The 144179-nt window shown below is 37.4% G+C and overlaps 4 protein-coding genes across 6 annotated transcripts; 2 read left to right on the forward strand and 2 right to left on the reverse strand.

Annotated features, from left to right (window-relative positions):
* Positions 1-17070: 17070 nt before the first annotated feature.
* Fdh (alcohol dehydrogenase class-3 Fdh) lies at positions 17071-28786 on the reverse strand. Its single transcript, XM_071589004.1, has 9 exons — positions 28604-28786; positions 28277-28520; positions 27591-27688; positions 27382-27504; positions 24549-24765; positions 24170-24300; positions 20822-20957; positions 18833-18971; positions 17071-17407 (listed from the first exon to the last, which is right to left on the reverse strand). The coding sequence occupies exons 1-9, from the start codon at positions 28622-28624 to the stop codon at positions 17383-17385; spliced, it is 1134 nt and encodes a 377-aa protein (XP_071445105.1). The 5' UTR covers positions 28625-28786; the 3' UTR covers positions 17071-17382.
* Positions 28787-30393: 1607 nt separating this feature from the next.
* On the reverse strand, positions 30394-37904 carry LOC139691254 (RNA exonuclease 4). 3 transcript variants are annotated; one of them, XM_071589007.1, is made up of 6 exons: positions 37712-37904; positions 37488-37621; positions 37214-37404; positions 34166-34301; positions 30820-30922; positions 30394-30742 (listed from the first exon to the last, which is right to left on the reverse strand). In XM_071589007.1, the coding sequence occupies exons 1-6, from the start codon at positions 37745-37747 to the stop codon at positions 30671-30673; spliced, it is 672 nt and encodes a 223-aa protein (XP_071445108.1). In that variant the 5' UTR covers positions 37748-37904; the 3' UTR covers positions 30394-30670. The 3 variants fall into 3 exon arrangements, with proteins under 3 accessions (XP_071445108.1, XP_071445106.1, XP_071445107.1); XM_071589005.1 differs by having other exon boundaries at positions 37488-37635; XM_071589006.1 differs by having other exon boundaries at positions 37691-37904.
* A 7224-nt stretch (positions 37905-45128) lies between these two features.
* LOC139691264 (IQ motif and ubiquitin-like domain-containing protein) lies at positions 45129-73559 on the forward strand. Its single transcript, XM_071589017.1, has 9 exons — positions 45129-45368; positions 60009-60155; positions 63011-63183; positions 63311-63652; positions 63892-64056; positions 64292-64462; positions 64583-64831; positions 69392-69577; positions 71930-73559. The coding sequence occupies exons 1-9, from the start codon at positions 45158-45160 to the stop codon at positions 72080-72082; spliced, it is 1797 nt and encodes a 598-aa protein (XP_071445118.1). The 5' UTR covers positions 45129-45157; the 3' UTR covers positions 72083-73559.
* Positions 73560-78446: 4887 nt separating this feature from the next.
* Positions 78447-94829, forward strand: Alg3 (Alg3, alpha-1,3- mannosyltransferase). The gene is made up of 7 exons (XM_071589024.1): positions 78447-78764; positions 78856-79103; positions 82926-83086; positions 85068-85188; positions 88931-89133; positions 89784-90020; positions 92225-94829. The coding sequence occupies exons 1-7, from the start codon at positions 78578-78580 to the stop codon at positions 92361-92363; spliced, it is 1296 nt and encodes a 431-aa protein (XP_071445125.1). The 5' UTR covers positions 78447-78577; the 3' UTR covers positions 92364-94829.
* Positions 94830-144179: the final 49350 nt, after the last annotated feature.

Below are 144179 nucleotides of genomic sequence, written 5' to 3' on the forward strand. Positions count from 1 at the left end.
GCACTATGAGATGAATATTTCATCAAGCCTTATGAACTGAATACCATAAGGTATCAATTCTCATAATCTTATATAATAATAATAATAATAATAATCTTTATTTGCCCAGAAGACACTGACACAGTGTAATAGATACATCAGATAAGTGTATAGGACACGTCATATGTACATATAGATGTTAAACAATGATGAAATTCAGAAAAGCATGACACAATAATAATTTTTTGCATAAAATATATTCCATATTCAGTATGGTTATTTTTTCTCCATGAATTCCATTACAGAATAAAACTGTTCTTTCCTTAAAAATGATATTAATTTCTTTTTGAACAGGACTGGATGCTTTACGTACTTAAAACCGTAAGGGAGCCTGTTCAGTGCAAGGAGGCCCATTGATTTAGGCCCCAGGGATGTATTTAAAGTCCTGCAATAAGTTTGATGCAGGTCTCTGCAGGCTCTGGTTTGGTGACAATGAACGTTGTCATTTGTCATATAATTGGATATATTACTTTTAGCGAAAATGCATACGACATAAATGTAAATACATGGAACAGTCAGAATATTTAACCTTTTGAAGAAGGAAAGACAAGGTGCATTGTAGGGAGCATTGCATATTAATCGTATTAAACATTGAATCAGAATGAGGGGAAGAACCCCAGAACAGAATACTATAGATAATTAAAGAATAAAATTCTCCGTAATAAATTGAAAGTAAGATATCAAGGCTTACAGATTTCCTAATACTTCTAATAAGAAAGCAAATGGAATTTAACCTGCTACGAAGATTGCATATGTGTTCATCCCATGATACATTTTTATTTATAACAACTCCCAAAAACTTGGATCTAGAAATTTGGGGTACACACGTTCCCCCTAGGTCAATGGCCAATGAAGCAGGGGCTTTATTTTTATTAGAGAAGTATATGAGTCCAGACTTGTCAGGGTTGAGTTTCAGAGAATTTTGTGAACACCATTCACAAAGAAGTTCGGAAACTCTAGCTGCTGTCAAGGTCAAGTTGTTTAACGATGGTGCTGATACAATTACGTTAGTGTCATCAGCATATAACTACCTACTCTAGGGAATTATTGTCATACTACCTTGATCAAAAATTTCCCGGAATTTATTCAGAAAATTAAAAATACAAGTTTATTCATCTAAATCTATATTGTCCCCTTCAAAGTAATCCCCATCGACTGCAACACACTTATGCCAGCGCTTGATCCAATCCTCGAAACATTTTTTATATTCGGTTTTCGGTATGTCCATCAGTGCTTCCTGCGATTTTTCCATTACTTCCTCTCGGCTGCTAAAACGCGTTCCCCGTAATGGTTTTTTAACTCGATTGAACAGAAAGAAGTCACAGGGAGCCAAATCAGGTGAATTCGGTGGCTGTTGGATGGTATTTGTTGCATTTTTCGTCAAAAAATTACGAATAATGATAACACTGTGCGACGGTGCGTTATCAATCCACGAGTTTTCTGCCCACATTTCTGGTCTCTTTCGGCGAATTGCTTCACGCAAACGTCTCATAACGCCCAAATAATACTCTTTGTTTACTGTCTGGCCTTCTGGCAAAAATTCATGATGCACTACACCGTTGTAATCCATGAAAACCGTCAGCATTGCCTTCTTTTTTGACTGAAAACGACGTGGTTTTTTTGGTCTCGGCTCATTTGGTGAACGCCATTCACTTGCCTGATGTCTGGATTGCGTGTCGTACTCATAAACCCACGTCTCGTCTCCAGTAATGATCCTTTTGATGAATGTGGGATCAGATTCAGCCTCGCAAATCATGTCTTTTGCGACGCCAACACTGTCTCTTTTTCGCATGAAATTGAGGTCTTTTGGCACCAACTTTGCTGCTACACGACGGAAACCCAAATCATTAACCACAATGTCTTGGGCGGATCCATAGGCAATGTTCAAGTCCTCCGCTATTTCTCTGATGGTTAATTTGCGGTTATTGACCAACATTTCTTTTACTTTATCAATTTTTTCACCGACTTTCGATGTCGATGGTCTGCCACTGCATTCATCATCTTCGATTGACTCACGACCACTTCTGAACCGCTCGTGCCACTGGTAAACGACCGTTTTTTTTAGAGAATCGTTGCCGAAACACTTTTCCAACATTTCCAACGTCCGTGCGCCACTAAATCCGTTTTTTACGCAAAATTTAATTAGAGTTCGTTGTTGCAAATTTAAATCCATTTCTGCAATTGTAAAAAATCGCCAACACACACAGAGATAGATGTACTCTTGGCTACGTAACTTTTGCAAATTTCAAGTTATGACACTAAGATTTAAAGGGAATATCAACAACAGATGTACCAATTTAACAAAAGAACAGAACTCAAATCGAAACGATGGGAGCGCCACACGGTGGTTATTCCGGGAACTTTTTGATCAAGGTAGTATGTTATAGATGTCTCTATTAATTTACTTGAGAAACAGCTATGGCTAAAATATACATAATTCATCTTCAATTTATAGTTTAGTCTGAACAACTACGATATTGCTATATTTTTGTTGACCCCTAATTATATTCCAAAAAATGCCATACATATGCATCAAAAACAGTTTTACAAAAAATAATTTCCTTTACTATGCTGGCAATTTTTTTTTCACCAATTAAAGAAGAAAGTACCATGATAACATTTTATTTCAATAAAAATACTTGCTATTAAAACTAGAAAAGTTGCAATTCTGACTTTTCCAATTTCCATACCCATTAACTTTTGAATCTACCGTCCTGTTACGAGTAAACACATATTTATTTGAAGGGTGAAATAAATAAATATTTAAAGAATTATATATACCTGTATATTTTCTTTCCTCGGCCAATCCACACAAACAAACCTTCATCACCAGCATGAAGCTCTAAAAATGTGGATTCACCTGCCACTTTTTCAACTTGCCTGACAAAGGATAAAAATTTTTTAAATAAATTTTTCTTTCACAATTAAACCTAAAAAGCCTAACATTGTATAACAGAATTGCTGTCAAACATTCAGTTCCCCTAATAATGTATGCATACACATACAAATGTGCACACCATAATTCTACAGCAGGATAATATAGTTAGAGAAATAAAATATATTAAATATATGATAAATTAACAATAAATGCACACTCAAAAGACTCTTGAGTCATCACAATATGACTTTCTTAAAAAATCTGTAGCCATATGCACGCTGCATGTCAATTTTTGTGCAAATGTGCAAAGTAAGTTGCCGAAGCAGAGTAAAGAACTCTTTGCAAATACAATCAAGAACATGAGCTTGGCTTTGACTTGGCCAAATTCCATAACCAACTTAGGTTTATTATCGAAGCTAATTAGTTAGATGTTAAAAGATGGATCTATCAAAGGGTCAATACATTTTGCATGGACTATAGAAGAGCAGTAAACAATAACTGAATCATTATCACCTGAATTTCATCAGCAAATGTTGAAGGTCACCAATGACAAATTTATTTGATTGCCTCTGTTTTTCCAGGTTTTCCTTCCACGTTAGTTGTCTTTGGGTGACAAAAGTTTCGCTGACCATACTCCCTGCATCTTCAGGTTGAAGGTATACAAAGATAGAGGCAGGATGGCCAGCAAAACTGTCATCACCCAAAGACAACTAACGTGGATGGATAACCCATAATGCAGAGACAAGCAGTTCAACACTGTGGAAACCTTTGTACAGACAAATTTATTTATTTAACAATTATCCCAATAATAGCCAAATTGGCCTTTACATTAAATTATTTCCTTGAAAGTGAACACAAAGAGTACAATAATAAATAAAATACACACCTGAGTAAATGGAGAACCCTACTTCCCAAATGAGTATACAAAAAACCATTTGGCCAATTGAATGAATTAAAAGCATTAAGGATGCAGATGAATGAATAAAATATTCGTCAGGGCCAATTCACTTTGAGCCCTAAGGTTTTGTAAACATAAAGGCACAAAAAATGTACACCACTAGCAACCGAAGCGTAGTAGACATCCTCATGCCCCCTATAAAATTCATTCCGAAAACTTGGAATGGTTACTATCAGTTAGAGCAGGTGTGCACCCATCACAAGTGGAATGCATTTATAATGTACATGTGACTTTACATTAACAGTGTCATAGATATACACCATACCATAAAAACAGTAATTAACTCATAGCTTGGTTTGGTAGGTTATGGTAGAGTTCACCCAATACCATGCCCAGCTGCATGTGCAATTCACACATCCGGGTAGGGGGGCCAGTTCCTTTCCCTGTGCCCATTATGGTTTCCCAGGAAGATCTGGTACCCGAAAAATTACACATCTAGGGTGGGGCTGAGGTTGCCAGGAGTGGCATGCCTGGGAATCAAACCCAGGCCTTCTGGTCAGTAGTCCACCACTCTACCTCTAGACTACTGCATCCCCAGACAGTTAATTACATTATTATAATTTCAAACACATTGAAATATAGGTATGACTAAAGCAAGTGACAAAACACCTAAAAAGTACAATACATGCTCAAAAACTGATGAGTTACAACCTCAATTCCCCAATATCTTATGTAGCTCAGTAATATAGGTGCAGCTACATTTCCCCATTCATGAAGTTAATAAACTTTAGAAACTCTATCCCTAATGGAAAGTTTCAAGTTTTATTTTTCATGCAGGTAATGTTTGGGTGGCACATAAAAACAGTTGAGCCTCCTTTGAGGTTTCCAATACAAGTTGAGTTAGAATACAGAAAATGTTATTAAAATTTTGGCCATTAGCCTCTCATGCTTTGATATGTATTTTGTTCTGTGAGTGCTGCATGACACCTATGCTTTTATATGTGCCTGGTATATTTTAAACACTCAATTCATTTAAATAATTTAACATTATTTGGGGTAAAAATGTGGCCTACAACAAAAATAAATATGAAAAGAGAAAAAGCAATTAATTGTTTTAAAGCTACAGCCATAATTTATTAATATTACACTTTAATTTGTTCAAGTTACCTGCCAAGTACAAAATGAGTAGCTACAGGCGTGGTGCAGTGGAAGTCAAACATAAGTGCTACGGCCAGTTATTCAATACCTGCCAAATATTTTATGCCTCTAACCTACAACTACTGCAATCAAAAGGGTCCACAAATTTCATTTTTTCGTTGAACCTGGTAAAATTTACCAGACTTGGAATGCGAATAACACAAAATGTTTACATGTGAGAACAATTTTGACAGGGCTTTTTGACTTTATGGTATATTTAGTCTAAAATGTGCACACGTCACTACTTAAGCTCTTTCAGTTCGTATATATGTATATATAGATGTATGTACCTTGGTGGACACAATACCTTGCACCTCAAAATTTATTCACATTATAAATAATTATTCACATAAAATGGTTTGAATTTCTGCTAAGGTTAACACCACTCACAGGGAAAACATTATGATGCTTACGAATGTCTCACTTGGGACTTGGGCTGAGTTTACATGGAATTAACTGTGGAGTATTTTAAAATCATAATTGGCTTTTAGTTAATAGTAAAAAAAATTAAGTTCACTTTTAATAATAATAATACATTTCATTTGTCCAGCGATCAAGTTGTTACAACTGTTACACTTGATTTTAGACATGTCAGGGGAAGTAACAAAATGCACACATGGATACATAACACATATCAGGCATTATCAAGAAATTAGGTGATTGAATAAAACATTTTTAACTTTAAGACTCTAAGTAGATTGACTTCAAATGCAGCCACACTTTTTTGGGCATTAATCTCAGCTGGGAGTTTATTATAAAGTTGAAGGCCCATAAAATTTGGACCAGCACCTGCAATATTGTATGTACACATAAAATGTTCAGCTGCTCATTCTGCCTTGTAGAATATTTGTGGAAATCACAATTTTTCACTTACTCAGATTTCTTTTTGTATGTACTACTAAATGAAAAATATAAATATATGGCATTGGCAATACATCCAATTTTTTAAATAGGGGACAGCCTGGGGCATTGTGTTTTGCAAAACTCATTAACGGAATGGTTCTTTTTTGGGCCCTGAAAATAGCCAAGGCCTTAGACGATGAACCCCAGTAAAGGATACTATAGGCTATGTGAGAACAAAATTCACCATAGTATAGTGCACAGAGAACAGCCATTGAAACTGTGGATCTAATTGACCTTAATAAAAAGTAGGCCGAGCTTAACTTACTGGTTTAAGTACTAATGTGTTCATCCCAAGAGAATTGATTTGAAAACCCAAAAATTTGGTATTTTGCACCTAGTGTGGGATCACCTTACCATCAAATTCAATAGAAAGTACTTTGCTTGCTTTATTTTTATTTGCAAAGTATATTAGGTGAGACTTTTGTGAAAAATACAATGAAACTACTAAACCACAAACCCATCCACATGCAGCAAATTTCTAACCATCCAATTAAAGCACTGGACTAAAATTAATAATGCTTTCGTCATTTTGTATCATCAAAGCAACTAGCCTGATAATATATTTTCATGCTGCAGCCAAATCAAATTTTGGGTGACTTAATAGCAAAAAAAGTACCAGCAACAGTTCACCCAAGTTCATTCAATACCAACTTATAGAAGAATTTATACCTATAGAAAAAAGAAACCGCACTTACCATTGTAATAACAGTTTCTCCTCTTTGGTTGAAAAACAAATCACGCGTCCATTTCTGTGGCCAATCACCAACACAGATGCACTTTCATTTATTGAAAAATCTTCGATAACTGAATCAAAATCCTTATAAAATGATATACATCGCAATCCAGGATCATAATGGAAAATAGTCCGGTCCATTGAAAAATAAATGGAACTAGCAACAGCTTTTGTTCTGATGGTAATACATTCTACCACCTAAATTAGACGAAAAATATGATGTTCTTATATAAATAAGAAAGCAATAAATACCGGCCCTCAACCACCCTTTTTTAGTAGAACGCAACAGATTGCTGAGGTTAGTTGTGGCATTATGAAATTTCTGGGTACACTCGGCATAACTAAGCACTACAGAATGGTGGAGACTTGCTCCCTCTCTTAGTCTTATCTAAAGGAATGGTATTTAGGGAACCTTGGTATTCTATTTAATGGAAGCAATGCTTCAAATAAATTGTCCTACATCAAGAACCTAAGATCGTTGAGAGTGCCATTAAAATATTTGCTGATACCCCAATGTACCTTAGGTACTTTTTAAATGGAGTTTAACATAATCAAAACTCAAGTTTATTAATTTGATTCTCAAAACATATTGACAACAGATTGTTTGCATAAAAACATGTTTACCATTATGTGCGAAAGGAATTGATATAATAGCAGAAAATTATCGCAAACGTTTCAGATAAACGGGCAAACGCATAAAATATATACTTCACAAAATAGAAATTTTGAATTCACCCCCAAAAGAATATGTGACAAGCTGATTTGCGATCACGCACGAGTGTTTTCCGTATCTCTTAACCCTAGTTAATGGTCCGAGGAGGAAAAGATTCCTTAATTATAAAAAGCATTGCCGCAGCTGATAGTTACGTTATATAGATATTAACTATTATGAATGGCCTGTATGCAATAAAGTGTTATGCAATTTTTATTGGACCAACAACCAAGACAATATATTAAAGAGACACTCCTATTTCATTTACGAAACGAACAGTCGACTTTTCAATAAGGAGAATAAAACTTAGCCGAAAGAGCTGCACCTATGCGTGCATCTACTTAAATAACTTTCCACACTTCATAATTCAGAGACACAATTATAATAAATGGATAAATAGAAATTGACATTTGTGTAACTAAGTATCCAGTTAACTTCAACCCTACCTCTTTTTCGGGTACGAAACGATCAACTGACGTTATTTCATATGCATGGTCAAATTCAGAAAAAATTAGTATTTCCCCGCACGGTGAACCCTTCTCCGAAATTGCTTTCCGCCAGGCAGTCATATTCTTGACTTTATTCAGGGACAGGTAACCATTTAAATCATGTACTAGTAATCCCGCAAGGCAGTGTATTTACATCCATAATCATTTCGACCGTGGCGGGAAAATGAGACCATTCTATCGATGTTTATATCGATACTCTCGACTCACAGATAATCGATACCATCGACTTAAATTACCCTATATATCGGACCTATGTCCCTGGGGCGGGATTTTTAGTAGTTATTATTATAGGTATTCTACCGGTTAAGGTAGGTTTTGTGGTGACACAATGCCGCCGAATAATTCTCTTGTGACTCTCAATAAAACACAACCCAGCACACTACTCTACAACAAACCCCTATTTGCAGAAAATGAATTAGTCAATGTTGCATAAAATCTCAAAAATACGCAATATGCTAGAATTGACAGTAATTGCAATGATTGACAGTAATAGCAATATTCCAGTAATGGTTATAAGAAAATGTATTTTTGTAATTTGCAAACCATTTTATTGTATAATAAATGAGTCTTTCACAAAGAGAAAGTTCCTATATCTGCTTAAAATGTCTCAAATTAAGGCTATGTTTGAAAATAGAGACAGGGAGGATGTTTGATTGTCGGCCAATATCGCTGCTGTCTATTTTCTCAAAAATTATTTAACATTTAATGAAAGAAAAACTTTTCTCTTTTTTGAAAAAGTTAAAAGTTTTCAATTCAGCGAAACATGGTTTCCAAGAGGGAAGAAGCGCCAGATCTGCTTCAGCTGATTTCATCATTAACATTGTGACAGGCTTAGATAATAATGAATTCACTGTTGGAATATTTAACAGTCTCTCTCTCGAGCTTTTTGAATGTGTCGACCACCCTATGTTACTGGAAAAATTAGGACATTGTGGAATTAGGGGAATAGTAAACAAATGGTTTTAATCCTCCCTCAAAAACAGAAAGCAGGTTATATGTCCCTACTACAACAATATACAAAGCACTTACTCATCCACTACAGAATGAGTAAACTTTGTTGTGCCGAAATGAAGTATATAAGGTCCCATAGTGTTCTTAATTTACATAAATGTTAAAAACAACTTATGTAAAAAGTGACAAAATAATTCTTTACACAGATTATATGAACTTCATACTAAGTAAAAAGAACAACCCATTGGTGGAATATAATGTTAATAATTCCATAGCACTCATATGAGACTGGTTCACAAAAAATGAGCTTGTTATAAATTTTGAAAAAAAAACAAATTTTATACAATTAAATAAATAATAAATCCCTAAAATGGATCTTTATATCAAAGATAATTTTCTGAAGAAAGTTAGCAGTACTAACTCTTCAGATTTAATAATAGATGAACACATAAGGTATTTATGAAGTATACTTTATATAATTTCCTATGTTCTAAGAAACCTATCAAAGATTGTGGATCAAGCAGTTTGGTAATTTCCAATCTCAAGTGTGTTATGGAATTATCTTTTGGAGCTCTGATATGGGTGTTAACGAAGTGTTCATCATACAAAAAAAAGTTATTAGATACATGGCCAATATTCCAAAATGAGATTCATATAGACCTCATTTTATGAATCTTGAAATCTCACCTGTAATATGTTGGTACATATATCATGCATGCGTGTTTGTTCGAGGAAACATGTATCCTTTTAAAAAATGAGAGTATCCATTGTAATGCCACAAGACAAATAAGAGTAAGGTTTTGGGCATTTTCTTTGCTATAAGTAAAGTACATGATGCCGTTGATCACAGTAAGTTGATCCCAAAATGTGAGCTATTGAGCATTCAAGTTGTGGCATTAACCCCTCAAGCCAGTATAGGTATTTAAAAGTTTGGACCTCACTTGTAGTATTTAATTTTTCTAAAATCTCTCCTTGTTACAGCATCGTTGAAAATAATTAATCTCTTTCTAAATATTTATTCTGAAGTTTGGAAAAAAATTACCTCATGTTAAATTCCTTATTATATTTAGTAAAAATTTTACCTACGTTATATTTTCACTTCTTCATTTGCCTATCATTTTCAAACCTCCGTTCTAAAATTTCAGTTTTGTGAGATATAATTTGAAACAATCCTCTAAATATAGGCCTGCATTGCAGTTGGGGCGCCAGTACACTGTATCCCTCCTTTTACCTTGTGCGGAGCACAACTCTTCTTTGAGGCCTTGATTTCTTCCCGGTGGGCCGTATCTTTTCAACAAAGTGCCTCCCGATCAAAACTTCCTCACTTGAACTTGCACTATCACATCCAATACTCACTTCTCTCTCTCCATCCAGGTGTTCAACTAAATTCTCTAGATTATCTTCACTCAAAAAAAGCTTATCCCTCTTGGAATCCCTTACGGGGATTATATACAAGGATACAAAGCTTATTTACTTCTCTTTCTCAAGAAAGAAATCTAACAACTGAGACTATAGATGGTGGTGAGGCCTTTTGCCCTCGCAACTGTTATGAAGAAGCAAAAAGAAAGAATGATACACAAATAGTTCCAGAGAAATTAGATTGGGAGATCATATCAAGCAAGAAAGATGACCAGAACCTGAGGACAAAGCATAAATGCAAAGAACTCGCATATCTCATAACAATGGACTTTACAGATTTATCTTCCTTTTAGAATGGCTTTTCATGCAGCCAAAACAGAACCATTAGGAAGACTCATTATCTAAGAGACTAAGGGCAACTATAGATATAAAAAAAATTTGATGGTGCCACAGAAAAAAATTGAAAACTGAGGGAGCGCAGTAGGGTGTACGTCGATTTGCTGATAAGGCCTGCTGACTGAGACGTATCACGAACTGAGAACCCCACTGAGGGTTATGCTGACTGATGTCCTATCTTGTTTATTGGTACCTGAGGGTAGGCTACCATCATAATGGGAATATGTTCTTCCTTACCCCTCAGTAGATAAACCTAGAAGTACCTCAGGGGTCATTGCTTGGCCCTGTATCATTTTATTATTTCTATTAATGATCTTCCTCGGCAGCTGCAGATTAACGGTACTAACAATGTGTAATGCATGCAGACAATGTTAGTGTAATAATATCCAGTTAACATTTACGCGATCTAGCTGTGGATGGTGCATTGATGCTGATATATATGTATACGAGTATACCATATCAGGTATTATTTAGAAATGCAGTAATATAATAAAACATGTTACATATTAAGAACCTCAGTAAATTACCTTTCAATGCAGCAACTTCTTGATTAGTCTTGAGCTCAGCTGGGAGCTTGTTATAGAGTTGAAAGCCCATTAAATTTGGAGCAGGAAACGAAATCATTGTACTTACATATGAAAGGATCTGCTGATCATTCTGCCACCCTGAATCTTTATAAATAATGTAGTTTCTTGCAGAGTTTGAAATATTTCTTTTAGGATGTACAATACCACACTGACAATACACCCAGGTTTTTAAAAAGAGGACAGCTGAGAGCATAATGTTCAGAAAAAGTCATGAGCTGAATGACTCTTTTTTGGACTCTGAGAATGGCCAAGGTCTTGGAAGATTAACCCAAAAAAAGCATACTATAGGCTCGTTGAGAATATAATTCCATAGAACAGTACCATAAGAACATCTATTGAAACAACGCATCTAATGGACCTTATTTTAAAGCAGGCTGAGCTTAGCTTACTAGCTAAAATGTTAAATGTGTTCATCCTAAGTTAACGCTCAATGGTTAATGCTTTTTTGCCAAATCATCAAATGAAGGTGATGAAAGAATAATATCAGCATCATCTACATTTAAAAAGGGTATAGCACCATTTATTTGTCGCCAACTATCTACTAGGTCATTGATATATGAAAGAAAATAGACAGACCAAAGAGTATAGTCTTGAGGGACATTTCACCCTGGGATCTTACCCAGGGAAACAAAATTAGCACTATTTACTGAGATAATTACACGTTGTAATCTGTTAAATAGGTAGGATTCAATCCAAGCATTGGTTATGCCAGAAATACCTATCCCATTGAGTTTCTTAAGAAATAGATAGTTGGTGGTCCACATAGTAAAAAGCTTTTGAGAAATCAAAGAACATTGCAACAATTTGCATTTTTTAATATAGAGCATTAAATGTCCGGTTATTAATGGAGATGTAGCAGAAGAGGCATACAAGTAGTTCTGATCCCTAAAACCATGCTGAGATGGTGAATGGAGATAGGAAACCTCTAGGTAAGAAACTAACCTTAGGGTGAGAGAGGGAAATAAGAACTCAGGAGAGCAGTCGTGCTCAGCAATATAAAAAAGTTGAAAGTGATCTGCAAAGTTAGAGACAAGTTGGAAGAAATAAGATATAATAATTCCTGATGAATTATTAATTTGGAGTTTAGGCTATTTCCTAGGTATATTTCCAGAGGTATTTATAATTTTCCAGATTTCACAAGATTTATTGAAAGCTCTAATGATCCTTTGGTTATTATAACAACATTTTGCAGAATGTAACATTTGGCCAAAATGCTATTTTCTTTCTTTATATTCAGTATTTATTACACTATTAATTTTAATAGAAACAATTGATAATTAGAATTTGATTGGTCATTAAGTAGGCATACAATAGACCTTGTCAAACAAAACACATGAAACATATATCTATCCATAGATAGACAACACATATCTATCAGCACATGAGACATACCACACAAAGCAGCACATCTGGGATGTAAGACATCAGAAAATCATCCGTTTTTCTATGAATAAAAAATTTCATTCACTGAGTACACAGCTATACAGACTAGCCAAGGTTTCTTAAAATTTGGCAGAACTAGTTTTTCTAGCAGCCTGTGGTAGTTGATTTAAATTTTCAACCAATGTTATTTAAGCAATGCTGCGATTTGGTTAATTTGCATTTACACATGGAGAGGTAATTTTTTAGAGTTAAAATCATGTACTTCACATCTTGTGTGAAACAAATGTAAATTATCTGCTATATAAATCAATATTTTATAGATAAACATGCTATACACAAAATATTCATATGCATGAATAACAGTCAGCAACATTCTGTTACAGGGGATTGAGTAATGGTCCTGATGGCATTTTTTAGAATAACGACAGAATTTATACCTGAGTATAACCACCGATTTCCAGGCCATAATTAAGATGAATGTACAAGAAAGCAAATTAAATGGACTTCAATAGCTATGCAGGGATTAGCATACTAAGTTATCTTAGTAAATGTAGTGCCTTTGAAAATCTCCTGCTGATAACATTGATACGTAAAATCTAGCTCGGCTTAATCAAGATGGAATCCCAATAATATTACCAGGTTATCTACTTTCAGTATAAATTTTAGGCTACTTGTTGGAGTTTGTATTTGCTCTAAATTTAGCATGAAACTATTTACCTATTTAGCCATTTAGTATGGCACTGGTAGCATGATGTAAAGCCTGAGTTGCAGTTTTATCTGTGCATAAGCCACATTGAAAGTAACAACGCAGGTTATTGCTTTCCATTGAAATTGTATAACTGTGACTTCATAATAATTTCAAAAATTTTACCAAAAACATGTATGACAGATATGGGACTACAGTTTGAGGATTGCAATAAAATGGTCAGTTCTATAACATAATGAGACATGAAACGTAATTCATCAGTTAGCCAAGGTTTGCAGTTGGGATATAGTCCTTTTCTTGTACTGAACAGGAAATGAAACATTTAAGTAGGGTAGAAATTTAGTACAAAAATTATTTTCGCTTTGATCAAAAGAAGGAGAATTATACACATTTTACCATTTCTCAAGCCACAATAGATTCACAGAGTAATAAATATTAGGACTTTGGTAAGATCAAGTGGCATAAACATCCATAGGAGTGTTAACATTTGTTGGCAAAGTAGCAACAACTAGGTAATGGTCAGAAAGATATGAGGAAATTGTCCCAGTTGTCACTTAATTATTGCCAACATTAGAAATCAAAACATTATGCAAGGTAGACGAATGTCAAGTTATGTGAGTGGGTTCTTTGCGATGTACATACAAGTTACAGGATTGAAGAATATTAAAAAATTCAGTTTTAGCAGGAGTGCTTGACAACATGTTTATATTGATATCACCAGTAATAATGATCATACCATTGGGATGCATAGCAACTACAACATCTAATAGACTGACAAATTTGTCCAAAAACAAAGGAAGTTTCCCATGGGTGACCTGTATGGAGAACATATGGCCACAGAAAATTTTAATAATCAAAGTGATTACAGAGCATTCAAAATTGCACTCTCCTAAAAAATGACATACATGTATAACATTCACAAGATACTTCAATATTTCCTTACAAAGCAACATGACACCACCATTTTTAGAGTTGGTTCAGCAGAACACATCAAGAACTCTATAACCTGAGAGCTGAAAGGAGGGCAATTTGTGGTTTAATAGCCCATGCTTACATAAACACAAAAAGTTTGGTTGATAGGTACCTAGCATTATTTGCAACCCAGAAATTTTGTTCCTAACGCATTGGATATTTACATGCATGACTTTGAAAGGGTCGGTCCTCTTAGATTTCTTACTGCGGAGTCAGCTTGAGTTTATCATGTTTTTGTGAGATTCCCCTTCTCATGTGTAGGACCTCCATTGTTCCAGGTGTTCATATAATTTACCTGGACAGGTAAGGAGTTAATTAATTGAGTTGAGGGTAGACTTAACACTTACATCCATAATTTCGACAGTACCATTGGCAACTGGGCAAATTGATTCACCTTTGATGAAACTTTGAGGGTTTCAAGAGAAAAAGGAAGGCCTGATGGCCACATTCTCTGGCCAGAAATATTCACATAGTAAAAAGTCTTTGTATGACTCCACTGCGGAAACTCAAAAGGAAGCATATTCACCCTTAGCTTCAAGTTTCACAACTTCTAGGTCACTATTTACGGATCAATTCAAACAGGATCATATTTCACCCTCTGAAGTTTTCATTGTTGTAACTTTCCACACATGAATGACATTTTTTTATGTGCCCTTGGAAGGACAGATACTAATGCCTTTTGCCTATCCATATACATTTTTCTGGCCCACCACTACTTCACTTCAGTTAAACTGTCATTCATTAGCGATTCTTACAGATACTTTCAAAACATCTTCCATCACACTCTTTATGGAAGGAGCAGAACTAGGAATCAGATTACATATCCATTTTAAGTTCCTGACTGCCACTATGTACCGTGTTTCTATCTCGTGAGCAGGATGAGTCGACATTGCCGGTAACATTCTTCACTATATCTACAAAAGTAAATCCTTTCTCCCATGGTACCGATTAGTATAATTGTACATGCCTAGGCTCAGGGTTTAAGGTAGAATTCTTAGTTGCTTTTAAGTCAGCTAAACCTATTTTCAGTGCTTCAATATCTGCTGCCATTTTGGATAGCTAGAACTTTGATAACCGACAATTTAAAAATTTCCAATAGACATCTTAGTCGTAATTTAGTGCTCAAAGATGAGTAAGACAGACCCTGACATTTAGAATGAAAAATATATGAGCATATATCACAAGAAGCAACTTGGTCCGGCTGATCTGTTTTCACAGGAGCTACATTGAGTTTTGTCAGCATGATGTGACATCTTTCGTCACCCCATTTACCTCTAGCATGTTTCTCCACTTAGGTCTTCATGAATTTTGTGCTGACTGAATTTTTGTATAATGTCCCACTGATGCCTATATTACCACCAAGCTACATAACATGCTATAAAAAATTTACTCTACCCACTTGCAATAATGCATGCATGCTTCACTCCCAGCAATTTGGTCTTTGAATCCAACTCTCTTCTTTGCAGACTGATTATATTAAGTAATATTTCCTAAATCTATAAAGGATTGAAAAAGGATCTCTATTTTGTTGTAACAGAAACCACCTGACATGGGTATGTTTTCCATTTGATCTATTCACAGTGCTATTTCATACCTCAATACAATTCAGTCATACTTTAACATTCTCATTCTTCAGTTTTGTAAATCAGATCTTATACTTCAATGTTAGAATTATTTTGTGGATTTCACTTATGATTCCATTAATAATGCAGCCTATGCATTATGTTTTTTTCCACCTTTTCACCACAGACATGGACATGACAATAATATGTCAGCATGATGATTTTTTAAGAGCATAAAATAAACAAAGAATATTTGGGAGAATATGAGGTCAAAATGATGGTACCGGTGCATTTTAGGTGAATCAGCAAATACTTTGTAAACTATTACACCAAGAAAAAGTATTTTAAATATAGAAATACTAAATTTGACTGATGACATAAATTATAAATGAAGCATTGCTCAAATATAAGGCAATGTGCACACGAAGGATAGTGAAAAATAGAACAATCTGAATATTGTGTCTCCCGGTCCATAAGACACCCTGATTTTTCGGGTGAGAATTTATGAAAAATACTTGCATCAGGCAGAAAAGATCAAACAATTATGATGTTGACATGTTACACATATATCAACATTTTTTCATAGTCATTTCTCCCTGAAATTCATTATCACTGGGACAAAATGGTTATAATTTTGCACTTCAGTGTATAAATTTACAATTCAATGGGGAATTTTTTAGGAAGCACTTTCAACAAAATATTAAAACTCTGAAGCTTACAACAGATTCAAAACAGTGACGCTATCAAAATTTGTAACTAAAGCAACCAATTTCTGTGCCTGGCGCAAAGAAAAATACTTGATAATTAGTATTTTCCAGCAAATTGGCTTCGCTTATAGGTTGAAATCATACCCAAGTAGCCCCCAGACTATACGATTCAAGCTGATTACATTTTGGAGTCAAAAAAGAGCATTTTACGGACCAGGAAACATGGTACTTCATTTGAGAGAGTTTTTAGGCTATGGTTACTTTGTGCTATTTTCTCTCATCAAATTTACATAACAACGGACATACATAGGAGATTAACATTAGAAAATAGAGGGAATTCACAATCTTATCAGGCTGCAAAATTATATATAAATGCAGAGAAGTCATTAAACCAGTGGACACTCTGTGAGATCCTGGAATCATCACAGTTCCTTGAGTCTAATATTTAAAGATTGTTTTTTTTAACAGTAATTCTATTTGAAATGAATTTATTTTCTGCATTGACCAAAAAGGATTCTAAAACAACCTTGGAACAATTGTCATGCCAAACAAATTCTAGCAAAAAAAACACAGAAAAGTCCAAGAAAAATAATCCAGTTTTTATTAAAGCTACATTACAATGTTTATGCAAATACATACAAATTTCCTTCATTCATTGTACAAAAAAGGAATTCTAAACCTAGAGTGGCTGAAGAGCTGGTATAACTTCAAGCACTGAATTGTGACCAGTCACTAAATTTGTGATAACTTTGGCAGAGGATGTCAACAATCCTACAGCTACTATCATACAAACAAAATGTTCAACAAGCATTTACTTATAAGGCACATTGTACATAGAAAACATACAACTGAGATTTCCATAATGCACTGGGTTCTATTGGAGGACTCAGCTAAAACTGCACAACAGAACGGATGCTGAAAATAGAAAAGTGAAAACTATAACAACAATGCTCAGAATAATAACTGATTTTTTGTGAGGTAGATTGAGCAGGAAATTTATGAAGCAGTATATGTTTATTCAGCAGCTAGGACTTTTTCAGCCAATCACAATCAATAGAAATGAATGGCAGTTCCATTTTTCCCATCAGTGTGAAATCATGAACTGGAGCCTTTCTTTCATATTTAAGAGGTAGTTCAAGCTTACATGCAGTACTCTATGACAACTTTCTCTCTTTATATCCCAGGAGTTTATCATTATTTTAACTTTTTATGAGACCATTAACTGTCATTATTTTGATATTATCGAAATTGCATTAACAGCAACCATATTCTATGCCTTTAAAACACTCTCAAACTACTTGAGGATGAGTGACTGCAGTCTCCGTGTTTCTCTAGAGAGATACAATGTATGTATGTAGTAACAGCAGAGGGCATTCCCATTAGCCAAATGTGTATTAAGTTTCATAGCAGCACTACATGTGAGATTCAGAAAATACATGTACAATTTACTAAGGGATTTTTTAGGAAGGTCTTTCAATTGAACATGAAAAACTCCACTTCTTACTACTAGCTCAAAACAGTGATAATATCAAAATTCATAATAAAGACACTTTTCTAAGCCTGATGCGGGAAAATATACTTAACAGTAAGTATTTTTCCAATGAATTGGCTCACACTTAAAGAGGTTGAAGTTAAACCCGCATACCCCCAAGCCCATTTTGGAGTAAAAAAAAGTGCATCTTATGGGCTAGGAAATACAGTACATCCATACGTTTCATACTGGTGGAAAAAATCAATTAAAATTAATATCTGATTGAAAACAAAAATAAGAAGTATATGTAATGCAAGTATTTGATTATTTAGCCAGAGTCTAGCTGGCATAGGTCTTACTAAATATCTGCAGATTGGGGTGCTATATTTATGAAGATTAAAAATGAGAGAAACAAGTTCCAATCCATGCCTTTATGAGCCCATAATCTCATCAACACGAATCCAGCAAAATATGGATAACACTACATTCCTCAAGAGATAGATCAGTACACAGCAATAACCATGTAGAGTTTCAATGCACATTCATTCAATGTATATTTTCTACTGTTTCAGGCTTCATTCATGGAAGCATTTATTATCCATATGAAAAGACTTGGCAGTTTTCCAAAGACGTTAAAGTCTGTGGTAAAGTACAAAGCCTTTTAGTATGGATAATGTATATTTTAAACATCTTGTAATGCATTGTGATTACTCAAGTGAAAAATATTATAATGTTACACAATGGCCATAATTTCTGGGAGAATTTTGTTTTTTCTCATACGAAATGAAATTATCAACCATTTCCTTATTTCCCAGACACAGTGCATTCTCAATTATGAATCCCATAATTCTATGTAATTTTAGCCTCACCTTTTGCCAGCATGCATCAAATCAAAGGCATCATTTATCTTCTCCAAATGGAGGTTTTGTGTCACAAACTCATCCACCATTATTTCCTTAGCCAAGTATTTCTCAACAAGTTTTGGCACACTCTCTCTGCTCTTCCATCCTGAAAAGAATTAGTAGAAGTTGCTTGATGTAAAATCATTCTTACTTCAAGTATTCACATTGACATCTAAAAATATATAGTTTTAGTGTAATAAGTACATAAGAAGGATACTTAAACATACTTCTCTTAGATACAGACACCTAAAAACCTACTATAATGATTTATTCAAGGGTAATTTGAAACGTCCTCGAATGGAATAAACGACTTGCCTCAGTGAAACTTATTATTTATTAATGTAGTCTCCCTGTACACCAATGCCCTTGGTCCAGCTATGTTCAAATGTCTTGATCCTTGTCCATCTTGAAAATTAGTTTCCTTCAGGCCTGCAAAATACCTCTCTACTTCGGCTGTTAGTCCTTTAATTGAAGAGAATCTCCGTCCAACATGGAAATTTTTGAGCTTGAGGAAGAGATGGAAATCTGATGAAGAAATGTATTATCTTGATGAAAGATGACTTTCTTCCTTGCCATACCAGGCCTTTTTTGTGTAACTTTTGCTGTAGTTGGTCCAGGTGGTTAACATAGTATTGTCCAGTGGGAAGATCAGAAGAATACCTTGCGTATCCCAGAAAACCGAAGCCATCATCTTTCTGGCAGAACGTATTGCCTTTGCTTTCTTTGGTGGTGGTGAATCAACATTTTTCCTCTGGTAAGAGTAGATGTAGGGGAGGTGCCCAAAAGCTAAGATCATTAACGATACTAAGGGATGGATGAAACAGGAGGAAGGGCAGAGAGAAACCAGGCATCAGCTTTTTGCCTAATCTTAACGAAAGGCACCACAGGATCCGCAGTTACACATCCCATCTGATAGTCTGCACAGTCACTAAAAGAGCTCTCCACAAAGGAACTCAATTGGGAATTAGGATACCACTGGGAAAATATGTTGCCACTAGGATTTGAAACTGGTCTCTCAGGGTGGGCAGTATGCTAGCCTCAGCACCAGCCTGATCCCCCATGTTTACACTGCTTTGACAGCTGTTTTGTCTCATGGATGTAATAGTGAACCCAAGTTTCATCTGTGGTCACAAATTGGCACAGAAAATCTTGTTAATTTGTTTTAAAATGGGTCAAACATAGTTCAAAAATTTTCTGATGTGTTTGTGATCCTGTTTCAAGAGTTGTAGCACCCACCTAGCCGTATTCAATTCCCATATCCAATGACACTGTTAAAATGTGATATGCCTTTTCAGATGACATCACTACTGCTTCAGCAATTTCTTCTACATTCAGTTGGGGATCCTCCATGACCATTTTATGCACTTTTGCAATAATTTCTAGGGTAGTGACACATTTTGGCCGCCCACTACTCCGATCATCATCTAAGCCATCCCGACCAAAGAAACTCATTCGTCCAATTGGCAACAGTTGAATATGAAACAGCAGAGTCCCCATGATTTTCTGAAAATAGGCATGAATTTCCTTTGCTTTCATAACTTTCTTTATGAAGTATTTAATCCCTGCTCAAATCTCAATTTTGTCATCTTCAAAAAACACTACCCAGAAACAATAACGGTGAGGTATCCACACCACAGATCTCACCCCAGAGCACTTGTACGTTACATGTTTTCTCAAAGGATAACCGATTACTATGTGGGAAACTCGTGGTGATAGTGCTGAATCTGGTGATAACTCCAAGAACCTTTCAAACTACCCTTATAATAATGTTTTTAAATTAGCCACAATTAAGCAAATAGCAGGATTTAGTTGGTATCCACACGCATGTAAGGACATTTAAGAATTGAAATCATTCGATTATGATGGGATAGCCATGATGGTGTGACTGCTGTTCCCTTAAAACTAACAACATTAGTATATACTCAAGGGAATGCAACTAAGTGTCCAAGAACATACCTCCAAAAGCAGAACCTTTCCACACTCTGCCAGTAACGAGTTGGAAGGGTCTAGTGGAAATCTCTTGACCTGAGCCGGCCACTCCAATGATGACTGACATACCCCAACCTTTGTGACAAGATTCCAAGGCTGATCTCTGCATAAAAGTTCAATATAAATTCCTTAAGGCTGAAATTTTCACTATTATTAATGCAATTTAACAAATATTCCCTTCAAACTAGTCTGAACATCAAGAGGATGATGTAAGCTTTAATTTCAGTTACAACGTGCAACATCATTGAGCAGAGATTAGCTAGCCTCTTATGCACCTAAATAAGACCAGAACATCCTTAAAATGTAAGTAGAAAACAGCCATTAATGGTTAGCAATGAATATGTATATAAATAGTTAAGGGGATATAAACAAAAAAAAACAAATCTACAAAGCATCAATAAGAAAATCGCCTAAGATCATGAATTTTCTATTATAGTGGCGATATTTTTACGCATAAACCCGAAGGTGCTTGACCAGGCATTTAAAGATACAAATTCAATATAATAAAGGATTACAAAAGAATTGGGAGAGTTGATTATATAATCTGATTCCCATTTCTCTTAGTCTCATTTTGATTCTTGTAATTTTAAATAGTTTTTCAAATATTTATTATGGGGTGTTATGCATGCATATAAGTATGTGTGTGTGTAAATATAAATATATACATTCACATGGATACAGGCATAAGGAAAAGGGATGGGAAAACGTAAAAGGTAAACACAGGAGAGGTAGTGAAGGCAGAATCAAGCAGATCACAAGTGCAAAAATATTTCCTTGACCAGAACTTGAATCACGCATCTTTCAACTTGCCCGGCTGATGCTCTCGCGTTTCAATGTGTGTATGTGTTTGCACATATGCAGCAACATAACTTATTTTTTAAAGCGCAAGGCACTTAAATCCGGCCAAATGAAACTTTTGTTTAAAAGCAAATGTATCAAAAAAATACAAACGAAAATGCAAAACCTTTTACATACAAGTAGTGCTATCTGTCAAGAGTAACATTACCCAATTTAACCCCCTTCAGTTGCAATGACTGCCTCCTATCTTTTCCTGAATCGATCAAACGCACTCTTTAAAACACTGCTGCCCATATTCGCTGCTACAATAGCTGTGCTAGAGATGCGACATTGGGGTGCCTCACCTTATTGATAACTCTTTTGACTACGCTGCAATCATAATAGTCGAGGGGGTTCAAGTTCAGGCTATGCGGGGACATAACTCCTTTGACTTAAACATGTCAATGTTACCTGAGGGCCAGTTTTGGAGTAAATGACTCATAACAGCTTGTGCACCGTCCTGTTGAAAGACATATTGTCTCCCTGAGACCCCAGTTACCATCCACGGTTTCATGATATTCTTCCAAATTTGCAGATAGACTTCTTTTGTGCGACAGTTTGTCGCTATTCAAAAACATTTGGCGGCATGATATCACCCTCACTGGACACAACACATAGGATGTGAACACTGGGTGGAAATTTTATTTGAGCAACAATCGGTACATCCTCGGGGGCCTCGGCAAGCCACTGATCATTTCTCCGGTTGATCTTCACATTAACAGTGAAAATTTTTTCATCAGAAAAGAACCTGATTTGCCCCACAGTCTCATTTTTTAGTGAACACAATAGCAGGTTGCAGTGAGTAATCCACTTTGTTCTGGCAACCTCAGACAGAACCTGTCACACCTTTATTGTGTAGGACTTGTATCGTAGGTCCTCCTCTGCCATCTGATGCATTGTTTGCTCGCTAGCATTCAATTCTGATGCCAATTTCCTCAGGGATTGCCCAGGGTCTGCTGAAATCAGTGCCTGAGCCTTCTCCACGACTGCCGCACTTCCTGACACGTGTTTCCATGAATGAGGTTTCCTCACAGGGTTAGCTAAACCTTCCCCAGACTTCTCCAAAGCATTATACATAGCCACAATATCGTAAACAGATGATCTGGGGTACCCGAAGAATCGAACTAGTTCACTCGGCAAACACTCAGTGCCAACTCTTTCGATCATAGCGGCTCTTTGATTGTACTTGTAGCAGCACTTGTACGTTACATCTAGGCCAATTTGAGGTTATGACTGTTTACTAGATGCCAAATTAAAAATTTCCACATCTTTCTCCAGCTTACAACCTCCCCCAATATAAAACATGCCTAGTTATCAGATCTGCTCCCCTCTCCCCACAACCACTCCTTGCCTCCCTACCTCATTCCCATGCCTAATTGCCTCTCCAAAAATGTAATCTATCTTCTGACATGGAACCAATGCTCATCATTCTCCATGGACCAATGCTGAACCTCCTTGTCCATCTGCATGAAGAATCATCATTATTCCCGTAATTCTGCCTCACTCCCTTCTCTCCCTTCATATGCAAATTCCCACAACCTTTCCTTCGATCAGCGTTTCTCAGTAACCATCCTTGAATCCCTATCCGATTCAGCCACCAATATATAGGTGAGAACTCGCAAATCTGCACACATATTAGCATTCTGATCATTTGAACTTCTCCGACTGAACAGTCACCACCAGATCCTTACTGCTTTCCTCTCTTCCTTCCCAGCATGCCCTCCGCTTCTCCCACCGCAGCCCTGAAATTCCCTCCCTCGGAAACCTTCCAGTATTACCAGGAGAAGGCCTAAGAGAAGGCTGAAAGCTTAAACTTTCTAAAATGCAAGTATCATTTTGTGCCACACATATGTTTTATATATCTATTGTGTGTGTGCGTGTGTATATATATATATATATATATACATAAAATACATACACACATGTTCCTATCCCTTTTCCTTAGATCTATAACCATATATATATACACACATATACACATTTACACACACATAGGTATACAAGTATATACAGGTTTGTATATTATATTTTTAGATGATTTTTTCCAAATAATCCAATTTCTTATTGGCATTATCACAAGTACTAATAAAGCCCAAGCCATTAGCTTTGGAATGTACTAGACTCATCATCATCATCAGTATTTCAATCTTAGGATTGGTTTTTTTACTGCAGTCAATACCTTTCCATTCTACTTTATTTTAATGCAAGCCAAGGCTGTATATCTAGGGAGAATAATGTGGTGGTTTCCCATTGCCTTCCATATCGCAGTACTGCGGCCAATACCGTGAACTTCACTTTCGCCTGCAACTGGAGCAGCTGATGCCGGGCTGACCCACTCGGTCTGTGCGACCAGTGCCTTATGGTGAAACTGATGCCTTTCACCATGGGGTACTGGATTATAGTCCATTAATCTGTCTCATCTCTATCTTTTAGTACATTATAGCTAAATTAAATGCTTTATACTCAACTAATAATTACCATAAGCTTCACATTTCCAACACACTCGAAAGTATAATCCAACCCTCCATCAGTCATTTCTATTAGAACCTGTTCAATTGGACGATCATGGTCACAAGGGTTTACAAATTCAGTGCAACCGAAGAGTTTTCCTGCAAAGAGATATAAATATGATGAGATATTTGAAAAGACGTACATTTGTTAAAACAGTTGATTAGAGCTGATGAATATCACTTTTTTCTAACCTGCAATGAACAAGTAACTTCACATGCTGATTAGAATTAAAAAATAATTGTGCTAATTATATTCAACGGAGTATAAAATATTTTATATCTATGAGTAATATTTTCCTCGCATAAACATAAGTTTCTTTTGCTATGAGTGCCAGCCAAAATCTTACCTAGTTCAAATTTCTGAGGATTAATGTCAACACCAATGATTCGCTTTGCTCCAGCTTCCCTGCATCCCATGGCCACTGCTAGTCCAACAGCACCCAAGCCCCAAATTGCCACACTGGATCCTGATTCCACTTTTGCAGTGTTTAGAGCAGCACCATACCCAGTTGATACCCCACAACCAAGAAGACAAACTGCATTCAGAGGTGCACTTGGGTTGACCTTTACCAAGTTAACAGAGAAAATTGGACATGATGATACCAGAATACATGTGAGTGTTTCTCTGGGGCAGCTTTGCTCTCTCTTATGCTTTCCCCCACCTTATAATAATATAATAAAAACTATAAACATAGTCATCAACCAGAAGATTGGTTTGGTAGGTGATGGTATCAACATTCACCCAATACTAAGCCCAGCATCATGTAAAATTCACACATCATGGGGTAAGGGGAAATAAACGTCATCTTGACCCACAAAAAAATCTGTTTCTGTGACCGCAATGGTCACTCCTCTGCAGTTGTGGCTGAAAAAATGATGGAATAATGATTACAACTCAATCTAAATTACCCCTATTCACCAGATTAGCTCCCTTGGACTACTACCTGTTCCCCAATATGAGGATGTGGTTGGGGGTAAGGAGACAATACAGGGTTCGTCCGGAAAATAAGTGTACTGAGCTCAGGAAAAAAAATTTATTACACTTTTACATATCTTAAGCTAATATTCCTCAAAATAGGACCCTTGTGAGTCGATACACTTGTTCCAGCGGCGTTCCCATTCCTGGAACGCTCCCGCGAAGGCATCATCGGGAACCTCTCGAAGACTCGTCGTCGACCTCTTCTCTGCCCTCCACGAACATCTTGCGCCACCGAAAGATCATGTTTCTGGACATGGCTGACTCCCCGTAAGCCTGGTTAATCATACCGACAGTTTCGGTAGACGATTTCCCAAGCTTTACCGCAAATTTGATGGAATAATGCTGCTCCAAAAACTTCGGCATCGCGTTCCGTGACGTGGGTCGAAGCGTGGAGGTTCGCGTTAACAGAGCTCCTCACTACACCACAGCTCAGAGCTGACTGCCTTTTTCAGCGTCGCTTGCCAACATACCCCCCTCCAATTGCAGCCCGTCAGAGCGGTGCTGGGCAAGCCTGGAGCGGCGCGTCCAGCCCAGGAGTCAGTACACTTATTTTCCGGACGAACCCTGTATTAAAATGAGATGGTATTTGCCGAATCGCTAGTTATACGTAGGCACAATGTCGTAATTTTGAAGGGAACAACAAACTGAAGCAGCATTGGACAAAATGTATAAGCCACTGAAAACTTAAGTACTTTTCAATTTTTGTAAAAACTTTTCAAAACAAACCTAGAAATACTTCAATCACTGTTATTTCCTTCAGAGGAGAGGCATACATAAGGCCAGAGCAGTAAGGAGGATACTGATAGAGAAGAATTCAGATTACAATCAGAATATATTTGTTTATTTAATAGATTCTGAAGACATGCAATGGTGTAAACTGAATAGAATTTTGAATGAATAGCAGTAAACAGAAGTAGATTCTATGGATAAGCAACTTATCCACAGCTGGCACACATCTTCGACATTATCAGGTGCATTAATGAAGCAAGGGGGAAGGGGTTGGTGTCCATTATCACTCATGCTCTTCCATGCTGGCCAATGACATATAGGAAGAATTGGCGATTAGAATGAAAGTTTGAGAGAAATTTTTAAAATCAGTTAGGCTTTCAGATGATCAAGCTTTAGTTAGCCAGTCAGCCAAAGGGTTGCAGTAACTACTAAACACATTAGGAAATCAATGTGATGGATATGGGATGAGAATAAATGTAAGCTAGATAAATAGCAGGTGGAACTGTTTATGCATTTTGGAAGTGTCTTGGACTAAGATGGCCATAGTGATATGGATATAAGAAGAATTGTATATTTGATGGTTTCAGGCTCTACTTTGTGAAAATTCATGATCACTGAATAAGTAAACCTTATTTTTTCACAAACACTTCATCACACTACTATTGGTTTTGATGCATAGGCAACATCATCAGGTATCTATGTTATCTATAGATTATAAGAGCACATAACCATTATTAATATGGGTTTGGAGAATCACAAAAACATATGGAAAGAATTAGCCATTTATGCCAAAAACATCTATATCATCTATTTAATACCCCGCAAGCCGCCGCAAGGGCGTGTGGCGGGGGTTGTTAGGTCACCACCTGTAATTACACAGCCAACTCTCTGTGCCTAATACTATATCAGCGGAATGAGTTTGGATTATCAGTTTGAGGTCCGCTGATTTGTTTTTGAGGCTTCTGCAATTTATACCAAGAATAGTTAAATTATTTTTATTTTGAATAACGTCTTTATTTGTGACTGACTGTAATTTAGGATGCCTTTGTGGAGAAGTGCGTGTCAAATGTCTTTCTAAATCAATGCCAGTGTTGTCAGTGACTTTTATATTTTTATTAATCATATTATACGCACTAGTCCTAGGTGTTATGGACCCACTAAATGACCTGCCATCCTAAAAAAGGCCAACAGTGGTCAAGTATCCAATCCGCTACCTAACAAGTGTTGTGTCCATGAAAAGTGAACATATGAATTCTTTGTTCCATGTTAAAATAATGCATTTATGAATTCTGGTACACAAATGGGAGATTAATGCATTACTGGAATTTTATAATTATTTTCCACCTCATTCATAGGAACTTGCAATCAAAAGATATATTTACACTAGAAAATCCAAATACATAATTAGGTATTTTGTCCAAGCATAAAAATACCCAAAAATTTTTATTCAATGTACTAAGCCCTGAGATTACCTTGCACACTGATATCTCGGCTACCACAGTATATTCACTGAATGTTGAGCAACCCATGAAATGGAATAATTTCTTCCCTTTGCAAGTAAAGCGAGTTGTTCCATCAGGCATCAATCCTTGTCCCTTGAAGAAGAAATCAGAATAACTGGCAAAAATTATTAAATTAAGCAGATGAATGACTTAACTTTTTTGAATGTTCTAACACCTACCTGAGTGGCCCTTATTTTACTACACAGGTTGGTTTTAGGAGAGTTACAGAACTTGCAATTGCCACATTGTGGGATATACAATGGTATTACATGATCACCTATAACAGCAAACATCAATCTATTTTAAAATTATTTACAAAAATCCAATTTTCATGCATGCCCATGTTACATGCTTATGCACAATTAACATGCCCTATTAATTTGCAAATATGGAGTCTGATGATGCATATAAATGATGCAGCGCTGTTTCTTCCCCACAATACTCACTAAGCATTAAAAATTTGAAAGTCTAATATAAAGTTTAAGAATTTAGAGAGATATTGGTTACAAAGCCTAAAAGTACCAATTCAGTAGAAGTCAAAGGTAGGAGTGCTGCACCACAGCCATGAGATCGTTATATCAATAAAGGAAGTAGTACGTATATACCAGAATGAAATGAAAATGTGACCATACTAATATACGGCCAAACCTATGATTTAACTTAGTAAGTTGTGAATCTCATTTACATTTGAATGATTACCTCCCAAGCAACTTGTTCCATTAAGCTTAAAATTTGAAGTAATCAAGCCTGAACAGGGCGCTAGTAATATGTAAACAATCAAGAGCATTTCAGTGGAATAAGTTATAACATACATAGATCCAAACATACAACTGTCCCAAAATTGTGGGTCTTGAACTGTACTGACCCGGTGCCACAGACGTCACGCCTTCCCCAACACTTTCCACGATTCCTCCTCCTTCATGCCCGAGAATGCACGGAAATACGCCTTCAGGATCATGCCCGTCAAGGGTGTAAGCATCTGTGTGGCAAACACCTGTTGCCATAATTTTAATTCTCACTTCACCAGCCATAGGTGGCCCCACTTCAACCGTTTCTATGGAGAGTGGCTTTTTTGCTTCCCATGCAACAGCGGCACGGCAAAAAATAGTCTAATCATTGGAAGGTAATAAGTGATCGATTAGTTATTCGAATATTTTTAAGAATAATCAAACATAGAAACGATTAAACTCACCTTTCCTACAAAATCCGACATCGCGCTCACTCCGTATGGCTTTCACTACGATTCAAACTTCAACCCTCGCACTAAAACGACCAACTCAGGAGATGAACCAAATCCCTTGCATTCAGATTTTATCAGCGCTAAGGTCAACACCAGACCGGTGACAACGATCACCCCCAGTATCACCCTTGTGCGTTGAAGTGACACTCGGCGGTAAAAAGTTGAATTGTGTAGAAAAGAACGACATCGTAAGCAAGGCGACAGGCGCTCGCAGCGTTTACAGTGGTAGTAGACCTAACTTAGTGTCCAAACCAGTATCAGCCACTCTAATCACCCCCTCCCATTGACTCGCTGATGCGAATCTTCCAGAGTTGACTAAATATGGGAAGTTTTAAGAATGGAAACACTTAATTTAAAAAACATACTTTATTTTTTGCAATTTTAACAATTAACACATAATTAATGGCAACAAAAGCAATACGAACAATTTAAAAAAAAATTCTATACACATAGTCTGAAATAAATAAGTTGATCGCCAACAGCCGATTGTAAGAACATAAATTACATTACCACAGGGTTATTTAATAATCGAAAACTAGCATTACGGAAATAATACTACTTTCTCAGAATTCTGTGGTATTTGGCTCAACTTCGTGATGAAATGTGAAAAAAAAATCCAGTTAAACTTAAGTTTTCTTTCTCACAATTCTCCACTTACCATATCAACGTCGTCATTAAGATGTGAAAAAAATTGACAAGACACGTGCCTCCTTTAACACTTAAGTATTAAATCATGCAGAATCGATTTCCAGGCTCACCTCTCTGGGCATTCTCAGCTTCACCCAAGCTGTGAATTTTTGGGTAATACAATGCAAAACCATGTAGCACAGGGAAAGGACCTGGCCCCCTTACCCTGATATGTATTTCTCACTCACTGTAGGGCTAAGTATTGGGTGACCTCTACCATCAATCATCTAAAAATCTTAATTACACAATTATGAACAATACCTTCAAATCCATAATTGTCACCAAACCTCTAATGGTGCTCCATACTATTTTTCCCCTTCAACTGCAGCTGATACATATGCAATAATACCTGTTACCTATCCCAATAAACAGAAGGCCTCCAACACCCCCTTAGCAAATGCAGGTACCCCGACAAATTACTCTGCAACAGTCCAATCCCACACTGCCAGATACATTCCTTGGATCGAATAACACAGCCGTATTTGTCTCAAAACTTATCTTCATTTACTTCCTTGGCACTCAACAAGGCTCTAAAGATATGTTCCTCATAATATGATTCCATATCACTCCACCTTCCAATATATCTCTCTTTTGTCTCTTTCAAACATCCTACATCTGCACTGCATTCTAAAACCCACAAGGTACCCATTTTGCCCTGGTTCACCACATCTTCTTGAAATCCTAACCCCTGAACCACCCAATATTTACATCGTCTCCTTTTCTAACCCAAGCCTAGAGCATTCACACTAACAACTAAATGCCACAATTCCTTCAATTCACCTATCTTCTTCCAACCCTCCCCCAAATGCTTTCCTTTAAAGTGAACACAGGACTAATTCCAAAATGAAAATTTTTGGTAAGCCTAGTATTGCAAGGCAGTTAGTAGCTTATTGCATCTGTTTCAATCTGTCAGGCCAGATACTGACTTTAGTACTATTGTGCATCTTAGGGCTGAGTGATGAAAGCTGATGCAAGTTTTATTGCATGCATGAGTTGAGTAGGTTGATTACATCACAAATTATTGGAAGAATTAATGATTTATTTCAGATGGTTGATCAATTTATCAGATTTATTTCTCATGGTGTGTACTAAACCAAATACCACACCATTATTACATAGTATTTGAATACAAATTCAAAGTCTTTACAATTCACAGCACATTAACAACAAAGTGTCCATCCAGCAACTTGCAAGAACATATTTTAAATCATTTCTGTAGTCTTTTCATGACTTCATAGCCACCATAAATGAATATTTTAAAGCATGTTCCATTGTTAACAGCGTAAGTGCCAAGGACCATTGTGAACCATTTTTGATTCAAAGTTTATGGTTTCAAGCTAGACTACTTTCCCATTCTTTTTTATACATGTTATATAAATGCATTGTAGCTCTAGCATCTTCAACCTGAAAGTTCAATTAAATTATATAACAGTTTATGTAAGGAGATATGCCTTTGCTTCAATGTTAACTCAGATACATACCGAGGAATGTTCACCTTGTTGGACCTGGGCACCCAATATTTCACTTGCCAACTTCTTTAAACTAGGTCTTCTACTATGAACCATCTCCTGAAAAGGGCCATACCTGAAATTATACAAGAAATTTTTTTTCCACCTTTTACAATCACTTTAGTCAATGATTGGAGGTGAGCATCTCTGACCTTGGTAAATTGTGAGAAAAGTGCAGCAGGCTAATATATTGGCTCAAACCCAAGCTAATGAATTACAATTATTTTGTAAGGTGAGGTAAAATTCATTAAAAAATATTACCTAATTCAGTTAATATACAATAAAAAAAACTGCAAATGCATTTTTTTTAAATTACTTCAAAATATTTTTTCCTTCAGATGATAAGTTGGATTAAATTACCCTCCGTACTTTTCGCTAGTACTGCTGGCAGGACACAGCACTATGAGGGTTTAAAAAAATGCATCACCAAAAAATTATTCATCAGGGTACCCTTTAAAGTAGTCTCTTCCCCAAAGTATACATTTATCCCAACAATGTTTCCACTTTCTGAAACAGTTCTGGAATGCTTCTTCCGAAAGTTCCTCAGTTCTGGAAAGCTCCTCCATTGAATTTTTTCTATATCTCTAGAATGATGGCAAATCTTTTTCCTTTGAGGGGGATATTTAGTTAAGTGAACATGAAAAAGTCACATGGGGCCAGGCCTGGTGAGTAGGGTGTGTGGGGAAGTATAGTGATCTTGTTTTGGCTAAAAGCCCACGAGTTCTGAGGGACACATGAGTCAGCACTTGACCAAGGTGGAAAAACCACTCACCACCCAGTGGGCTTCTAAGGCCTGATTCCCTCTCGTAGGTATTTCATAACCCCCAGTTAGTACTCAGTGTTGACTGTCTGGTCTTTAGGTAGGTATTTGTGATGCACAATCCCCATTACATCTACCTTTGCATTTAACGGAACTTGTCGAGCTCTTTTGTGAATTCCCGTCTTGAAATTATTTAGATTTGTTTTCTTAAAATAAGTATGGGAGGTTCCAGATCATCCATTCCCAACATCATTCCATTGCTAAGTAGTCTGATTGTAAAAATAAATGCTATGATGCAACAACAATAAAACTCAACGTACACATACAGTGTCTTAATATGTTAACTTTAAGAGTAGATTCAAACATGCAGAAAACTCATGTTTTATGCAGTCATGGCCCTGAGCAATTCAGAATAAAGGTTTTCTCTTTTCCTTCCTATAATCACTATGGAAAGCTAAACAGAATAATATACTTTGAGAATCATTCAAAAGAGGATCCCAGTAGGGATATTTTTTAAGCTCAAAGAAATGGGTGGTTTAACAGTACTGTTTCCCATGAGTTCATGCAAAATTGTTCTTTCTCCAAATAAAATATCCCAGGAAACCCTGAGGACGAATTATAGTGTTACCTAAAAGAGTCTTTATTGCCTATTGAGGATGATCCTCTTTATATATTGTAAAAATTGCATTCCTTTCAGGAGCAAAGTGTCAACTAGGTGCACTGACAGGGTCTGTTGCAACAGAAAGATTCTTTAGCTAGAAACATCTAGTTTCTTGAAAGACAAAAGAGCACTGAATCCTCATTAAGCTAAACATATTGTTGTCTTATCCGATAACTTTCATTCACATAGAAAGTTTTTCAAGATATTGATGACCCACACCCTAATTATATTTTGATTTGTTAAATAAATGTTAAAACGTGGACCTGGATTGATTTTTTTCATTCTTTACCATGACCTTGCTCAAAACCTTTCAGCTTTCATTTGTCAAGAATTTTACAATGTTCTAAAGCTATTACCAGTGTTCTCTGGTGGAATATCAATGCTTTTTGAAAATTCTACACCATCCATGTCGGCATATCAGATTATTGAATAAAACATCAGGCATTGGTAATCAGAAAAAATATTATTATTGGCTCACACCTAATAATCACTAAAGGGCTACAATTATAATGAATGAATTACCAGATTCAAAACAAAATTAGAGAGCAGTAAAGGAGAAATATTAATATAAACTATAAATTGTTCATTCACAGTGACAATGTTTCATATTTAATTTCTCAGGTCACATTTATTACTTTCAAAGTATATTTTTGGCAATATTGTGCTACATACATCCGTAAAAAATAAACATGATAGGGAACTTTCTCATTTCAATCATCCAATTTTGAAAAATAATGTAATATGTCCTTGCCTTACACTTGCTTGATTTACAGTATGACGAATTTACCACATAATGTACTATGTGAAGAAGCCAATGATTCACTCAATTACTGAAAATTTGAATTATGATTACACCCATAATTTCAAAGTCATATCCTTATGGGATTCAATGTACTTAGATTATACATATTTCATTCCACTACGACACTCAATAAAAAATACTTTGACTTAATGTTACGTTCTGGTCTACCATAGTTGGTCACTGAACACCAAATGGTACATGTTGTATTAATTCATATCCCATGCACACCTGCATACAATATTTTTAGGCTGAAATTGCAGAGAACCAAAAATTGCTCACAAAGTTACTTAAACAAGTTCTGCCAAACTACCCACTTATTGTTGAAAGAAACTTCACCATTGTTTAAATGCTGTCAAATGTGCATATATGTAAAAACACTTAAGTGGAAAAAAATAATAACAAAATAAAAAAACACTAATGCAATATTTCAGTGCTCCCAGGCACCTTCATCAGAGCATGAGTAGTATCTAATGGGAAGATTAGGAGAAGATGGGATATTGAGGGATTGATAATGGTATTGAGGGATGTGCATTATGAATGGCTGGTTGTCGAGGGAACAAGAGAGGAAGGAGTTAGCTAATGGGAAAAGTTTAATATGGGAGGCTGGATTTCAACAGCTATAAGCCAGCTAATTCCAGGCTCCTTAATTGGATTGGTGTGGTTGTTTTGGAGTAAATGAAAGACACATTGTGACAGTAATCAAAACTTTAGCCATAGGTGCCTGCATGTCACAGACCTGGGAGGGAGGCTGATGGGGAAGATGGGTTACAAGATGCTCTGTGTTCATTCTAATATGGAGGTTCATGGTGCATTGGAAAATATAAAAATTTGGGCAAAGTCTGCATTGTAGGAGATAAATGAATTTTTTTGAAATGCAGGAAGAAGTCAAGAAGGGACGGGAGAAGTTTAAAGTACTGTTGCAGAAGGGAATTTGTAAAAGATTCAAGTGCAGCGACATACCAAGAAATTTGGGAAGTTAGACTTCCCAAATTTCATGGTCCAACATATTAAATAAAATTTATGAACTCCATGCCTAGTGAACACCTGAACAATGTTATTAATGGTTAAGATATTTTTGACAGAAATGAATTATTACCTTGATGTGTCACGTGTATTCCTTCGAGGATGACTCAAAAAAAGGACTCCTAAATCATTCCTGAGTGCGTGGCCAACAAGAATCCTCCCTTTTAGAATGGTAGCCACTGTCTTCTGAGCAATATGGAACTCAACTCCTGCAAAAGTTTGGAAATTTGAGAATTAATAAGTATTAATAAATGCACCAAAAAAGTTACTAGAGATATGATGAATGGCTTGAAATTATTTAAGGAGACAGTAAATAACAAAGAGTTTTAATCACCAATGGGAAATAACAACTTATTTTTTACACACTACACGTAATGGCATAAGGCCACGAAAACGATGATAGATTCTGGGAAAGCTGAAAACAAGTCTCTCTGCATCAACCAAATAATTACACATATTCTACTTCAGTAACAGTACACAAGCAACAATCAAATTTCAGAGAAATTGATGGCAAAAGCAAACCTTTTCCTATTCTACGAGTACCTTCCCTTTGATTTTGTAAGAAGTTATTGAATGACTTGCATATAAATCGATAGATACTTGCTGTAAAATAATGGAGCATAGTATTATTTTGAGTGACCTAATTCATGACTTAAATATTTACAGTGAATTAAAACTGTGGTATGAGTGATTCCTTATTTCTAAACTACAAGAATTAAAGGAAGGAGTTTGAAGTACTTCTGATGAAATAATTTTTTATCTTGAAGTTAGGTTTTCTTCCCATTGCACCCCGTAATTATCATTGATGTTTTATCAGCAAAGGTTATGCAGTAGCATTCAAATATTGTGCAACGATCAATTTGAATTTCGAAATTAAACTAAAAATATCTATTTCCTACTATTGAAAATCACTATGTGGAAACATTCCTACCCATGGTAATTTTTCAAACATCTAGCTCCCTAGTAGTGCAAATGCCCTCGCAGACTGTCACAGTAACATTCTGAATCAATGTACTTTCCATAACATCAATAAAATATTAAATATATATACTCTTTCATACCCAGAGAACCATCAGCACAATATGGAACTAAAAACTGCAAATGAGTGACAAGGTAAGAACAAAAACTTTTGTTGGCCCACGAAACATGTCCACAAAAATTTCTATTGCTAAGTTTTATCAGCACAGTAAATGCTGTTCCTGCATTTCCCATTCTACTCAACCTTTACTTCCATAGCATGTTGCCAATTTAACTATCATTTCAAAATGCTCAGGCTCTGATCTTCTATTGTTTATGGTGCATATCATTGCCTATTAATTAATGAGGCCTCATAATATCAGAAATATTTTATTATTCTTATTTTATGAAGGGTCTTGAGAATCAAAATTTATAAACAAATGACTATCTAGTAAACATCAGCTGAGCTGCAATGCTTTCACTTTGGCAATGAATGTCAACCATTGGTCTACTGTGTTCAATTGCCGCATTTTCCCATCGATAATTCGCACCCAGACCTTTGTAGTTCTCATGAACCCATAGATAACACGCAGCCAGGGCTTCATAGTTATCTTGAACGTGTATAGAAGCCACGCATCTGCATAATAATACTTTATTCATTTTGAAAAATGATACAACCATATTAAATGTTGTCAATATAAATATTACATAATATATAAGTTCTTAATGCGATGAAGATTGTCACAAAAGAATTCATCCAATGAGTAAAGTGGGTGAGCAAGTAACCAGGTATATACCCTATTCTTGAAACTCTGGATACCATCTTATTTCAACAAGGCAGATAGTTATACAGTCGTATGTTCATATAATGAAATGTGTTGTAAGTTGATGACAATCTACAATAAGTGGTATTTAAATTTGGTTCACCTCTTGTGGAGTAGTTATGGATGTTAGATCTTCATTGGTAAATTTCTCAATTAACTTTCACATGAATCAGAGCCTTAAAGATAAATAAACTAAATACAGTCATGATTTCATACCTAATAAAAAAGGGTTTACAGGAACCATGTGGTGGTATATTAGCAAGAGAGCCAATAGTTTTCTTTTGTAGTAGCAAAATTTGTTTAACATGTGGGGAATGACCCCATAACTCAACACATATGCACGTAAAAATTATACATAGTGTGCGTAATTATAGGTCTGTTTGGATTTTTTTAAATTTTCATTACATAACGCCCATCGTCATTTTTTTTCGATCATCTTAACATTTTTGTATAGATAACGCACGCGTTATCGATGGGAAAATATGGTATACACATCTACATCCCGGCTGCCTAAAACATGCAATGGTTACCTCAAGAATTTAAGTATTAAATAAACATAAGATCTATACTACAGAACAAAACCATAACCAAATTTCAATATACTCATACCTGTCAATTGTTACAAAATATTTGATTTTTTTGAGCTTAACAAAAAATATTTCATGCAATGGTACCTCGTCAAATTGTCTATATTATGTGGCCACACTATTCCACAGTACTGCATATGCTACTGCAACAGACTAAATAATAGGACACATAACAACATAAAAGGCAGAGTAGTTTATTCCACTGATAAGCCTTCAGACAGTATTCCTTGTGCAAATGAGTCCTTACGAGGATGCCTATGTCAAAATCTCATTAAGTGTTATGGAGGAAGATAGTGGCTTCCTCCTTAGCTTTCAGACGTTACTAGAAGTTGGTATACAGTTCCACAATTACCAAAATTAAAATATATCTTCAGAACAATTTTAAAACCACTGGAATTTGCTTCTATAGATGCCAAAAAATAAAAGGTCAAGGATCAAAATTAGAACAAAGGACTGGAAATAGGATTTGCTCAAATTCACTCCCAATCCATCCCAACACATCCATTGCTTTTACTGCGCTCAAACACATATGACTGGGGTAGCAATGCTCGAACATGTTGTCAAGAAAGTGCGGAAAATACGAAAGTTGTATAATACAATAAACATAGCTAAGGGCCCTTTTCACTACAAAAAAGGATTATATTCTAGTGATTCCTCTTGAAATAAAATACTATATTTTTATAAAATGCCATACACACAACACAGGTAATCACCACACACATAATACAGTAAATTTTACCAGAAAAGTCATACCCTTATCCAGATCCTGGGATCGGACACCACTCACTGCCGTACGATAATCGACAACAGGTTCGGTAGGCTTAACGAATGTGTCGTACACCGTTTGCCCATGGCTATTTACAATAGAAACACGAGCTAACATATTCTCCTTTCCATCGTGAATGCCGACCATTTCGCAGTCTAGGGCTACAGCCTGGGTTAACCTGTAATATAATGACAACAGTAAAAAAAATACTGAACATTTTTCTTCATAATTATGGTTTCCATAGACTGAATAAAATTTCACCTAGATAGTTGTTGATCGTCTTTTCGGCTCTTGATCACATTTTGCTTCAGCAAACTTTTCGGACTTTTTTTCTTCCGTTGAACACGTAAACCGATTTTCCCCGTATCAGCAGATTCCGTGCTGCCTTTCCCCACCTGTCGAAAGTCCACTTTAAACAGTGAATACAGTAAATACGCAACTAGAACCGATAAGACAATGTTTACCGTCGTTGTCCCTCCATTCACCTCTAAAAACTTCTTCCAGTTCGAAGAGGCTGCCATGTTGATTAACACGCATTTAACAATAAATAATTATAAAATAACTTTTATAAGTTGGGATTAATATCAATTTTCAACAAATGCATCGCTCTCTTCCCATGGTCAACCGTGGTACTCAACGAAAATGTGGTTCACGCATTACGTCCATGATACATGAATCGCCCACTCCCATGTGCGCACTGCGTGGTAGGTAGGCTTTGCACATTTACTTTTTTTCTTTATGACCACCGCTCGAAGAGGGAGTTGTTTGACAATGAAACTACGACGTAGTGATATTCTTGGTTGATAGATGGCACTGGCATCACATTACTGCGTCGTCCCTCAATTTTTAAATTTTCTTTGTATTTCACATATCGTCTTCCACGTAAATACATTTTTTCAATTATTTATCAAGTTTTCATACCAAAACGAAGCCCTGACACCAGGAAATGACTTAGGTGATGTTCGCAGAAAAGAAGAACATCTGCATTGGTCATTATGTATTTATTGAATGAAGAAGCTCATAAAAGTTCAATCCAAAAACTACAATTTAGGAATTTAAAAATGGACCTCTCATATAAATGCCTATATAAATAACAAATCTTTGCAAAAGAAATGAGTTTTTGATAGGCAGCACTAAAATCATCCAATGATGCTTCATTATTTTCTTGTGCCTGGCTCTGCAGTTAAGAAAAAGAATCATAACAGAATAGTGACATTTTGCATGGAATTGTTCACTTATGAGGAATGTAGATTAAATCAATGAAAGTAATTTAAGATGATGGCATCTCAAAAAAGTTGTAAAAACATATTATGGCTGAATATTCCACTATCAGCCAAGAGGTTATCAGCTGGGTATAATTCCTATTATTTCATAGGAAAAACCCATGAGGAAAGACAAAATCCCCGGTAGGTATATACAAACCCATCAAGTAGTGCCTGTACATTTTACACGGCCTGAATAAAATGAAAGACAATAAATAAAAATAGATTTCAACTGCAACACATATAGGCCAATCCGGTCAAACATACAGGCATACACATCCGGTCTTTAGAATATGTGAAAATAGGTACCTGAATACACTTTGAAGAATTTGAAACAAATAGCGAATTATTTTCCAGGGTTATTGAAGACAGGCAATGTAAAATTATTAATTAGTTCATTTCATTCATCTCAATACAAAACTGCTTAATGGATACTTGAATGATAACCGAAAGGAATATATTCTTTAAGTCAGGACTAAAGAGATTGACACCTGAAAAATTGAAAATCTACTGCCTCAGACAGTAGTGGGGTTAAATTAGACAAAATTATCCTGTGTCCTAATTGTGTTCATTAATGCCTAACTGAAGTGATGCCTTGGTCAATAGAAGAAAAAACTCTTCAGAGGGACGGATTGTGTTTTGTTGATCATCACCTCAAAGAAAATATAAAAAGGTATTCTTAAATAAATTAGGTTCTGTTGTAAGGGTTGCTCTACATTGGTTACAAGGATGAACCTTAAGAATTATCAGCACCACGTGAACACCCAAGTATACAACTGAACCTATTTTTTTGGTTACTTAACATCAACTCTTTTCCCTGGTCATCAATTGGCTCTCTTGTAATGAATTGAATATGTTCATGAAATAGAAAGGATAAGTCAGTCGAAAGATCACTGCCATAATCCATGGTATTTCCATGGGTCTGGTTGGGAAGCAAACAGTTCATTAATGCATTTTTCAATGCTATCAGGAACTGGTTGGTTGGGGTAGTGATTATCCTCATTTTTACCCAATAATATTGACAAAAATTCCTATTGGATCTTGATTATTTTCTTTTGAGGAATCAGAACTGCTTACTTTTAAGTTCAGTCCACTGTAACATTAACGCCTTATTCACCCATCCTGCTAAGGAGGGTGGACTTTCACCTTTTTCTTTCCCAAGAACACCCATGACCTGACTTTTGCAAGGGCTGATTGCCAGTAATCCATGAGGCCTCACATTCCTAAGGGCCAAGTCAAGGGTTTTTGTATTGGTTATCCATTGCCCCATTGAGGTTGTCTTGAGTACAATCCACTTCCATGGTGAATTGTGCTGTAACAAGCTGATCCATGCCCAAAACACCTACAAGAACATAAGAAAGTTATGCATGAGGTTAAATAAAAATACACTGCATTATGAAAAGGAAAATAATTCTCATATCTCACTGCTCCCAACTAATGCATGTACTCCTGTGGCAACTAATAAAGCAACGCAATAATAAAGGACATTATTGTGCTCATTGCGGAACCATTAGCAATGTTAGTCAATTTATGTTTTGAGACAGGAGATTTTCCAACAGCTCTAAAATATTCCAAAACAGTACCTGTCTATAAGAAAGGTGATAAAGATGATTTAGCTAACTACCGCCCCATTACCATAGTCCCGTTTTTGGTAAAATTTTTGAAGCTACTACCTTGATCAAAAAGTTCCCGGAATAACCACCGTGTGGCGCTCCCATCGTTCCGATTTGAGTTCTGTTTTTTTTTGTTAAATTGGTACATCTGTTGTTGATATTCCCTTTAAATCTTAGTGTCATAACTTGACATTTGCAAAAGTTACGTAGCCAAGAGTACATCTATCTCTGTGTGTGTTGGCGATTTTTTACAATTTCAGAAATGGATTTAAATTTGCAACAACGAACTTGTATTAAATTTTGCGTAAAAAACGGATTTAGTGGCGCACGGACGTTGGAAATCTTGGAAAAGTGTTTCGGCAACGATTCTCTAAAAAAAACGGTCGTTTACCAGTGGCACGAGCGGTTCAGAAGTGGTCGTGAGTCAATCGAAGATGATGAACGCAGTGGCAGACCATCGACATCGAAAGTCGGTGAAAAAATTGATAAAGTAAAAGAAATGTTGGTCAATAACCGCAAATTAACCATCAGAGAAATAGCGGAGGACTTGAACATTGCCTATGGATCCGCCCAAGACATTGTGGTTAATGATTTGGGTTTCCGTCGTGTAGCAGCAAAGTTGGTGCCAAAAGACCTCAATTTCATGCAAAAAAGAGACCGTGTTGACGTCGCAAAAGACATGATTTGCGAGGCTGAATCCGATCCCACATTCATCAAAAGGATCATTACTGGAGACGAGACGTGGGTTTATGAGTACGACACGCAATCCAGACATCAGGCAAGTGAATGGCGTTCACCAAATGAGCCGAGACCAAAAAAACCACGTCGTTTTCAGTCAAAAAAGAAGGCAATGCTGACGGTTTTCATGGATTACAACGGTGTAGTGCATCATGAATTTTTGCCAGAAGGCCAGACAGTAAACAAAGAGTATTATTTGGGCGTTATGAGACGTTTGCGTGAAGCAATTCGCCGAAAGAGACCAGAAATGTGGGCAGAAAACTCGTGGATTGATAACGCACCGTCGCACAGTGCTATCATTATTCGTAATTTTTTGACGAAAAATGCAACAAATACCATCCAACAGCCACCGAATTCACCTGATTTGGCTCCCTGTGACTTCTTTCTGTTCAATCGAGTTAAAAAACCATTACGGGGAACGCGTTTTAGCAGCCGAGAGGAAGTAATGGAAAAATCGCAGGAAGCACTGATGGACATACCGAAAACCGAATATAAAAAATGTTTCGAGGATTGGATCAAGCGCTGGCATAAGTGTGTTGCAGTCGATGGGGATTACTTTGAAGGGGACAATATAGATTTAGATGAATAAACTTGTATTTTTAATTTTCTGAATAAATTCCGGGAAATTTTTGATCAAGGTAGTATTATGAAAGATCAAATATGTAATTTTTTTGAGTTAAATAATCTCTTTTCCAAATCCCAGTACGGCTTTCGATCTGGGAAATCTACAATTTTGGCAGTAGAGTCCATAGTTAATTATGTCATTAATGCATTTGAAGAAAAGGAATCAGTCTCAGTGACACTATGTGATCTTAGTAAGGCCTTCGACTGTGTTAATCATTCAATATTACTAACAAAGCTAGAATATTATGGTATTAAGGGAGTTGCACTGAAACTAATGAAGTCATATTTGGATGATCGCCACCAATTGGTTGAACTTGATGGCTATCGGTCTGCAGCTCTTAAAGTAAAATGTGGTGTACCACAAGGCTCTGTGCTTGGCCCAGTACTTTTCATTATCATGATTAATGATTTGCCCTGTAATATGAAACCTAGATCTGTTTTATATGCTGATGACACTACTTTTGTGCAAAAGTGTCAACATCCAGAAGATGCAAAGTTACGATCTAGCGCTACCCAAAAACAGGCTAAGGAATGGTTTGATGTTAATCATTTACAATTAAATACTAACAAAACTCAGCATATTGTGTGCAGTCTTAAATCAAAAATAACTGATATTGAAACTGCTAACATACTAGGAATTTATATTGATACAAAACTTAATTGGGAGACTCACATCAGTCAGACCTGTAATAAACTTAGTAAAGCTGTTTATATGTTAAGAAAGCTCAACTTTATCATTTCAAATGAGTATCGTTTAACACTTTACCATGCCTTCTTTCAATGTCATTTGAATTATGGTGTTGAGTTATGGGGTCATTCCCCTCATGTTAAACAAATTTTGCTACTGCAAAAGAGAGCTATTCGCTCTCTTGCTAATATACCACCACGTGATTCCTGCAAACCTTTTTTTATTAGGTATAGAATCATGACTGTATTTTGTTTGTATATCTTTAAGGCTCTGATTCATGTGAAAGTTAATCTAGAAACTTACCAATTAAGATCCAACCTCCATAACTATTCCACAAGAGGTAAATCGAATCTAAATACTACTTATTGTAGATTGTCATCAACTTACAACACATTTCACAATATGAACATACGACTGTATAACTATCTGCCTACTCAGTTGAAATCAGATGGTATCCAGAGTTTCAAGAATAGGGTATATACCTGGTTACTTGCTCACCCACTTTACTCTTTGGATGAATTCTTTTGTGACAATCTTCATCACATTTAAGAAAGTATGTTTTATGTTAAATAATACTTATATTGACGACATTTAATATGGTTGTACCATTTTTAAAATGAATAAAGTATTATTATTATTATAACATGATTACTAATAACTTGAGCAGCTAATTTTACATGGTTTTTCTGAAATAATGCAGGAGACAAATGAGTCTCCGTGAGGTTAAAGGATCTGAAAAATGAAGGATGATAAAGGTAATAAATACCATTATCATAAACACAGTAATCAACCCTAAGGTCGGTTTGGTATGTGATTGTAGAGTTCACCCAGTACTAATCCCCAGGCATGTGAAATTCACACATCAGGGTAGAGGGGCCAGTTCCTTTCCCTGTGTCGGTTATGATTACCCAGGAAGATCGGGTACCAGAAAAATCACAGAGCTTGGGTGGAGCTGCAGGTGCCCTGAGACTTACCCGGGAATCGAACCCGGGACCCTCCAGTCAATAGTCTAACACTCTACCCGCTGGACTACCGTACACATAAAATTATGAATTCCAATGAGATTATAAGAACGGAAAAATGTCATCTAAGAAATTAATTTTGAACCGTATTGTAAAAAAGGTTGCCGTGGGAAGTGATTATGTTTTTCAAAGCTTATTTCAATAACATGTTTAGCTCACAAAAAATTCTCAATGCTCCAAAACCGCTATTATTTGGTGGCGACCACCGAAAATCATCAATCATACCCGCAACAAACTATTATTCCCTATTACTTGCTCGCTATATTTTAGTGATATCTCAGTTTATCTACAAATAAATTGACATGGTCCACTTGAAAGCACTCAATTGAAAAACAGACTACACGGGAGAGTGAATAAAGATACTTATAATTTATTATAAAAAAGGTTAAGTTATAAATATTACAAATTATTAAATCACCAAATAACATTGAAAGTGTATATGTCAGACTTACATTACGAAACATTAACACCGCTCTAACGGCAATTGGACCAAGTCATCCTCATGTAAAACAACTAAAATGTACAGACATATATTGATTTCCCACGACATATCAATAAACATTACTATCTGAGCCTACATGTAAAATAAAAATCACACATTACAATGGAATTGTAAAGGTATCGTAACAATTCCCGAACATACTGGGTAGAAACAGAATTTTACTAACCATGGCAAGTAGAACCAATTCTTCATTAATTGACTTACGCATGACTATAATATAGTTACTCTACGCATAAAATAACTTTTGACAGTTATTAAAGCTAAAAGTGATTCCATGATTGACAGGCAAAATGAGCGCGTGACTTCGTTTGGTAATTAGTCTCATTACGAAACTATTTCAATTACTTGCCTCTCAATTACTCTCGAAAAGTTGAATTTTTTTCTTCCTCTTCAGTCACAGCCAAACAAGCAATATATTATTCATACCATTGCTGATTTTTGGTATATTCTACCAGGAAATATCACAGAAATCTCAACTCCTTTCGGAGATAGCGAAATTTAGTGTAAGGCAAAATTGTATCCTTTCCCGGGAAGACGCTACCTTCCCCCACCACCTCATTTAGCAGTGCAGGTCTGTCAGTTTCTCTTAGTTCTGACCCTCGCTCGCAGATGACCCAAAATAAGGCCGACCGGGGTTCACCATGTTAGCAGGGAAGGGAACAGAGCGCCGGGCTACCTTCCCTTGTCTCTTTCCAGGGGAATGAGATATTGTCATGGTTACCCCGCGAAAAAAGTGATTCATATGGAGTAAATTTGCTCATAAAAAAAGCTACCATTATGAAGAAATGTATTTTATTTAAAAATGCTGATGTAATATTTTGAATGCATAAATACTCCTACTTATATATTACATTTAATCATTGCATTGGAATGTACAGTAACCTCCCACAAACCTCACTTCACCTGGGGTCTCCCTAAACTCGGTGTAATGGTCATGCGTCAATTTACATCCGGCCTCCAAGGTTCTGGAAAATATTGAAAGCGTAAACAGCTGATAAACAGTTTCAATTAGTGAGTTAATCATACACCTCCGAGGCATTTTGATGAGGTCAGTTCAAGCCCAACTTCAGCTTGTGGTTATTAGAATGGCCATCCTACGACTGCGAGTATTACGCTCGACGTATGTGTGATTTAGTATGAATAGGTGGGGTGAAGTATTTACACCTTCGAAGACAACAGATTGAGGTTGCATTAAGAATTCATAGATTTATGAATAGGTATTTCCATCTGCTCGGTGAGAAACTTGAAACGTAACCTTGATAGGCTGTTATAAAGTGAAAATTAGCGCATTTGAATTAATTGATGGCTAGTACGACTCCAAAATTGAAAATGTGCTCTACAAGGCCCACTTTTGATTCAGACGATCTATTTACATCATCTCCAAGAGCTACAGTAAAATTTAAACTCGCCCAAGGTGAAATATTAACTCTGCCGTTCACAGTGGAGACTTCTACATACGTAATTAAAGAACAATTATCCTGCATGTTACAAATTCCTGTAACAGATTTAACTCTATCAATTGACTCGGTGGTTTTAAGTGATGCAGAAACTCTCTCAGATTTTGCCACTGCAAAATGTGGAACTATTAAAATGAATTTACATACCAGGCATTATATAGATCTCAATGCATTGGCCAAGAAAATTTATGGAGAGACAGCTTTAAGGGATGTCATCAGTGTTACAATTAATATGGGTATGTAAAATAACCGATTCACTTAGAGATTTTTATTAATTGTAGTAGCACGCGCGGGCGCGCACAGTTTGGTGAAATGCATCCCCGGATTTCTCTCGCAATGAACTAAACTCAGTGTTGCATTTTTTGCAACATGTGGCAGAAATGAGTTGAAACCTTGCGTCATGAGTCCTAATTTATATCTTTCAATTTCTCGAGACAGGTTCATCTTGATGGCGAATACTCGATGTCATTTGCTCCATATAGTCTCTTAACGATTTACCAGGCTTGATTTATCCTTACACACTTCATCCGTTCTTTTTTATTTTCTTGTGCAATAGCTTCGTGTCATCTACCTGGATCATGTTTTTCTTCGCATCATGCTAAGTTGCAACAAGTGAAATATTTTTTATTCTTTATTCCTTTAGATCTGCTTGGCATAAACTAATCTGCTTGAATTTTACTTTCCTTCATTAGAATTTACAATGAAAAAGGCCATGGAGAAAAGGAAATTCCTCCTTCCTTACTTCCAGATTCTGTTGCTTGTTGGTTTGATTGTTCTACTGTTTTTACCCCTTCGATTAATTATTCCGCCAATGAGAGGAAACCAATTTATTTAATCTCTTTTACAATTGGCTATTCTGGTGCTTTATTTGCTCTAAGAGGAAATGTTTTTTTCTAGAAGTCATATCCGTACTGATTATAACCACCTTTTTCTTCAAATACCATAAGCTGTAGCACTAAAGCCCATGTCCTAGTAAAAATACTTTTTTTATGCTCTGTCATCCAACTTCTTGACATCATGCTTACCCATGCTTCACATCCAAAAGCCGCTTACCCATGCTTCACATCCAAAAGCCTGTAACTTGTCCAATTTTACTTCTTTTTAGGACCATAATTCACAGGGTGGCTGATTGATTATTTAGATAGACATTAGTTCCTGATGTAAGCAGCAGTGTCCTAGACTTCACCCCAATAATATTTTGGCTAACCTGATTGGATCGGCTAACATCTCACTACATTCATCATGGTTGAATTTTGTCATTTAGCATTGATTTAATGCTGTGAGCAGTAGGGTACTTTTTTCGAAGAACATACACTGTATTTGTTCAAGTAATCTCTGAATTCATTACTTGTATATTCACCACCATTGTCTGATTGCATTATTTGAACTCTCCTTCTGTGAAACAGCTCAGCCTCCATTTGGAACTTTTCAAATTTGTTGAAAACTTCTCTCTTTGGTTTCATAATTCTCATGGCAAAAAAATGAGAAATCATTGAAAAAGTAACCAAATATTTCCCACCTCCCAAGAGATTTGGGGTCATTTTTTCCATACCATCAGAATGAATGCAGTTCAGAGGCATGCTTGACATGCTCTAACATCTTGAGTGCTCTCACCTCTCTGTATGTATTGTACATGTTATGATACTCCACATGACTCCATCATTTGTTTAAAAAAGTTCACCGCATGAACTATAATTTCTTCTTTGTTAAAAAGGTGTCCCTCCTTGGAAAGTCTTTTCAATCCTTTTCTTCCAACTTACTTGCAGAGAGAAAATTGTCATCATCTTCAAATTTTTGTTTAAATTTTAGATTCCCTTCATCTTTATTTCCTGTCATGAAATCTTGTCTCTTCTTGAGTTGTTTTTCAGAGCTGTCATTGTACATATCCTTACCGCTTCTTCAGAGCAAAGGCCTTTCCATTTTGTGCATATTTTTTATTTCATTTCTTTGACTCGTCTCTATTCCAGCTGGAGTTTAGCTTTCAAGTTTCTGGTTAAAATTTCTTCTTCACCCATCTCTAGACTCCTGACCAGACCTTCATACATTGATGTCGGTAGACCCATCAAATGAAAGCATGCTCGAGTTTGGTCCTACAGTTTGGTGCCAGCTTTAGTTACCTTCCTGTTTAAGACTTGTATTTTCACAATATAGTCTTGCATGCTCATATTATCATTTTGTTAGTATTTTTCAGTCCCTTCAACAGCATTACTTCATGCAGTAACCCAAAATTCTTGTGGAATTCTTTTAACGTGAGCCAAGCATCCTTGTCCCTGTCACACCCGCTTATATCCCTCAGATAATTGTCACAGTTAACGATAAAAACAGCAATACCTTTTGATTTATTCTAACTTCTGCTGCACTATAAATTGACTCTATTGCTTTCCCCACCACTGTTGCTTAATGAGGGCCACTTTTGTATGAATGCACCACATGAAATAATTGTCTTCTAACCTTAGGATGCAGAAATTGTCATGGTTTGAAGGCACATTTACTTAGTTCACTTAGTCATTATGCCTGTATATTATTATTATTACACAATATTCTTTCATTTTAAAGTTTCCAAATTTAACTTAAATTATACTCTGGACCACTGACCTTTTAATTATTTACCTTCTTTTTGATGCTTCATCAAGATCTTCATAGCTGGTACAGAAGTAGATTACCAGGTAGTGGCTCGGAGTCCAAAATGGTCAATGGGACAGCATTGTCTAAAAATACTTTAGCCTTTACCATGCTTTGTGGAAGGAGTACAATACAAAGAAATTGTTGCTTTTACTAACAGTCTGTCTTTTTTCAAAAGAAAGCTGTCAAAATAATCAGCTTCTAGGGATCACTGCGATCCAATGTACATTTTTAATTGTATTATGACAGTTTACAGCATATATATTTATTTTATCCTATATGTTGTAAAAGAATATGTTGATAATCTGTTGACAAAATTCAGTGTACATAATTATGGAAAATGAAACATATAAGCTAAATGTGGGTCGCCATGGTCCAGGGGTTAGAGCGTTGGACTAATGATCAGTGGGGCCCGGGTTCGATTCCTGGGCAAGGCACTCTGGGCACCTGCAGCTCCACCCAAGCTATGTGATTTTTTGGGTACCGGATCTTCCTGGGAAACCATAACCGGCACAGGGAAATGAACTGGCCCCCCTACCCTTATGTGTGAATTTCGCACACCGTCAGGCTTAGTACTGGGTGAACTCTACTATCACCTACCAAACCAACCTTCGGGTTGATTGCTATGTTTATGGTTTTTTTTATAAGCTAAATATGTCATCTCATTTGGCTGAAACCCAAGACTAAAATTATATTAATTGGTCTTTTAGCCAACATTTGGTGGAATTGATCTTGTCAAGAAATTGTGCAGAAGCACAAGAAAGAAATCTTACATGCAATACTCAAATATATGACAGATATTGGTAATTAGACATTAAAAAAGAGCTCAGCTCAGCGTATACAACATAGAAAAGCCAATCAGAAGTCATAACCAAGTGAAAAAAGAGGAAGCCAGGTGAAACCAAACCAAAGAACTGAAGAATATTATACAATGATTAGGACTGTAGCCACATTTTGATACATTTTCCTAAAGCTAACAATACTTTCTCTTCTAATTTCATCAGGTAATATATTAAACATTTTGAAACCCATAATGTTGAAGTTTTTGTTTTTTCGATTCTACAAAAGGGTACAACAAACCCTCCTTTCTAGTATCATGATCATGGCTATCTGCTTTAATGGGCAGGGCTGACTGATTTTCTTTTACTAGGGGAAGTACCTTGAAACCATATAGAGAATAAATTGTCATAATTTCAGCTTGTCTAAAGAAGGGATTACACATTTTATTGTTTTTAAACTAAAGAGACTCCTTAATGCTTTTTTGGTAATAAAAGCACATTTTTTGCACTGCTGGAATGTGCCTAAAAACTATGCCGTGGTTAATTTGACTTTGAAAGTATGCATAATACACATATATTACAGTATCTGGTGATGCAATAGATCTTATTTTCTTAATTAAATGTAGAACTCGACTTAGCTTTGAGCATACATTTTGTACATGGCTATCACAAGATAATATTTTTTCTAGATTAAAGCCTAAAAGTCGGTATCAATTTGATTAAATACCAGCCTCTGTATAAAGCGCCAATATTTCAGCATTCAAAATCTAACTACAATTAGCTTTTGAACAAATATTTTTACCCCATTAATGAAGTTCTTGAGGCTGATGCTAGGGACTTGTTATTAAATTAAATTGTATGAATATGCTTACTTTCTGTAACTGCAAAAATAGCATAGAAGTCATCAAAATATGGTTTTCCATAACTGTGTCTAATATGCCATTAAATGCATGATGATTTATTATTAGAAGAAAAAGTGAAATTCCCTTTTCATAAGATCATCTCTTTTTTGTACTGTTTGTAATTTGTAATACTTTTGCAGTTTACTTGTGATAAGAGCCATAAATAATGTAAACCCACAACTTTGTGATTCAACAATATTTCATTTAGAAATGATTCAGGTTTTGAAGTTCAGCATCATCATCAGGTCCTGATGATGGCATTGAATGTCAAAACTTGGGTCATGTCTTAATAAAATGCGGTGGAATTACAAAGTTATAGTTTTTCATTATAAAATTAATGGTTTCATAAATTGATGCCTCATGCAATCAATAAACGTTATGAAAAACAGAAACTTTGAAGTTTTATCATCATTTACTGTAACTTTCACTTTCAAATGGAGTTACTTGGTAATTTTGCACATCAAAATGAATTCAAGTTTGACTGTAATATTTAAAGATCACTGTCATTACCATATTGATATTGACGTTTCATAGGTACTCAGTTTTGTGTTTTCAATATTTTAATGTTATGTTGTGTTATGTAAACATATAATGATAAATGAAGATTATGAATACCAGAGGAAGATTCAGCACAGCCATTGATGAGAGATTTGAGAGGAGAAAAGAGAGCTGTAAAGAAGGGAATTGAATAATCTGAAGAAAGCTACTGCAAAAGTAGCAGAAGAGTAAGTTGATAGCTGGAGAACTGAAACCTGCCAACCAAGATAAATGAGCAGATAAGAGCAGCAAATTGAAAGGAGGAAACACGAAAACCCAAGATATTAAGGCAATAAGGATCATTCTAAAATTATGGAACCAAATCTTTCATTAGTTAAAAATGGTGAAGAAGACTGGACTGAAAACTGCTGTAAAGAAATTGGCAATGGTATAAAGAAGGGAAATACTGTGATAGCATATAAGCCGGCGAAGAGTCAATTGAGAAGGAAAGAAATTCAGCAACATCAAATGTGAAAATGGAATATACTGACAGAAGATGGAGTAATCTGATGGAAGGAGTATAAAAAAAGTTTTCCCAAGAGCAGAAATCAATGAAAAGTGGTTCTCTGAAGGTTCAGGTAGATGAAGGTGAGAAAGGCACTGATATACACAGAAGTGAATAAACATGCATATGAATATACATTTAAGTAAGGTGCCAGAAGCCAAAAATAGTTTATTAAGCACTTGAAGGAAAACAAGGATGTTCTATTTGGAATAATCAAAGAGTTATGGAAGTGGAAGATTACCAGTAGACTTTGAGGAGAGTATAATAATTGAAATACCAAAGCAAATTAGAAACAATAAGCGTGAGGAGCATGGAGCCTCAGAGCAAGTCACTTTGTGTATCATTGATAGAATTGGAGAAGGTGTTTGATAATGCTAAGTGAATGAAGGTGTTCAAGCTGCTAGAAAAACTTGGACTGGATTTAATTAACAGAAGGATAATCTGTCAACTCTAAAAGAATCAGGTTGCCTAAATGCAATGCAAAAATAATCAGCCACAAGGGAATTGGGTTGAATGCGGAGGAAATCTCTGCTTCATGGAGGATGTCACAGTTATAGCAGGAATCCAAAGAACTGCAAACATTCTGCAACATTTGATTAATTGAACACAATGGATCTAGTAATGCATTGATGCCACCTACCAGGAAAAGTAAGGGTTATATTTATTTTGCTCTCCACTTTAGTCCTCTTTGACACAGTACAGCACCAAAGGTGTCTCAGTGTTTCATAAAGGAAGGTTGATGTAATTTTTCATTAAATTTTCCAATTGCCTCTCTAATTAGATTTAAATAAATAAAAACCCAGATTCTTGACTGCTGGTTTCTTACTATCCGCAGATAATCATGCAGGTACACCTTCACTTGACTGTGCTCTTAATCCGAGTATGGTTGGTTAGGGTTTGGCATGATCTGTGAATTTAGCCTGTGGGGATCAATTTATACTCTTATCACTGTCTGTGTGCTTGTGCATCCAAGGTCAAATCCAAGGGATGCAATCATTGAGTTGATCATTCAGTCTGACCAAAATATTTCAGCTTTAGGAATGAGATGTCAGTGTATGGTTGACAACAGATGAGATGCCTCAAGATAGTTTGTTCAACTTCCTTGCTGTACCAGAGTTCTCTCAGTACTAAGGAGTGAATGTAATTTTTTGTTTGCGTGCTTTATTGATAAAACACAACTTTATGTCATATAATTAGTTCAATGTATAGTGGATCTATGGTCCAAGTTTCATTAATTTGACTCCAGTATTGAGTCAACAGCACTCATTGTCAGTTGAGACATACTCAGTTCCCCTTTCCCTGCTCTGGACGATGAAAAAGATCCTCAGTGAAGATTATTCCTTTGAATTTGGGAACAAGAAGAGGTCACATGGGGCATTGTTTGAACTATGGAGAAGATTAAAAGCACACCTCACATTGATATTCGTGAAATACCCGGCTACAAAATTTGTTGTGTGCAGCTTTGTATGACCGTGGTGCAGCATGCAGCCTGTTGCTATGAAATGTGACCTTTTGCCATTGATGTGGCCTTGGATAATTTTTAGCTAATCTATATGTAATGCTTCATTCATATGTAGTTGTGTATCTGGTATGGAATTCTGATTAACCATTTCGTGATTATGAAAAATTATAAGATCATAACTTTCACAGCTTGAGATAATATTATGTGAAATCATTCATTGAATTTGGATGAATAAAATCATATCCTATGCTACATTAAAACCAGTAAAACTTGGGCAGATTTATGTATTGTTTTGTAGATGTGTTGCTAGCTAAATTTTGGAGATTTGTTTCTCACCTCTAGTTTGGAGTTTATGATTATATTATATATGTGAATTTCACAAATATAGTAATTTCAAGTGTAAAAATAGCATACTTTCGATGCTCCTAATGTACATTACTATTTATAGCAAATATAATAGTTTACCCTTTTAAATAAGGAAAAGACTGATTATTATTCCCTATAGTAGGTACATACAACGTTTGTCCCAAAAGTAGTATGATTTCTTTTTCCTGGATTGACGGACTACAGTTTCTCTGGCTGGGTTAGAGGGAGGGGAGTCTCAGGAAAGGTTGTTGGCAGTTGCCTCCCAGCCTTTGTGGAGAGTGGATTATTAGTTTTTTTTGGGACAATGCCCTACCAGACTTCTTCCTCTTACCCTGTCTCAATTCCGTGCTGAAAGGACGTCACCATGGCTCGGTGTAAGTGTAATAATAGGCTGTGACGAGGGAGCTTAGTAGCATTCCAGGAGCTGCCTTTCAGAAGCCATATGAGGCATGGAAAACCTACTGGTAGTGGTGTGTGGACACACACCACTACCAGTTCACTCAAAAGTGTTTGAAGTGCTACTTCGAACACTTTTGAGTGAATGTATCAATTCTGGCAATAAATTTTTTTAATTGACTCAGTCCTACTACTTTTGGGACAGACCATGTAATTAGTAAATATTCGTAGCCCGAATTATTTTTTTACTTGGTTTAATTAAACCTTTGATTAGAACACAATTCACGAGAAATTTTATTATGCGTACATGAAGATTATTTAAGTCTAATGTATAAATCTGATTCATTTGTGGTGCTTTTCAGAAACAGTTAGTAACTTAGTTCATACATTTTTGCCATGACAACAACAAGTGTGTGGACGTGCATTGTCTTGATGAAAGATGACTTTATTTCTTGCCATACCTGGCCTTTTTTCATGTATGTTTTGCTGTAGTTGGTCCAGGAAATTAGCGTACTGTTAGTATTTTCCAGTAATGGCTTGACCTGTGGGAAGATAATCTGTCTGCAGAATCCCCTTTGCATCCCAGAAAACTGAAGCCATCACCTTTCTGGCTGACCATATTGCCTTTGCTTTCTTTGGTGGTGATGAATCAACATGTTTCCTTTGCTTTGACAGCTGTTTTGTCTTTGAAGTATTGCAGTGGACCCAAGTGTCATTTGTGGTCACAAACCAGTGCAGAAAATCTTGTTGGTTACTCTTAAAACGGGTCAAATATTGTTGAGAAATTTCTATTCTGTGCATTTGTGATCCTGAGTCAAGATTCTCAGCACCCATCTACTAGATGATGTTCTTATATCCAATTTCACTGTTAAAATGTGATAAACCCTTTCAGAGGACATCCCTGCATCTTCAGTGATTTTTTGCACTTTCAGTCAGCAATCCTCCATGATCTTTTTATGCACTTTTGCAATAATTTCTAGGGTAGCATTGTGGCCAACCACTACTCAGATCATCATCTAAGTCATCCAAAGAAACTCATTTGTCTAATTGGAAACTGTTTAATATGAAGGAGCAGAGTCCCCCAGAATTTCTGAAACTAGGAATGAATTGCCTTTGCTTTTATAACTTTCCTCATGAAGTATTTAATCAATGCTTGAATCTCAATTTTTTCATCTTCAAAAATCACTGCACGGGAACAATAAGAGAGAGGAGTCCACACCACAGTTCTTACCCCATAGCACTAGTATGTTATGTGTTTACTCATGATGGATTTCTTATTACTATGTGGGAAACTTGTTGTGCTAGCGCTGGCATCTGGCGATGATTCCAAGAGCTTTTCAAACTACCCTTGTATAAGGTAAAAGAGATGGAAAGGTCCCATGAGGAAGGCCAATGGACAAATTTGTTGGAGGTAGGATATTCAGTTAATTGTCATAGAGAAACCTTGTGTCAGCATTAGCCCTATTCATAATGAAAGGTGCCTTAAAGCCCACAGTTTCAAAATCAGTACTATACTGTTTCACAAGTAATACAAGTTAATTAATACATAGACGAGGTGCAGATAAAATTTCAATTTTTTGAAAAGAGGCTGAAAGTGGGAATAATAATTTTGGTTACACATCACTCGTACCTTATTTAGTAAATAAGGCCGTGGGGGTGGATAACATTCCCGCGGAACTATTGAAATGTTTAGGAAAATGTGGGAGGAAGAGGCTATATGAGCTGATTTGTAGTATTTATGAGGAAGGAATCTGGCCGGAAGACTTTGTGAGATCAGTTTTAGTTCCTATTCCAAAAAAGGTAAAGGCTACATCATGTGAGGACTACAGGACAATAAGTTTGATATCCCACACAGCTAAAGTTGTTCTCAGGATCATAAACAAAAGGATAGAGAGTAGGGCAAATGATTACTTAGGGGATGATCAGTTTGGGTTTAGGAAGGGGAGAGGTACGCGTGATGCTATTGCAGTAATGAGATTATTAATCAAGAGGAATATAGAACACAACCAGGAGGTATTTGCCTGTTTTGTAGATTTCGAAAAGCATTTGATAGAGTGAATTGGGAAAAACTAATGAGTATTCTGCAGAAAATAGGAATAGATTGGAGGGAAAGGAGGCTGATCCGCAACCTGTACATGTCTCCGACTGCTCAGGTGCGGGTGGGAAACAGGGAGTCCGGATGGGCAGTGTTAGGAAGAGGTGTAAGGCAGGGTTGCCCATTGTCACCGTTGCTGTTCAACCTGTATGCAGAGGAAATGATCAAAGAGGCATGGGAAGAACTGGATGTAGGAATGAAAGTGGGCGGGGAATTCGTAAAATCAGTTAGGTTTGCTGATGACCAAGCTTTAGTTTGTCAGTCAGCCAAGGGATTGCAAGCATTGCTGAGAGAATTGGAAATTCAGTGCGACAGGTATGGGATGAAAATCAATATTAATAAAACAAAGGTAATGCGATTTTCTAGAAAGAAAAAGGCTAAGCTAAACATTAAAATAGGAGGGCAAAAACTAGAGCAGGTAGAACAGTTTACGTATCTCGGTAGTGTTTTGGACCAACACGGTCAAAGTAGTAGGGACGTAAGGAGAAGAATTGCGCTAGGCAAAGAGGCTTTCACAAGGAGGAGGGAGTTGATGACAGGGACGTTGAGTAAGGATATTAAGAAAAGACTCGTAAAAACCTTGATATGGAGCGTAGCTATGTACGGCGCAGAAACGTGGTCATTGAAGCAGGAGGATAGACGTAGACTGGAGGCTTTAACTTGACTGGAGGTTGAAGACTTTAATTGAGGGGAGAATGTTAGGCAAACGAGGAAAGGGAAGGAACAGGATAGGGATGTTGGACGGGATGAAGGGAGGAAGAAAGTACTCAGAGATGAAGAGGGACCTGATGCAGAGTGGGATGTTGTGTTTTGCTGGGGGTCACAAATTGTTGAATTAGTAATTTTGTCCATCCAAAAACCTACCTTAACCGGTAGATTACCAAATAATAATAATAATCACTCGTACCATCTTTTTCTGCATCTTCAATACACTTAGAAGGTGGGAGGGCAGATCCCACAATACTATGGCATACAAAATTCAAGAATAAAATAATCCATAATATAATGTCATCAATATATTTTGGCTTACTCTATATTTTATGATGGAGAGTAAGTAGAACACAGAATGTACCTTTTTAGTTATGCCAAAAGCCATGTACTTGAGACATTTCTCTCTCTTGCATACACTCCAACAGGTTTACTTCAGCATCATTCATTTAAGGTTCACCAAATGGCTCTACTACTTTTTCAGAGGCATCTCTTCTAACATCATGTCACCATTCATATGTTATAATACTATTGCTTAATCTTTAGGCTTCCATGACGTCCATCTGATGGATGTTCCATGCTGCTTCCAGGAATTACCTTTGCATAGGTAGGCTTGTTGGACAACAGTTTCACCCCCAGTCCTGGAGACATTTTCAGCTCAAAGCGATCTTCATTGCATTTGGCTGGTATATATAGGACACACTGGCTGACCTGGAGTGATTCTGATTGGTTGTTCCTCATCGCTAAGGTAGAATCACTCTTCTCCATGTTGAAGTCAGGGTGTAGCCATCCTCCGAAAAGGAAAAACCGGTTGCATATGCCACCATCCCATACGTCACCGGAACGATGGAAAATATAAGTAAGCTACCCACGGAAGCATAACGTGGTAACTAGGTTCTCCACAAAGAGAAAAATTGGTGACATCATCCCTAATCCTAAGGATTGGATCCTCAATCTCATGTATAAATGAGTTTAAGTGCACATGTGGAAAATCCTATATTGGTCAAACAGGAAGGTTCATTAGATGCAGAATTAAGGAGCACCAAAGGGTCACAGAAAAGAAACAGTTCTGACTCAGCAATCACCAAACATGCGTGGTCAGAACGAGAACACATAATTGAGTTAGTCCAAACAAAAGTGTTGGCTAGAGAAAAATGCTATTTCCCGAGACTCACAAGAAAAGTGGTAGGAATAATGAAAAATCCTAAGAATTTCAACCATGAAGATGGCTATACTGTGACTTTGAAAAGGGCAAGGGTAATTCCACCTTAACACCCTGGAACAGCCAATCAAAGTACTCTGGGCCAGGCAATGTCTCTTATACATATGTATATAGTGGTCAAATTGCAACAAAGATCACTTCAACCTGAAGATGTCTCCAGGACTGGGGGCGAAATTGTTGTCCAATAAGCCCAGTGATGGTAATTCCTGAAAGCAGCATGGAATATCCAATGCTACTGCTTTCTCACTAGGGTCATCTTCATTTAACACTTCTGTCAATTTTACTCATGTAACAATTCCATGTCTTTTACTTGATGAGCTAATCACACATGACCTACACAGTCCGCCTTTGCTTCAACCATTGGAGAGTTTTTGTTTACAGCTAATAGCAACAAAAATATGATATGCAAGTCTTTGGAGGCCAATATATTTAGCTCTAGAGCCAGCCAGCCATTACCCATACCTGATGAGATACTGGCTTGTGTGTATAAAGAACTGTCGTCTGAAATTGCCCCTTATCTTGAAATAATATTTAATAAATCATTAGCAGAAGAAAGCGTGCCAAGCGGCTGGAAGATAGCTGTAATGCCCATATTTAAAAACGGGGACCGGGAGGAACCCAGTAATTATAGGCCAGTATTGCTCACCTCCATCTCCAGTAAGATTCTTGAACACATCATTGTTAGTTCCATAATGAGGTACCTTGATAGCCAAGATTTATTGATCAATAACCAACATGGTTCCGTAAAAGTAGATTCTGCAAAACTCAACTTGCCTTCTTTGTTCATGATATAATGCAGTCTGGTGAAAGTAATATTCCAGTTGAAATGATATTCCTAGATTTTAAAAAAGCTTTTGATAAAGTCCCTCATTGCAAGTTACTCGCGAAGTTGGAAACTTATGGAATACTTGGGAGTATTATATGCTGGATTAGACAATTTTTTAAAAATCTCGTTCAAACAGTCGTCCTGGATGGTGTATCATCCGATACTGGCAAGGTCACGTCGATTGTACCACAGGGAAGTGTCATAGGCCCCCTCTTGTTCCCTATTTACATAAATGACCTCAGTACCGTGGTTAATAGCAGGCTCCGTCTTTTTGCTGACGATGCAGTGATTTATGGGGACATTTGAAGCCGCGAAGACACAGTCGTGTTAGCTAACGACCTAGATGCATTTCAGAGTTGATGCGACACATGGCAATTGGAATTAAATTTGAAGAAATGCGTAGTAATACATTTTTGGGAAAAGAATAATTCCCTCCCATTTAGTTACAAAGTGAAACAAACAGAAATCGCGAGGGTAAATTCCTTTAAATCCTTGGGTGTAACAATTACTCACGATCTGTCCTGGGGAAAGCACGTACGAGAAATATGCGGTCGTGCTAATAAAAAATTGGGATTTGTAAAAAGAGTGCTGGGTAAATGCGACGAAAAAGTGAAGGAAAGATGTTTTCTTGCCCTAGTCAGGCCCCACCTAGAGTATGCTGCCAGTATATGGGGTCCTCAAGAGATAAATTTGATTTCGGAATTAGATCGAGTTCACCAGAGGGGAGCTAGATTTGTCAAACATTGTTATGACCAACGCAGTAGCGTAACTACTTTGCTAGAAAATTTAGGCTTGGATTCCCTTACACAGCGGCGTTTACAATATAGATTAAACTTATTAAAAACATTTAAAGATGGGTCCTTTTCCGATGACATTAAGAACATAATACGAACCCCAATGTATTATGGGCGGAGGGATCACGAATATAAGATTAAAGAGATAGACTGCAAGACTGACAGGTTTAAATGGTCATTTTTTCCAAGAACAATAAGAGACCAGAATGCTTGTAATCGAAATTCCCCAGGAATCAGCTTGACACAATAAGTATTAACCTACAAGGTAGGGACTGCGCATGGTTATACAAGTATATTTATGTATTTTTTTTTTGCAGGTTCCCCCCACCTTCCCCCATCCATTTGAAAAACCCTAACCCCCTCATCCCTTACCCTTTCCTCCTGGTGCTGCACCCCCTGCCACACACCTTTTGGTGGCTCGCAGGGTATTGATGTAGATGTAGATAGATGTAGATACCTCATGCAGCTTTGCCTGCTCACCGCTACAGCAGTCTATTGGTCAGTTTTGGCACATTTTCACCAGCATGCTGCATGCATAACCCACCTAGATATACCAAACATAGCCTAGTCAGATCCTATGTCCACTTTCACAACTCAACAAGCCAACACCCTTTCTAGAAGGGCTGCCTTGAGGCCTGCCATCATACTGCTACCCAACACCAGGCAGTGTACTAACATTCCAGGATACAATGCATTATAAAAATGTAGTTATTATTTCTCTGACCTTTTTACTTAGTTAAGCTGCTTGGTTTCTGTTTGACTCCTAAAATATCATGTTCAGAGGTGAAGTAGTTTTGGCCTTCTGTCTTAACAGAATTGCCAAGCACTTTTTTTAGAAGAAGAATCCTAAGCCAACATGTCTAAACTGAAGATAACTAACTCCAATGCTGATATTTTGGCTGATCTAGTAACCATTGGCGGATGTGATGGAATATCTAATGACTTCACACTACTGAAACCTAGCAAAACTACAAATTAGACCCATGAGAAGGCCATCGCATGCATATACACGTGGAGCACATCAAGAAAAAATAGCATTTATCAGCAAAGAATTAATAATAATTGAAAGCAGTCTATTCTGCACAACTTTCAAGTAGAAATGCACACACACTAAAGCCTGCTTTGTGACAAACTAATGAGTCAAAGTCAATGCTTCCAAACTGCACTTCATGCCCTGCTCCCACCTCAGTCCCCTGGAACATGTTTCCCCTCCTTACCCACCTCACATTCTCCTATTAACATTACTTGATTAGGTCTGCTCTTCACAGCAGGTGATCATTTTCATGAAAGCACATCTCTCCTCCCCATTGACAGTTGACCAAAATAATGGTACTGAAGTCAGTTTTTTTTAATTTAGACTTATTGGCTGAGCATTTTTCTTCTAAAAACTTTGTGCCATTGGCTAATGTGTTCAATTTCATAAAGTACATTGGATGAATGCATTATCAGAAGATTATCAATACTCTTTGTAATAATTTTCTCTGAAAATTTAACTGCAATCTTATTCAGTGGTTGTAAAATTTGCATTCTCTGGAAAATGTCATAGAACTTTCATGCCCTGAGAGACTGAAGTAAAGTTATTGTTGTTAGGATGATGAATTACTTTTTACTTCAAGGGACATAATTGAAGAATTGATAAAAAAAGTGATCATTGATTTATAGGTGAGGGGAAAGAGCCTGAGCATGTCTTGGTGGAAATAATAAAAGAGAATTCAAATAAGGCATTTATTGGTGGTTACCGTCATCGCCTGAATGGAAAAGAGTATCACCACGTGTCCTCCCAAACACACTCCTTTCGTAAATTTGATGGTAATTATGTAATCATTATTGATTCTTTGCTTATGACATCTTGTTTTCATATATATATTGGTGAATTAGCATAAATGCCTACCTCTTAAAACTCTTAACAATACTTAGCGCCCCCAGGAATTGAGTTTAAAAGTTTATAGCTCTGCTCAGTTGTATGCCGCTAGTTTTATTAAAATGTCATGCCTTTTTTTTCATTATGGTGGCTGAAATTCCTCTCTGTTGCCATTTCCATGTTCCCTGGCATGCGTGATCACTGGTAGCTTGTGTGTGATATTATAGCAGAATCTGCATTTTGAGCCATGCTCTGCCACAAAATCTCATCATTATAGTATATTTAACAATTTGAAAAAAAATTTTAATTTAAAAATGCATGATGTGATATGTGATGAAGTAACACACCATATCTTTTGGCAAAAAAGTAGTTTATAATATGTTATTCCTTATTTTTTTCTGTTCTGAAAAAATAATAACTTACTTGATATATTTTTTGCTTCACTTTGAAAAAGTGAGAATTTAAGTAAAATGACTTCAGATGCACTGGCATCTAAAGTTATGATTTCTCCAATGTGCACATGTATGCATTATTCAATTTGGCAAAAGCTGATGGAATCATGTATTCAGTTTAAATGTTGATGGTATAACTCCCAACTAAAAGCTAAGCTCCCTTGGGGTGTATGCTGGCAGTAAATCTGGATTATTTGTTATTTTATGAGTTTTAGTGAAGCACTATTGTCCATACTCTTATGGGCAAGTTTGTGACCCAAAATTTGGAGGGAGGATGAAGGAGTAGCCATAATGGCCCATGCCAATTGACCATGAGCCTATTGCACATGTGTAACCATGGGTAATAACATTTAGTGCAATGGTATATGTTTATCAACCAAAGCATATAAACAGTAGGATGTTATTTAATTTTTTTTTTATTTAACAACCAGCATTACAAGTAGGCGATGTTCGGTGGTAATGTTCTTGATTACGAGTCATAAACCACTTAATCCATTCATTACACATTAAAACATACAAGGAAGTACATACGGGTTTATCACGTACATTTCTCACTCACACGTTACAGTTAATTATTTTAATTATTTTAAGGAGAGCATACACCTCGTTTTAAATTTATCTAATGAAAAAGGGAAGGACTTAAAGATATCCTCAGGTAACTCATTCCATTCTTTTATTCCACGATTGAGGAAGGAGTTTTTTTTTATGTTTGTTTTGTGCCCTCTATATTTTATTTTGAACTGATGGTCCTTCCGCCCAATGTAATTAGGTTTGTCTATTCTTTCTGAGAGCTCCTCCCACCCCTTCTCTTTATTTACTATTTTGAACATCCCACATAGCCTGTTCAGCTTCCTTCTGAGTCGGAGCGGTGTCCATCCTAGTGACTCTAACAGTGTCCATCCTAGTGACTCTATTTCATTTTCAAAATAGTGGAATGCATTTTTAAAGGAAACATGTTTTTAAATCATTGAAGTTATTATTATATATTTCATGGTAGGGCATGGGTCAAAAACAACACAAAATGCCATGATGCCCAGGAGTATTTTCAGACTTATTTGAATATTGAGTTAGTAATGGGGATGTTTTTGCTGTCAAAATAACCTTGGAATTTTTCACTGCAGAGCACACATTTCCCCACATAGCTCTTGACTCAGATCCTCCTTCAATTAGTTCCAGCTGTTGCTTGCCCTCTACTTGCTGTTCATTGGCAAAATAAACATTTTTTCTGTTATTTTTTTAGTTCACTTAATACAGTTTTCAAGAGTTCAATGTCAGGTCCCATGTTGGGATGACTGAACTTTGGGATCCTACATGAAATACACTTTCAATGGACATCACGGCTAGCAGAGAGTGCCTTCAGAGATATGTTATTCAAGTTTGTGCATCTATAGTGATATGTGGTGAGGCAAATATGAGATAAGTTAAAATTATTCTCATAGTGTGGGCAGAATTTTACAAAAATTGCCATTCAGAGCAACCATTTTAGCACTTGTGGAATCAATATTAATTGAATGAAGGTAGCACATATGTCATTTTAAACTGATGCAAATTAATTTAATGGAATATGGAATGTCATCAGTGACATTGAAGCCATCATAGTCTGGCCTCCAACCTCCACCATTTCAACTCAAGGAATTCTTGTAAAACAGCCTTGAAAAAATCAGTTATGTACTTATTAATAGTTACTAGCAATTTGAGATATGACTAATATCTTCCATAAACATCTTCACATTTAAAGTTAATTAAATCACTTTATTTTTGGGAAACTTTTACAAACCACAGTTGAAGGTCGTATATCCCATGTTTCAATGCAAAGCCATGTTCATCAACAGGTGGGGCAAAGGAAGCAGAAACTTGCTCACTTATGCTCAACAAGGAGGGGCTTTACTATGTAACTGCTGGATGTTGGGGGAAAATCAAAAGATAAAAGTACTCATTACTTTCAGGGTCACCAATTATTTTTAAAATTTTCTAATTGCTTCAGAGCATTAAGCTCATATCAGTTGTTAGTTGAGTGGAAAGTGTTCTCAATAAAATCACCCTTGTGGTCATAGTGTAAAAGTTTGGCAAAATTGCTCTTTAATTCAAAATTATTTATGAAAATACTCTTATTTTTCTCGAGTCCTTACAGGCTTAGACTATCAGCCCTTGCAATATTCTAAGATGAACTGAAATTTTATTGTAAAGACTGAAGAACATTTTAGAGCTTTAGTCGTCATAAATTTGTGTTTCAAGGGCAGTGCTAATGTTAAACCATGTAATTAAACTTACCATAACATTAAAGTAGAAAAGTTAACATGCTTATTGATTTTTTGTGCAGACACTTCATGACTGGTGATTTCATGTTTTAGTTGTAAGATATGAGAGAGATTCCCAAACAGCACTAGATGCTGCTTCTAAACTGGAAGGGACTAATGGAACTAAATCAACTCAGACTCCAGTAAAAGGACTCTATTTATTAGAGCCTCTCAATATTGAGATAACTCCAAGAGAATATGCCAGTGCAAAGGAATCAATAGAGAAGGTAGGCTGCGGACTGAACATTTGGGCATTGCAGCAACTTTAACGTTGGATTGCAGTAAACTTTGGAAATGGAAAGACGACTGTGGACATGAATCAATCAAATGTTAATTTGTGCACCTTTCTTGCAGGCATTGGTTCTTCAGAAATATTGGCGACGTTGGATATTAAGGACGAAGATGAAGTCAGATAAATTTGGAATGCAGGGGCCTTTGGAGGAAGGGAGAGGACAATTTATGCTTGAAACAAGCCTTGGTTTATTTCATTCAAATCAAAGGACGAGAGTTAATAATTTTAATGGTGAAATGGGGAACTATAAGGAAGTTAGAGAAATTTTTACGGGGAACTTGAAGACTTATTTTAATAAATATCTTCTAAAAAAAGAAATTGAGCATTTGCATTCCAGAGAGGAAGGTGGAAGATCTTCTATGAAAATAATGCAAGATCAGAATAATTTAAATATAATAAAAAAGGTATCAAAATTTTCAAACTCGGAATTTGTCAATAATAACCCTAGGCATGACGATATTAAGGATATTTGTGTTAATTTCATAGTTTAAAGATTCACAACATAAGGTAACATTAACAAAGTGAAGACTTTCTGAGCATAAAATAATTATTGGCTTAGATAAGTTGATAAAAGTAAGTACAATGCTTTTTTTCTCCTCGATTTATTTGTTTTAAAATTTTCCCATGGAATGCCACCCTAAAGTTCTGTAGACCACTGACTTGGACTGGTGAACTAGGACACTCAATATCTGTGGAGACAGAGCACCACAGGAAATTATCTGATTGGAATGAAGTCTACAGGCAATATACAAGCGATGAGTTGTCAATGCAAGAAAGGAGATCATTGATAATGATGATGCGGGACATGGTGAATAAATAATATTTTTCAATGACCATACATGATTATTTTAAATAATTGACTGGTTGCAATATAAACTTTGAGGGGAATATCAGCCTATTTGGTAGCATATTTGACTACTGACAGAATGGCCTGGGTTCAAATGTACATAGGTGACTGTGGGCACTAAGATTCACCCAAGCCTAATTTTTGATTAGAATGATAAAGAAACTGGTGTTTGATATGACCAATTCATTTTTGACAGCTAGATAAAATGGAAGATTTGGATAATCCCAGAATTCAAGACCTACTTTCTGAGCAGCTTGACCTGCTAAACATTGGAGTTGATGATAAAGGTCTCTCAACACTACAAAAGATTACAGGGAAATATTTGCTGGATTTTTTGGAATATTATGGAAAAAAATACTGTACAAAAGTTGGTACATTTTATTTGCCATAAAATATGTCAATCGAATACTGTTTTAGGTTATATAATTCATTATCTAATGTTTTTCAATTTAATTTAATGACCTTCTGCCATTTCTTATATTAATAGAGTAGTGGTGCTCTTCTAGAAAATGCTGACCAAGTGTTTGCTTGCAAGTATTGCAAGAGATTTAAGCTTCAAAGTTCCTTCAGGATGAAATCAAAAATGAATGATACCAATGTGTGTAAGTCTTGTTTTTGGCTGGGGAATATGAGCCGACAGCGGGTTGATTATGCTGTGTATCGATCTATGTTGGCATCCATTCAAAGGGAAGAGGAGAAATACCATTGTTTATTTTCATTAGCATTCATGATGCAGGTAAGAATAATTGTCTTTCATTCCATTTCAGATGTGTGAATAAAAATTATGTGAATTGTTTTTATTAGAAATATTACAATATTGATGGACATGAATTCATTGTGCATTATAACTAAAGAGTTTCAATGCAGTTTACATTTTCATCAATAGTTTCTTAGGGGTTTATGATTTGTAGGGCACCTTTTGTCTTATTTTATAGTCCTCCTTGTGAATCATCTATAGATGTTAAATTTATGAATGGTATGAGAAGGTACATGTTGCGTAGAGAGCAGAGCAAAAACTTAAGTATCTTAGATTGTAGACTCTCATAGGGATTTAATGATGCAAAGGTGACACCAAGGATTTTTAAATTGATATGCATGGAACATAATGTGACCTCTTGTGCTTCAGTGAGTGTCTTCAGGAGCAATTCAATGGATGCACCTTCTTTGGGTGTTTAATTTTATTTTGATCCATTTTGTCTCTTTGTCTTTCTGGCTATTGACTCTGGCAGCCATTGTTTTTACTTACATTTTTGTCCAAATCATTGTTTACTTTCTCTTTTCTGCCTTTGGCCTCAAAAAATGTGTTCAGTGCTCTATATGCTCCCTTGGAGAAGGCTCTTCCACACGTGTGGTAGGAGGTATCCATGATTTTGGTTGGAATTCTTTGTTGTTTTCTAACATGCTAGCCTTGGGAAATAGACTTTGTACTTTGGCAAAACCTTTGTATTTTAAAATTCTAATCAGTGCCTCAGCTTGGATATCAGGTGTTTCATGAATTCCAATTTTCCCCATTATTATTCCTAACTTTCGCTCTGTTCCCTTGGATTTGGTTTATACTCCCCTGCGGGTCTGAATGATTCCGATGTTATTAAAAATTGGTGCATTAGGAGCACCAGAACATTTCTTTTTCTGTGTTCAAGTTAGTTATTCACTCTACTCTTGAAGTTATCTATAATCATGAAGGTAAAATACTGGAATTAGGTCGCCACCATAATCTAGTAGATGACTATCATAAATTTTCAGATTGTGGAACATCACTTCCATACTCACTTTTATATTTCTCAGGCATCTCAAAGTTTGAATGTTTAAAACCACAGATGCTTATTCCTTATCTTACTTACGCTTATTTCTTATACACACACATGCTTATTTCTTGCCAAATGTCAGTCACAAATTGTATAGTCTGCAGATCATTTATGCACACACTTGCATGATTGCGGAAGAAAGTTTCAGCATGTTTTTGTCGATTGTTTCTAGGATGTGGTTCAATAGCTTAACATTATACTGCATCTTCAAATTTTCTATAATTCTCATATCCATTGGCTGCAGCAAGGATGTTGTGTTAGCAGGCAGAAACTCTAATTGGATGTTTCGTTAAACGCTCTGAACTCTTAGGGTATGTCGCATGGCTGTCAAGCACCAGGCGTTTTCTGGATTTTCACTTAATTTCTAAATCCCATTTTATTAGCTTATGCTTGAAAGTGTCAGAATTTCTCTATGCATTCTCATAACCATATTTTTTAGCCTTATAAACTTCTTCATTTAAAACCCTTTTAGACATTGAGACAATTCACTATTCTCAGTTATCAAAAGTTTTTTTGACAGTTCCCTACATACTGGAAGAACATGGCATAGTGATGCGATCCAATACTTCTTTTGACTCTGATAGTTCTACATATTTGTAGCAAAGAGAACCATTTAGTGTAGAACAATTAAACGGTCCTGCTTCATTGATATTGTAGATATCATCAGTGCAAAATACCTGTACCTAGATGAGTTAATATCCAGACTGGCATTCAATTTCAGTTACAGCATCGTCACTTCTTTGCACCATGCACACTCTTGCATTTTATCTCATTCTAGCATTGCTATCACAATAATGAGCCATCTGATGACTTAAAATATATCATATGACCTAGCTTCTTAGTTAATTCCTCTGATTTCCCTTTTAACACTGGATGACTGATACATAGCCCTTGTTCACTTATGACAGAAAACCACTAATTTAGGGTGTCAACAACAGGATCCTTACTTGATGCATTGGATTTTTGGATGCTCCCCTATTTCCATTGTGTGTCCATTCTTCATACAGCTCCATGTAATTCTATAGTTGTATCATATATGTGATTCTAGATTTTGGTATGTCTGTTACTGCTGCTACATGCCAATTACTAGCATGTGGTGGATGATCTTTTTATTGTTCTAGTATGGTAATTATAAAACTTCTTATGTCACATCAATGTTATAATTTTAATATTAGTGACATAAAAATATCTTTCAATATCCATTTGCATGCAGAGGAAGGGTGAAATCGGTGCGCTGTACAGCAAAGTTAAATCGTTATCGGGAAGTAAGAGAGGGTTGATCTATGCTAACAGTTAGAGATGAGGCGGGTAAGGTAATAGTTGACACAGGAAAGATCCAAGAGAGATGGAAGGAGTATATAGAAGAACTGTATAGTAAAGAACTTCGACCAACAAAGTTAGACATTGAAAAAGAATATGACGTAGAGGAAGATAGCTTAGGTCCAGGCATACTAGGCAATGTGATAGAAAGAACATTAAGGGAGATGAAACTAAATAAGGCGGTGGGGGTGGATAACATTCCCGCGGAACTATTGAAATGTTTAGGAAAATGTGGGAGGAAGAGGCTATATGGGCTGATTCGTAGTATTTATGAGGAAGGAATCTGGCCGGAAGACTTTGTGAGATCAATTTTGATTCCTATTCCGAAAAAGGTAAAGGCTACATCATGTGAGGACTATAGGACAATTAATTTGATATCCCACGCAGCTAAAGTTGTTCTCAGGATCATAAACAAACGGATAGAGAGTAGGGCAAATGATTACTTAGGGGATGATCAGTTTGGGTTTAGGAAGGGGAGAGGTACGCGTGATGCCATTGCAGTAATGAGATTATTAATCAAGAGGAATATAGAACACAACCAGGAGGTATTTGCCTGTTTCGTAGATTTCGAAAAAGCGTTTGGTAGAGTGAATTGGGAAAAACTAATGAGTATTCTGCAGAAAATAGGAATAGATTGGAGGGAAAGGAGGCTAATCCACAACCTGTACATGTCTCAGACTGCTCAGGTGCAAGTGGGGAACGGGGAGTCCGGATGGGCAGTGTTAGGAAGAGGTGTAAGGCCCATTATCTTCATTGCTGTTCAACCTGTATGCAGAGGAAATGATTAAAGAGGCATGGGAAGAACTGGATGTAGGAATGAAAGTGGGCGGGGAATTCGTAAAATCAGTTAGGTTTGCTGATGACCAAGCTTTAGTTTGTCAGTCAGCCAAGGGGTTGCAAGCATTGCTGAGTGAATTGGAAATTCAGTGCGACAGGTATGGGATGAAAATCAATGTTAATAAAACAAAGGTAATGCGATTTTCTAGAAAGAAAAAGGCTAAGCTAAACATTAAAATAGGAGGGCAAAAACTAGAGCAGGTAGAACAGTTTACGTATCTCGGTAGTGTTTTGGACCAACGTGGTCAAAGTAGTAGGGACGTAAGGAGAAGAATTGCGCTAGGCAAAGAAGCTTTCACAAGGAGGAGGGAGTTGATGACAGGAACGTTGAATAAGGATGTTAAGAAAAGACTCGTAAAAACCTTGATATGGTTCGTAGCTATGTACGGCGTGGAAACGTGGTCATTGAAGCAGGAGGATAGACGTAGACTGGAGGCTTTTGAAATGTTGGTGTGGAGAAGAATGGAGAGGGTGAAATGGACAGACAAGAAAACAAATGAGGAAGTACTTGGCATGGTGGGCGAAGAGAGGGGTTTGTTGGGAGAAATCCTATGGAGGCAGGAAAAGTGGATGAAGGGGGTATTGACCGGCAGCGGGATGTTGGTGACTTTAATTGAGGGGAGAATGTTAGGCAAATGAGGAAAGGGAAGGAACAGGATAGGGATGTTGGATGGGATGAAGGGAGGAAGAAAGTACTCAGAGATGAAGAGGGACCTGATGTAGAGTAGGATGTTGTGTTTTGCTAGGGGTCACAAATTATTTAATTAGTAATTATGTCCATCCAAAAACCTACCTTAACCGGTAGATTACCTAATAAATGCATTTGCACATAGTTGACACGGGCTTTAAAATTCATATTGTAAGAAGTTAAACTCTAGGGGAGTTTGGTGGATACTTAGAATGAATACTTGGAATCCAATATCTTAGAATGGTGGTGAGCTATGAATAGAAGTTTCACATTCTTGCCAGATGTAGATCCATATAATCCTTAGGAGGTTTTTACAATTTAATAAGTATGATCCTTAACCTCCTTGTTGACTTAAAGAATTCATAGCATCTTCCAATTTCCCTAAAAATGGTTTAAAATACCTCCAGCATATATGCTGTCTGGTTGGGTATAGCTTTCTTTCCTTTTATTTGGGAAAGGCTTTAATGTGAACAATTGATTTTTTCCTTTATCAGACAGCATTTAATATGGAAATAATCATCTTTCTCCTGTTGATGATGCGCAGCATCAAAACCATGGTGGTGAAATATTAAATCCTTTTGGTGGAAATGTTAAATTTCTTTTTACCCTCATCTTCCTCCTGTTGTAGAAAATATTTACTTTCTAGGAAGAAGACATTCATTACATTGTTAATACCATTTGGCATGGAAAATCTGCTCTAAGTGAGACCAAAGATGTTAGTTGCCTTCGACTATGTCGTTTTGACAATTCAATTGCTTGGTCACCATGGAACTGCTTTCTCTTAACTGAGAAAGAAATGCGAGCTCATGTATTTGTTGATAATCATCTTGAGGTAAGTATCTGAATGATCAAGAAGTGCATTCAGGCTTATTTCAGGTGAAAATAAGTTGCCTTTCTTTCTGATGCATGTTTTAATAACTGCATTCATGTTATAACAAAATGAAGAGGGAGGTTAACTTTGGCATAAGACAATGTTCCCCTTCTATTAAGTCAGCAGAATAAATTACATGACTCAATTATATGCCTGAGCGACATCATTTGGAGCTTTAAAGCTTTTGTGCATTAAACGTATTTTCAATATGAAGATGCTGAGCATGCATGAATACTGAACCTCATTTAGTTAATTTTTGATTATCCATATGTGAATTATCCATTTTGTGGATTATCCATGCTTTCTCTTCAAAGTGCCTAAAAAATTTAATGAAATTACTATTGTACGGAGAATTAAATGCTTTGAAGTTTCAATATACTTTCAAAAAACATAAGTATGAAATGGGCATTCTTGAAAGCTTTTAATTCCACAAAATGAAAAAGCTGTCAATAGTATTTAGTGTATAATTGTAAACATTTTTGCACTCTCTGTACTTTCCCATTATCTCTTCCCTTGCTTTTATTAGCCCTGAGAATTCCATATTCTCCGTAAGGGTTTACTGTGCATCAAATAATTCATTAATGATCTATACTACATTATTTTAATTGATATCATATGATAAATATGAATCTGACTGATTCAGTGCATCCTATGAAGCCACATTATAATTAAAAAAGGGTGAAATAGTCACAATAATAAAGCTCCCATAAATATAGAAGCCTGAATGTGCTTTATAACGAAAATGTAAGTATGCAAAAGTTTATAAAGTGAAGGTAATATTATCAGCACACACTTGTCCTAACCTTGTAGTAAAATCAAGGTATGTTACAAGGTGTGATCAAAAAAAGACTGGACTGATTTTATTCTGCGCAAACTGTTCAACTGATCGAAATGAGACACAGTGCGCCATCTAGCGACAAATCTGATGACTTAGACAAGAGGTGTTGCATTTGTTTACGTCGAGTCATTACACAGCAGCAACGGTACGTGTGTTAACCTGTTCATTGCCGCGTGCAATGACAGCGATGAAGGAGCTAGAGGAGAGTGCGTGAAATTTTGTATCAAACGTGGCAAAAGTGCTATGGAGACATTTGGAATGAGTTAGCAAGCCTTTGTTAATGAAGCTATGAGTCGAAACCAGTGTTTTGAGTGGTACAGTCATTTTAAATTGGGCAGAACCTCGACAGATGAAGATTGGCGAACAGGGCGGCCTTCCACTTCAACAGACCCCAGCCATGTCAAATTGGTGAACGATTTGGTGCGGGCAAATCGCCGTTTAACTGTTAGGGTGATAGCCGAGGAAGGGAACATTAGTTTTGGATCCTGTCAGATAATTGGAGGAATGGAAGGAAGCCATCAGAGTAATCTCGTGGGAATCTCATTATGCACCATTAAGGCCTATATCCCAGGAATTAAATTTGGAACCACTCCTGTGCATTTATATTAACGTTTTTAATTTTTTATATATAAACAACATTGGCAACTATTCCCTTAAGTCTGACTATCATTATCATTACACCCGAGGAAGGCGCAACTACCATTTCAGCAATATTAGAACTAAAGCATTAAAAATAGGTTCCAGGGAAATGGGCATCAGATTATATCACAAATTACCCAACGGTATAAAGGATAATTGAGGAACTACTTCATCAAAACATAAATAAAAAATATATCCACAATGTTACATGTTCTACTCGGTTGACAAATATCTTAATAATATTCCTGATCTTTGAGTCCATACTTTTAGATCATAGCAATGCTCTTAGTCTAGATTATAATAATGCTCCATGATTTTTAATGTATATAAAAAAACCATAAACACAGTAATCAACCCAAAGGTCGGTTTGGTAGGTGATGGTAGAGTTCAACCAGTACTAAGCCCGATGGCGTGTGAAATTCACACATCAGAGTAGGGGGGCCAGTTCCTTTCCCTGTGCCGGTTTTAACGTACGGTTTTAATGTACTCGTATATATGTGTGCATATTATATTTAATGTGTGTGTGCGTTTGTGCTTCATTTAATGTAATTTTTAGTACCATATTTTGAATCTCAATTGAGCCTGTATGCATTTGACTCCTTTTTGACATGCTTTATATCAGCAAGGCCACAAGTGATGCAGGTCCTACTTTATGTCAACTAAAATGCATTTTAAGAAAGGCTAAAAAAAAAATACCTTTAAGAAAATATCTCTTCCTTAAATGATAATGCATGTTTTTGAATCTTCATCTACCATGGTGTACTTTCTTATTTCTAGAAGCAGCTTATTACCTTTTCCTTGTACAACCTTCACTAATTTTTGATGATTTTTTTCAGGTGTATGGATCATGGTTATTTGAAAAAGTGAGAACAAAACACTTAATGGCTCGTTTGCATTTCCAACATCTGTGGAATAAAACTTCAAAACCCTTGCAGAGTAAAGCCTGGAAGAACATCAAGAGATCTCACAACATGCAAAATATTTCTTGATTATTGTCAAAAATATATGAAAATAGTGTCTTGTAAAGTTTAATTGAAGAAGAGATCAATAGAAATCAGGCCCAACTAGTTGTGTCATTTTTAAAATAATATTTTTTTGCATCTATGTAATAAGAGACCAAAAAAAAGACCAAGCATGTGCTGGCATTAGTCAAATGAAACCCATGTGGGCAGTGGGCACTCTGACACCCTAAGGCAGTCTGCCAGCCAAAGCTGCCACCAGTACCATGGTCACTTGCAGCAGCTGCAGGCAGAAGCCACCTGGCGAGTTTGGCCACTGCTCGTGACATGTTTCCCATGCTCCTCCAAGGAAGCTCTTCAGCAAGTGGAAGAACTGTTTCATCAGCTCACTATGACAGCAATTAAATTATTTAAGTTGTTTAAACAATGAAGTTATTGCATACCACATGATATAACTGTAAAAGTAAACAAGTAAAATAACAATGCTCAAATCATTCTTTCCAGTAGTTTGTTTTAAAATGACAGTGGAAACTAACTTTTTTCCACATTTCATCTGAGAGATGTACAAAGGTCGCTATTTTACTCTTAATATGCTAGTATTGGGGAAAAGAGTAGAAAGGGTTAACCACACTTCCTCTGAGCTGATAGAATATCTCATTTGGCATATGATGGTTACTATGATCATTTTCAAACAGTGCCTTTGGAACTGGCCTTTCATGTGCACTCAGAACTGATTTGACAGCTCTGCTGCTAAGGGTTTGGGGTGTACTTCTACGATACTTAATGTTGCCAAGTGAACTTGCTTTATTTTGACTGGGGCTGCTACTTGATTGTGTACGCTATAAAATTACATGTACATCTCACAAGAAGGTGTACCTGTGGCTCATATGAAGAGTCCCTAGAGATCACCAGAGAGAGAACATGGTCTGGAAACAATGGGATGAACCTCAGTTTCCATTATTTTCATGGTGGGCTTGGCCTAGAAATTAAAGCGCTTGGGGTTGTGGAGAAATTGTCTTGTTGGTTTCCAAATGGACATATGAAAACTATAGTTATGATTTTTCTCTGTTAAACATTGATTTAAAATGTAACAATCGTGTTATGAAGCTCTGGCCTCAAACAATCACAAATGAATGAAGTTCTGTCCTCAGTGTTAGAACCTACTGATTTGTCACTCTTTGATCTAGCCTGACTTCCCATTGCCTTAATTTCACTAGAACAAAATATTCGCTTTGTCCAAGCTGCTTCAAGTTCATGCACAGCGAGAGTATCAATCACCTTGAGATGTTGACAAAGCATTCTAATTCAAATGTCACTGACAGCAATAATTCACCAAAATAACTCCTACAAAGCACCTGATTAGTTGTGTGCACAAATATATTGAAGCTGGAGTTGAAACCACCACCATGACCTCTTGTGTCGATACATGTGTGAATACGTGTCTTTAATCATGCTCTGCATATTTTTAGTGTGGTGATTTATTATGTTTTTCATGTGTGAACATGTCATAGCAAGGACCAATATCTATAATTTACAATGGCAAGATTTTATGCATGAAATAAATTTTCTCTTGCAATTGAGCATTTTCATTTTTAGTGTAACGAGTGCTCAGTGCCTCGGGTACTGAGATAATATTTCCCAAAAATCACACAACAAATGGATTGAAAATATAAATTGTAAAATTTTAAAGAATATGTCCACATCATTTTTTTGCTGCCATCCTGAGATTAGGTGTGTGCAGCAAGTTGGAGAGCAATATCAGGCAAAATAGCTGTTGAGGGAAGGGAAAAATAAAATAAAAATATGAATTGATGCTTCCATAACCTGAGATTTTAAAGGCACAGCTGGATAGGAAAAAAATCATTTCCTACCTGCCGAGGTTCTCAGGGATTTGTAAGCTAGTCTCTATCTTTGCTCTCAATGAGTTTCCATCGGTTGTCATACCACCTTTATTCCCAATCCCTACTCCCACGCATACTAACAAACTGAGAAACCAATTTTGTCTGCTGAGTATACTATTTTATATATATAAATATATATACACACAAATTATATATATATAAAAAAAACCATAAACACAGTAATCAACCGGAAGGTCGGTTTAGTAGGTGATGGTAGAGTTCACCCAGTACTAAGCCCTGTACGGCGTGTGAAATTCACACATCAGGGTAGGGGGGCCAGTTCCTTTCCCTGTGCCAATTATGGTTTCCCAGGAAGATCTGGTACCCGAAAAATCACATAGCTTGGGTGGAGCTGCAGGTGCACAGAGTGCCTTTCCCGGGAATCAAACCCGGGACCCTCTGGTCAGTAATCCAACGCTCTACCCCCTGGACTACCGCGACCCACCTCTCTCTCTCTCTCTCTCTCTATATATATATATATATATATATATATATATATATATATATATATATATATATATATAATAGTATATATATATACTATTATATATATAATGTAAATGTATATTTATATATATCTATATAAATATATATAAATAAAAATATATATATAAATATATATATATCCCTCCCCGGACTACAACCTTGACGTGGTAGAAGGGCTGTTGCATGCCGATGACCCCTAGAGCTGTGCTGACGGGAGTAATAATAATTGCTCCTGGTAGGGTCTCCCATACCAGATAGGTCGAGGGTTAGGAGCCAGACGAAAGGTAGTCCACGCAGCATCTGTTCCTCAGTGAGGCGCCTGCAATGGCGTCTGACCCCAGAGGGGCGGCCATAAGTGATGGTGTCACGTTAAAAACACTATTGAGGAAGGCAACGGGAAACCACCTCAATTATCATTCCCAAGATAAATATGATGGTCACTAAAGAGATTTTGAGTCCTGGCAACTATGGGGCTCGGCCCAATCAGCCGTGTGTCATGCATGGCAGCGGGGGAGGCAAGGCTTCCGCGGTTGTCATCCCACGAAACCCTTGCAAGGGAAAACGGGCAGCAGCAGGACAGAAGACGCAGGAGAATTTAGTTAGAATAGGAACGTGGAATGTTAGGACAATGATAAGGACAGGGAAATTGGAGAATGTTAAGCGAGAAATGGAAAGGGGAAATATAGATATTTTTAGGTCTATGTGAGGTGAGATGGAAGGATAGCGGGGATTACTGCAGTGATAATTATAGAACATAATACAGCAGCGGGGATGAGAGCCAACGAGAAGGTGCTATAGTATTAAATGAAGAGGTAGGAAGAAGCGTAGTCAACATAGCACAGGTAACGGATAGAATATTACTAGTAGAGATAAAAGCAGAACCGCCGAACTTGGTTATTATTCAGGTATACATGCCACCGAGCAACCATACGAAGGAAGATGTCGATAGGATATTCGATCAATTAGAGGACATAATCGCGTGTGTTTCTGCAGGGAAACATTTGATAGTGATGGGGGATCGGAATGCGATGGTAGGTGAAGGAAGAGATGGTGTTGAGGTGGGGGACTATGGTTTAGGCACGAGGAATGACCGCGGGGAGAAAGCAGTTGAGTTCTGCAGGAGACAGGGGTTAGTCATCACCAACACTTGGTTTAGACACCACAAAAGACGCAGTTATACATGGAAAATGCCAGGTGACTCAGAGAGGTATCAGCTAGATTATATTCTGGTTAGAATCAGGTTTAGGAACAGTGTGAAAAAATTCGCACAGCTTCCCGGGAGCGGATGCGGACTCTGACCACAATTTAGTTGTTATGAAATGTAGTATCCGTTTCAAAAAGATAAGGCAGGGGCAGCGGGTTAGAAAATGGAACGTAGAAGCAATAAATGGATTGAAAAGGAAGGAATACCAACAGGTGGTAGAGGAAATCATGGAGGATGGTAAAGAGCTAAGTACTAGCGAAGAAAAATGGGAAAGTGTCAAGAAAGGGTTGTCTAAAGCCGCAAAAGACATTATTGGAACCGTTAACGCGAAAAGGACTAGGAAACCAAGGATCACAGATGAGATGATTACAAAGATGGATGAGAGAGGAAAATGGCAGAATTGGGAAATTGGGAAAAACTAATGAGTATATTGCAGAAAATAGGAATAGATTGGAGGGAAAGGAGGCTAATCCACAACCTGTACATGTCTCAGACTGCTCAGGTGTGAGTGGGGAACGGGGAGTCTGAATGGGCAGTGATAGGAAGAGGTGTAAAGCGGGGTTGCCCATTATCACCATTGCTGTTCAACCTGTATGTAGAGGAAATGTTTAAAGAGGCATGGGAAGAACTGGAAGTAGGAATGAAAGTAGGCGAAGAATTCGTAAAATCAGTTAGGTTCACTGATGACCAAGCTTTAGTTTGTCAGTCAGCCAAGGGGTTGGTTGCAAGCATTGCTGAGTGAATTGGAAATTCAGTGCGACAGGTATGGGATAAGAATCAATATTAATAAAACAAAGGTTATGCGATTTTCTAGAAAGAAAAAGGCTAAGCTTAAAATTAAAATAGGAGGGCAAAAGTAGAGCAGGTACAACAGTTTACGTATCTCGGTAGTGTTTTGGACCAACACGGTCAAAGTAGTAGGGACGTAAGGAGAAGAATTGCTCTAGGCAAGGAAGCTCTTACAAGGAGGAGGGAGTTGATGACAGGGACGTTGGGTAACGATGTTAAGAAAAGACTCGTACAAACTTTGATATGGAGCATAGCTGTGTACGGCACAGAAATGTGGTCATTGAAGCAGGAGGATAGACGTAGATTGGAGGCTTCTCAAATGTGGGTGTGGAGAAGAATGGGTAAGGTGAAATGAGCCAAAAGGAAAACAAATGAGGAAGTACTTGGTATGGTGGGCGAAGAGAGGGGTTTGTTGGGAGAAATCCTATGGAGGCAGGAAAAGTGGATGAAGGGGGTATTGACCGGCGTGTATATATATATATATATATATATATATATATATATATATATATGTATGTATATATATACATATATATATATATATATATATATATATATATATATATATATATATATATATATATATATATATATGTGTATACACACACATATACATATTTTTTATATATAACCATAAACACAGTAATCAACCTGAAGGTTACCCTACCAGGAGCAATTAATATTACTCCTGCCAGCTCTAGGGATCATCGAATATATACACACACATACATACATATATATATATATATATATATATATATATATATATATATATATATATATATATATATATATATATACATATTTATAAACACAGTAATCAACCCGAAGGTCAGTTTGGTAGGTGATGGTAGAGTTCACCCAGTACTAAGCCCGACGGCGCGTGAACTTCACACATCATGGAAGGGGGGCCTGTTCCTTTCCCTGTACCGGTTATGGTTTACCAGGAAGATCTGCTACCCGAAAAATCACATAACTTGGGTGGAGTTGAAGGTGCCCAGAGTTCCTTGCCCGGGATTCGAACCCGGGATCCTCCGGTCAGTAGTCCAACGTTCAACCCCCTGGACTACCGCGACACAAATATATGTAAGTATATATATATATATAAAGTAAAACGTATGTGAAAGTCTCACGGATGTGAATAATAACGTATATGAATTTAGCACTAGCGAACAAAGACAAAAACACAAAATTGAAAAGAAACTCACACGTATTTGAGTTTTCGCTGATACAAGCCACCTTTCTCAAGGAAGAGAAGGGAAGAACACCTACATGGTATGCTTATTCTATAAGGAATTCTTTAGCGCAATAATACTCCCTGGGTGTAATTCGTTTAATGAAAAATCGGAATCCTGGAGATATCAGGATTCGAAATGGAAATTTCAATCTGTGAATGAAATAAAGTTGTCTGAATGGTAATGCAATGCGTACGAGGTGGAAAACGTGACTCTCGGGACTTCAGGAGATGGACTTGTCTTTTCATAATAATGAGAGCTATTTGGGGATTGAATCGTTTGTCAATTTTCCCGTTCAGTTACTTGATATTCCGTCGCTTATCATATTCACGTGGAAATTTAGAAAAAAGAATTTCATTAAATTACGGAATGCTGTATGACACCACTTTATATCTCCGCCGAATATAAATGGTGAAAACTATTTTCGTAACAGTCATAACTCCCTCCCTCCCGCTGCGTTATCAGCTGGCATGAAGTATAATCAACCACAGTGAAGGCCATTCAGGTCGGCACACTAACGCTGTGAAACTCAATTTTCCGAATTGTATGCTTGGCCTGCTTAGGGAAGGCTAAATGTCGGTCCTAAATTTGGGACTAGAGAAATTTTAAGCTTATCTTTTCACGAAAAATAATTTTGTTTTTATGCTTAACTACCCTTACTTAAAATTTTGTCGCTGTTTTTTTATGTTAAGGGGAATTCGAGTATTTTTTATTGATTAAATGGGTTTGTGTCTTTACTAAGTTGGCTGCTCTCGCGATATTCTCTTGTAGCTAACTTCATTTGTGATTCATTTTCGACATGTGGAAATGCATGTTTCGATCGCGATACGTTTAGGCTAAAAGTTGTAACAAATCGCTTTGGCGTTTTAAATAAATATCTATATTTTTTGGACGTCCCGCAGAATTTAAAATGGCTCGAGGGCAACTTACAACTTTACAGTTGATGAAAAAGACATTGCAGCGTTATGCGGTGGACAGTTTTAAAGGATTTAGTATTAAGCGTTTGTTGTTTGACCATAGCGGATTAGGATTTATGGCAAGTGCCCTATTTTTGTGTGAAATTGTGTTAAATGTGGCAATTGTCAACTTAGTTAATTGTGAGTATATTTAATTTTTCTCATGTCTGAACATTTATTTCACCATTAGGAGTATTTCAAAACTGTGTTTTAAAACATATTTTATTTCTAGATACCGAAATTGATTGGAAGGCGTACATGCAGGAGGTTGAAGGTGTAGTAAATGGCACCTATGATTATTATCAACTGAAGGGTGATACTGGACCTCTAGTCTACCCAGCGGGATTTGTTTACATTTTTACAATACTCTATTACCTGACTGACCATGGGAAAAATATACAAATGGCTCAGTACATATTTGCTGGCTTCTACCTGTTAGTTCTTCTGCTGGTGTTCAGGATTTACATGAAAACTAAAAAGGTTAAATTATTCTTATACCATGATGCACAATATTCTGAACGATTAAAACCTTTAAATTTTGCTAGTTATTATAAGTTGTTTGAGTACGAACCACACCCGTTTGTAGTCCGTGTTAAGGTGTATCACTTCAGTGTAGCCAGGCTCAAATTATTTTCCTATGATGTGTAGATAATGCATCGAATAACAATCTTCGAAGTGTGCAAGTATGCATATTTGCTGGTTTAACGTCGGGTACGTGCTTTGATAGTGGGTTTATAGTATCAAGGCTTATGTTTTTTCTTAGCCCGAACGTGCACGTATTGATTGAGGAAGCATAACGCACTTTGAACCCAAAAGTCAGACTCGTCATGTGCCGTCTCGGTTTTTGTAATAGATAACTCAAATTATCTATTTTTAAACTATTGTGTTCTATGTAGTATAACCCATAAGTGCATATTTCCCCTGGGTATATTTGTCCACAAAAGAAGCAACAAGCAACATTAGCCACTTTACAGAATAAGACCAGTTATTTCTCAGTTGAAATGAAAGGGTAGATGTAAATATGGTCTCACTCTCTGTTCATGGGGCTTAGAAGGCTTTCTATTTGTAATGGAATTCACTCTGTAATATCGATAGCACTTCTTTTAATTCCTGTTAAATATAATGTGCTGTTGCTAGTATAAGATTCACATAAGCCTGGTAGTGACTAGGTCATTTGCAGAGAGGATATGAATTATGGATATGTAGAAACCCTTATAGTTACTACACTTAATGGTAACTACAATGGCTATCTCCAATCACTAGCTGTAAAATATAGTAATAGATAGTATTATACCAATTTTGTATGAGTTATCTTTGGTGTCTAGCGGAGATATGTTTTAGGGCCTTTCACATAAATGTAATATAAGTCATTCATTTATTAATAGTTAATTTTTTAAATATGAAGGTGATGTTCAATTGAAAAATTGTGAAAAGCTTTATCCAGGGTTAATTTACTGAAAAGTAATTGATCTTGAAGTAGTTTCAGTCAATTTATGCAGCATTTCCAAATTATGTATTGATATAGCCCTTGGCCCTAAAGATATTCAAATATCTTTAGGGCCAAGGGGCTGACCTTATTTATTTTGGGGAGTGGGAGTCTTGGCACTTTGACTTTGCAGGAGCTTGCAGAGGCAGCGGGGTGAGTGGGTGGGGTCTTCTGACTTCACCCTCTCTTGGAAATCCACTTGCACCAACATCTCTCCACTTCATCCCTCAGGGTGCCCACTGTGCCACTATGCCAAGTCACCAAACCTCTTTCGCTTGCCTTCATTCCCCCTAAGTGCTTTTTCCCCCCCTTGAGTTTTGTACCGTTTCCCATTCTACATGTGATTAAATGATAATTTCTGCCATCTCCACCTTCTCGTCTCTGGATTTCCTTCTCATTTCCCTCTCTTTCACTTTTAATTACATCTTGATCACCTGTCCTTTTTCTGCTCATTGGAAGTGGTTCATGATTAATACAAGCATGTGATATATTCACGAAAAAGATTCATTGAACTGCCCATATTTTGATTCAATGCTTCATTGTTGGGTGCAAATAGGGAAAAATTCTCCCATGGATATCATTTGGAGGGAGGGGGATTTGAGGATGTGTCAGGGGAAGGGGTGTGTTAGGCCATTGCTTACAGAAGGGTGGCCCTTTGAGGAGAAGAGGATGATAGGAAGGAGAGTGGTGAATGGGAGGAACATAGATTTTGAGGAAGTATTGGCATTGCTTTATTGTTCAAAATGGTCAAAAGACTTATACTCATCAGTAAAAAGCCCCACATCAACTCCATCTACTTCCGCCCTTCATTCCTTCCAGCATTCCTATCTCTGCCTCTTTCTTGCTCGCCTAACATTCTCCCCTCTATCACAGTTTTCAACATCCGATCACCCATCAGAATGCTTTGCATTAATCTTTCCTACCTCATATGGATTTATCCCAACAATCCCCTTTCCTCCCCCACCATACCTAGCGCTTCTTCATAGTAGTAGTAGCTTTACAGGAAGCGACTGACAACTAAAGTCATTTGGGCTGTTGGGGATGGAAGGGAAAGGGAGAAGGGTTGAGAGAAACCTGGCATTTGCAGTAGCCAACTCTTAAAGGAAATGCCTAGGGGTCCATAGATTAACATCCCACCTGACAGACGGCATCACTTAGGGTGGTCCCCATTCAACACCTCAAGGGTGGATTGGGATACTACAGGAGAAATCTGCCATAACCAGGATTTGAACCCTCCCCATCCTTCTTCACACCCACATTTGACCTCCAATTTATTCGTATCTTCCTGTTTCAATGATCAAGTTTCGTCACCATACTAAACTATGCTCCATATCAAAGTTTTAATGAGCCCTTTCTCAACATCCTTGCTCACCGTCCCTGCCATCAATTCCCTCATCCTTATAAAAGCTTCCTTATCTAATGCAATCCTTCTCCTCATGTCCCTACTACCTGGACCATTTTGATCCAAAACACTTCCGAGATAGGTAAACTGTACCACCTGCTCTAGTTTTTGCCCTCTTATTTTAATGTTTAATTTAGCCTTTCTACTTCTGGAAAACTAAATAGCCTTTGTTTTAATTACTCTTATTCTTATCCAATATCTGTCGCACTAAATTTCAAATTCACTCAGTAATGCTTGCAACCCCTTGGCTGACTGACAAACTAAAGCTTGGCTTTCAGCAAACCTAACTTTATGGATTTCCCACAGACTTTCTTTCCTAGCTCCAGTTCCTCCCAAACTTCTATAATCATTTCCTCCACGTATGCACAGGGGTGATAATGGACACTCATGTCTTGCTCCTCTTCCTAACTCTACCAATTCAGACTCTCAATCTGCCTCTCACGCATGAGCAGTCTGAGACATGTTGCAGGTTGTGGATAAGTCTCCAATCTATTTTTTTTTTCTCCATTACATCCATTAATTTTTCCCAATTCACTCTAGCAGGAGCTTTTCTTAAATTACAAAGCAGACCAATACGTCCTGAATTTATTCCTTGTTTCTCTCTACTGGTGACCTTATTCTTGCACTGGCAAAATACGTGCCTCAACCCTTAACGAACCCAAACTGATCATCCCCTAAGTAATTAATTGCCCTGCTCTCCATCCTTGTGTTAATGATCCTGAGAACCACTTTATCTGCATGCAACATCAAACTTTTTTCTGTCGCCCTCACTTATTGCTGCATTTTCCTTAGTTGGAATAGGAACTAACACTAATCTGGTGAAGTCTTCAGGGCATTTTCCTCTCTGATAAATGCTGCAAATTAGTACTTAAAAAAACGCTTTCTCCATCCTTTACTTGAAGCTTTAAGTAGTTCCATGGGAATGTCTACCCACACTACTTCATATGATTTTATTTCCCATAATACCGTCTATATCTCAAGTGAAGTCAAACTGGACATAAGCTATCCTCATCTATGTCATATTATCTTTCTATGTCTATCCTTGCTCTCCTATTACCTGGCTGGCCTTCTTTATACACTTCTTCTATATACTACTTCCATGTCTCTTGAATCTTTTCTGGTTCAACTAGTTTTTTCCTGACTTATCTCTGATCATTAAAACAGATTATCCCTTCTTGCTTCCTGGCAGTGTTTTAACCTTCCAAATAATGCACCAAGTTCACTCATCCCCAGCAAACTTTCCATATCTTTGCACTGCATCCTCTACACTTATTTTGCTCCATTTGTTACCTGTCTTTATTCTATAAAAGTTATGAATCAATTGAATTTATGATTGAATGCCAAATGTCACTGCAATTACTTATTGTATAAAATAATGTTAGATTGTTGACTTCTATTTATTATTGCCTTTTAGGTTCCTCCTTATGTATTGGCATTTCTCTGCTGTACTTCATATAGGATTCATTCTGTATTTCTTCTGAGAATGTTTAATGATCCTGTTGCAATGATGTTTTTATATGCTGCTTTAAATCTATTTCTTGATTCATATTGGACGGCTGGAAGTTTGTTTTACAGGTGAGATGCCAAATTAAACAATTTTAAAACATCATAAACACAGTAGTTTGATATAATCATTTGGTAAATCTGTTTGAAAAATACCAAGTAATTTTAGTTTGGAAAGAATGGTCATATTTAATAAATGTGCTGGTAGTATGGATGGCTTGGTGAATGATATTTATTTCAGTTTTGATGAAATACTTGGGCGATAATGATATATATGATGATATTGGTGATTCATTATTTCATTGAGAAAGAGGCTGGCATTTAGCCACTTTTTATATTTAATTATGCTAATTTGATAATATATATAACAACGGTCACTGTATAAACTGTGTATATTTAACAATAATTTTTAGCCACACTACCTTGTCCTCCCTCTCAAGTCTATGCTCTTTGTCTTTCTGTCAGCTATTTTTAGTAATTAATCACCTCCTTTTAGTAATTAATCACCTGTACTTTATTTATGCAGTAGAACCTTGCTTAATGGGCCCATATAGTGAGTAATTTTCTTAAGGTGCAAAAATATTAATTTAAAAATTCCTCAGTTAGTAAGTGCCTTTTTGTGTAATGAATGACAAGGAGAGGCTGGAATAATTGCATTCGTACTGCTTCAGTTTATGCGTAGCACTCACTCTGCAAGCATGTTAATGTTGCTGTTGATCATGCATTTTTCCAAACCTGTGTTTAGACAAATTATTTGTAATTTTTTTATGCAAATTTCGATTAGGTCATATGCATAATTTTGAACATGTCACAATAAATATCCAAGAAGACAGCCATAGGAGAATAAAAATAACCGTAGAATTGAAAAGTAAAATCATTAAAAAGTGGGAACAAAATGTGAGCGTGGTTGAGTTAGCATGCATATAAAATCAGCCGATGGCAATGATTTGCACTTTCCTCCAGAAAGAGGGCAAATTAAGGAGATAGATGCTTCAGAAGAAGTGACAAAGAGTATCTACTTAATGGCTGCATATTCTGAAAAATGTTGAAAGGTGGTCCTTTTATGGATAAATTAAAGCAATTTCAGGTGATGCTATTAGCAAGAACATCATTTGTGAGAACGCAAAAGTGATTTTTGCTGACCTCTTTACTTGTTAAGAAGATGCAAGGATCATAAATGGTCGAAAAAATTGTATTTAAGGGAAGCCATGGATGGTTTGAGAAGTTGAAGAGGACTATCATCCACAGCATGGTGAAGCAAACAGCTCCGACTCAAAGGCAGCAGAGAACTTCCTCGGTGACTGCAAGAAGCTTGTAATTCTGAGGGCTACCTGCTGCAACATGTTGTAATGACAAGATGGGAAAAATATGTCATAGCAAACCTATAAACAAGCAGAGGAGATTTTATTACTTGTACGTTGAGAAGCATCACTGTAATTAGGCAGTGGCTTTGTGCACTAAAAATTTATCTATTGATAATGAAGCACTCAAAATTTGGAAGCATTGGCAGAAACAATTGACTCTAGATGGCTATCTAGGAGAAAGAATTAGGAATGTATCAACAACTAATTATTTTGAATCATTTTTTTTTCTACATATGGAATTTGAATTCCAGGTTTGTTAATTTTCTAACGGAAGAAAATATAAAGGTGATTCATGATCCTAAATAATGTATATAGGGTTTTCCTTGAATAAACCTTGCACATAATTTATTTTTTTTGGCATGGAATGCATTATTGTATTTTAAAAATTGCTTTGCTTAATGAGTGTTTCACTTTAAGATTCCCGAGCGAATTATACGAATTGTGGAGATAAGTTCCACTATATCTGCCATATATACTAATATCATCACTATTATCTGATTATGGGTTATTAGGTGATTCTGTATTAGGAGACATGCTTTATACTTAATGATAATATACCTCAGAAAATTGTTAATGTGGTGTAGTAAATGATTGATTTAGTGGTATGTGAAAATCTTACTTTTTTCATGGTTAATTGTAATGAATTTTTAAAGGCTGTTAATAACAATATTAATCTCTTTTCTTTTCAGTTTTGCTGTATCCATTAAAATGAATATTCTTTTATTTGCTCCTGCCTTACTCCTGGCATATTTAACATCACTTGGACTCCAAGGAACAGTAATTCAGTTAGCAGTTTGTGCCAGTTTACAAGTAAGTTAGCCTTCAAAAGAATGATGTAGATGGTAATGAGAAATGGATCTTTGCACCCAGTATTCTAGACAAATAGGGCTGGAAAAAATTTGAGAAAAATTCTACCAATGGGGAATTACGGGGGTCATAAACCATTAACTCTTCAACACTGTTCACATTTAGGAGAATCCATCCTCTTCCCCCTATTTCATAATCACTGCTTACTCCTATGTTGTGAGTGAAAGCCATATACAACTTGAAGAAGGAATATGTTATTGCATTCTATAGTAATCACTCTCAGAATGAAATGCAGTGGGAAATATGAACTCTAGGAATTCAACTCCATTAAAAAGTGTCATTAAACCACATGCTACGTTGTAGTATATTTCAGGGTGTCTCAGTGGAATCTTTGGAGGGAAGACTGATGGCAAGCAAAAAAACCTTTTTGTTAAGTTAGAGTGTTAGCCTCGAAGCTATCAAAACATGGTCTGTGAGCTGCTCTCATGGTTTCCTTTTTTTCTTATGCTTATATCTTCAAAACATCTTCTTTATGGATTGGCCTTTTTTCTGTGGGAGGAGTCTTTCAGATGGTAAGCTATCTGATGAATTTCTGCTCAGAAGTTAATATTCTGCTCTTTTGGTACATTTTTTGAATAAACCTTCCACCAGTTGTTCCCTAAATGATATTTGATCAATTTTATTGCCAGTATTTTCTCAATAGGTAATCATTGCTCTACTGAGTAGCTTTCAAAACAACTGAATTTGCCATAGACTGTGGCAATTATTTAAATCAGATGTGTCAGTGATATCTGATCTTTGAGGTCTACACCACTTATGCGGTGATGGTAGTCCACTACACAGATTGATTTTGTTGTCTTCTTTGCAGCCATTTTGTACAGATGTGGTTTTATTCGATATAAAGTGTAAAAAATTGTTACTGTTTTCTTGTCTCTCCATGTCATCAGCATCACCTGGCCAGAATGATGCACAATAACTTCTCCAATTTTGAGGCTTTTGCATTTTTCATATTGCGAAATGGCCTTCTGCTTAATTTTCATTGTTTAGGAAAAATTGGTGCCATTTTTTTCAGAAATATTTTGATAGCAGGATGATTAGGATAGTTCATCCACATAATGTTGATTCAATAAGGGTTCTACTAATTTCAGGACAATTCACATTGCTTTACTCATCAAGTTCTGTAAGTTTGAACTCCAGAACTGTGTCTTTGCTAGTGTGGTCAAAGAATGCCCACAAATATCCACTGCTTGCACTTCACTGTCAAAACAATAATGTCTTCACAGAGCTTGCAGATTTTAAAGCGAAATTTTGATGTTAGTCTAGGCTTAGGTGATACTACTCAACCAAATGACTGCATGCATTGTTCAATGCACTGATGTTTCAACTATGGTTGTTTTTTAGTAAAATCATCCCCAAAAACAATTTAAAAAATACGAACAATATTACTCTAATTCTGTGCCTCTCTCCTTCCGATTCACCAAATTACATTGAAATTCTTTTGATGCCCAACATAATTTTCTTGTTCTCTCAGATGAAATTATACACTTATCCTCATATTCGTCACCATCAACAAATGTCATGTCAATTTCCTATCAGTCATGAACCTCATTTCCACTTTCACTATCAAGTGACCAGTTATCCTCTGATTCATTGCCTAGTAAGGCTTCCATCACTTCAATTTAACAATCAAAGTCTATTTTTACTAGCGTATGCTATTGACCTTTCAAGGAGAAAGTAATACAATTTAACTCCATTTCAGTGTGGCAAAAATCAGGTACACAAGGTGAATTCTTCTCAGAATATCCACCGGGTTTAGTTCCACATTGCTACCTATGTTTCAGTGGTTGGCTCGTCCATCATCATTCAGCCCTAAAGTTGATGGATGAGTCATCCAGTAAAATGTCAGCAGTAATGCAGAACCTAATACAATGGAATAAAATCCCAAAGAGAATAAACCATGAACATGCACCGGAAAAGCATCATATTCTTGTTCATCACACACCCAAGATCACGTGCCGATGCTAGTATCCCAGGCTGAATTTCATTTTAGGCTCACTGCAGTGAAAACCGGGAAAAATAATGTTTACATGTCGAATTTACTTTGCTGATTGCTGTGAAACCTGAATGCACCTGCACAAGACAGAGAAGAGTATGCAAATGATTCATTCGAGTTGACCCACAATCAACAGCCGACTTTTTCTAATGCCTTAGTTTTTAGGACACAGAATGTTCTATTATGTTTCTTTCCAAAGGCCCTTACACTCTGGAAAGATTATACTGTGATGCCCTCAAATAACAGATGCTGCAAGGCATTGAGTGATGCATTGAATTTGATATCGTAGTAAGTATATATTCCCCTATGAATTTCCCCCGGAATTTTACTAGGGTTTGTGATCACCTAAGCTCTCATGGAGTTCATGAGGGCTTCCAATCAACGTACAAAATGAAAAGAAGCATTGATTTCCAAAGAGGGGGAGAAGAAATTAATGAATTTGTTTTTCGCTGAAAAACATCATGTAAAATATTTTGCCATCATTGTATCCAATATTTCCGCTGAAACTCTCTACTGTTTTGTAAGGGACATGAAGATTGGCAATTCGCCTTGGCTTACCTGATTGATACTACAATTAATAGTAGTTTTAGGGGAGGCAACCAACAGCTAAGGTTATTTCCGCCATTAGTGATGGATGGGAAAGGGTGGAGAGAAACTCGGCGTCGGCATTAGCCTACTCTTGTCGAAAGGCACCAAAGGGTCTGCAGTTTAACGTCTCATCCGATGGACGCTGCACTTACTCAAAGTGAACTCCAAAAAGTACCTCAAGTAGGGATTGGGATACCACTGAAAAATATTTGTCGTCTCCAGAATTTGAACCCGGGCCCTCTCGGTGGGAAGCGTGTACGTTAGCCAGCTACTACAATTTTTGTCCATTTTTCAACTATAATTCAATTATAATTATTATGTTAATATATAATTATATTTCAAGTGTTTGAGGTGAAGGAAATGTAATTGAATTTTGACTGACCTCTGGGGCTTACTGCTCAACTAGAGACTTGGTATATGTGTGTACTTTATAATTCAGAGTATCACGGTACTTCAGATATTTAAGCCTTTGACTGTCGCAATTTGAGAATTTGTAAACTTGGAAAGTAATTAATTGAAGATAGCCCTAATTATATAGTAACTGTTGAGATTTGTTCTATAAAGTTTTTTATAGCATTATAAATACATAACCATCCATTGGGTTGCGATAAAGGGAAAATCAAATTTGGATATCATTTTGAAATCGGTATAACTTTAAGTGGATTTACACTTAGTTATAATCAGTAATGATGGTCAAAGGTACTTTTTAGAAAACTGCAACATTTTTAACTTTTACTCCAACCAATGTTTAACTGATTAATACTATAATTTTGGTGTAATTTTTATATATTTTGATCTCTTTCTTTTCTTGCTACCCTAAATTAAGGTTACTCTGTTACTGGCAATTTTACGAGTCAGTAAATTTGGTTCTTTAAAAATATGTAATGCATATGTAACTTAATGTAACAAAGTATTTGCCAAAAGTAGTAAATTAGCATACAAGCTCTCTTTATGGTGATTGAAAGATAAAACCAGACTTTCTGTGTTTACCTCTTTTTTATTAAAATATTGATTTGTTTGTCATGAAGATGGGGTTGCATGCTTTGTGTGTGTCTATTTGTCCACTAATCTGAAAATTGAAATCTCACTTTAATGCTCTTCCAGGTTGTTTTAGCATTGCCATTCATTTTGACAAATCCAGTGGCCTACTTGATGAGAGCATTTGACTTTGGGAGAGTTTTCCTTTTTGAATGGACTGTTAATTGGAGGTTTCTTCCTGAGTGGCTCTTTGTTAATAGGAATTTCCACATTTTACTGCTGGTTATCCATGCTATTCTTCTTCTTGCCTTCTACTCATACTGGAAAGTGTAGGTATCTTAAATGAGTGTCTTAATTTAAGATTTTAATTTATTTTGACAAAATATTGACATAATGTGCATTGTATGGTCAAATAAAATTATGCTTGTATCTCAATAAGTTGGGTGTGGTTATGAGTTAAAAATCAAAGGTTTTCTGTGTGGAGAACATTTTAGCTTTTAATGTAATTTGGAGTATTCATCTTCAGAGAGGTGGAATAGGTTGTTGTTGAACTGAGTGATATGTACAGAGCTAGTGGCCTTTTTCAAATTTAACCATATACATGTTGAGGCAATTACATTGATCTTCCTGGAAGTAAGCACTGAGTCATGCAGTGTTTATGAAATTGCTATGAGTTCTCAATTCAGCAAACCCATTCAAGTAGTAGTACTTGTAGTTTTCCCTGACATTGTCACAACCCTTAGAGTTACATAATCCTTTTGCATAATTACAATTCAAAATTATCATGTACCTACAGCATCATGAAAAGAGCATAAAAAATGTTAATTCATGCCAGTGATGTTCTACTGTGTATGTATTGAATTAAAAAAATATGTTAATGTCAGCATTGGATAGTGAATTTTAGTTATTTTCCTGGTTATTTTGCTGAAATCCATGTGAACAATCTTTTTCAATGGATTTGTATTGATTTATCTTTCAGCTGCCTCCAGAGCTTTGCAAGGATGAAACACGTGGAAAAAGATTTGAAGGTCCAAATGAAAAAATCCAAAAATAAAGTCGACATGAGTGTGACGGCTCGTCTTTTCCTGCTGCCCCTGTTCACTGCCAATTTTATTGGGATTGCTTGCAGCCGATCTCTTCATTATCAATTCTATGTTTGGTACTCTCACTCTCTTCCATACCTTCTTTGGTCTGTGCCTTTCAGTAGCACATTCAGGTAAGTCACATTGTGGATGAATTGGTTGTTATTAGAACAGGAGAAGAGGGTGTAAGCTAATGGGAAATATTTATTCTGGGAGGTTTGAAAAATTTAAATAGTTAGATCCAAGCTCAGCTTGCAAAGAAGCAACTCATGACAGAGAGAGTCAAAAGCTATGGAGAAATCAAAAAGGACCAAGTATCATCACTAGACATGTGTGACGTGACCCTCTGATGCCCTCTGCGATTTTCAAAAGCACTAGTAGGCAGCTATCAAAAGACAGGCCAGAGTACTTTCTTATTTGCATGATTTTTTGCCAAAAATATTTCTGTGTTCTTAAATCTAATAGGTTTTAATGCTTTCCCTACCATGAATGGCTCCTGTTTGTTGCTGCCTTTACTGTTTGTATAAAACAGTACTGAGATCCTCTCTTTGCCAAGTTGGCCCTGGAGGAGTGGTGGCCCTTTCAAGTAAGAGGATGAGTTGGCAGGTATCTGTGGAGTGAGCGGAATTCATTGGCATGGCATGCATCACAGGGGGCAACAACCCCCTGGCAGCTTGGGTGACCACTAAATGCCTTGACCCCTTGCTCTACTCATCATGGCTTCTGATAGGAAGTTCAGATTTTCTACTAAACTTGATCAAAACATTATTTTTGAGATTATTTTTTTCTCTCTTCTGCATTGCACCTATTTACACGAATGCTGTACGTTTTTTTAAAAATAAGAAGCTATATTTACTCTACCTTGCATTGGCAGGCTGATTGTATTCTTCATATGCTTTTCAGAGCCTATGGCTTCTTGATTTTCAATGACAAGCACACCATGTGCACCATTCATGTTCTATGAAACATCTTTACCCAAAGGTAGGCATGGAAAGAAAAGTGATGCATTTTTCCAGTTGAAACCACAAAACTACCGAGGTTAATATATAATTCACTGTTAATTTTTTTAATGATGACTCAGTTTAACGCTTGATAAAATTCAAACCAAATCCAAAATCAGTCAAGGTCTTCTTCACTAATATTTTCTCTTTTTTCTTGCAAAGGTTAATTAGAAAATATATCTTTCTTCAACTCAGATTAAATGTTTCAAGACATTCTTAGATGATCCACTTGGGGTGTGATCAGTTCACCCCATAGTATAATGAGCAGTTTCTCAAGCTGCAGTGCCCGACTAGTGTCCTCAAAATGACCTTCATCTAAATATTTGTTCATCTTGGCTGCATTTTGGCAATTTCATTTGAACCCCATGCCTTTCTACTGCTGTACGCATATCTGTACTCATCCACTGCAACTCATGCCCACCCACACTCTGTTATAAGAGCATGAAGTTCTTATGGCCAAGCTGAGGTGACATATTGCCCTCTTCAGCCAGTTCAGTCATTGGAGCAGCCGGACCTTGTGGCCATATTTCTCATTTAACCTTGGTTGTATACCCCCTCCCCTCCATCTCTATACTTGTCAACAAACTCCTTTGGAACAAGCGCTAGCAGTTCTGTACAGAATATGTAAAATAAAGGCTACAATTATGCATATGTACAACATCATTATGGCCAATGGTGCTTAGGAAACCACAAATCTAATGTGTGAGAATGTTCAATGCTTTCACTGTGATGATTCTAAATTTTACTTTGCCAAATGAGAGTTGTTTCCCATGGGAAAAGAGAAGAATCTGCTGCTCTACAGCTCTTGTGGATTAGCTGTCACTGCTGGTGTCTCTACAGCCTCTTTCATGTGCAAATGTAGTGGCTGATAAGCAATCTCATTCATTAGTGTGTTGCTGCCAAGAAGTCTCTTCTCTGATCCCTTTCCATTGATGTCATCTGGCTGCGATGTATATTTGGGTGTGGTGGTCAACATGAGAGCACCAGCAAATTGCAAAGATTGGTGTAAAACAAGCCTGTTTATACTTTTGAGAACTACTTGTTCTGTGCTTTGCTAACCTTGACAGTAGTCTAGAGGAATAGAAAAAAAATACTCAGAGATGGCTCAGTCCTCTTTGGTCTCATATCATTCCCAATAACATATGCACATGGTCTATCATGCTTCTAGTTATTTAGAGCAATGATTAGTGACTTGAAAATTGATAAGTGAAGCTCAATTCCGTAAAAAAATTGAACTGTTTTTTCTTATAAATTCAATTTAAAATTGAAGTTGGTCATTTTTGACTGAGGTTTCAAATTCTTAAGTTCCTCCTATAATTTTATTCTTATCTTTCCAGACTTTGCATTCTAGGGATCCTGGAACTTTGCTGGAATGTTTTCCCATCAACAAACCTCAGTAGTGCAGTTCTTCAAATTTGTCATTTGGTAATATTGTATGGTTTGTATAATAACCGAGAAATGGCAACTAAAAAGTGAATTTTGTTAGACTCTGTTCTTTTTAATTTTTGAATGCAATATTCATTGGATGTTTTGTTTCACAAGGTTATCTGTTTAATATGAGTTATGTTTGAGTTTGTTGGATTAGGATTTTATATTTCTCCTTCCTATTACAGTTCCATGATGCCCTTTTATATTATTGTCTCTGGTATCTAATGCGGTCCAGTTGCTATTGGAAATTTTCATAGATTCAGATATCATCAAGAAACATGTTGTTTCATTTTGTAGATCTAAAAAAACCTTTATATTGCGCAGTGTATGTGAAATCAATAATTTTGGAGTCATATGTGATTGATATCATACTTCTAAAGTGGGTGTCAGCTGATCTCCAGGAATGCATTTTCATTGAGTTTTACTGTATATAATTCATCCATCAATGGTTGTCATTCAGTCATCATCCATCAATCATCATTCATTAGTCAAACATCTTTATTAGTCCAGTCATTTTTATAGCTGTTCATCTTCATTGCTCAAGGAATCACCACATTCGGCTGAAGATGCAGCATGTTCATTGGAAAAATTATGTTCATCAAATCTCTAAAACCTAATTGCTCTTGGACAATGGGGTAGAAGTTTTTTTAAAATTACCATTGTAGGAAATTGTGTGCAAGCCATGTGCTAACTGTTCATTAGCAGTTGAATTCTTTTGCTGGCTTGCAAGAAATGTTGCTCATTTTGTCAGAAACTTTTTATTCGATAGTTTGTAATGCCCAGAGTAATACATGTATTTTATGAACCTTTTGACATATATGCAGGTGGAATGCAACTTGTACACTGTATTCATCCATGCTTCATCATGGATTAATACCGCGTTGTCATTTCTTGCAGAACTTTCTCACTTATCCTCATCGTTCACAAAACAAGGGACCCTATGAAGGAGAGGAAGGTATAGTTCCTCTTCTTTAGCTTCCTCTCAATGCAGGAAAGCTCTAATGTCATTAATAATGTCCTTAAGGGAGATCACCATAGATTAGGATTCTCGGGAGAATAAAATAGTGAGTGGAATGAAAGCAGTCAAATTGCTCAGTGTTGACCTAAATTATATTGGGATGTTAATTTCATGAAAAAGTTTGTTAAAAAACGGCACCATACCTTTTCCTGTGCAAGCTGGTTTTGACACCACCCTCGGAGCCATGATGAATTGCAGGAATGGGTAGGGAAAGGGTCAGATCTGACTGGAATTGCTGCACATGCTTATTTATTGTTTTGGACCGGAGCTTGGAGGAAGGGCTATATTGGAACAATCCTTTAAGATTTCAAATGAGTGAGCGCGCCGGAGATTTGAGTAATATGATTTTGACTGAGTTATGACAGCTGATGATCAAAAGGCTAGAATAACATGTAAAACAAAATGAATGAAATTAATAAATGCTTATTATTACTTATATTAAATTATTTACAACAAGAAATTAATTGACATAAGGTTTACCGCATAAAGAACATGGTAACACCCAACCAGAATCCAAAAACTAAGGATTTTGAATACCATTTTGATAATTTCTTGAAAAATTGAAAAGATGATAGTAGAAGTGCCACTTGAATTTTAAGATGATAAATGACAGCATTGAACTATTACATAGTGGATATAGAAATATCTAAAGAAATATCAAGGTAAATGAACTTTGAAGACGTTTCACAATGTAAAAGTTATTCGCCTTGACCAGGACTTGAACCCAAATCCCCTCCATTGGTTAAAGCGTTCGGCTGGAAATGAAGGGATCAAGTCCTGATCGAGGTGAATGATTTTTATGCACTGTGAAACTTGTGTATTTCAATGATTGTCATTGGATGACTGGATTAAAGTAACTGTTGTGGCATATCCAGCAGTTCTTTAAATGTACTTAATCAATTATCACAGTATATTGGTAGATATGACCTGCTGCCATGCAGCTATTAGCTCTAGTTCTGGCTAAAATGGTTCAAAACTCCATCATGGAAGTGCAAGTTTGCATTACGTGTTCCTTTTTGTAATGTTAGCAATATTTTTGTTTTCCACCCCAATCATCAGAAACTAGTGGTATGCAAAATGTTGGCCTTCAATTTTGTGCCAAGTGCTGTGAATTAGTACTTGCCAAAATGAGTTGCATTTACTGTCAATCTTCAATAATATTCTTCGAACACATTAAGATCCAAAATACTAATTAAACAGCTGAGTCAATTCCCAACTTAGGAAACAATAATAATATTATTAAAAACTTATTTATCTGCTTTTGCTCTGATTATTTGACACCATTTTCTCCATTTAAGATTACTATTTTTTGCAATTTTCAGAATTTGGTCAACATTGCATTATTTTAAACAAGATATCTATTGCTTCACTGTCATGTTCAAAGTGCAGGCTCGTTTGATTAATTGTAAATAATCAAATTTATGTGTAATCAGGATTCTATGTAAAATCAAGGGACTTCTGCATATCTAAAAATTTTCAATCTTTGAAGCAGAATTTTAAATGTGGCTGTGGCAAAAGGTGTGCATCTTTTTCTAAAAATCATGGTCACTCACGGCTATGTATTGGGACTAGTAAAGCATGGGATGAAATAGAACCTTAGTTTGTTTTGATCATGCCCTTTGATTTTTTCTTAAAAGTCTGTAAATTATTACCCAGTGCAAGATTGGTATTTCTTATCCTAACATTTCACAGTGCATTCTGGTACTTGGAATAATCGTGGTTTGCTGGTTATTATTGTTTTTCCCAAATGAATCACTTAAAATCTGATGTGTGTACCCCATGATCATTGGTCATTGGAGAATGATTGGCATAAATAAGATTGACCTTACTGCAGTCAACAGCGTAACCAACAAAATTATTTTATGCAAAGAAGTTAATGTGCCTTACTCTCCCTGTGATCATTATCCCTCTGTTTGCAGAGAGAGATCCTGTTTTTTAAAGTTGTTTGGAACTAGTGCATTTTATAAAAATGAATTTTTCAAAAAAGTGGTATGTTCTTGTTTTAAACAAGGTAATTTGTGTGGGTGAGCTCAAATGTACAAGGGTAAACTGTCAATAAAATCTTCAGAGAGTCCTTTTCCTTACTTGTGTCAAATTTATGGATGAATATTTTGGAAATAATTAATTAATAAGTATTGTTACTATTTACAAATAAGCAGGGAGAAATATTATTACTTAGATTTTGACAATCAGTCGTGCATTAGAACCTTTGTATGCTTAATCAAAATTATTCTCATGAATTATTGTGCAAATTCTATCACTGCAAAATTATGGAAATTTTCATTAAACATAATATTTATTTTGGAAGTGCAGAATTGTGTCATTTCAAAATTCCAGCTTTTAACTCAATGAATGGCAGCCCTTTCCCGAATCGCATGTTTTCATCAATGGTCCACTGTTAACTAAATAAAAATTCACTTTGATGGAAAACTGTTGCTGATTCAGTTTATTAATGATTTTTTGATGGAGAATCACTAAAAATTTGATTTGTGATTCAATTCATCGGATAAAACCCTGCTTCCCACACCTCTATTAGTCATAGAAATGTTGGTCCTTAGTGCCATGGCATCGATTTACATAATTACCCAAGATATGAGAAGGTGTTGAATCATTTTATGGGATTGTCATTTCCTGTGGATGACTTAAAAATATTATTTTTTAATTTTTCTTAAGGTTTTGATCACATTTTGGAAAAATTACATACATTTTTGGAATGTTAGTAGGTTTTGGACTTCACTAGAACTTACCTGACCAAATTTATGCCAGAATTAGTGTAGTTGAATTAATGTTTCAACAGTTTTAAATTTGAGGTTTTTAGGGAAAATTTAAATAAATTGTGAGAAATTGAAGGAATATATCAGATAGAATTTAATGTATAATCTCCAAAACATCAACTGTAATAATTACATCATGTGAGTCTTTTTCATATGGCATTGAAAGAGTTATTTTGTAGAAATATACATGTAGTAATCCTTTGTACTTAAGCGTTTTATTTCCTTTGTGGTGACTGAATGGTGCTGACGCAGTCTTGTAATGTTGAGAAATACCTCCTTACCTCTTTTTTTAGATCTGCATTTGTTAAGCCTGAAAAATCACTATTATTAGTTCCCAGACTTTTAAACACCTTATTATAGAGTAACAGTCTTTCATTAAAGGAGGAGACACTGAAATAAATATTAAATTGAGGTGGGTAACCAATAGAGCTAAAGAAGAGTGGTGGACGATGCAGTATGAGGATATGGAAAGTCTGTAGAGAGGGTGAAATTGGTGTACTAAACAGGAAGGTTAAAACCCTGTTGGGAAGTAAGAAGGAAAAATCGTTGCAAATGACTAAAGATAAGTCAGGAAAAAATATTAGAACCAGAAAATATCCTACAAAGGTAGAAGGAATATTTAGAGGAACTCTATGGCAAAGTAATTGGAGCAGGGAGAGTAGAAGCAGATAATGTAATGTAGATGAGTATAGCTTAGGTCCAGGCTAATTGGCTGGTGAGATAGAGAAGGCATTAAGGGAATTGAAATCCAATTAGCTGAAAATAGAAATGATAGTTGGCGGGGAATTCCTTAAATCAGTTGCAGACATCTGTTAATCAGTCAGACAAGGGGATGCAAGCATTGCTGAGTGCATTGGAAAGTCAGTGCGATAGGTATGGGATGAGAATAAATGTGTTTGTTTTAAAGGTTGTGCTGATTTCGAGAAAGACCAAGTTAAACTTGAACAAATGAGGGCAAAAACTGGAGCACGTCGAACAGTTTACGTATCTCGGAAGTCTGTTGCACAAAATATATATCAGTGTACTTAACTTCTCTCCACTCAAGCGGCCTGAATTTTGAGTGAGCAAACTACAGACGTAGTCTTTTTTCCTCATATTCATTGGCTTTTAAGGAATCCATGACAAAAAATATTCTTAGGTGTTAAAATATCACTCACTGGAAAATGACACAACGATTGGTAAACCCTCAGGAATCGGAACTAGATTATACTACCTTGATCAAAAAGTTCCCGGAATAACCACCGTGTGGCGCTCCCATCGTTCCGATTTGAGTTCTGTTTTTTTTGTTAAATTGGTACATCTGTTGTTGATATTCCCTTTAAATCTTAGTGTCATAACTTGACATTTGCAAAAGTTACGGTCGGTTTTCGGTATGTCCATCAGTGCTTCCTGCGATTTTTCCATTACTTCCTCTCGGCTGCTAAAACGCGTTCCCCGTAATGGTTTTTTAACTCGATTGGACAGAAAGAAGTCACAGGGAGCCAAATCAGGTGAATTCGGTGGCTGTTGGATGGTATTTGTTGCATTTTTCGTCAAAAAATTACGAATAATGATAGCACTGTGCGACGGTGCGTTATCATGGTGCAAAATCCACGAGTTTTCTGCCCACATTTCTGGTCTCTTTCGGCGAATTGCTTCACGCAAACGTCTCATAACGCCCAAATAATACTCTTTGTTTACTGTCTGGCCTTCTGACAAAAATTCATGATGCACTACACCGTTGTAATCCATGAAAACCGTCAGCATTGCCTTCTTTTTTGACTGAAAACGACGTGGTTTTTTTGGTCTCGGCTCATTTGGTGAACGCCATTCACTTGCTTGATGTCTGGATTGCGTGTCGTACTCATAAACCCACGTCTCGTCTCCAGTGATGATCCTTTTGATGAATGTGGGATCGGATTCAGCCTCGCAAATCATGTCTTTTGCGACGTCAACACGGTCTCTTTTTTGCATGAAATTGAGGTCTTTTGGCACCAACTTTGCAGCTACACGACGGAAACCCAAATCATTAACCACAATGTCTTGGGCGGATCCATAGGCAATGTTCAAGTCCTCCGCTATTTCTCTGATGGTTAATTTGCGGTTATTGACCAACATTTCTTTTACTTTATCAATTTTTTCACCGACTTTCGATGTCGATGGTCTGCCACTGCGTTCATCATCTTCGATTGACTCACGACCACTTCTGAACCGCTCGTGCCACTGGTAAACGACCGTTTTTTTTAGAGAATCGTTGCCGAAACACTTTTCCAACATTTCCAACGTCCGTGCGCCACTAAATCCGTTTTTTACGCAAAATTTAATACAAGTTCGTTGTTGCAAATTTAAATCCATTTCTGAAATTGTAAAAAATCGCCAACACACACAGAGATAGATGTACTCTTGGCTACGTAACTTTTGCAAATGTCAAGTTATGACACTAAGATTTAAAGGGAATATCAACAACAGATGTACCAATTTAACAAAAAAAACAGAACTCATATCGGAACGATGGGAGCGCCACACGGTGGTTATTCCGGGAACTTTTTGTTCAAGGTAGTATCTCTCCCATAAAAATTACGAGATGTACACGATAAAGGACACAGTTTTTGGTGTAACAGGGTCCAAGTTCTCCATGATGAAAGAAGAAACTTGGCTCTTCTGCTTAAAACAGTTTTTTAGCGTAACACCACCTGGAGATGTTACGCTGTAACGAAACCTAGGGAGTAAATAAAACTATTTTATGTGGAAAATCCAAGTGTCTTCTTTCGTCAATTTCTTCACGAAAAAATGGGGGTGTAAAAATAAACATTATGAAAGAAACCGGCACATACGAGATCTCAAAAAAATATTCTGCGGTCAAATGAATCAATTATGCGGTTGTTTGTCTTAAAATACAAGGAGAAATGGATCATTGTGTTAATTTTCCATGGTAGCCATCCCATATTCTGACTTATTACCATGTAAAAAGCATGTAGTAGAAATTAGTTTTACTTAAAATAAATCCCTCTCGCGCAAATTAAGGATATAAATTAAAGGTACACAGGTTAGTGCAGGCGGAACTATCGAAAAGCCACCTGCATTTCCGCACGTTTTCCGTGTGACCTGATTTTCCAGGTTTCCCTGCGCTTAAGGACGCCGGGGGCCAGGGTCTTTGCAAAGCGTGCACGTCATCCCAAGGTCTTTTTTATCTGCGTGTATATTTTTTAACTCCGCTCCAAGTCTAAAACAGGGAAATTCTCTTTTCCTTAACAGATCTACATCGTTATTGCTAAATCTTAATGGAATATCAATATCTGCTGTTCTGAAATAATTATTATTTTCAGGAAAATGAAATGAAAAACTTATCTAATGTGGAAATCCTTGATCATAATGAATGAATAATCTCTCCCTACTTTTATTTCCCTTGTGCTTCCAAAGTGTTATATGCTAGGTATTATGATAGAGCGGGGACTTAATCCATTTATGGAAATGATGAATCAATAAAATACCTCATCCTAACTCACATTAAGATCTCCATCTCCAAATACATAATTTGTGTACCAAACATTTAGACTGAGAAAACATAAACAGCACGCCTATATGGGAGTAGCCTAAATTATTAAAATTATTTTCGATGGATATCTCGTTAAGCTAGAGAAAATATTAAACGCGCCATATAAAGTTTCCAAAAATGTCGTTTATATCCCATTTCCTTTCAACGATTTGCATAACATGTTTGAACGTACGGATCCTGACGACATATGGGAATAAACATATTTATAGGCCGTAAAATCAATTGAAAACAATCGAACAAAGCAACATAATAGTATTCTATGTTCCTCCCTATTAATGACCTCATTACTGCTATGGCATCACGCGCGCCTTTCTAAGCCCAAACGGGCAATCCCCAGTAAATCGTTCGCCCTGCTCTCCATCCTCTTGTTGATGACCCTGAGAACCATTTTAGGTGCGGGCGAATTTAAACACATGGTTCTGTTGTCCTCCCATGAAGTAGCCTTTACCTTTTTTGGAATAGGAACTAACACTGACCTGAGGAAGTCTTCTGGTCAAATTTCTCTCTCATAAATGCTACAAATAGGTAGGCATTTTCCTAAGCATTTAAGTAGTTCCGCGGTAATTGCTTCTACCCCCACGGCCCTCCTCATTTGATTTCGATTCCCTTTATACCATTTCTGTTCCGCTATCAAGAAAGCCTGGACGTTCCCTATCCTCATCTACACGTAGCAACAATGTCACCATTCCAATGCCAACTTCACACGTATATCCTCGCACTGCGTCTTCTATCACTTTTCTTTTGCTCTATTTATTGCTAGCTTTAATTTATTATTGAATTTTTTATACTTCCTTTTACCTAACTCTGCATTTACATTCTCCCATTTCTTTCTCTCTTCTATCTTTCTAATCATTTCGTTCGTAATCCATGGTTTCCTTGCCTTTTACCTCTTAAGAGTTCTTGTTGTTTCGTTTGCGGCTTTCGATATTAATTTTTTGTCATATTCCCGCTTATCCTCTGAACTACCCAGCTCCCTTTCCTCGCTCATGATTTTCTCTCCTACTACTTCTGTATCAATCAGTTGTTGCTTCTTTGTTTCAATTCCTAAACCGTCCTCCCTGCTTTATCTTATTGAATCGAACGTTACACTTCATAATTAATAAAATGTGATCTAAGTCTGCATCCGCTCCCGAGAAAATGTGCAAATTGATCATGCTGTTCATAAATCTGTGCCTAACCAAAATATAGTCCAACGGATATCTTCCTGAATCCCCTGGCATTTTTCATGTGTACCTATGACTTATGTGGTTTCTAAACCCAGTGTTGGTAATGATTAATCGCTGTCCCTTGCAGAAATCTGTTGCTTTTTCCCCGCGGTCATTCCTTGTTCCAAAACCGAAGTCCCCTACCCCAATACCACTTCTTCCGTCGCCTACCGTCTTGTTCGAATCCTCCATCCTAATCAGGTGTTTCCCTCCAGGAACACCCGAGATTATATCTTCTAATTGATCGTATGATCTATCAAGTTCTTCCTCCCTCTGGTTGCTTGGTGGCATGTATACTTGAACAATGGCCAAGTTCGTTGGTTCACCATTAATTTCTACTAATAATATTCTATCAGTTATTTGCTCTAAGTTTACTACGCGTCTTCCTACTTTTTATGTAATATTATTGCCACCCCTCGCTACGTCTCATCCCCTCCGCTGTATATTATTCTATAGATATCACTCCAGTAATCCCCGCTATCCTTCCACCTCACCTCGCATAGACCAAAAATATCTATATTTCCTCTCTCCATCTTTCGCCTTATATTCTCTAATTTACCTGTCCTCAAGATTGTCCTAACATTCAAAGTCCCTATTCTTAATAGTGTTGCATGGACACAACTACGAATATCTAATATTTCTCGTGTCTCTCCAAACAAAACACAATCCAACATCCTGCTTGAAAATAAGCCCTTCTTCAACTCCGTATGCTTCCTCCCTTTATTCGGTTCAAAATCCCTCTCCGATTTTTGACCCTTCTTGGGTTACCTAACATTCTCCCCTCCATCACAGTGTTCAACATCCCATTGCCAATCAATATGCTTTGTACCCATTGTTTTTGTCTCCTTAGAATTTCTTCCAACAATCCCTCTCCTCCCTCACCATTACTAGCACCTACACATTTGTTTTCCTTTCTGTCCACTTGACCTTCTACATTCTTTGCTATATCCACATTTCAAAAGCCTCCAGTCTACGAGTCTCTCGTACGCCAATTATCCTCATTAAATGACCATGCTTCCGTGCTGTGCATAACAACGCTCCATATCAAAGTTTTAACGAAACTTTTCTTAACTCAACGTTCCTACATAAATTCTTTCCTTTTTGTGAAAGCCCCTTTGCCTAACGCAATTCTTCTCCTTACTTCCCTATTACTTCGACTATTTTGGTCCTAAATACTTCCGAGATCCGTAAAATATGGATCTGCTCTAGTGTTTTCCCTCCAATTTAAACGTTTAACTTTGCCCTTCCCTCTCTGGAAAACCGCATAACCTTTGTTTTGTATGCATTTATTTTCATCCAATACCTATCACACAGAATTTTCAAGGTACTCAGCAATGCTTGCTGGCTGACTGACTGACAAACTAAAGCTTGATCATCGGCAAACCTAACTGATTTTATGTGTTCCCCGCCGATTTTCATTCATATCTCCAGTTTTTACAAAGTCTCTTCAATCATTTGCTCTCCATATATGTTGAAAAGCACCGGTGATAATGGACAACCCTGCCTTCCTAACACTGCCCATTCGGACTCTCCAACCCCTACTCGCGCCTAAGAAGTCCGAGGCCTGTACAGTTTGCGGATTAGTCTCCTATCTCTACAATAAAATCCTATTTTCTTCATGTTTATTAGTTTTTCCTAATTTACTTTATCAAATGCCTTTTCTTAATCTATAAGACAAGCAAATACGCCCTGTTCCTCTCAACTAATGACTTCATTACTGCAATGGCATCATGCCTGTCTCTCCCCTTCCTGAACCCAAACTGATCCACTCGTGCGTAATGATTTACCCTGCTCTCTAACCTCTTGTAGTGATCCTGAGAACCCTTTTAGCCACTTCAACATCAAACTTATTGTTCTGAAGTCCTCACATGAAGTAGCCATTGCCTTTTTTGGAAAAGGAACTAACACTGATATGACATATGGATATATAAGTATATGTGTGTGTGCATATATATATGTATATATCCTCCGCTCCCCAAACCTTCCATTTCAATCAACACTTCCAAACCATCCTCTTCCAACTCTTCCCCTCCCAAAACTTTCCCCGCTTTCCCTATTCATCCAGTGTCGTCGTCCTCCTATCCTCTCACCTTGAAACCTACTCCTCAGTTCATTCGTTCCCCAGAGGAGGGTGGTTTGGCCACCGAAAATTTGGAATACGTTTGAGTGCCATTTATGTGTTTTTCTGTATTTTTGTTGACTAGCGATATCTCGTTCCTTCGTTTAAATTATTATTTATATCCGTGAGACTTTCTTATAGATACATACATATAAATGAAAGTATATATTAATACTTGTATATGTATAGGAACACATCCATGTGGGCCACGACTCTTTTTTCTTCATTTTGAATCCAGCCCTTCATGCTGGGCCTGGCCTCGAATTTCGCTTGTGACGTCCGTCGGCTCGAAATCGACGGAGAAACCGAATGATTTATTTTGGGCCCTGTAGGTGGGGCTTCGCACATGGAAATTCCGAGGTACGGCAGGGAAACTTTTTCCCTTAGAAGATAGCGGCGGGACATTTGATGGGGCGAGCGACCGAGGATCAGAACCGCGAAAATCAGGACGGCGTGAGCGAGGGAGCGACGTGGGGTCGGAGGGTGAGAGAAAGAAAAGTGGGGGGTGTTATGGAATCAAGAAGCACGCCTTTGGATTTTCTTCGGTGTGGGATGCGTGTCCAGCATTTGAAACTGTAAAATGTATTTTAAATTCCAAAGAAACTGCGGGAGATGCCGCAAGAGTAACTTTTAACGGAGTTATCCGCTAATGTGCATTTCAATGCAATGAAATGAGAAATGTGCATTTCAATGCAACAATAAGAGGACGTCTCGATAGCTTAATTGGCTAAAGCACTCGACCGGACATTGAGGGATTCAGGTTCGAATCCCGGTCAAGGCGAATGATTTTACACTCTGAAATTGTTGCATTGTATTTTAAATAAGAATAATTAAACGAATTCGGCACGGTCTTCAAAATTGTTGCAAGAATAACACATGATTAAGGGCTAATTATCCGTTATTATAATATGACCGTTCGAGGTTAATGCACAGAGCTTGATTTAGATCACAAAGGCACTTTTATTCACTATTACACCTGAAACTATACACACTCTTAGAGAGGAGAGTCCAGGCGGGTGGAATTTGGACAAAAGTGAAGTAAAAGTTACTGTTGCGGCATCTCCCGCAGTTTCTTTGGAAAAGTGAAGTATCCAGGACACTCATTTCAGCGCATTCACGGGAATCTCATCCTCGTGGATCCTGGCTACAGCCATTCCGCGACATTAATAGAATCGTGGTTAACATTCCTCTTCAAATTAAGACGGCAGCGATTGCTCCTCAACTGATATCATAACATAACATATTGGTCTGATATTGACAAATACTGATTACACATAGCTCCAATCCCCAATCTTCGCGTTTTTTTTGGAAACAAGCGCTGATGGGACTTCCGAAAGCATAGAATGGATAGTTATAACAAAACAAAGACTGTTACTAAACTGGGAGGGCTTCCGAACCGAACCCAGAAAATTGAGTACGAAAAATTGCATGTTTGTTGACAGTAAATTTCCCCAACTCCACCCGACCAGTTTCTGCTGACTCTGCTTCGACTGCTCTGACTCATCTGAAGAGAATCTAAAGCTAGTTGTATAGCTCATTCTTCCATGTGAATTCTTTCGTGTGCCTACATATTAAATTCTGCAAATATGATATTACAATAACAGCACTTGGGCACGATAATAGATTTTAAAAGGAGAAAAAAGATTATCTGATAAAAATTGAGTTGAGGTCATAAATACGAAAATATTTTTCTTCCAGGGAATAATTGACGCATTAAAACCTGCTTCGGATACGAAGCTCGTTCAATAAGAGAGAGCAATATTTTTCATTATTTTTTTATAAGCGAACGATAGCTGAGGTCATTCACGCCATTAGGGATAGGTTGATGATTTGGTAGATATAGGATGCTCAAGGAATGAAGGGAGGATGGAGAAAAACTCGTCGCCAGGATAGCCTACTCTTAACAAAATACGCCTAGGGCTCCACAGTTTAACGGAGGCGTATTCAAAATAATATCCAGAAAGCACCCTAGGTAGGAATTGGGATAGCAATGGAAAATCCTGCCACCACTGGGAATCAAACTTGGACCCTAAGGGTAGGAAGCCAGTATATTAGACTCCACACCATCCCAATCCCATCGAGCCACAATTTCGTCTAAAATTTACAAGTACCTGTATATCGCATTCTGGCATGCTGATTGCCGTGAGCCGGAAGGTTGTTTGCGTTCAAGTAGCCTCTGACACGTAAATCACAAAGTGAAACAATATTTGGAATGGTAGGAGAGGCCATCTCCTTCATACGTGCTCAATTAAACAGAGTGAAGTCAGCGAGTGATCCCATGTGCCACCATATCCCTATTTTAACTTTCCCCACATCCCTCTCCTAGTCTTTCCCCACTTCACTATCATTGGCAACCAGTCTACGCTGTCTTATATTGATTAAACTCAATCCCACAAAGCACAACATATGATAACTGCATCAGGGGAGTTAATTCCTATTGTTTGTTCTGCATGATAGGGTATGAGCAGCAAATAGATCCACGTGACAATGAAACGTGTTGCTTGTTGCCTATACGGCGGAGGAACGAACAGATATCGCATCATCATTATTTCTCAACATCGTTTAAGGAAGATTTTCTCTTATCAAAGAAGTTAAAAAACAGTCAATTGGAACACATTTCCAAGATGGGATCCGCATATACCAACTATCTCAACTCTCGAAGAATTCTGCATGTCCGGGTTTTCACCGCGTTGTTGTTTGAAGCCGACAACAGTTTCGCCGAAGGTGGACGGGACCACCTATATAAGGACGGCCAAAATCTGAGTCCCTCATCTTCGACCTGAAGACGCCGGATGAAACTTCGGCGAAACTGTTGTCGGCTTCAAACAACAACGCGGTGAAAACCCGGACATGCAGAATTCTTCAAGCCACCGCCGCGAAAATCTACGCAGCCATATCTCAACTCTCGTTTAAACGGCTAGGAATTTCTTTTAAAACGGGGCGATTTGAATGTGATACCACGAGCTCCGATTTTTCTTCCTTATGACCCACGAGGCATGTTTAAAGCGTGCAAATCTGGATCAAAATTTACATAAATAATAAATTTGCTTATAACTTTGATTTACTTGGATCGTCGGTCAAAAATTAGAATTTTTCAAAAATTTTACAATGAATCAATTGCGATGAAGAATGTAAACAATTAAGCAGTTACTATGAAGAAAGCAACTCTCATCATATTAATTGAAAAAGAAACATAAATGAGAAGAAAGGATAGATCCGTATGCCTGTAGGTGAGCTCTCACACCAAAGCACACTCGAATATCTTTTCATTTCGGCTCAATACTCGGTCCGATCTTTCCTCTCGAACTTGGGGCCACGAATCCGAAGTCCGAACCCAGTATTTCTGGATTTACAGGGTTCGTCCGGAAAATAAGTGTACTGATTCCTGGGCTGGGCGCGCCGCTCCAGGCGCGCCCAGCACCGCTCTGACGGGCTGCGATTGGAGGGGGGTATATTGGCAAGCGACGCTGAAAAAGGCAGTCGGCTCTGAGCTGTGGTGTAGTGAGGAGCTCTGTTAACGCGAACCTCCACGCTTCGACCCACGTCACGGAACGCGATGCCGAAGCAGCGTTATTCCATCAAATTTGCGGTAAAGCTTGGGAAATCGTCTACCGAAACTGTCGGTATGATTAACCAGGCTTACGGGGAGTCAGCCATGTCCAGAAACATGATCTTTCGGTGGCACAAGATGTTCGTGGAGGGCAGAGAAGAGGTCGACGACGAGTCTTCGAGAGGTTCCCGATGATGCCTTCGCGGGAGCGTTCCAGGAATGGGAACGCCGCTGGAACAAGTGTATTGACTCACAAGGGTCCTATTTTGATGAATATTAGCTTAAGATATGTAAAAGTGTGATAAATTTTTTTTCCTGAGCTCAGTACACTTATTTTCCGGACGAACCCTGTATATTCTAGTTATGTGAGAAGGAACCTTTCGCATCGTTCTCGACGTACATAGTTTTCGCAAAATTTCTTAGTCAGGGCAGGTCGAATTTGCCGAAATAGTCGAATGAAGTGGCTAAGGAAGGGTGAATGCGGCCAATAGAGCAAAAGAGAGAAACATGCAAAAATTATAAAGGCTTGATGTAACAGCCTCATGTTGCTTCAATTAAAATAAAGAAATTGTGGTTTACAGGAATTTTGACTTTACTAAATGCCATAAGTAACACTATATATCAAGGATAACCATTAACCTTCAAAATACTATTATCCATATTTAACTTTCGTGACTCCTTAGATATGAATGTGGTATATATGACTTCCAGCTTCGGTACTGCCATTTAGATATAAACTGTGGTTGCGAGTGTTTGGAGCGCCAACAGCCGAGAGGCCATTGAGCTGTTGAGCAATCTTTCGTGAGCGCCGCGGTGGGTGTCGCATAATGCATTTAAACATTCATTCTTAATTGTTATCCTCTCGTGTGTGACTCCTTAAATGTTTTCTTCAATAAGGGGGCTGCTCTTGCAGATTGAACCGAAGTGGAGTGATTAAGACGGATAAGGAGGATCGTTTTACTACTGTCAGGTAAGAAGGGCTATTGCTACTATTTAGCCCTATTTAATTTTACTACCTAAAGATTTCAAAGAGCTGCTGAAGATGCCATGACAATTACTTAAATGAAGTCATCCGCTATTGTACATAGAATACATTCATGAAAGCATTTTATTGGAAATTAGGGCGTAATTTTATTGAATCCTGAGTAGCATTCTGGGGTCCAGACCTTTCTCCTCCACTTCCACTGACAAATGAAAGCAATTGACATACTTTTAGCTTGCAGATAGTATATCGTTTCATGGGCTATAGCTTATTATCGAGGTATGATTTATGAAAAGGCCACGTCCCCGCTATCGCGTTGAGAGAATGCTCGAGTCATGACGTGTATAAAATATTCATAGAGCAAACGGGGCAAAGACAAATACAGGAAAAATGGGTAATGGGGAAAAAAGCTTTAAATCCAAGGCTTTCAAACAAAAAGAGTTGAAAAACATAAATAAAGCGTATTCTTCCGTTCATGCAAATGCCATTACTCTCGCCCAGAAAACTTCAAGCACTCAAATTTTCCGAACGAATGTATCTATTCGTTATTGTAAAGCTGACTCAATTATGATTGCAGTTAGAAAGCGGGAAGAAAAAAATTTATTGACTTAGCCAACAGCATAATAATTTCTGTCTTCCGCCTCCCTGAGAAAGGACAAAAAAAACACCTCAATTATACATCCCAAGCAGGCTTGATAGTCAAATATTAAAATGAGTCTTAGCATGTAAGAGGCTAGCCCAACGCCCAGCAGCAAGTGAGGCGCAGTTATCATCCCAAGAAATCCTCCTGAATTGGCGATAAAAGAGATGGATAAAAGGCACTGTACTGCTCATAACTTTGAATGTTAGAATGAGGAGTTGAAAAATCTCAATTGGGAGGTGGAATGAAACATAATTTTGGGCTGAATGAGGTGGGATGGGGATGGCGAGTATTAAAGCGATAGTAATAGAGTAATAAATACGTGGAGGTAGGAAGAGAACTAAATAGTAATAGAATTTGATTAAACAAAAGTTTGTAAGTGGTTCTCAGGTCGTCAGGCAGAACAATAATAAATGAAGATAATAACAAAGCCAATAAACTTGGTTGTTTTTCATGTTTACATGTCGACAAGCAATGATGTGGAGGAAAAAGTAAACAGGGGAAATGATCAACCAAAGGCCGTTATTAAAAAGTTCCCTGTAAGGTAACACGCACTGATGCAGGATTGAAATGTAGTGGAGGGCAAAGGGAGAATTGGGGTTGAGGCAGGGATGAGAAGTTTAGGCATAGAGAAATTACTGCAGGAAGAATAGAATATAATTTTACAGGAGAAAAGAATTACCTAACGATTAAGAACTACGAGTTTAAATATTACAACTTAATATTTAGGTGAAATGATCGTTTTATGAACAGCGTGATTAATTCACAGAATTTTCCTGGAGGGTATGCATATGCAGATCATAAAATAGCGCCAGTGAAATATAAGATGCAAATCAAAATGTATGAACGGGAGGGGGTATACGGAAATGGAATATTAAGCCTCAAACTGGATCAAAAAGGACTGAATTAAAGGAAGTGAACAAGAAAGGTATTACAAAGCCATGAATTGTAATAAGTGTTTGTTTGGAAGACACGAGAATACGTAATGGCAGAGCGATATAACGAAATCAATAATAATAAATTAGAAGAAGATAATTAACAAAGGCAATAAATCTGCGAATGAAGTTTATTTTTTATAATTGTAGCACTTGAGCGATACGAACAACGGAGAAAAGAAGAATGGAGGCAAAGTAAAAGTGGTGCTACGGAAGAGTTCTGAAAAGAACATGGATAATTTGGGTAACAAATGAAGAAGTACCTCAAAGAGAGGGTGAAGAGAGAAGTCTATGGAGAACACTTACGAGAAGAAGAGGTGAATTGATTGTACGTAATGTTTCAAAATGGGATACGGTTGATTTCTGTATGCTTCATCTGAAGTGTCCTTATTGTTCAATGCTACGGAGCAAACAAGGAACAATCAGATAGTGTGAATGTCCACTCATTTTGCACACAAGAAATCTCTTCATAAACGTCCAACTCAATAAATAGCAATATTCAATACCCCATGTGAATGCGACACAGTAATATTTTCTCAGTACCGTCCAAGTCCTACGGCTAATTAGTAAGCTCCATATGATGTAGTGTGCATTGTACTTTGGCCCGCTATAATTTAAGTTCATTATATTATAATTCGACAATTTAAGTTCATTATATTATAACTCTAGCTTATTTAAATAGAGCAGAAGGTACAATAAAAATGTTCCATTGCGGCCCAAAATTTACAGATTTATTTATTTCTGGACGGGTTCCAAGCTCATTGCACTTCATCATGCATCATTATAACTCGTTTAACAAATGAGAGTTGCTCACCTTTCTCTCGGACGGTTCTGATACAAAATGTATCGCAATACTCCTTTTCCCCCCCAAAATAACTTCGAAGGCAAAGTTTCTCCAAATTGTCCTCATACATGTTCATGTCCCAAAAGTACATCATAATTGGGGGCGCTTTACACATTATGTTCCGCGATCAGGGGAAAGGAACAATTACGTAGATGCGGTTTACTTGAATTTTAGAGATACCTTTCATAAGGTCCACACGCCACATTGATACTAAAGTTGTAATAGCAGGGGATAAACGATTATATCATAAACTGGATTCAGGACTTCCTTACTAAGCACAAGTAAAGGATAATAATGTGTGGCTTTAGCTCTAATTATGATTTTATGACGTGTAATTACAAGCTATTCTTGAAATATATCTACAAAACTCCATTCGCGTTAATTTTTACCCAATATACCGAGAACGGAGTGTTGGGAGTGTATATTTATTATTAATATTTTCTCGAGTGCGGTCTGTGTATTTATTTAACCGTTTCATTAATTTAATACTAGAGTTGTAGCTTATTTTTAACTACATCGTAATGAGATATGCTAACTACTACAAGGTGATTTCTAATTTTTCGAAATTGACATACATCCACATGTTGAAGCCTTTTGTAAAGAATGGCATTGGAAGCTATTTAATCTTCCGGAAACGCAAAAAGCAATTGATAAACATAAACAATTAATGGAACTTTTCATTAACGAGTTAGCAGTGATTGGAAATGAGGCATCTGACAAAAATAAATGTCGAATACGAACAGGCTCTTTTTTATCAAAAAAAGTCGTTTCTCCGAAAGAGACCAACTGGGAAAATGTTTCCCTTCCTTCGCGATCAAATTGGGCGAGGGCCTTTGAAAATCAGCTTTAAATCAATCAGTTTCATGGCATCTGACTGAGCCTTTTGGGTATTATTAAGCATGGTATTGCAGATTTTAGGATTAGACTGGGTGGATAAAAGATATACCAAAAACATTTACATTTATAAGCCTGCATAAGTGCGTGCGGCAGATGGAGAATCGGAATGGGAAGAGTTAGGCAGAAGAGTTATAATGGGTTTCTATAATCACCCGTGCGTGCTTTTGAACACGTACGCGAACGAGATGGCTAAGGAGGGATCGGAGGGACTTGGGATAGGGATGGAAAAGAATGTGGAAAATTAAATTAAACTTTCTGGTGGTCAAAATGTTGCTTACAAGCATAAAAAATGATTAAAATCATTGTCAACCACAGCATTTGACAAAAACATGTCAATGGGAATGGGAAAAAAATGTCCAGTGGGACATTTTTTGCCACTGACCGATTTTCAGATTTCCAACTGACTGCTACAGCCATCCATCTTCACTATTTAAGAATCAAGAACCATATTTTGTCACGATATTACGTCATGGTATCAAGATAATTACAGTTTTATTTAAAAGGTCGCAGAAATATCGAGCGTCTCCACTCAGGTTCAAAATTCCAATTTCCTATCTCTAAATATCTACCGTAATAAGTTGAAAAAACGGTTAATCCGAGATAGGTGTGGGCGCTCAGATTTTATTTACGATCAAATGAACCAGTTTGCACATTCAGTATTTGTGACAACAAGCTGAGGATCTTTTTGATGGCTCCCTTAATTTTCCTACATATTGGCCCATTCCTTATTTCGTTCGTATCTTCATCTAAATCTACATATATACTCAGCAATACACCAAAAAGGTGTGTGGCAGAGGTTCTAAGCACAATGTGGGATGGGTAAGGTATCGGGGAGAGAAGGGGTGGTGGAATTTGGAATACTCCGCATGTATTTTTGATCCTTGGGAGAAAGGGTTGATAAAAGAATTAAAAGAAGTTAAGAGAAAATTCGCCTGATCCGTAAACAATCGTTACGATAAGAGTATGAGTGTGACAGGCCTTTTAGATGAATTAGGCTGGGAGTCGCTTGAGAAGTGAAGAAAACAAGTGAGGCCGACACTTGTAGTAAGGTTCAAAGCATACTAGTTTAAATATGACATAAAGGGAATTATTATGGCCCCAAACGATTTGGGTACGTTAGATCACAAAAATAAGATGTACTCAAGTACAGGTAGATGCAAATATCCGTTCTCTCCTCGGGCAATCAGGAATCATAATAATAAGAAATCAAGGTCATCATAGAAATTTTGAAGACATTTAATTGTAAACAACGACATAATTAAACGCTGCGTAGATATCTGGTACTTTCGTGGGTGCATGTACATGTATTTGCATGTGTGTAAGTTAAAATGGGTTTTGCATGAATATATTCGTATGTATGGGTGTGCATTGGAATGCTTTTGTTAGTTTTGCATGTGGTCTTATTCAGTTTTACGGGTGCTGTCCTAAACTCCACGCCACACGCCCTTGAAGCGGCTTGCTGGGTATTATGTAAATGCTGATTCACATCCGCTTTCTTTCCCACCTCTTTCTCCCGAGGTCTGCTCGGAGTAGGTATTGCATAATTATTTGGTAAATATTTGGAAGTTTTTTCATTCAAAATTTCAATTTACGGTTCACTTTTGTAACATTTTAGCTTCGCTAATAATACTTAAACATTCTCGAATTCACACTTAGATAACTACTGGACTAGTTCTCCGTCACTCATACCGTTTAGAATGTATTTAATCGCGGACAGTTCAACAAAGTCAGCTTTGGGGGAATCAAGGTGTAAATCGATGGTTCAAATTCAGGCAACAGACGGTATTTGGGATCACGATACGCAATTGTATAGTTACTTTCCTCTCCTGAAAATAATAAACATACACGTAACGACATTCACGGGAATGCTAATTCAAATCAACGGAAAAAAGAGGACAGTCTTCGCAATTATACACGAACACGCGTAAATATCCCTCCAGCCGTAAATGACAGAGGCTCCATTTATCTCAGAAATTTTGAGAAATGATTTCATTTGTAGAATCCTCTAAATATATTTGTCTTCCTTGTGACCACCTTATCTATTCGACACCAGGTCGGGTATAAATCGTTCAACTTTAGCCACGTAAACTCTACTTATTGGAAATGCATTTGCCAAAAAAAGGTTCTCAGCCTTATGGACTGTCAAACGTGCAAAAACGTTTCTCTCGCAGTTGGATGCCTCTCGGCCTTCAAGCTGCGGTAAATATACAAGTACATTTATTGCAGGTTAAGATTAAACAAACTTAGGAAAAAAATGAGATGGGAGTAAAATAAACATAATTGCAAATAAAAGAAAATACCAATTAATTTGAGTAGTAGACGCGCCAGCATAGAAAATGGTGGGCGGGGAAGCTAATTCACGCCAATTAGTCCCTCCCGCCTTTCACAACGGATATAGTGGCCTCCCACGTCCCTACCTTCAACCCTTCTCTTTACTGGAGAGTTAACCAGAAAGTTTTGTTTGAGCAGGGGACTGAGATTTGAGTACCTGAGGTTTTGGGAAAATTTATTCTTTTTTGGCAATGATTGGAGTATCTCGGTCGGAGATTTATGGGATGATTAGGAAGGGTCAAGGGAATAAATACAAGTTTGTAATGTTTCATTTTGGACCATCATTTCCGTAGGTTTCCTGTGTGAAAACCGACAATGTAATCATTCAATCAGGGAAAACTCGTGGTGCCCACAAATGTAGTCACCTAAAAATGTCCATTTCAACTTTCAGTGGGAGTTATGAGGGAGAGGAAGGGAGGAGAAGTTTGATATTCAAACTACTGTTGAAATAATAACGAGAGTTGAGTTATGGTTATGACCCTTCAATGGAAACATAATTTATTAAAATATTTCAATTTATATTAATTTATTGTAAAAGTTTGTTTCATTAATCGTGCATGCATTCCTCGCAAGAACGCGCATTGGCTATGGCCTTGGCATTTCATGAGTCATCGTTACTTAATACGCAGCAGGGCCTAATGGCTTCGAGCTCAACTCAAGTGAATTGATTCAAATTTTCGGCCTCTTGAGTTCACGTACCGAGTTTCTGTCCTGCTAGGTGTCCTAAAATGGTGAATTACGAACCATATAACTTCAAAGTCTTTCAGAAGGGTAGGCTTCAGACGCAGTGGAGACTAAATGCTTGGATATTCGTGAATGAATAAAAATTATCTACATCTATACACTATCCCGCCAGTCTTCGCGAGGACGTGTGGCGGGATTCTACTTCTACTCCACTATTTCCACATGCACATGACACCCCGCGTAAACCAAAAGAGTACGTGGAAGGGGGTCCGGACTCCATTCATGCAACATTCTTTGTACACTTTACGAATATTATACTGTTAGTAACTACTCCAGTGATTAGACAAGGGAAAAGAATAAGGAAACCCATTAAAAAAGGCGGGCTAACGTGCAAAGTAGTCACTATTCCTAGGTAACAGTCTACTCATGCAGGACGGACGGTTCAAAAATTTATTAGATGCACAAATGTATTTACACGACATCCCATCATCCGGCCCAAGGGCACATGGCTGGGGGCGTTAGGATACCAGCGATGAAATGAGCCGAGGGGGAATGTAATGTGTGTGTTGCTAACTATATTCATCAGTTTCAGTCTTAGTGTTCCCCCTTGTTTGTTATCGCGAATAGTGCTAGGGAAAAATGAATGCTTGATTCTATCCGTTCGGCAGTCTAGCCGATTTTGTGACAATTGTCTGCCCTGGCATTCTAATGGACGGGCTGAATTATGTTTTCTCTGCCGGATGTGAAACAACAATATTGGTATATTGTTGGTGGGTTTAATCTTGCTCTGGGTCTTCGCATATCTAAAGATTTTCATCTCAGATTTTCTAGTAAATATGTGACGCTTTGCGTTCTCTCTTACCAATTTTTCAATTATCTGGTGGTCCATCGCTGCTTGTTCAGTTCTATAATAAGCGAGTTTTTAAAATTGGATCTCATATGTTCGCCGTATATTGTATGAGAGGTCTTACGAAAGAAAAATTGCACGTCCTCCTTCACTTTTTCATCGCTACATTTTCCTACCAGTCGTTAGCTTCTTGAGGGCCCATCCGCAAATAGTACGTGTAATAGTTAAGTAGTAGTAGTGCACTCCTCATGTAAAACCCCGTGCGATGGTGACATCCAAGTATTTAATGTGGTCCAAACACCGCCAAGTGTGTAAGTTCGTGAAGTCTGCTCGTGTTAAATTTTTATTTTTTAAGATGGACTTAACCGTACTTTTTTTAGAGTTTATTTCTAAACCCCATTTTGTACACCATTATTTTAATGTTGTTTAAGTCATCGTTTAATATTTGAAGATCTGTGCCAGTTGCTATTTCCCTGTAGATTGTGGTTTCATCGGCAAACTGTCTCACGTTGCTTTTTATTTTTAGGTGATATCATTGACGTTATTAAGACAGAGTAAGGGCCTATACGCTAAAATGAGGTACGCCGGATTTTATTTGTACATTAGACATTGACCTATTTATCACAACTTGTTGTTTGCGGTTTGGAAGGAAATCCTTATTTAGTTCGTTACATTGTCGTTTATTCCGTATCATCGCAGCTTGTGTAACATTTTGGCTTCATTCACTATAAGAAATTCCCAGCTACCCGTTCGTTCTTTTCACTCGACCGCAGGATATCGTGTATAAATAGCCCCAACTTGACTTCACATGGTCTCTCCTTCCTGAATCCGTGTGTTGTTTCCTGGATCATGGTCGTGAATGTCGATGAATTTAATTAAATTGCAAACATCGATATGCTTTTGGATTTTGTGGAACATGGAGGTTAAGCAAATTGGTCGGTAATGTCTGTGGGTCTTGTTTATTTCCACTTTTAAAGATAGGTGTCACATTAGTTATTTTCCAGTAAAAAGGAACTACACCTCCCAAAATTTATTTGCTAAATATGTATTTTAAGAGGAGCACGATTGCGGGTGCGAGATATTTCAATACTATTGGCGGGATATCCTCTGGTTTGGGGAATATTTTTGTTTTGATGTGGAGGTGTTTTTGCGCTATCCCTTTGCGCGTAATTATAATGTCATCCATTTCTCAAATGATTCTAATAGTTCTAGCCCATTAACACTACCAGTCCTCAATATCTCACTGTCAGTCGAAATGCTCTGCATCCACCTTTCCTTTCTCCTTTTGATTTCTCCCATTAATCCCTCACCCCACCAAACCATGACTAGGATATCCTCGTTTATTTTCATTGATATCCATTTCAAATTTCTCTTCCTTTTCCACACCCACATTTCCAAAGTTTCCAACCTACATCAATCAAGTTGCTTCACTGATCGTATTTCCTTGCCACGCAAAACGATGCTAAATATCGAAGTTTTGATGACCCATTTTTTAAACAAACTTCATCAACGTCCCTGTCATTAATTTCCCCCTCCTCCTGATAATTCTTTTGCTTAATGCTATTCTTCCTCTAACGCCCCCAATGCATTTTGTTCAAAACACCAAACGAGCTAAGTCATTTGTTACACCTACCCAATATATAACTTAGCTTTTCTATCTCTCAAAGATCACATGACCTTGGTTATGTGTTCGTATGTTCCCTTTCCATACCTATGATACTAACTTTTAAATGCATTCAGCAATGCTTGCAAACCCTTAGCTAGCTGACAAACTAAAGCTTTGTCATCAGGCAGCCTAACTGATTTTTTGAATTCCCTACCAACTTTCATTACTATCTCCAGTTCTTCACATGTCTCTCTGAACATTTCCTCCACACATATAAACATAAGCACTGATGGTAATGGGTACCTTTCTCTCAACCCTCATCTATCCCTCACCTACCCTTTCTCTCAACCACTACCCATGGGGACTCTTCTTCAGTCATTCTCACCTGAGTAGTCTGAGACATACGGTCATGGATGCCTCCTATTATTCCATTCTTCTCTTTTTCCGCAATTTATTCATTGATTCTACCCAATTCACTATGATAAACCCTTTCTCGAAATCTACGAAACAGAAAAATATGTATATCCTGATTCCATTCTATGTTCCTCTCAATTAATAAGCTCAATACTGCTATGTAATCGTGTGTGCCTCTCCACTTCCTGGACCCGAACTGATCATCCCCTAAGTAATTATTTGCCCTGCTCTCTATCCTTCCATTGATGATCCAGGGAACTACTTTAACTGTATGCGAAATCAAAGTATTTTTCCCTATTCCTCAATATGACTGCTACGACTACAGCCTTGTAACACCCCTAATGGTTAGGTCTTCTACATTCAATTTCCTAAACTGTCTTTCCCATTTTGTCTTTCTGAATTTGACGGAACACTCTATTATTACTAAATTATGATCTGAATCCGCATTCGCTCCAGAAAATTCGTGTAAATTAAGCACGTTTCCAAATCTGTGCCTATCCATGATATGCTCGTAGCCTAACTGATAGTATTCTAAATTCCCAGGCATTTCACATGTATACCTGCGATTTTTGTGATATCTAAAGCAAGTGCTCATTTTGATTAACTCCTGTATACTGCAGAACTCTATTACTTTATCCCCGGGATCATTTCTTGTTCCTAAACCGTATTCGCCTGCCTTAATACAATTTCTTGCCTACCATCGCATTTAAATCCCCCATTACTATCAGATGTCCAGCTGATTGTACCCCATATTACTTCATTCCCGTGATTGCTTGGTGGTATTTGGACCTGAAAAATGGCCAAGTTTGTTCAGCTTGCACTTCTACTATAATAATTGATCAGTTATTTGCCCTATGTTTGGTTGGCTAACTTTTAGTTCAATATTATTGCTACCTCTCGCTAGTTCTCTTCTCCTTTGCTGCATATTACTCAATAACTATCACTCCAGTGATCCCCGCTATCCTTCCATATCACTTCCCACAGCCGAATAACATCTAAATTTTTCCCAAATATTTTAACATATTTTCTTAATTTTCTCTCGTTAACATCGTCCTAACTTTCCAAATCTCAATTCTAAGGATTCAGCCCACTTTCTGCTATCTCTTCCTCTCTCACTTTGCACTGGTCATACTCACATGCAGTGACCTTAACGGGGATTTCACAATACTATATTCAATCAATACTATCCTTTTTTAAAGACAAAAAAATCAGTCGTGGGTTCATTAGTTTAACTTTGACCATAATGAAACGAAGGGCATGAGCTATTGGCTGTGCGTTTGTAAGGTGACGATCCTATGGGAGATATTGATTTTTTGTTCACAAAAAATCAATATTGGATATACTCGTAGAATTGTACGTCACCTTGCAACTTCGGTCAGAGTTTCGGGAAAAGCCAAGTAAAAGGGAACGCTGTGTATAAGTGCACATGAGGAAACGCCTGCGTAGCTACTTGCATCGACTTCTTTTCTTTTTATCGAACCCTCTCAACCTTCGTCGGGATGCATCGAGCTTCGACAGGAATCTTAAACTGTGCGTAAGATTAGGTTTTGCCTGATCTACGCTTTCCCTAAAGTTGGTTAAGAACTTCATTTGGATTCGAGTAGCCAAATTTGCATAACTTTGGTCTTGTTCCGCAAATTAAGTGTCGTGGTTGGGGTTTCAATTATTGTGCCCAATCAGGGGAGACCATTAATTGTGTGTCGGGCGTCGCGGCGATGGAGGCAGGAAGTGTTCCGTCAAACGAAAAGCGCGCTAATTTGGCAGGACCAAAGCGATAGTTTCCGCTTAAATTACTTCCACCCTTCATTGTGTGGGAAGATCGATAACTAGCCGTGCGTTTGGCTCCAGTAATTCAAGTTTCGTGTTTGAACTATAGAATGGGGTGAAAGAAACAGGGCGTAACATGTTATCAGATGGGGATTGGAAACTTGTGAGAACGAATGACATAAGGATTAACTGAGTCAAAATTGAAAGAAAACTATGCGGTCAACAAATAGGCAGCCCCTAAAAAGTGGTTATTCCGGAAGTGTGGTGAAGCCGTGACTAATACATATAATTTTGATTGCACGAGGGACGATAAGAAAGAAACATTTTGCTTACTTGCTTTATATGCGGTAGCTGGAATAGAGAAGTTTTTACTCGTGAATATGGTTAGGAATTTAGGGCTTTCACTCACCATCGGCTCCGCTCTGAGCGTGCATGTGATGTGGTAGTATTTTTCTATTATCCAGGGAAGAACGTCTTGTTCTCGCTCATTCTCTTGGGAGGGCATTTTGCTTGCAGTGAATGCATTGGTCCATCAACTCGAGTGGCCACGCCAACTCTAAAATGGACATGGAAGTGAGGTAAATGCCATGGAAGGTGAATTTACCCTTTGTGAGTTTGAGATGCAGGCGATATCCTAAACAGAATTTTTATAATGATAAGCAAAATTATGAGATACTTTTTAAAATGTAAGCGTATTGAGAGTACATTGACATCGAAATAAATAAAACTGAATGATCGCAATATGCCATCATGTAAAATGTGAACAAAATTATGCATACAAAATGATAAGACTTAAAAAAATATTGCACACCTTCAGAAAACGAAACTTCCTAAAGTGGATGAATGCCGCATGATTGTTGCAGAGGTTGGAGTGGATTATATTAATTGTTACAGCGTTATTGTTATAACCCCAGGGACCGCAGTAAAGCACTATTATTTTCAATGGCAATTTAAAATGTCTTACCATTTTTCTAAGATATTTCGTGTAAATAAGTCATGGAAAGTACCAAAGAAAAATTCAGTGGTTATGATTTTAGTTTAAAACTCTCCGCCTCTAAAAGTTATTGTATAATTACCAGAAAATATCTCTCCACATTTACGGACGTTTTTTGCGCACAATAATCGTCATTTTGAACCTATTCATCGAGTCACAATATGTTAACTTTCATGAGTGCATGAGAATTAAGTTGAAATATTTATGGTATCTATTGGTAATGGAATATTTCGTTTATTCAGTCATTTTGAAAATCATTTAGAAAAATCTTATTCACTTGAACTATAGGAATTCTCACGCCCACAATATTTTCGAAATTTTTCGCTTTTAAATATAGTACAGTTGTATGCCATTTCTGTGTGGCCAGGTTGCCAAAATGTCTCTAGTTATAAAAATATTAAGTAGTGGATTTGTTGAAATTTAATTGGTAGCAGCACACTAAAATTGGTCGGTAGAGTAGAAAATGCCTATTTCATTCTTAGCAAGCACGATTTATATTTTATTGGAGAAATTATTTAGCTAACTTCTGATCTACTCCACCTTCTGATGTTCTCCACTTCAAACCTGCTACTACAAAGGTAATTTGAAAAAAGTCATTGCTAAAAAATAGGCTTTATTTTCAAACACCTTCGAAGTTTGTCACGAAATCATTTTTAAACTTAAATATTTTAGAAACACATAGCGGAAGGCATAAAAACTGCTGAATATATATCATTAATTGGTACTTTAATAAAGGAACCTCAAGGATACAGCAGATTGGATGGAATGGTTGGTGCAATAACTTCATAATACAATGAAAGGGTGTCACGGGGTAAGCCTTGAGGAGTATGATATTTCCACGGGAAATAAACGGGTCAAAAGAAGAATCGGTATAACTTGAACTTTTTCCGATGTTTCTCAGAGTTCAAGCTACGCTTATGTAGGTCAACTTTCCCGGAGGCAGGAGCCGTTATAACTTTGACTTCTTCCGATGTTTCTCAAATTTAAAGCTATACCTCTGTAGGCCAACCACCTCAATTTGCCCGGAGGGAAAGACAGCATGCATTGCTTACCCTTCAGCGCGCGAGCAGCGCTCAACTACTCGTACATATCGCGCCTTCAAATACGACGCGGCCCGCACGGGGTCATCGCGGTCGCTTTTTCGCCCACGGGAAATTCGCGGCGACCGTGCCTCCTCATGCACGTGCAGCCTCGAGGCGACGGTGCACGGAATTGATTCCGATGTCCCTCGTTAAGAAATTGACTTCAGGACGGATCCCCCGTCCCAGCTCGCTTCGTTCGATCGGCCAGCCCTCTCCGCCAAACCCCCCCTCTCCCCCGTGGTGCGGCGCTCACAGAATGGCAAAAGCGGGGGGGGGGGGCGCATGCGCTCGCGGGGGTTCCTTTCGCCCCCCAGTAGCGCGAGCGGTGCGACGCGCGATCAGTACGTCGACTGCCGACCAATCGGTACCACTTGCCGGATGGGCGAGACCGCGACTCTGTGGGCCACAGTGTGGCCGGCCGTCGTGCCCCGACGCCGGCCCGCGATCAATGCCCCCTCGCTCCGTCGCGAGCCCCGGCCTCACTCCCCCCTCGACCTCTAAACTGTAGAGGCTGCGTGCCGCCGCTCTGGTGGTACCTGTTGATCGCCGAGCCACTCGAGGAGAACCCCCGTCACCCCGCCTCTCGCTCACCCACCCCATGGCGAGACCCTCGCTCTGGCGTCCCACTCTCGTCGTCCAGTGCGGCCCGAGGACGTGGGGCCGCTAGGGAGCCGTCATGGGATGAGCTCCGACGGATTTCTCCCAGCGATGCGGGTGCCCAGGGACGGTGTGGAAGGCGGCGTCCCGGCGCCGGAGATATCAGCGGGGGACGGCCGAGCGACGCCGCGGTGCCCAGCGTCGCGATGGCGGTCAAAGTGGGCGGCGCGCATCCCCGCGATACCGTTCCGGACGGGCTCGCGGCCGTCGTCGGCGGCCGGCGACGGTCATGCCGTTGCCGGCGGCCATAACTCCCGCCTTGAGCTGCTCGAGAGGGCCGAGCGGCGCTCGCCGGAAGCCGCGCACCGAGCGACGCACCTAGACGCCGACGACTCCCTCTTCACGAGGTGAGTCTTCCGCCCTTTCTTGAACACTCAGCATGTCACTCAACTCCTTAGACACTTATCCTTTTTTACTCGTCAAATGTGAAAAATTCATGGAAATGTTTGAGATGATATCCACTTCTCTTTGATGGATATCAAAGTTTGTGGCGTATTTGCTTGATATTTCAATCACAATATTAACTTTTTTATGCCAATTCCCTTGATTCGATATCTTGTACCTTACTTTGGTGGCATTAGGCAGTAATGTGTTTTTATAATTGATAATGCCAAGATACGAATAATCTCTATGTTTTTAAATATGGTAAAATTTGTATTAGCCAATCCTTTGAACTGTTTAGATTTATATATATATATATATATATATATATATATATATATATATATATATATATATATGTGTGTGTGTGTGTGTATGCCTACACACATTTACATAAACATAACATTTATAGATATATGGTATCCTCTGTTCCGAAGAAAAGCGAAAATGCATTGTGCTTTTTTATTTTTAATAATGTTAATGCAAAAATGCCTTATTTTTGGACTTTACATGCGATATTCAACAAGGATATATCGTTAAAATTAATTGCAAGTCTTAGCTGGAGTGAATTTCACCTAGGCAGGAGTCGAACCCAGTGACCTCTGGATAGGCAGGCAGAGACGTTCCCCCACCTCCATTGAGACTGGCGAAAAACATACAGTGAGTGAAGAAACGATGATCCTGAATTTTTTAGGTAATATGAAACCATTCACTATTCAGAAATACAGACTATTCAAAGGGTAGTTTTGCCACGAAGGGATGTGCGCTCCTTCGTACTTTAGGGAGGTGAATCACGTCCTTTAACTTTCTGTATCCTGAATTATTTAATTTGTTAAATTAATGACTTTGTGAGATACTAACAAGTTGTAATGATTATAATATAATTCTTAATATTGAAATTGAACGCAATGACAGGTGTAATAATACTAGAGTTTCATAATCTTCATATTTCAGAATATAATTGGACGTTTACTAATATTGAGCTTCTAACTTGGTAATTTATCCGTGATCCTCCTTTTAAGGATTTTTTCAGAATGTGGTAGAGGCATTTACAGATGATCTATGGTATTGGTGCCGATGAAAATGGAGAAGTTTCTAACCATAAACTCATGCACTATTACGAACGTTTACTCAGAGACAAGTAATTCTTGTTCAAACGGAACTAAGAACGTAATCATTTTTGTATTCAAGTATATATTTTTGCTGAACAATTTTTGAATAAGCTGGAGGAATATTCTTCCTTCGGATTCAATATTTTCAGGTAGGCACAACTAAAAAAATGTCATCAATGGAATCATTTCATGTGTTTCGGTTGTACTCTAATCCTGATGACTCTGGGAAGCGTCTCATTTTATAAAAACTTCGGGACACCTGATCTTTCTCTTACCATTGGTGAAGACCCATTAACTCTGGAAATTCTTTTGAGTTGATTATTACATAAATCGTAGAAAGAATCATACATTTTAGAATGTCTCGCCAAACCTCTGGATTTAATAGATCTGTTGGCGATGAGCAACTGGCTGATTTTTAAGTCACATTATCGAGCTAGAAATTTACAAGGTATTGAGTTAGAAATTAACGTGCTTCTGTGATTGAATATAGGGAATCACAACTTCATTAAGATTTTCTATTAGTTAACTTGCCAATAATTAATTATTGATTAGAGAAGTTTAGAAAAATATCCGAGGCTTGAAAATTAAATATTTAGTAGAAAAATTCCAAACGCACTGCAAAAGGAAATGTTTCCGTCGCTCTAAAAATAGTACATCGTGTTAGTCCATTGGTTTGAGTATTGGACTACTGCCTGGTGGGCTCGTGTTTGATTTCAAGTGACACCGCTGGACATTTTCCGCATCATACAAGGTGTGTTGTTTTTTGGTACCAGATCTTCCGGGGAAACTATAGGCGGCACAGGGAAAGGAACTTGCTCCGGTACCCTGATAATGTCTGCATTTCAAACGTCATATAGGGCTTAGTTTGAGACAAGCTGTACTGCCACCTATCACCTGAACGTTCGGCTTGGTTACTGTGGTCAATATAAAATATATGTTACAGAAATTTAGATGGATTTACTACCCATATTGGTGTTACGTTGGAAAAGACTTCTTCCTTTACATGCATGATGTGAATGACCGTAACAGTAGAATATGGCCACAGTGTGTCTTAAATCTACTTCCTACAGATTCCTTTTAACGTTATATACTTCATACAATTTCTTTCTACCACTGTAGACATTTGATTTTAAAGTATCAATCATCACATCATGTCGAATGCCAATTCTTATCCCAAAGTTTCAAACTGACTCATAGGATTACTCAGGAACTTTTACTTAAAAATGAATTTAACATATGATTTATAATGAAGGAATGGGAAAGGTAAAAACAATATTTATTGTATTGAAAAAGTGATTATGCTTTGAATCATCTAATTCGTTGTTCTTTAAAATATATTTAGGTTTATATTTCCCTAAATTTGTAGCTATTTCAACTTCAAAGTAAAACTCCAATGATTAAGTATTTAGCATAATTTCACGATTTCTCAAATAAGGCGTAGAAAATAACCAAAAATGTATCAGAATTCATAATTAATTCTTCCATTTTCGAACTATCAGTATTTTGTAGAAATCAGTGGTTTAGTGGTGTTATATTGGTTCCGTTTAGGTCGAAAATATCGGGAACTAAATCCTCAATACTTATTTTGGCATAATAGTGTTATATGTTTCAGCTGAAAAATATTTATGCTTTATAAGCAATGTTACATGGCATTAAGAAAGGTACAAAGGATTGAACAAAATACTGGATTTCTTTACGGAAAAGCCGAAGAGTTCCTACCCTTATTTGGTGATAATTTTCAATTCAATTGATGTAACGGTACGTAGAATCAATTCCCAATTTGAAGTTTTGGCGGAGTTTTAAATTCGCCCTTCGTGATTGTGGGCTCGACAGTCACGTTTTAACTTGTAAGTCAGTTGGGTTGCATAATCATAAGGATAATACGTATGCCGATCCCTTCGGCTGGAGACTAAGAGAAATTTCTCTGCCAGGACAGATTGCGTGAATCATTTGTATTTTTCTCTGTAATACAATTCCCCTTACTATTATGTCTCGCGGTTGAATTCGACCAATCAAGCGCGCACAAGAAAGTGAGGCTTAATTTGCGTGAATTTTTTTCATTTTTTTTCCAAGTTTAATTCACGTTCAGAGAAATGGAACGTTCAATTTCCAAGGTATATTTTGTGAATGATAAAAAATCGGCATATATGGTCGTTCGGAATGTACAAAGTCTCGAATATGAATTTTCAAAGCCTGCATATTCCTTGAGATTAGCATAAGCATTTACTTAGCACTACGCATCACAAATGTTAAAAAAGTATAATTGTCAATATCAAGAATTCAAATGGACCAAATTCAAATTAAAGTGTGAAGAAGAAACGCAACAAAATTTAAAGTCCTTAAGGAGTGTATTTGACAATAATTTTATGATAGAGCTTATTATTTAGTAGTCTACCGTATAAATTAGTGTTAGGTTGGACGCAGAATGTAAACTCCTCTATTTATTAACCTTACCTACAAGAAGAAAACTGACATCCCTAACTCCCTTCGTTTCGTCTAATATTCCTTTTTTCAAAATCCTACCAATATTGTCAAAGGTCATTCCCTTTACTACAATCTTCAGCAATCCATCCTGAATGAAAATGCTCTGCAATTCTTTGTTTTCTTTTATTCTTCGATTTTCTCCCAACACTGTTCCCACCACCATGCCTACTTTATCTTTATTTGATTTCACAACTTTACGTTTTGCCTTCACCATCCTTTTGCTCACACACACACGAACACACCTCAAAAGCCTCTGAAATACGCCTACCATCCTGCTTCAACGATATACTTTCAGAGACGCACAAAGCCAGGCTCTATACCACATTTTTCACTAATCTTTTCTCATCTTTCTTAATATTGACGTCCCCGACACCATTTTATTCTCATAAAAACTACTTTATCTTATTTTCTTGATTATTTTTTAAAATTATTACTATTTTGACCAACTTGGCCAAAGAAAATTCCATATATGCAAGCAATTCTACCTGCTCCAGTTTTTGCCATCCCATTTCAATACTCAAATTAACTTTCTTCTTTCCCGAAAACTTTCTCATACCATACCTATTTCTCTGACTTTCCATTGCATTCAGCAATGCTCGAAACCCGTTGGCTGACTGAAAAACTAAAGCTTGATCATCGACAAACCTAACTGATTTTATGAATTCATAACAGAATCCATTCTTATCTTCAGCTCCTCCCACAAAACTTTCCTACACAAACACGTTGAAAAGCAATGGTATTATTAACTTACCCCTCTTCTTAACACTGCCAATCCTGACTCTTCATCTACCACTTGTACCTTAGAAGTCTGCAACATTTTCAGGTTTCAGATAGATCTACTATCCCTCCAATATATTCCTATTTTCCGCAATACGCTCATTTTCTCCGCCCAATTCACTCTATCATACGCTTTCCCGGAATTTACTCAACAGACAGATACATCCTGATTGTATTCTATGTTTATCTCTATTAGTGACCTCAATACTGCTACGGTATAAAGCATGTCTCTACCCTTTTTATACCAATACCGATCATCCACTAAGTAGTCATTTTCCCTGCTTTTCATATTTTTATTGATGATCGCAAGAACATGTTCAGCTGCGTGTGAAATTAAACTTGTTCTGTAGTCCTGACATATGATTTTCAATCCCTCTTTTGGAAAGAAAACTAACGCTGAGCTGACGAATTCATACAGCCAAGTTCCTGCCTCATAAAAGCAACGTATTCCCTAGACACACGAAATTATTGTAACAATTGCAAAGAGTTATCTTCGATGCGTACCAAAAATATTTTTCCAATAAATATTTCCAAATGGTAGGTTGAGTTGGATTTTACCAAAATTTCATGGCGTGTTACACAGCGATGCTTTTCGACGCATAAAGGCCACTTGAATTCGCCACAACCCCCTCTTCGTCTTCCTGTCTCTGGCTAAGTGCGGTCCCCGACGTCACAGTCTATCCGCGGGAAGGCCTAAATGAGTGCACATGTTTAACTTCCAGTGCGTTACTTTCATTCAATCTGTGAAGGGGGAGGAGTATATGTGAAATATTCCTTATAACCACTTAGACATAGTTTCCACATATAACCCATCCAAATAACCTTATTGGACATAGTTTCAAGGAAGGCCCAAAGCTTCTCATAAGATCCTGAGAATTGGCATTGTGTGAATACAGCAATTTTTCCTGGTTCCATCACGAGATCCTCCCATGACACTTCTCAGTCTAAATATAATAATTGTACCTCATTATTTAGCTCTTCTCAAGCAACAAAACCATGTACATGTTGGTACATGGTTTGCATGAAATGTATCGGGAAAAGTTCCGGTAAAATTGATTTATTTTAGATATTGATATAATGCCTCAAAATACTTCTAAGCATATCCCTTGAGCGTCGACACGCTTTTCCCAGCGGCTTGTCCACGACTGAAAGGCGCCTTGGTAGGCAAATTCCGAAAGGTCCTTAAGGGTGCGCGTGCAAGCTTCTTTGAAGGCACTTAGGGTCCCATGGTGGTGTCCTCTGAGGAATGATTTCAATTTTGGAAGGTAAAATAGTCCGCTGATGCCAAGTCGGGACTGTAAGGGGGTTGGGGAATCGTCGCTTTGCAAAAGGTCTTTGCAAAGAGGCACTCTATTCTGTTCTTGGGTGTCCATCAAGACCTTCGGGACGAGTTAAGTGCAGATTTTTTGCATCGTCAAATGCTCAGTGATTACGGTGTGCAGTGTCATCTAATCAGCCCAATACGATCGCATGCGCAAACTTAATCGACGGTTAAAATTCAACACTTTACGCACACATCAGGAGAAAATGGTTACCGATACTTTTTATACAAACCTAGCAACAGAATTATTGGATGGCTTACATGCCTTCCAATAAGTTATTTTAAAATATTTTTGGGTTATATGTCGTTGGGTCCACGTGAGCATGCAACGAAAAACTCACCGAACAAAATGTTAAGTTCCTCCTTTTCCAAAAGGTGAGGGTGAGGGGAGTAAGTGCTCTCTCTCTAAACCAAAAACCAGTTTGTTCCTTAACGCCATTTTTTCCCCATTACACTCCGAAAGCACGCCCACTATTGCGTCTCCATAAAGTCACCATTTCTGCTGATAGATAAAGGAAAACCATTGGCACCAAGGCAGGCTTCACTACATGGAGATTGCGTGCGAAAACCCGTCATACCACTTTAAAAAATCTTCAGATTCGGCCCTTTTATCTCTACTTCTCAAATGCGCCCCACATCAGTGCTCATTAGATACTCCTCCACTATGCCGTGACAAGGAAGAAGATTGACGCTCTCCTTCAAATCCACAGCGCTATTGAATCAGGTTTTTCTCTCCGGATAAAAATACACTGATTTTCCGGGGAGGAGAACGTAACTATGGCAATAAGTCACATTACAATGAGTATCTCGTTATAAATCTGCACTACAGAGACATTCAAGTATTAGAAGTCTGGCAAGAGCACTTCATGCGATAAATATTCCTATCCGATAGGAAGAACCACTTTTCCCCTCCCGACAATTCGTCACAATGACTCCCCATTTACCAACACAAGTGCCAATTCGTCACGCATAAATGGCCTCGAATGATCAGTGCTGTTCCAGACCTCTTCGTAGATCAAAGGCAGCCGCTCCCGTAACTAGCCAAGTTATGTGGGAATCCCTGGAGCGTATCCTCGCACCAGGGGCACCGAATCGGACCGTATCGTCCACACTTTCGTCGCAGTGCCCTCCATCGTATCTGCAGCATCCCACAAATGTAGACGCTGAAAAAACTACAACGCCAGTGCCCTTCGCTGTGCCTCTTTATAGTAGTAGTTTTTTTGAGAGGCGATCGACAGCTAAGATAATTTGCACTATTAGGGATGGATGGGAAAGGAAGGGTGGGGAGAGACCCGGCGCCGGCGTTAGCCTACTCTTCCGACCCAATCCGACGGACGTCGTACCCACTCAAAGTGCACTCCACAAAACACCTCAAGTAGGGATCGGAATACCACTGAAAAATATTTGTTTTCTCCAGGGTTTGATATTGGACCCTCTCGGTGGGAAGCCTGTACGAGGGGGGACCCAAAAGTAACGGGAATTGGGCTGCAGTGGGTAGCGAGAGTGGGGAAGCCTTTGTTCGGCCGGTCGTACGTCAGGCTCACGCCACCTCCGAAGACAGTATGCGCGGCACCGTCGCTGTGACTGGATCGGTCCGTCCGTGAGAACTTTTTCAGTGAAATAACTTTTTTTATTTCGGCAAAAAACGTGGGGGATTATCAAGAGTAACGCGCTGCAGTGAAATTTTGTTTCCTGTCGGGGAAATCGGCCGCGGAAACTATTGTAATGCTCTAGACTGCTTATGGGGAAACTACCCTAAGCAAAACCTGAGTCTACGAGTGGTTTACACGTTTTAAAAATGGTGAAATGTCAATTGAAGACCAACCCCATTCAGGCCACCCTTCAACATCAAGAAATGACGAAAACGTGGACAAAATCAATGCCCTCATTCGTAAAGACCGTCGAAGAACCATTGATCAACTCTGTGAGATGTCTGGAGTGTCATGGAGTTCAAAAGAACAGAAATTTGGCACACAGGCGACTGGTACTTCAGTCATGATAACGCGCCGGCTCATACCGGCCTCGATGATTCAAGAACCTCATTCAATGCTACGGAATTTTGTCTTTAATTTTATCCACTTTATCTTCACGATCGCTCCATTGACTCTCCATGCCGACTTCTCGCGGCCCTGTGGCGAGAATCACCAGCGCCGTCGCTGCGTGAGTGATATCTGCTGAAAAGATCCATCATGCATAGTTCAGGAGCATTAGCCGACTAGTAGTCATCGGGAGGATAAAATAAACATTTCGCACGATCAGTAGGCAAAAATAATAGGTACCCGGATGGATGCAGCGAATAGTAATGGAATATTGGATGGCCTAGATAAGCGAGGGCAGAGATGAGATAGAGGTCGAAGAGGGCGGTTTAGCAATTAGAAATTATCGTGGAGAGAAATTAGACCAGTCGTGAAGAATAAGAAGTTTGATAATAACTAGCAACTAGTTCGTTTATCTTCAAAGGCGTAATAGATACACATTTAAGGTGCTCAGAGGAACAAAACCCACCTAGATTAAATTAAATTACGACACACATCCAAATGGCATCAACGACCTAAAAAAAACTCCCTAGCTTTGAATAAAGATTCGGATTATAAAGTTGATATGAAACATAACTGTAATACTTTAAAATTTAAAAGAATAAAGAGGTCCAGGAGAGTAGCGTATTGGATAACGGAAACTTTTAAGGATGTAAAATGAAGAATTATTTAATATATATTTGAATTACCTCTGAGATATCGCTACACATTTAGATTCAGCTGATAAAAAATCTGCCTATTCAAGGATACAAACGCCATGACTTCGGAGTAGGAAGCCATTACTTAAACAACCACATGATATCGATCATCGTTCTATCTAGTCATCCCGAAATAATTTGCGATATCTTAATGTTCTCTATCGAAAATGCCCATGGATAACATCTTATCTTCTTTCATTATCCACATAGAAAAGAACGTAAAAGATTTTTTTTCCTACCAGCGTAGACTCACTCCTAGGAAATTAATCGAGTTAACTTTGAAGTACACCCAATAATTCCCACGAAACTGTATTCATTATGTACACACCTAATGCCCATGGATAAAGGGTCGTTAGATACGTCTCTTAACGCCGGTAACAGATGGCGCAGTGGACTGAAGCATTCATCAACATCGTTTAACTATTAAGCAATATTTCATATTCCATCAGAATGAACAAATAATGTATAAATCCAGTTGAGATTCATGGCATAAATGCGCAAAAATTTTCTAAATTCAGGTTTGATTTTATTTGAGTATAACACACGTGCTTTCACTCAAAACTAAGTCCTGCCAATTTTCATTTGAAAATTCCACTGAAAACACAAATGAAATGTCACTAGTAAAATTATTCCCAATAATTTTAACTTTCTCCTATTGATTGGCCTCAGTTGATTAGCTCTAATGAGCCAGCATAATTAATTTTTTTACGAGAAAGATACCAAACACAACTGGGACTATATTTTACTACTAACTGTCATTCACATCTTGCATATACAGTAGTCATTCCTTACCAACGACACAGCAATATATTTGGTCGTTCCATCTTAATTTCTGTGAAAACGTATGTATGTAAATAAACGAGGGGATACAAAAATAACAGGAATGTTGTTATAGATTCTTTAGTTCTCAATATATTTAGATTCAATTTTTTTCACCTTCAAAGTATTCCCCATTGACCACAATGCACCTCTCCAAACGATGCTTCAATTGTTCGAAACATTTCTGAAATTCATTTATTGGGATGTCCTTCCTAATAATTTTGTTTTACCTCCTCCAAAGTGTCAAAACGCTTTCCTCTCATTTCCCTTTTGAGTCTGGGGAACAAAAGGAAGTCACAGGGAGCTAAATCCGGTGGGTAGGGGTGTGGAAAATCGATGTCATGCTGTTTTTTGTCAAAAACTGCATCACGGAGAGGGTGGTATGAGCCGGCGCATTGTCATGATGGAAGAACCAGTCGCCTGTGTGCCAAAGATCTGCTCTTTTCTTCCGGATACTCTCCCTCAATCTCTTCAAAAACTCCAGGGAAAACTTCTGTTTGGCAGTTTGACCCGGGAACAAACTCCGAGTGTAAAATACCTCAGCAATCGAAGAAACAAATGAGCATTGTCTTAATTTTTTATTTCACTTCTCGAGCCTTTTGGGAAGAGGAGAGCCAGCTGTCTTCTATTGGCTTGATTGCTGCTTCATTTCAGGATCGTATCCATAGCACCACGATTAATCACCAGTGATTGGGAAAAAATCAGGGTCCTCTTCCAGCTGATTTTGAAGCTCAAAAAATGCCTGAACTTTGCTCCGTTTGCTCGTTAGTGAGATGACGAGCGGCAAATTTTATTGCAACCCTTTTCATATGCAAATCTTCAGATAGAATCCTCTGAATTCAACTCCACGATACTCCAGACATCTCACAGAGTTGATCAATGGTTCTGCGACGGTCTTCACGAATGAGGGCATTGACTTTGTCCACGTTTTCGTCAGTTCTTGATGTTGAAGGGCGGCCTGAATGGGGTTGGTCTTCAATTGACATATCACCATATTTAAAACATGTAAACCACTCGTAGACTCAGGTTTTGCTTAGGGTAGTTTCCCCATAAGCAGTCTAGAGCATTACAATAGTTTCCGCGGCCGATTTCCCCAACAGGAAACACTATTTCACTGCAGCGCGTTGCTCTTGATAATCTACCATCACGTTTTTCGTCATAATGAAAATATTTGTTCCACTGAAACAGCTCTCACGGACGGACCAACCCAGTCACAACGACGGCGCTGCGCATACTGTCTTCGGAGGTGGCGTGAGCCTGACGTACAACTGGCCGAACAAAGGCTTCCCCCACTCTCGCTCCCCACCGCAGCCCAATTACCGTTACATTGGGGTCCCCCCTCGTATATATATGAAAGTGTATATGTATATATATATATATATATATATATATATATATATATATATATATATATATATATATATATATATACACATTCAAACACGAAATCCCGCCAAACGGCGAATAAATACTCATTTATATAGAAACAGATATAAGGAAAAGGGATAGGAACACACATAAAGGACGAACACAATAGAGGTGGGGAAGGCGAAATCGAACGGATCACAAGAGTAAAAATATTTCCTTGACCGGGACCGGTCCCGGTCAAGGAAAATTTAAAACAAAAAAATTTAAAACACTCGGATTTCTTTATTCACTTGTCTAATCGAAAAAGTAATTTTTTATAAGGTAATATGAACATAACCAGATGGTGCAGCCCCGTACCACTTCATCACAAAACCTAGAATTGGTCATTTCTGCATTGTATTTAACTTATGCTCGATGCACCTCGAAATTACTGAGAGAAAAAGTAATAGAATCTAAATAGTCTCTAGTGGGAAATTCCCTGGTGTGATAAAGTCATAGATGAAGACTTGCTAAAATATATAACGGGAATTATGCTTTTTAGTGAAATTTGAATCAACTGCAATAAAAGAAAATGGCTATTATCATCGCTTACGTAAAAATGCATCTGCTATTATTGCATTATTCCTATGATCGCCATACACAATAGTATACGTCTAAACGTAGTTCCTATGGGATGGGAGTACATGTAATAGCCTTGCTACTGAATTACTGTGTTTTCAGGTGGTAAATATAAAGCAGGCGAGTGATAGCAGCTGACCAGATGCATCTGCTATTTTTGATTCAGGAGCCTTTGGCGACAGGTACTCATCGGGATTATAAAGTAGACAGTTCGCAAAATCAAATAGAATAAATAATAGGAAATTTACTTTGAAGAATGCAGCGAATAAAAATGCGAGATTAAATGACCTTGGTAGACAAAAAAGGGAAGAGATAGAAGTCGGAGAGAGCGGTTTAGCAATTAGAAATGATCCTATGGACAAATCAGGCGAGTTGTGTAGAAGAAGAATTTTGATGAAAACTAGTAACAGGTTCGTTTCCCTCCAAAGGCGTCGTAGATACGCATTGAAGCTACTTGGAGAAACTAAATACTCCTTGATCAAATTAAATTCCGACATAAATATCCAAATGGTATCTGCAACCTACACATTTTCCTGGCTTTGAATAAAAATTTTGTTATAAAGTTGCTGTGAAAAAAAATGTATAACTTTTGAATTGAAAAGAATTAGGAAGTAGCGGACAGTGGTAAATTGGATAGCAGGAGCTTTAAAAGGAGCAATGATGAACATATTTTTTTAAATATTTAATTTACCACTAAGATATAACCAGATATTTAGATTCCACTGATGAGAATCTACCTTCTCTGGGATAAAAACGGGGGCCCTAAAAATGGGAAGGGATTTACCCACGGCACATCCCAATCCTCGGTATTAACGGCATCACTAATTTCTGACTTGATACTATGACATGGAAATTAGATGGTTAGGGTAAATTCATTTTCACAGTATATACTAGCCTTTGACGTCGCAATGTTTTGTGATTTCCGAGTTGTACCATCTAGGTTCCGTGTTATGTTTAAAAAATTTACTGGGAATTAACTCGTTGACTGCTGAATGCTTTATTCCAAGAAAATGATTCCGCCTATTCTCAGTACTTCAATGAGTACAATCTTTCCCAAAATTTGCAAAATTGACGGTGCACATTATCAAGATATTTAGGCCATTGTAGCCAGTTTCTTTACGCAAGAAAAATTTACTAATAAGAGTCTTATTTGTGGCAAAACTTAGCATGTACAGCCCTGTGGTTTTATAGTTCCTCGAGTTTACATTTTTTTGGTGTGTTCGTTGCTTACAAAACAAGGATATTATCACCACTATTTGGCGAAGTGACATATTTTTGTAACGAATTCATCGTGAAGGAATTTAATACTGACTCGCGAGCATCTTTCTCTTTGTTCCCTGTTTTAAAAGTATATACGCTCCAATTGATAAATGGGACATTGAGATTTCCACTGATTATGAAGTTGCGATCATTGTAGGCAAGCAAGGAATAAAATTGAGGCGGAAGAGACCAGTTTAGCAGTTAGAAATGATCTTGAAGAGAAATCACGGGAGTTTTACGGAAGAAGCAGTTTGATAATAACTAACAACAGGTTCGTTTATCATCACGGGCATAGATACAGATTGAAGGTGCTTGGAGAATCAGACACCATCGAGATTCAATTATGTTCCGACTTACGATTACCAATAGCAGTAACCACTTGCAAAGATTCCTGTCTTCGTTTAAAGATTCGCATTATAAAGTTGCCATGTAATACAACTACAAACATTTTGATATAAAAGAATTAAGAGACCCAGGAGAGTGAAAAATATGATCAATTAAGACTTTAAGGAGCAATGATAAAGAAACACTTGATAAATATTTAAATTACCACTGAGATACAACCATTATATTAAGCTTTCACTGAAAAAAATCAGCCTTCTCAAGAATTTGAACGGGAGCCCTCCGTGTGTGAAGCCATTACTCAAGCACCGCAACATCCCTATTCCCTGACTATATGGAATAGTTGTTATAATTTGCGATATTTTAAAGTTCTCCGTCGCAAATTTCCATGGATACCATCTTAACTTCTTTAGGTATCCATGTAGAAAAGAATATGTACAATGGATATTTTTTCTTAGCAGCGAAGCCTTACTTCTAGGAAATTAATCGAGATAAATGTATGGTTGACTCATAATTCCCATGAAACTATTGTGGGGTGGTTTCAGCCAGAATTTCCCCCTATTTGTCATATACCTGTACACACCTATGCCCAAGGATGCCATAAATGGTAGTAAGATACGTCTCTTAACGCCGGTAACAGACGGCGCAGTGGACTGAAGAGTCATCAATATCGTTAAGCTGGTAAGCAATATTACATCTTCCATCAGAATGAACAAATAATGTATAAATCCAGTTGAGATTCATGATATAAATGTGCAAAAGTTTTCGAAATTCAGGTTTGATTTTATTTGAGTATAACACACGTGCGTTCACTCAAAACTAAGTCATTTTTTCTAAGTCATCTAACAAATTTTCATTTGAAAATTCCACCGAAAACACAAATGAAATATCACTGGTAAAATTATTCCCAATAATTTTAACTTGCTCCTTTTGATCAGCTTCAGTTGATTAGCTCGAATGAGCCAACACAATTTTTTACAAGAAAAATACCGAACACAACTGGGACTATATTTCACTACTAACTGTTAGCCACATCATGCATATACATTATTTATTCCTTGCCAACAAGACCACGATATATTTGGTCGTTCCATTCTAATTTCTGCGAAAAATTATTTATATACAACTCATCAACCCAGTCGAACATTCGTGTGGTAGGCCGCGACACTACTCATGTCACAATAAGCCCTATGTTCATTGTGTAATCCACATATTAACTGTTTAGTTAAGCATGTTTTTTCCTTTCGTCGCCAATGGTATCCAATATGATCTGGTATTGAAGTAATCACTCATAGTGTAATACTCTGATGATATCCACAGGTGTCACACGAAATTGAACTCGGATCCACTTTTCAGTAGCCTATATTTCTACCAATAGACTAACACGAGCGATATTATTTTTTGAGCGAGAGAAACATATCTTTTAGCTGTCAGTTCTGAAATTCCTAATAAATGTTTAATTTGAAACACTCGGATGTTTTTACAAACTTCTCTAATCATACTGGTAATTTTTAACATGTAACTAAAACATAACTACAGGGTTCGTCCGGAAAATAACTGTACTGATTTTTTCCCGCCACTCCAGGCGCGCCCAGTACCGCTCTGACGGGCTGCGATTGGAGGGGGGTATGTTGGCAAGCGGCGCTGAAAAAGGCAGTCGGCTCTGAGCTGTGGTGTAGTGAGGAGCTCTGTTAACGCGAACCTCCACGCTCGACCCACGTCACGGAACGCGATGCCGAAGTTTTTGGAGCAGCGTTATTCCATCAAATTTGCGGTAAAGCTTGGGAAATCGTCTACCGAAACTGTCGGTATGATTAACCAGGCTTACGGGGAGTCAGCCATATCCAGAAACATGATCTTTCGGTGGCACAAGATGTTCGTGGAGGGCAGAGAAGAGGTCGACGACGAACCACGGCCTGGACGCCCATCAACGACACTCACCGACGAAAATGTGCGAAAAGTTCGCGATGTACTGAACTCTGATCGTCATCTTAGTGTTCGGATGATAGCAGTGAGAGCAATGTAATGTGCCAAAAACAATAGTGCACGAGATTATTAGGGAGCAATTACAGATGCGAAAAATTTGTGCAAAGTTGGTGCCGAAAGTGCTCAGTGATGATCAAAGACTCGATCGTTTGGAAATCGCGACACAACTTGCGGATCACTGCAAAAATGATCCACATATTTTAGAGAACGTTGTTTCGTGTGACGAGACGTGGATCTTTGAGTACGACCCTGAGTCGAAGAGACCAAGTGCGGAGTTGCACAACCCATCATCACCCCGTCAAAAGAAAGCTCGCATGAGCATATCTCGGATCAAGGCGATGCTCATTGTCTTTTTTGACAAAAGGGGAGTCGTCCACTACGAATTTGTACCTGAACGACAAACTGTAAATGCTGCATTTTACGTCCAAGTCCTCGACAGGCTTCGAAAACGAGTCGCCCGCGTCCGGCCAGCGATCAAAAACATCTGGCGGCTGCATCACGACAATGCGCCGTCTCGCACCGCGCTTGTCGTGTCGGACTTCTTGGCCAAGCACGGCGTGGCAACGCTGCCGCACCCGCCCTACAGCCCGGACTTGGCACCACCGGACTTCTTTCTGTTCCCGAAGATAAAGAGGAGTTTGAAAGGAACGCGATACGGGACTTTGGACGCCGTCAAAGAGGCCGTGACGACGTGTCTTCGAGAGGTTCCCGATGATGCCTTCGCGGGAGCGTTCCAGGAATGGGAACGCCGCTGGAACAAGTGTATCGACTCACAAGGGTCCTATTTTGAGGAATATTAGCTTAAGATATGTAAAAGTGTAATAAATTTTTTTTCCTGAGCTCAGTACACTTATTTTCCGGACGAACCCTGTAGATGGCACAGGCCCGTACTACATCATTACAAAAAATCTAAATGGTCATTTCTTCATTTTTTATACCTTATTTATGCTAGATTTTCCTCAAAAACCTTGTGGAAAAATTAAGACCATTTAAAGCATCGATAATGTTTACTATTGATAAGCCCTATATACCCATTATCTAACACGGAGCACCCAATTTATAAAAGTTTTTGCCTAATAAACTATAATCCGACATCATTGGACTTTCTTCTGGGACGTAAGGTGGCTGGTAATCCAATGATACTTATTATTTTCATCAGGTAATCTTCTGATTAAGGAAGGTGTTGGATGGGCATAACTTCCATATGAATATTTTGTTTCTCCTAATAAAACACAACTAAACACCCTAAATTACAAAGAGCCCTTCTTCATCTCAGTATACTTTCTTCCTCCTTTTATTCCGTTCGATGCTATTTTTCACCTTCCTCTTTTGCCTAACATTATTCCCTCTTTTATAGTCTTCAACATCTCAACTGCCGATCAATACGCCCTACAATCATTTTTCCCGTCTTTTTATGTTTTCTCCCAACAAACCGCTGTCCTCGCCCACCATACCTAGTACTTTCTAATTTGTTTACGTTTTGTCCATTTCACCTTTTCCATCATTTTCCACACCCACATTTCAAAAGACTCCAATCTACGTCTATACTCCTGTTTAGCGACCATGTTACCGCGCCGTACATAACTACGCTACATATCAAAGTTTTGACGAGTCTTTTCTTAATATCGTTGCTCAATGTCCCTGTCATCAAATCCCTCCTCGCAAAAGCTTCTTTGCCCAGTGCAATTCTCCTCCTTACATCCCTACCACTTTGACCATTTTGGTCCAATACACTTCCGAGATACATAAACTGTTTCACGTGATCTAGTTTTTGCTCTCCTATTTTAATGTTAAGCTTAGCCTTTCTCGTTCTGGAAAAGTCTATAACCTTTGTTTAATGTATATTTTTTCTGATCCCATATCTATCTCACACTTAATTTCCAATTCACTCAACAATACTTGCAATCACTTGGTGGAATATTAAACTAGAGTTTGTTTATCAGCAAACATAACCGATTTTACGATTTCCCTGCTGACTTTCATTCCTACCTTAATTTTTCCTTTGTTTCTTTTATCATTTCCTCCACATAAAAGTTGAATAGCACTGGTGACAATCCACAACCCTGCCTTTACACGTCTTCCTTACATTGCCCATTCGGATATTCCGTCCCCCACTCGCACCTGAGCACCAATGTTTAGCTTCACCTTTCCTCCACATATAAGTTGAACAGCAATGGGCAACCCAGCCTTACACCTCTCCCTAACACTGTCCATCCGGACTCTCCGTTCCCCACTCGCACCTTAGCAGCCTGAGTGTACAAATTGGCCTCCTGTCCCTCCAATCCATCATTATTTTCTGTAATACAATCTTTAGTTTTAGGCAATTCACTCAGTCTTTTTGGAATTCATGAAACAGTCATATACTCCCTTGATCAAAAAGTTCCCGGAATAACCACCGTGTGGCGCTCCCATCGTTCCGATTTGAGTTCTGTTTTTTTTTTAAATTGGTACATCTGTTGTTGATATTCCCTTTAAATCTTAGTGTCATAACTTGACATTTGCAAAAGTTACGTAGCCAAGAGTACATCTATCTCTGTGTGTGTTGGCGATTTTTTACAATTGCAGAAATGGATTTAAATTTGCAACAACGAACTTGTATTAAATTTTGCGTAAAAAACGGATTTAGTGGCGCACGGACGTTGGAAATGTTGGAAAAGTGTTTCGGCAACGATTCTCTAAAAAAAAACGGTCGTTTACCAGTGGCACGAGCGGTTCAGAAGTGGTCGTGAGTCAATCGAAGATGATGAACGCAGTGGCAGACCATCGACATCGAAAGTCGGTGAAAAAATTGATAAAGTAAAAGAAATGTTGGTCAATAACCGCAAATTAACCATCAGAGAAATAGCGGAGGACTTGAACATTGCCTATGGATCCGCCCAAGACATTGTGGTTAATGATTTGGGTTTCCGTCGTGTAGCTGCAAAGTTGGTGCCAAAAGACCTCAATTTCATGCAAAAAAGAGACCGTGTTGACGTCGCAAAAGACATGATTTGCGAGGCTGAATCCGATCCCACATTCATCAAAAGGATCATCACTGGAGACGAGACGTGGGTTTATGAGTACGACACGCAATCCAGACATCAGGCAAGTGAATGGCGTTCACCAAATGAGCCGAGACCAAAAAAACCACGTCGTTTTCAGTCAAAAAAGAAGGCAATGCTGACGGTTTTCATGGATTACAACGGTGTAGTGCATCATGAATTTTTGCCAGAAGGCCAGACAGTAAACAAAGAGTATTATTTGGGCGTTATGAGACGTTTGCGTGAAGCAATTCGCCGAAAGAGACCAGAAATGTGGGCAGAAAACTCGTGGATTTTGCACCATGATAACGCACCGTCGCACAGTGCTATCATTATTCGTAATTTTTTGACGAAAAATGCAACAAATACCATCCAACAGCCACCGAATTCACCTGATTTGGCTCCCTGTGACTTCTTTCTGTTCAATCGAGTTAAAAAACCATTACGGGGAACGCGTTTTAGCAGCCGAGAGGAAGTAATGGAAAAATCGCAGGAAGCACTGATGGACATACCGAAAACCGAATATAAAAAATGTTTCGAGGATTGGATCAAGCGCTGGCATAAGTGTGTTGCAGTCGATGGGGATTACTTTGAAGGGGACAATATAGATTTAGATGAATAAACTTGTATTTTTAATTTTCTGAATAAATTCCGGGAAATTTTTGATCAAGGTAGTATTATGAAAGATCAAATATGTAATTTTTTTGAGTTAAATAATCTCTTTTCCAAATCCCAGTACGGCTTTCGATCTGGGAAATCTACAATTTTGGCAGTAGAGTCCATAGTTAATTATGTCATTAATGCATTTGAAGAAAAGGAATCAGTCTCAGTGACACTATGTGATCTTAGTAAGGCCTTCGACTGTGTTAATCATTCAATATTACTAACAAAGCTAGAATATTATGGTATTAAGGGAGTTGCACTGAAACTAATGAAGTCATATTTGGATGATCGCCACCAATTGGTTGAACTTGATGGCTATCGGTCTGCAGCTCTTAAAGTAAAATGTGGTGTACCACAAGGCTCTGTGCTTGGCCCAGTACTTTTCATTATCATGATTAATGATTTGCCCTGTAATATGAAACCTAGATCTGTTTTATATGCTGATGACACTACTTTTGTGCAAAAGTGTCAACATCCAGAAGATGCAAAGTTACGATCTAGCGCTACCCAAAAACAGGCTAAGGAATGGTTTGATGTTAATCATTTACAATTAAATACTAACAAAACTCAGCATATTGTGTGCAGTCTTAAATCAAAAATAACTGATATTGAAACTGCTAACATACTAGGAATTTATATTGATACAAAACTTAATTGGGAGACTCACATCAGTCAGACCTGTAATAAACTTAGTAAAGCTGTTTATATGTTAAGAAAGCTCAACTTTATCATTTCAAATGAGTATCGTTTAACACTTTACCATGCCTTCTTTCAATGTCATTTGAATTATGGTGTTGAGTTATGGGGTCATTCCCCTCATGTTAAACAAATTTTGCTACTGCAAAAGAGAGCTATTCGCTCTCTTGCTAATATACCACCACGTGATTCCTGCAAACCTTTTTTTATTAGGTATAGAATCATGACTGTATTTTGTTTGTATATCTTTAAGGCTCTGATTCATGTGAAAGTTAATCTAGAAACTTACCAATTAAGATCCAACCTCCATAACTATTCCACAAGAGGTAAATCGAATCTAAATACTACTTATTGTAGATTGTCATCAACTTACAACACATTTCACAATATGAACATACGACTGTATAACTATCTGCCTACTCAGTTGAAATCAGATGGTATCCAGAGTTTCAAGAATAGGGTATATACCTGGTTACTTGCTCACCCACTTTACTCATTGGATGAATTCTTTTGTGACAATCTTCATCACATTTAAGAAAGTATGTTTTATGTTAAATAATACTTATATTGACGACATTTAATATGGTTGTACCATTTTTAAAATGAATAAAGTATTATTATTATTATAACATGATTACTAATAACTTGAGCAGCTAATTTTACATGGTTTTTCTGAAATAATGCAGGAGACAAATGAGTCTCCGTGAGGTTAAAGGATCTGAAAAATGAAGGATGATAAAGGTAATAAATACCATTATCATAAACACAGTAATCAACCCTAAGGTCGGTTTGGTATGTGATTGTAGAGTTCACCCAGTACTAATCCCCAGGCATGTGAAATTCACACATCAGGGTAGAGGGGCCAGTTCCTTTCCCTGTGTCGGTTATGATTACCCAGGAAGATCGGGTACCAGAAAAATCACAGAGCTTGGGTGGAGCTGCAGGTGCCCTGAGACTTACCCGGGAATCGAACCCGGGACCCTCCAGTCAATAGTCTAACACTCTACCCGCTGGACTACCGTACACATAAAATTATGAATTCCAATGAGATTATAAGAACGGAAAAATGTCATCTAAGAAATTAATTTTGAACCGTATTGTAAAAAAGGTTGCCGTGGGAAGTGATTATGTTTTTCAAAGCTTATTTCAATAACATGTTTAGCTCACAAAAAATTCTCAATGCTCCAAAACCGCTATTATTTGGTGGCGACCACCGAAAATCATCAATCATACCCGCAACAAACTATTATTCCCTATTACTTGCTCGCTATATTTTAGTGATATCTCAGTTTATCTACAAATAAATTGACATGGTCCACTTGAAAGCACTCAATTGAAAAACAGACTACACGGGAGAGTGAATAAAGATACTTATAATTTATTATAAAAAAGGTTAAGTTATAAATATTACAAATTATTAAATCACCAAATAACATTGAAAGTGTATATGTCAGACTTACATTACGAAACATTAACACCGCTCTAACGGCAATTGGACCAAGTCATCCTCATGTAAAACAACTAAAATGTACAGACATATATTGATTTCCCACGACATATCAATAAACATTACTATCTGAGCCTACATGTAAAATAAAAATCACACATTACAATGGAATTGTAAAGGTATCGTAACAATTCCCGAACATACTGGGTAGAAACAGAATTTTACTAACCATGGCAAGTAGAACCAATTCTTCATTAATTGACTTACGCATGACTATAATATAGTTACTCTACGCATAAAATAACTTTTGACAGTTATTAAAGCTAAAAGTGATTCCATGATTGACAGGCAAAATGAGCGCGTGACTTCGTTTGGTAATTAGTCTCATTACGAAACTATTTCAATTACTTACCTCTCAATTACTCTCGAAAAGTTGAATTTTTTTCTTCCTCTTCAGTCACAGCCAAACAAGCAATATATTATTCATACCATTGCTGATTTTTGGTATATTCTACCAGGAAATATCACAGAAATCTCAACTCCTTTCGGAGATAGCGAAATTTAGTGTAAGGCAAAATTGTATCCTTTCCCGGGAAGACGCTACCTTCCCCCACCACCTCATTTAGCAGTGCAGGTCTGTCAGTTTCTCTTAGTTCTGACCCTCGCTCGCAGATGACCCAAAATAAGGCCGACCGGGGTTCACCATGTTAGCAGGGAAGGGAACAGAGCGCCGGGCTACCTTCCCTTGTCTCTTTCCAGGGGAATGAGATATTGTCATGGTTACCCCGCGAAAAAAGTGATTCATATGGAGTAAATTTGCTCATAAAAAAAGCTACCATTATGAAGAAATGTATTTTATTTAAAAATGCTGATGTAATATTTTGAATGCATAAATACTCCTACTTATATATTACATTTAATCATTGCATTGGAATGTACAGTAACCTCCCACAAACCTCACTTCACCTGGGGTCTCCCTAAACTCGGTGTAATGGTCATGCGTCAATTTACATCCGGCCTCCAAGGTTCTGGAAAATATTGAAAGCGTAAACAGCTGATAAACAGTTTCAATTAGTGAGTTAATCATACACCTCCGAGGCATTTTGATGAGGTCAGTTCAAGCCCAACTTCAGCTTGTGGTTATTAGAATGGCCATCCTACGACTGCGAGTATTACGCTCGACGTATGTGTGATTTAGTATGAATAGGTGGGGTGAAGTATTTACACCTTCGAAGACAACAGATTGAGGTTGCATTAAGAATTCATAGATTTATGAATAGGTATTTCCATCTGCTCGGTGAGAAACTTGAAACGTAACCTTGATAGGCTGTTATAAAGTGAAAATTAGCGCATTTGAATTAATTGATGGCTAGTACGACTCCAAAATTGAAAATGTGCTCTACAAGGCCCACTTTTGATTCAGACGATCTATTTACATCATCTCCAAGAGCTACAGTAAAATTTAAACTCGCCCAAGGTGAAATATTAACTCTGCCGTTCACAGTGGAGACTTCTACATACGTAATTAAAGAACAATTATCCTGCATGTTACAAATTCCTGTAACAGATTTAACTCTATCAATTGACTCGGTGGTTTTAAGTGATGCAGAAACTCTCTCAGATTTTGCCACTGCAAAATGTGGAACTATTAAAATGAATTTACATACCAGGCATTATATAGATCTCAATGCATTGGCCAAGAAAATTTATGGAGAGACAGCTTTAAGGGATGTCATCAGTGTTACAATTAATATGGGTATGTAAAATAACCGATTCACTTAGAGATTTTTATTAATTGTAGTAGCACGCGCGGGCGCGCACAGTTTGGTGAAATGCATCCCCGGATTTCTCTCGCAATGAACTAAACTCAGTGTTGCATTTTTTGCAACATGTGGCAGAAATGAGTTGAAACCTTGCGTCATGAGTCCTAATTTATATCTTTCAATTTCTCGAGA

Source organism: Hetaerina americana, unplaced genomic scaffold (genome assembly GCF_022747635.1).
Source record: "Hetaerina americana unplaced genomic scaffold, ioHetAmer1.1.p SCAF_31, whole genome shotgun sequence".
NCBI classification, from domain to species: Eukaryota; Metazoa; Arthropoda; class Insecta; order Odonata; family Calopterygidae; genus Hetaerina; species Hetaerina americana.

Coding starts and splice junctions, on each gene's coding strand:
- LOC139691264 (XM_071589017.1), top strand. CDS start 45,158: ATGTTACAAATTCCTGTAACAGATTTAACTCTATCAATTGACTCGGTG. Junction 60,156..63,010: donor CTCCTTTCGTAAATTTGATG/GTAATTATGTAA, acceptor TTCATGTTTTAG/TTGTAAGATATGAGAGAGAT. Junction 64,832..69,391: donor CATTAGCATTCATGATGCAG/GTAAGAATAATT, acceptor TTTACTTTCTAG/GAAGAAGACATTCATTACAT.
- LOC139691254 (XM_071589005.1), bottom strand. CDS start 37,763: ATGCGTGTTAATCAACATGGCAGCCTCTTCGAACTGGAAGAAGTTTTT. Junction 37,636..37,711: donor ACTGGAAGAAGTTTTTAGAG/GTGAATGGAGGG, acceptor CACTGTTTAAAG/TGGACTTTCGACAGGTGGGG. Junction 34,302..37,213: donor ATCCCAGGATCTGGATAAGG/GTATGACTTTTC, acceptor AAACTTTTGCAG/GAGTTGAGTTCCATATTGCT.
- Alg3 (XM_071589024.1), top strand. CDS start 78,578: ATGGCTCGAGGGCAACTTACAACTTTACAGTTGATGAAAAAGACATTG. Junction 78,765..78,855: donor AATTGTCAACTTAGTTAATT/GTGAGTATATTT, acceptor TTTTATTTCTAG/ATACCGAAATTGATTGGAAG. Junction 83,087..85,067: donor GCTGGAAGTTTGTTTTACAG/GTGAGATGCCAA, acceptor TTTTCTTTTCAG/TTTTGCTGTATCCATTAAAA.
- Fdh (XM_071589004.1), bottom strand. CDS start 28,624: ATGTCGGATTTTGTAGGAAAG. Junction 28,521..28,603: donor TGTCGGATTTTGTAGGAAAG/GTGAGTTTAATC, acceptor TCCAATGATTAG/ACTATTTTTTGCCGTGCCGC. Junction 24,766..27,381: donor CCGAGATATCAGTGTGCAAG/GTAATCTCAGGG, acceptor AACTTGGTAAAG/GTCAACCCAAGTGCACCTCT.